The following is a 144,179-nucleotide window of genomic DNA, read 5'->3' on the forward strand; positions in this document are numbered from 1 at the left end:
CAATGGGCAGAGAATTCCAGAGATTCACCACCCTTTGAGTGAAGAAGTTCCTCCTCAACTCTGATCTAAACTGCCACCTCCCCGCCCCGTTATCTTGAGGCTGTGTCTTCTAGTCCTGCTATCCTTCCTAAGCAGGAAGAATCTCTCTACCCTATCCTTCCCCTTCATTGTCTTATACGTCTCTATAAGATCCCCCCTCAAAACTAAACTCCAACGACTACAGACCTAGTCTATTTAGTCTCTCTTCATAGTCCAACCCCCTCATCTCCAGTATCAGCCTAGTGAACTTCCTTTGCACTCCCTCCAAGGCCAATATATCCTTCCACAAGTGCAGTGACCAAAACTGCACACAGTACTCCAGCTGCGGCCTCACCAGTACCCTGTACAGTTGCAGCAAGACCTCCCTACTTTTATATTCTATCCCCCTCGCTATAAAGGCCAATATTCCATTCGCCTTCTTGATCACCTGCAGACTGGGTTTTTGCGACTCGTGCACAAGGGCCCCCAGGTCCCTCTGCACCATAGCATGCTGCAGCTTTTCGCCTCTTAAATAATAATCCCTCCTACTATTATTTCTGCCAAAGTGGATAACCTCATACTTGCTAACGTTGTACTCCATCTGCCAGGTCCTCGCCCACTCGCTCAGTCTATCCAGATCTCTCTGCAGACTTTCCACACCCTCCACGCAATTTGCTTTTCCACTCATCTTCGTGTCATCAGCAAATTTCGTCACCCTACATTCAGCCCCCTCCTCTAAATCATCTATATAAATGGTAAATAGCTGAGGGTCTAGCACTGATCCCTGCGGCACTCCACTAGTCAGCAGCCGCCAACCAGAATAGCACCCATTTATACCAACTCTCTGCTTCCTATTAGACAGCCAATCCTCTATCCACGCTAACACCTTACCCCCAACTCCGTGCACCCTAACCTTCTGTAGCAACCTTTTATGAGGCACCTTATCAAACGCCTTTTGGAAATCTAAAAACACCATACCCACCGATTCCCCTCTGTCTACCACACTAGTCACATCCTCATTAGAAATCCAATAAATTCGTCAAACACGACTTCCCCTTAACAAATCCGTGCTGCAACTGCTCGATCAAACCATTCTTTTCTAGGTGCCTCGCTATTTCTTCTTTGATGACGGATTCTAGCATTTTTCCAACTACAGACGTTAAACTAACTGGCCTATAATTCCCTGTCTTTTGTCTGCTGCCTTTTTTAAACAGCGGCGTAACATTAGCCGTTTTCCAATCTTCCGGCACTTCCCTGGAGTCCAGCGAATTTTGATAAATAATTACTAAGGCACCCACTATCACCTCTGCCATTTCTTTCAGAACCCTGGGATGCATTCCATCCGGTCCTGGAATGCATTAAACTTTAGAACTGCACACATGGAAAACAAAAAAAAAACACAGGAGTGGGTCATGAATCCTTTCCTGACTTTTCTCATAACCCAATTTCCTAGAATAACAGCAAAATACTCCTGATGAAAGGTCATCCAGACTCTACATGTTATCTCTATTCTAAACATAGAACAGTACAGCACAGTACAGGCGCTTTGGCCTTCAATGTTGTGCCAAGCTATGTCCGTACCCAAGATCAAGCTATCCCACTCCCTATCATTCTGGTGTGCTCCATATGCCTATCTAATAACCAATTGAAAGTTCCTAAAGTGTCCGATTCCGTATCGCATCAGGCAGTGCAATCCATACCCCAACCACTCTCAGTGAAGAATCTACCTCAGACATCCCTCCTATATCTCCCACCATGAACCTTAAAGTTATGCCCCCTAGTAACAGCTACATCCACCCGAAGAAATAGTCTCTGCATGTCCACTCTATCTATCCTCCTCGTCATCTTATAAACCTCTATTAAGTTGCCTCTCATCCTCCTCCGCTCCAAAGAGAAAAGCCCCAGCTTCCTCGACCTTTCCTCATAAGACCTATCCTCCAAACCAGGCAGCATCCTGGTAAATCTCCTTTGCACTCTCTCCAATGTTTCCACATCCTTCTTATAGTGAGGTGACCAGAATTGAAGACAATATTCCAAACGTGGTCTCACCAAGGTCCAGTATAGTTGCAGCATAACCCCATGGCTCTTAAACTCAAACCCCTGTTATTAAATGCTAACACACTATAAGCCTTCTTCACGGCTCTATCCACTTGAGTGGCAACCTTTAGAGATCTGTGGATATGAACCCCAAGATCGCTCTGTTCCTCCACATTCCTCAGAAGCCTGCTGTTGACCCTGTAATCTGCATTCAAGTTTGTCCTACCAAAATGAATCACCTCACACTTATCAGGGTTAAACTCCATCTGCCACTTTTTGGCCCAGCTCTGCATCCTATCAATGTCTCTTTGCAGCCTGCAACAGCCCTCCATCTCATCCATTACTCCACCAATCTTGGTGTCATCAGCAAATTTACTAACTGACCCTTCAGCCCCCTCTTCCAAGTCATTGATAAAAATCACAAAAAGCAGAGGACCAGCACTGACCCCTGTGGTACACCGCTGGTAACTGGTCTCCGATCTGAAAACTTTTCTTCCACCACCACCCTCTGTCTTCTATGAGACAGCCAGTTACTTATCCAATTGGCCATATTTCCTTCTATTCCACCCCTCCTTACCTTCTTCATGAGCCTACCATGGGGAATCTTATCAAACGCCTTACTAAAATCCATGTATACGACATCAACTGCTCTACCTTCGTCGACACACATAGTAACTTCCTCAAAGAATTCAATCAAATTTGTGAGGCAGGACTTACCTGTCACGAAGCCGTGCTGACTATCCCGGATTAAACTGCATCTTTCCAAATAGTCATAAATCCCATCTCTCAGGACCCTTTCCATTAATTTACCGACTACTGAAGTAAGACTAACTGGCCTATAATTACCAGGGTCATTTCTATTTCCTTTCTTGAAGAGAGGAACAACATTCTCCACTCTCTCGTCCTCTGGCACAATCCCTGTGGATAATGAGGACCCAAAGATCAAAGCTAAAGGCTCTGCAATCTCATCCCTTGCCTCCCAAAGTATCCTAGGATGTATTCCATCTGGCCCAAGGCAGTTACTGACCCTCAGGTTTTTCAAAATTGCTAATACATCTTCCCTCAGGATATCTACCTCCTCTATCCTATCAGCCTGTATCACACACTTATCTTCAAAAACATGGCCCCTCTCCTTAGTGAACACTGAAGAAAAGTATTCAACGCCTCACCTATCTCTTCTGACTCCATGCACAAGTTCCCACTACTATCCTTGACTGGCCCTAACCTCACCCTGGTCCTTCTTTTATTTCTCACATAAGAGTAAAATTCTGTCTCCACATGTGCTGTCAGACCTGCTGTGATTTCCCAGCACTTTTTGTTTTTGTCCATGATTTCCTCACTGATTCAAAATGTCTATCTCAGCCTTGAGCGTACTTAACAAAATGCTTGCAGATCTCACTTAAAAACAATCAAGATGGCAGATGGGGTTTAATTCGGACAAATTGATTTTGGAAGACCTAATACAGATGGGGGAATTGTACAGTAAATGACAGAACCCTTAAGAGAATTGATAGGCAGAGGGATCTGGTACACAAGTCACAGAAAGTGGCAACGAAGGTGGAGAAGATAGTCAAGAAGGCATACGGCATGCTTGTCTTCATCGGTCGGGGCACTGAGTTTAAAAATTTGCAAGTCACGTTGCAACTTTATACAACCTTAGTGAGGCTGCACTTGGAATTCAATTCTGGTCGCCTCACTACCAGAAGGATGTAGAGGCTTTGGAGAGAGTACAGGAAAGATTTACCAGGATGTTGCATTGATAATAGAGAGCATTAGCCATGAAGAGAGGTTGGAGAAACTTGGTTTGTTCTCACTGGAATGATGGAGGTTGAGAGGTGACCTGATTGAGGTCTACAAGATTATGAGAGGCATGGACAGAGTGGATAGTCAGAAGCTTTTTCCCAGGGTGGAGGAGTCAATTACTAGGGGGCATAGATTTAAGGTGCGAGAGTCAAGGTTTAAAGGAGATGTACAAGGCAGATTGTTTTTTAAGAGGGTGATGTTGTAGTGGAGCATTTCTTGTTTTCTGAGCTGTGATATTAAAACTTAACAAAGTTTGCTTTGAAGAAACAACTAGCCTTTATTATCAGAAAACTGTTTGCAGTATATGGCAGAATCTTGGAAACAGACAGCAGATCCCTACAAACTGCTGATTCTATCCCAAGACCGCGCCAGGTACAAGAATCAGTTCTATAGTTATACCTTTTTCTTATCAGCGTACATGTTCAATTAGTAATACAAGCAGTGATGCATCACCAATTGTATTAGGATTCGGTGACCTCTAAGACCTCTTTGTCTCATCAATAATACCATTATCTTGTACCTTGACGGGACAAGAAGGTTCTGTGATCTCTGATCATGCCTTGTTTCCTGACGTAATAAGGATTTCTGTGACTCCCTCATCCGACCTTATCTAATTTCCTGTTATGTTATCTCAGGGTATATGGAGTCAACCGTATCACGACAGACTGAGGTCAGGCAACTGGCCTTCTCTGGGGTTAGTCATGTCTTAGGCTATGCAAAGTCAGTTTTCCTTTGTACCAAATACTTGACCAATTTTCCCATCATGCCACTACTTCATGCGTACAACTTCACATTGGCGGGTACCTGGAACTCGTTGCCGGGGAGGTAGTGGAAGGTGATACGGTAGTGCAGTACTGACTTTTAAGGGGCATTTTGACGAATAGGGTGGGAATAGCGGGATATGGTCCCCGGAAGCATAGAGAGTTTTAGTTCAGTATGGGTTCAGGCTCAGAGGGCTGAAGGGCCTGTTCCTGTGCTGTAATTTTATTTATTCTTTTTGTTCTACGATTTTAACTGTTTTCCAAGCAAGAGATCAATGTGGAAACCAGCATAGATCCAACCTGCCAGGTCACTGCCGCCGCCGCCGCCGCCATCATCAACATCATCCCCAACCGTCAATTTCCCCTCAGCGGCCCCACGGCATAGAAAACACCGCACGAGACCACTGGGACTTCACCGCCTTCTGAACTCGCCCTCCACCGTCGCGGCACTGCGGGTGGTTGGGTGGGTGGGGGGGTGGACACCAAACGTCACCGCGTTTCCGCACCTCAAAGAGGCGGAGCAAGCGGGCTCCAGCGTTCAGCAGGCGGGAGGGTGGGGGGAAATCCTGACGTCACCGCGCTGCCCCCCCCCGCAAATATCTCCTCGCGCCGCTCCATTCAAAACAAACGGAAACAAACGGCTTCCGACGTCAGCGCGCGCCCCTCGGAGGGAGGGAGGAGCTCACTCTGTGAGATCATTGGCTCATCAGGTTTCCATGGCGATCCGGCTCCCCTCCCCCCCGCCCCGCATCTCCTCCCGCCACTCCCTCCCCCGTTCTCCTGCCCATCCCCCTCCCCTTGTCTCCCCACACACAGCAGCTTAAACACACCCAGGGACAATCTCTCTTTAACCATTTACCCGCCTCTCCCTCCTCACTCTCACGGGCAGACAGAGTGCAGAAAGCAGCAGCAGGAGGAAGAGGAAGAAGAAGAAGTAGCTTCCCCACCATTTAGCCCCGATGCTTTGCTCAATATAAGAGGGTTTGGATTTGAGGAGGGGGAGAAGGTCTCCAGCTCTCTCTCCCTTCAACAGCACCGACCTCCATTCGCCTGGCTGACTTGAAGCAAAGCAGCAAGACGAGGAGGAGGAGGAGAGGGGTGAGAGAAAGGATGAAGATGCTGCTATTGCTGCTGCTGTCTCCACATTTTCTGCATTTTTAACTCTTCCTCACTCGGCCTACCAGTGTTACTCAACGGTGCATGTATTTATTTTGTTGGCTTTCGAGGATTAAGCGAGGAATTAAGCCAGTTTTTTATTTTGGGGGAGGGTTGGGGGTGAGGACTGCCTTTCATTTTGTTTTTCTCCCTCCCCTCGTTGGGGGGAGAATTAAAAACCAACCATCAGGATGTTGAAGAGAGTCCTGCGTATTTCCAACCGTTCCTTTTTCGCCTTCATCTTCTTCTTCTCCCTGTCCACATCATGCCTGTACTTCATCTATGTGGCACCTGGAATAGGTAAGAAGACATCGAGCTGAAAATGTTTGAATCCTCAGTATGCAGCGCTCCTGTTTTTTATTTTAACTTCTTAAAAACTGCTCAGATTTGGGTTTTATGTACATGGCAAGAAGCAATTGAGAATGAGAGTTAACCATGATTATCATCTTGCAAGCATGTTACAATAATTGCTAATAATCCCATTTCCAACACATACTGTCTTAGCCTTGGACTCTGTCAGGTATTTGGCATTTAATTGTTCCATGTACACTACATGGTAGACGTTCTAATTATAATTAAGTGTTGCACTGTACTACAAGGGGATGTATCCTTTTAGTTGTATTCAGCTCAGATGAAATGTAACTTTGTAGAAAATGTGGTGATTCCCGATAGTTACAGATCTGGAGCTAACAACAGTGGCAAATAGCTATGTTTGAACTGGCATAGGCAATGCTTGGCCCTGGCTCTTGCAATTGTTTCATTTTTATTAACCTAAAAAAATGTCTGGTGTCGTACAGTGAAGGACATCTTAAAATGTTTTGAATATACTGAAAGATTATATAAGACCATTTTTTTTGTGATGATGGTTGTTGTGTTTCCTTACTCCTAGCAGTTTTGCCATTTATTACTGCAGGTTTGTGAATGATTTAGCGTTCTCCAAGAATCATCTTCACTAGCCAAGAGTCCCAGTTGGTATTGCAACTGGGGCTGATTCATTCCAAAATGGCATTTCTAAAACATGCTCAAGTACTGCAATATATAAAACTTTGTGTCTAGAATCTAGGAATGGTTACACCACAGAAGGAAGCCACTCCAATCCATTATTGGTTCTCTGCAAGAGCTACTTGGCTAAATTCCACTCCCCTCTAGCCCTGCAATTCTTTTCCCTTTACATAATTGTCCAGTTCCCTTTTGAAAACCACAATTTAAACCGTCTCCACCGCGCATTCGGGCTAAGCATTCCAAAAGTTTGTCCTCATGTCGCCTTTGGTGGTTTTGCCAATCACCTTAAATCAGTGTCCTCTGTTTCTTGGCTGTGGCCCTTCTGCTAACGGATGATTGAATTCTTATAGTGCAAAGGAGACCATTTGGCCCATTGAGTTTGCACTGACTGAGAAGAGTACTTTACCCAGGCCCTTTCCTTCACCCTATGCTGCAGTTTGGAAATAGAAACAATTTCTTACAATCTACTTTGTCAGCACTCCTGATTTTGAACACCTCTCTCAAGCAAACATCCCAAAATCTCCAGTCTGTTCACGTAACTGAAGTCCCATATCTGTGGAACCATTCCTGTAAATTTTGTTTTTTTTTTACACCCCTTCTGAATCTTTCACATCCTTCCTAACTTGTGATGCTCAGAAGTAAACACAGTACTGATCTACCAGTGGCTCACCATAGTTTGCTTACTTTAGTACTCTATGCCTCAGTTGATAAAGCCTTGGTTCACACATTTCAACCACTTTCTCAACCTTTCCTGCAATCTTCAATAGCCTTCTGCTCCTGCAGCTCCTTTGTTGTATCTTTTCATCTTTTTTAAAATAGTGTCTCTCCTCATTCTTCCTACCAAAAAAACTTCACATTTCTCCGCATGAAACTTCCTTTGCCACATGTCTGCCCACTCCAGTTTATCACTGAAAGAGGCTCTTTGAGCCTGCTGCCTCTCACGGTTCACAATATTTCCAGGTTTGGTCTCATCTACTAAGATTAAATTTGTGTCCTGTGCATTCAAGTCTAGCCATTAAATATATACCAGGAAGAGCAGTGTCCTAACCACCAAAAGAGAAAACACTAGAAGATTTCATCAAGTCTGGCAGCATCTGTAAGGCGAGAAGAGAGCTGACATTTTGAGTCCAAATGACTGACAAACAGTCATTTAGACTCAATGTCAGCTCTCTTCTCTCCTTACAGATGCTGCCAGACTTACTGAAATCTTCCAGTGTTTTCTCATTTTTGGTTTCAGATTTCAGCATCTGCAGTAAATTTGCTTTTATCCTGGGGTCCTAACAACATGGGTGGCATAGTGGTTAGCACTGATGCCTTAGCTCCAGGGACCTGGGTTCAGTTCTCGGCATGGGTCGCTGTCTGTGCGGAATCTGCACATTCTCCCCGTGTCTGCGTGAATTTCCTCAGGGTGCTCCAGTTTCCTCCCATAGCCCAAAGATGTGTGCATTAGTTTGATTGGCCATGATAAATTGACTGTTTAGTGTCAGGGGGACCAACAGGGTGAATACATGGGGTTGCAAGGATAGGACCTGGGTGGGATTGTTGTCGGTGCAGGCTTGATAGGCCAAATGGCCGCCTTCAGTACTGCAGGAGTTCTATTCTATGAACAGTTGTGAACTCCAATATAAACCTTCAGTCCAAAAAGCACCATTCATCTCTATTCTCAGCTTCCTGTCACTCAGCCAATTTCATTCCAAGTTTGCTATACTGTTCCTTTTATTCCATGAGCTCTAACTTTGTTCATGTTGTGCGGCTCTTTATCAAGTGCTGTGTACGCTACAGCAACAGCATTGTTGCCTCATCAAAAAAACTTAAGCAAGGCAGTGGAGCACAATTTCCCTTTAAGAAATCCATGTCAACTTTCCTTAATACCAATTTCTCTAGATCATCATTAATTTGGTCCAGTATTATCATTACTAAAAGCTTTAAGAACATAAGAAATAGGAGCAGGAGTAGGCCATCTAGCCCCTCAAGCCTGCCCCACCATTCAATAAGATCATGGCTGATCTGATGGTGGTTCAGTTCCACTTATCTGACTCCTTCCCATAACCCTTAATTCCCTTATTGATCAGAAATGTGTCTACCTGTGATCTAGACATATTTAAGGAGGTAGTCTCCACTGCTTCAATGGACAGAGAATTCCAAAGATTCACTACCCTCTGAGAGAAGTTCCTCCTCAGATCTGTTCTAAATTGACTCCCCCTTATTTTGAGGCTGTGCCTCTTTCCTGCAACCAAACTAAATTGATCCTTAGTCACTGGGTTTATCTCTTTTTTTTGAACAAGGATATAACTTGTAATTCTCCAGTCCTCTGGCAATATCCCCATATTTAAGAATTGAAAGTTTAAAGATTTTATTTATCGTCACAAATAGGCTTACGTAAACACTGCAATGAAGTTACTGTGACAATCCCCTAGTCGCCACACTCCGGCGCCTACTTGGGTACACGGAGAATTTAGCATGGTTAGATTGCATTGGCATCTAATCAGCACATCTTTAGACTGTGGGATGAAACCGGAGCACCTGGAGGAAATCCATGCAGATACAGGGAGAATGTGCAGACTGCGTAGACAATGATCCAAGCCAGGAATCGAACCCGGGTCCCTGCGCTGTGAAGCAGCAGTGCTAATCACTGTGCTACCATAGTTATTGTCAAGACATCTGCAATTTCTACCATTACTTCCCTGCCTGTCCTTGAATGCATCTAACCTGGTCCTGAAGCTCGCCCTCCTACAGCATCTCTCCATCCATGCATTTATCTTCTGTACTCTCTGGCTTCAATATTCACCTGTGCATGGTACTGGGAGTAATGCGAGATTATGACCTAGATGTCCTGCTTGCTAGTTTTGATCCCACCGATCTAAACCATGCCCGGATATACTGATCCCTCATTACTTTGTGTTTGGTACTGATATGGACCATGCACAGGTGGATACTCTGCAACTGCAAAAAGTGACATCCTTAGCCCTGACACCAGGGAGGTAACTATTGAGCAGAAAATGGCTAGCCTATTGCTGTGACAAGTATTTCTCCTTTGCTAAAGTGTTGATACCTCAGGAAAAAATGCATGAAGTTACTGTCCGGGGGCAGCCTTTCGAACCATAGAATCCCCACAGGAGAATGATTCCATTGAGCCCATCGAGCCTGCACGTCAATCCCACTCGGGGCCCTGTCTTCATAACCCTCTATTTATCCTGCTAATCCCCATGGCGTTAAGGAGCAATTAGCATGGCCAATCACCCTAACCTGCACATCTTTGGAGCGTGGGAGGAAACTGGAGCACCCAGGGAAAACCCACAGACACGGGGAGAATTTGCAAACTCCACACAATCACCCAGTCACTACAAAAGTCATGAAAATAGCACAATCCATCATGCAAACCAGCTTCCCATCCATTGACTCTGTTTATACTTCCTCCTGCCTTGGTAAAGCAACCAGCATAATTAAGGATTCCATGCAACCTGGACATTGTCTTCTAGCTTCTTCTGTCAGAAAAAGATACAAAAGTCTAAGGTTATGTACTAAGCGACTCGAACTCCTTTTTCCTTGCTGCCATCAGACTTTTGAATGGACCTACTTTGCAATAAGTTGATCTTTCTCTGCACCCTTCATTCTGTACCCTCTCCTTTCCTTTAAGAACATTCGTGCAACACAAATGCCAGGCAATAACCGTAACCAATAAGAGACATTCTAACCACCGCCCCTTGACATTCAATGGTGAATGACTGAATCCCCCACTGTCAACACCCTTGGGTTTGCCATTGACCAGAAACTCAACTGGATTCACCACATAAACGTAGTGGCTACAAAAGCTGGCCAGAGGCAGGGGATACTGTGGCAAGTAGCTCACTTCCTGACTTCTGGAGCCTATCCACCAGCTATAAGGCACAAGACAGCAGTGTAGTGGAATACCCCCCCACTTACCTGGATGGATGCAGCTCCAACAACACTCAAGAAGCTTGACACCGTCCAGGACAAAGCAGCCAGCTTGCTACTTGGCATGGTATCCAAGGGGCTTTGGCCTTGTGGATCCAGAGCTGGCTTGCCTGCAGAAGGCAGAGTGGTTGTGGATGGGTCTTTTTCTGCATGGAGGTTGGTCACCAGTGGAGTGCGCCAGGGATCTGTCTAGGACCCTTGCTGTTTTGTCATTTTCAAAATGACCTGGATGAGGAAGTGGAGGGATGGGTTTGTAAGTTCACCCACGATACGAAGGTTGGTGGTGTTGTGGATAGTCTGGAGGGATGTCAGAAGTTGCAGCGTGACATAGGTAGGATGCAAGACTGGGCGGAGAAGTGGCCGAATGGATTTCAACGCAGATAGATGTGGTTCATTTTGGCAGGACCAATGGGATGCAGGAGTACAATATCAAGGGTAGGACTCTTAGCTGTGTTGAGGAGCAGAAGGATCTTGGGGTCCGGTCCATAGGACTCTTAAATTGGCCTCGCAGGTGGAGGATGTGGTCAAGAAGGCGTATGGTGTACTGGCCTTCGTTAATCGAGGGATTGAGTTTAGGAGTCAGGAGGTAATGCTGCAACTTTATATGACCCTTGTCAGACCCCACTTGGAGTACTGTGTGCAGTTCTGGTCGCCTCACTACAGGAAGGATGTGGTAGCTATTGAGGGGGTGCATAGGAGATTTACAAGGATGTTGCCTGGATTGGGAGGCATGCCTTATGAGGATAGGTTGGGGGAGCTCAGTCTCTTCTCCCTGGAGAGACGAAGATTGAGAGGTGATCTGATAGAGGTTTATAAAATGTTGAGAGGAATAGATAGGGTGGATTCTCGGAGGCTATTTCCCAGGGCTGAAATGGTCGCTACGAAAGGACACAGGTTTAAGGTGCAGGGAAGCAAGTACAGAGGAGATGTCAGGGGTAAGTTTTTCACTCAGGGTGGTGAGTGAGTGGAGTCGGCTGCCGTCGGTGGTGGTAGAGGCGAACTTGCTGTGGTCTTTTAAAAGACTTCTGGATGAGTACATGGGATTTAATGGGATCGGGAGTTACGTATAGTTCTATGGCTTGGTAGGTATGGATGCGATCGGCACAACTTGTGGGCCGAAGGGCCTGTTTGTGCTGCAGTGTTCTATGTTCTCAAGGGCAACTAGAGATGGGTAATAAATGCTGGCGAGCCAACGACATCTATGACCCAAAAAATAAAAAAAAAATGTGCTTTATCTGTATAATGTGTAAGAAACAATACTTTTCACTGTATACTAATACATGTGACTCTAATAAATCAAAACCCAAGGCTGGAATTGAGTCCCTAGTGCTGTGAAACAGCTGTGCTAGCCATTGTGCTGCAATGCTAACCACTGTGCTACCCCAAGTGCTACTGTCCTTAAAATCACAAAAACAAGCTTTGTGTTCTTTTTTCCACATTGCATTTGTTTTCATATTTTGTAATACAAATACATTTTGACACTTTCTGCCTTTTCCTGTCACCATACTGTATAGCAACATCTCTACTGGAGAAAGGAATGGATTACATTAATATAAACAATTCCTCTCGCTGGACAGTCACAATTTTGGGGGTGAGGCGAGTGGGTTTTCACTATTTAATAATTAATTGAAAACCTATTGTAAATGAGAGTAATGTAACTTGTCCAATAGCTATTTGTATGTTTTTAAAATTGCCCACTTAATTGAAAAGCCTAAGGAAGTGTTTTGAGGTTTGTGGCTGTAGGTTGGAGAGTGAATCTTTAGCATGCAAGTGGTTTTTAAAGTTTTTGAATTGATTAAAAAATGAAAAGTGCAGTGACAACTGGGGGAAAACAATATACAGATTGAAAACATTGACTGCAGCCCAGTTGATGGCATTCTGGCGTCTGAGTCAGAAGGTTGTGATTTCAAGTTTAACTCTCAAACCTTTGAGCATAACATCTAGGCAGACATTTTGGTGCAATACTGAGACTATCGTATTGTCAGAAACAACTCCTTTTGGAGGAAACAGTACTCTTTGAGACTCTGTCTACCCTCACTTGTTGATATGGCATTGCAAGGAAGAGCAAGTGCAGTTCTGCCCAGAGTCTTAGCCAACATTTATCCCTTGCTCATCATTAACAATAGATTATCTCATCGATTTTTGTGGGACCTTACTGTGCATTAATTTGCTGTTTTGTGTTTTAGATGTATTGGCCATGCTAAATTACCCCCTAGTGTCCAGAGTTGTGTAGGTTAGGAGGATTTGTGAGGTAATGGGGATTGGGCAGAGTGTGGGCCTGGGCAACGTCCTCAGCTGGAGAGTCAGTCTAGACTCGATGGGCTGAATGGCCTCCCTTCTGCATTGTATGGGTCCTATGATTACAATAGTAACTATGTAAAATACTTCATTGGCTGTAAAATGCTTTGGGGCATCCTGAGGTTATGAAAGGTGGTACATAAAAAGGATATAGAGGCAGCAGAGCAGTTGTATAAAGCTGATATCAGAAATATGAGGAAAGAATTTGCATCATGAGTCTGTTCTCTCCTGGGGAGAAAAATAAGGCTGAGGTGTGAGCTACTAGAGGTCTTTAAAATTATGAAATGTTTTAATCATAGTGGATACAGAGAGTGTTTTTGCTTGTGGGGAACAGCTGGAGACCGTTGATATAAGATAGTCACCAAGAAATCTGATAGGGAATTCAGACGAAACTCCTTTACCACGGAGCATGGAATTCACTACAGTGGAAACAGTTGAAGCAGATGAGGAGATGCATTTAAGGGAATTTTAAATGAGCATAAGAGTTACAATAATAAGATAGGTGGAGTCTTGAGTGGAATTGAATGGTCTGTTTTTGTACAGTATATCCAGTGTATTTTTGTGGAAAATTGGGGGGTGGTGGGGGGAACAATGTTTTTGTGCCACTTTCTGATGGTTTGTAGTGTTTAGAGTGTAACCATTAATTGAATTTCTTTGATAGAGTTCATTAACCAAATGTCCAAAAAGACAACTGCCTGATCCAATAAAATAACTAATATTACTGATGCAGCAAAATGTTTTGCAGCCCAGTTGAGACTGGTTAATTTTGTATATGCACTTTCTATCTATACATTTCACAGTTTAACTGAAGTAACCTTTCTAACTACACGTTCGCAGTTTACCTGAAGGAACCTATGAATTTTGATCAATATTATCCATGTGTTTCTATGACTGAGGAATTGCCACTTCGATTATTCATGAGATGGAGTAAATTCACCTCCATGAAATGTTAATATTTTGGGATGACTCATCATTTAGCTGTGTTGCAGAGTTTCATCTTGATTTCTATTGCAAGTGCTGACTGATTCACTGTGTTGGTCTAGCATTTTCTCCCTTGACTTTGGGTCACAAGCCTTCATTAGGTTTGTTTAAACTCTGTGCTTCTAAGTGAAATACAACTCAGAAATTTAAATCTAATGCCACATTTTACATCAGTGTTCTTTTTGAAGTATCAAGATTACAGTATTTTTGAAACGCTTTATCACAACAGGCATGGTTGAAAATAATTTGTTTCCTTTAGATACTGCTGAGTGCATTCCAGTGATGTTGGTAGCATCATTCTGTAATTGGATACATTTTGTTTAATTGCCAATAATCCCACTTCAGAGGTTTCACTGTTTTGAAGCAGTTTCGTACTATTGAACTGCTGAATAGCTTATTAATTTCTGGAATGTAGGCTCAAGAATTTGAGCTGTTAACATCATGTTTATTCTTGAAAATGTTGTTCCTGTAATGTCCAGTCCAGAATGAGATGGATCCAAGGATACAGGGGGAAAGTTGAGTGTGGGAATTGCAGTGGCACTGGCCATAATTTTCCACTAAGAAATCTCACAACACCAAGTTAAAGTCCAACAGGTTTATTTGATAGCACGAGCTTTCAAAGCATTGCCCCTTCATCAAATGAGTGAAGAGTTCAGTTCACAAACAGGGCGTATGTAGACACAAACTCAATTACAAGATAGTGGTTGGAATGTGAGTCTTAACAGATAATCAAATCTTTACAGGTGCAGATAATGAGAGTGGAGAGAAGGTTAAGCACAGGTTAGAGGTGTAAATTGTCTCCAGCCAGGACAGTTAGTGAGATTTTGCCATCCCAGGCACTGACTCCACACGTCGTCTGCACCGTAAAGATTGAATACCTTCTACCCCAGTCCAACGCCAGCAACTCCACATCAAGAAGTGAGATGAATCATTTTGGTCTGAAAAATATGGAGAGACAACATAAAGTTGGGGGTGCAAGAGCAGAGGAACCTGGGTGTATATGTGCATAAGTATTGATGGTGACAGGACAGGTTGAGTGAACAGTTAATATAGCATATAGTATTCTGAGATTTATTAATAGCAGCATAGAGTGCAAGAGCATGGAGGTTATGTTGAACTTGTATAAATCAATTGTGTTAGCGTACCAGATAATCTAAGCCCTTCTCATCAATCGCATGACTCTGTCCCTGTCAATCGACATAATCAAAGCTCATATGACTACCTTGATCCTCACTCTACCAAGGAAAACCATAATCATAGGCATCTGCACGCACAACCCTGCAAAATCATGGTTTTGTTCTGCTGATTTCTTTTTTATATATCCTCTTAAAGTCCCTACAAGAGAGACATCACAGATCCAAGCTGACAAGGCAGGGCCTGTACTCAATGCTCATGTGACTCTGCATACCTGATGTAAAATCCCAGGAGAACTTAAATAAACAAAAGATCCATTAACTCTACAAAGTAGCACATTCCTAGCTAAAATCAGTTGTTATCCTGCATTTTTAGCATCTGCTGTACATTTTCCCAGCCAAATCAAATCTTGTAACAAAACACTGCCTCTTATGTTCTTAAAGCTGCCCCACCTCAAGCGTTATATCAAAATGGCACAGTGTCATCACAGTTAGAACATAGAACATAGAACATTACAGCGCAGAACAGGCCCTTCGGCCCACGATGTTGCGCCGACCAGTTACAAAAACAATGACCCACTAGCCTATACCAATCCCATTTCGTCCATAAACCTATCCAGAGATCTCTTAAACGCCCCCAAACTAGACGCATTTACAACTGCAGCAGGCAGGGCATTCCAATCCCTCACCACCCGCTGGGTAAAGAACCTACCCCTGACATCCGTCCTGTAGCTACCCCCCCTTAATTTAAAGCCATGCCCCCTCGTGCTAGCTTTCTCCATCCGAGGAAAAAGGCTATCACTATCCACCCTATCTAAACCTCTAATCATCTTATATGTTTCAATAAGATCCCCTCTTAGCTGCCTTCTTTCCAACGAAAACAACCCTAGATCCCTCAGTCTCTCCTCATAGGACCTCCCCTCCATACCAGGCAACATCCTAGTAAACCTCCTCTGCACCCTCTCCAACGCCTCCACATCCTTCTTGTAATGCGGGGACCAGAACTGCACACAGTACTCCAAGTGCGGCCGCACTAGAGTAGTGTACAGTTGCAACATTACACTGCGACTCCTAAATTCAATCCCCCTACCAATAAACGCCAAGACACCGTACGCCTTCTTGACAACCTTATCTACTTGATTCCCAACTTTCAGGGATCTATGTACACACACACCTAGATCCCTCTGTTCATCCACACTATTCAAAGTCCTCCCGTTAGCCCTATACTCGACACATCTGTTGCTCCTACCAAAGTGAATTACCTCACACTTCTCCGCATTAAATTCCATCCGCCACCTCTCGGCCCAGCTCTGCAACCTATCTAAGTCTCCCTGCAGACTATGACACCCTTCCTCACAATCTACCACACCTCCAATTTTGGTGTCATCAGCAAATTTACTAATCCACCCAACTATACCCTCATCCAGATCATTAATAAAAATTACAAACAACAGTGGCCCCAAAACAGATCCCTGAGGCACACCACTCGTAACTGCACTCCATGATGAATATTTACCATCCACCACCACCCTCTGTCTCCTATCTGATAGCCAATTCCTGATCCAACTTCCTAGATTACCCACAATCCCATACATCTGCATTTTCTGCAGAAGCCTACCATGGTGAACCTTATCGAACGCCTTACTAAAATCCATGTATACCACGTCCAAGCTCAGCTGGTGCATTGTCTTTTGAGCCTGGGTACTGCACTTGGGAAAGATGGAAATACATTAGAGTGTGTGCAGGAATGATTCACAGGAATGGTTCCAGGGATGAGGGTGGAGATAGTCCTACCTTCTCCAATCTATTTTCAATAGAAAAAAGAAAGCAGAGGAGATTTGAGAGACGTGCTCAAAATTGAGGGGTCTGGGCAAAGTAGCTGTGCAGAAACTGTTCTTTTTCATGAAAGGAAAAAGCAAAAGTAGTATGAAGAGAACCTTTTTAATGTGGCAAGTGTTGGGGGTTAGGAAGAGCATGGTGGAGGCAGGTTTACATGAAGTATTCATAAGGGGAATTCAACTATCTAAAAAGGGAGAATGTGCCCATTTATAAGGAGAGGGTGGAGGGATGACACTAGGTGCATAGCTCATTTGGAGAGCTGGTGTGCACATATTGGACTGAAAGGCCTCCTACGTTATAAAGATTCTGCTATTGTGTTTTAATTTAAGAACATAAGAACATAAGAAATAGGAGCAGGAGTAGGCCATCCAGCCCTTCGAGCCTGCCCCGCCATTCAATAAGATCATGGCTGATCTGTCGCTGCTCAGTTCCACTTTCCCGCCCTCTCCCCATAACCCTTAATCCCCTCTCCTATCAAAAACCCATCAACCCGCGTCTTAAAAATATTTAGCGAGGCAGCCTCCACCACTTCAACGGGCAGAGAATTCCAGAGATTCACCACCCTTTGAGTGAAGAAGTTCCTCCTCAACTCCGTTCTAAACCGCCCCCCTTTTATCTTGAGGCTGTGCCCCCTAGTCCTATTGTCTTTTTTGAGCGGGAAGAGTCTTTCCACCTCTATCCTATCCATCCCATTCATCATCTTATACGTCTCAATGAGATCTCCTCTCATTCTTCTAAACTCTAACGAGTACAAGCCCAGTTTATTCAGCCTCTCCTCATAGCTCAACCCCCTCAACTCCGGTATCAGCCTAGTAAACCTCCTCTGCACTCCCTCCAAGGCCAAAATATCTTTGCGCAGGTGCGGCGCCCAAAAATGCACACAGTACTCCAGTTGCAGCCTCACCAATGCCCTATACAGCTGCAGCAAGACCTCCCTACTTTTATATTCAATCCCCTTCGCTATGAAGGCCAGCATCCCATTCGCCTTCCTGACCACCTGCTGCACCTGCAAGCTGGGTTTTTGCGACTCATGCACAAGGACCCCGAGGTCCCTCTGCACCGTCGCCTGCTGCAGTTTTTCGCCTCGTAAGTAATAGTCCTTCCTACCATTCTTCCTACCAAAGTGGACCACCTCACACTTGCCAACATTAAATTCCATTTGCCATTTCCTGGCCCATTCGCCCAGCCTATCTAGATCCTTCTGCAGACTCTCCACACCCTCCGCACAATTTGCCGTTCCCCCAATCTTGGTGTCATCAGCAAATTTCGACACTCTACACTCGGTTCCCTCCTCCAGATCATCTATATAAATGGTAAAAAGCTGAGGTCCCAGCACCGACCCCTGGGGCACTCCACTAGTCACCATCCACCAATCCGAATAGCACCCGTTTACCCCCACTCTCTGCCTCCTATTTGACAACCAATCCTCTATCCACGCTAACACCCTACCCCCAACTCCATGTGATTTATTATTGTCACATTAACATAGTGAAAAGCATTGTTTCTTGTGTGTTGTGCAGACAAAGCATACCGTTCATAGGGAAAAAAAGAATGTAGTGTTACAGTCAGGGTGTAGAGAAAGACTAGTTTCACTTTAAAATACAAGCAGTTGCTGCTTGGACCTGCTAGATAAAGCAAATCCCTTAGAAAACCTTTTAGGGGGAGAGAATGCAACTTGATGTGAAGTAAGTCCATTTGAAAGCCTGACGGCAGCAAGGAGGTAGCTGTTCTTGAGTTGGTTGGTACGTAACCTCAGACTTTTGTATCTCTTTCCTGAAGGAAGAAGGTGGGAGAGAGAATATCGGGGTGCGTGGGGTCCATAATGCTGGCTGCTTTGCCAAGGCACCGGGAAGTGTAGACAGAGTCAATGGTTAGGAGGCTGGTTTGTGTGATAGATTGGGCTACATTCATGACCTTTTGTAGTTCATTGTGGTGTTGGGCAGAGCAGAAGCCATACCAAGCTGTGATACAACCAGAAAGAATGCTTTCTGTGGTGCATTTGTAAAAGTTGGTGAGAGTTGTAGCTGACATGCTAAATTTCCTTAGTTGTCTGAGAAAGTAGAGGCTTTGGTCATAGAGTCATAGAGGTTTACAGCATGGTAGCAGGCCCTTTGGTCCAACTTGTCCATGCCACCTTTTTTAAAACCCCTAAGCTACCCCCAATTGCCTGTATTGGCCCATATCCCTATATTACCCATGTAAACTGTCTAACCGCTTTTTAAAAGACAAAATTGTGCCCACCTCTACTCTCTGGCAGCTTGCTGTAGACACTCACCACCCTCTGAAAAAATTGCCCCTCTGGACCCTTTTTGTATCATCCCCTCTCACCCTAAACCTGTGCCGTCCAGGTTTAGGCTCCCCTACCGTTAGGAAAACACATTGACTATCTAGCTGATCTATGCCCCTCATTATTTTATAGACCTCTAAGATCATCCCTCAGTCTTCTACATGCAGGAAAAAAGTCCCAGTTTATCCAACTTCTCCTTCATAATTCAAACCATCAAGTCCCAAGTAAATCTTTTCTGCCCTCTTCCTAGTTTAATAATATTCTTTCTATAATAGGGTGACCAGAATTACACACAGTATTCCAAGTGTGGCCTTAACAATGTCTTGTACAACTTCAAGACATCCCAACTCCTGTATTCAGTGTTCTGATCAATGAAACCAAGCATGCTGAATGCCTTCTTCACCATTCCATCCACCTGTGACACCACTTTCAAGGAGCTATGAACTTGTACCCCTAGATCTTTGTTCTGAAACCCTCCCCGTTGCCCTACAATTAACTAAGTAAGTCCTGCCCTGGTTCGATCTGCCAAAATGTGAAGTGATACATTTATCTAAATTAAATTCCATCTGCCATTGATCAGCTCCTGGCTGATTGATTAATTGATTAAGATCCCATTGCAATCTGAGATAGCCTTCTTATGCTGTCCACTATGCCACCAATCTTGGTGTCATCTGCAAACTTACTAACCATGTCTCCTATATTCTCATCCAATTTATTAATATAAACGACAAGTAACAGTGGACCCAGCACCGATCCCTGAGACACATCGTTGGTCACAGATCTCCAGTTTGAAAAACAACCCTCTACAACCACCCTCTGACAGTGGGCTTTCGTAACTGTAGTGTCGGCATGGGGGCACCAGGACAAGTTGGTGATCTGGACACCTAAAAGCTTGAAGCTCTTGCCTTGTTGATGTAGACAAGGGCATCTTCTCCTTTATGCTTCCTGAAGTCGATGATTATTTCCTTCATTTTGTTGGCATTAAGGGAGAGGTTATTGTTGCCACACCAGTTCACCAGATTCTCTATCTCATTCCTGTATTCTGTCTCATCATTGTTTGAGATTTGACCCACTGCGGTGGTGTTGTCTGCAAACTTGAAAATGGAACTGGGGGGAATTTGGCCACAGTTACAGGTGCATTAGGACTATAGTAGGTGGCTGAGAACACAGCCTTGTGGGGCACCGGTGTTGAGGATGATTGTGGAGGAGGTGTTGTTGCCTATCCTTACTGATTGTGGTCAGCAAGTTAGGAAGTTCAGGATCCAGTTGAGAGGGAGGTGCTGAGGCCCAGGCCACGGAGTTTGGAGATGAGTTTCATGGGAATAATGGTGTAGAAGGCTGAGCTGTAGTCAATAAATAGGAGTCTGATGTAGGTGACCTTGTATTTTAGGTGTTCCAGGGTTGAGTTCAGGGCCAAGGAGATGGCATCTGCTGTGGACCTGTTGCAGCGATAGACAAACTATAGTGGATCTAGATTGTCTGAGAAGCTGGGGTTGATTTGTGCTATGATTAGACTTTCGAAGCACTTCATAATGATGGATGTCAGAGCCACTGGACCATAGTCATTAAGACGCACTGCTTGATTTTTCTTAGGCATCAGAATGATAGTTGTCTTCTTGAAACAGATAAGGACCTCAGATTCTTGTAGAGGTTGAAGATGTCTGAGAATACCCCTGCAGCCTAATTATGAAAGTTGGCATGCTCATCTCTCAACCCAGCATGATTTTTAACTTCTTGCAATATGCTCAATATGTCTCTTTCTTTCTTCTACTAAAACTATCTCCTATTCCAGCAGAATTTAAAGCTAGTTTTGATCATTATGACCATCAAACTGTTATTGATTGTCAAAACAGACCATGTGGTTCACTAATGTCCTTTTTATGGAAGGCAATCTCCTGTGGCCTACGTGTGTCAAGACCTACGACAATGCAGGCAGCTACAGAAATGTGATTGATTCCTAGCTGCCCTCTGAACTATCAAGCTACTCAAGTCAAAGATGATTATGGATGGGGAAAAGATGTTGGCCTTACTAATGGTGCCCATGTCCCATAAAAGAATAAAACCACCCTAACTCCATAATTGGTTTTGAATTCTATCCCAACGTCAATGACTCAGCTGCCACTCTTTTGCCCAATGTTCACCAATATCTAGTGTTATGCAGGTTAGGTTGATTAGTTATACTAAATTGCCCCTTAGTGTCCCAAGGTGTAGAGGTTAGGAGGATTGGAGGCTGCCTCGCTAAATATTTTTAAGAAGCGGGTTGATGGGTTTTTGATAAGAGAGGGGATTAAGGGTTATGGGGAGAGGGCGGGAAAGTGGAACTGAGCCACGACAGATCAGCCATGATCTTATTGAATGGCGGGGCAGGCTCGAAGGGCCAGATGGCCTACTCCTGCTCCTATTTCTTATGTTCTTATGTTCTTATGTTCTTATGATATATGGGGTTATGGGGATGAGGTCTGAATAAAATGCTCTGTTGGAGAGTGTTGGTGCAGATTCAATGGCCTGCCCTGCTTCTGCACTGTAGGGATTCTATGATTCTATCATTTCATTGTACCAGAAATACTGGACTTCTTGCCAGTCCATTATTATCTCTCCTGCAGCTTTTAACTCCCACTTCATCTTGAACTTGCAATTCAAGTTTCTACAATGTATTACTTGCATTCATCTTATCAAACTTCTGATGTTGGCTGTTCTCAATCCCTTCAATCTGGCTTCTGTGCCATCACAACAGTTCCATGATTGATTGCTGTAATTGTGTGATTGGGATGACCATGACATTCTTTATTTCCCTCCTGTAGCTCTCGGCAGAGCCAGTCAGTTCCATGTGACAACAACTTTATTGAATGGAACCTCACAGGCACAAGCTAATTTAATGGGGGGGGTGGGGGAAAGGAAGGTGGAGGAATGTGTCTTTAACATAACCATCCTGTTTAATCCCACTCTTTTGCTTGCTTCCTAGATTACCTATAATTTTCTTATTTTTCAAACAGCTTCCTTTTTCCTTACCAGAGAATTTGGAAGATTAATCATTCTCTGTAAGAATGTTTGCAACATTATCCTTTAATTTGTGCCCTCTCAATGCTCAACAGAAATAATCTATCTCTATCCTTCATAATTTTGAAAGCCTCTACGAATTCCCTCTTCTCTGCTCTTTGTTTTCTAACCTACAAGCTGACCTTCCTCTAAAGACTCTCCCCTTCCCTAGCCCAGAAAATGCTTCACCTTCAGCTTTTTCTCCTGACTCCTCTTGTACCCTATCTGCATTTACCTTGTCACTTGAGACCTTTATTCCTGCTCCTTTTGACTCTTGTTCACTCTGAATTACTGATATCCAACACGGCCCCCCCCGCACTTTTGTTGAAGCTTATTTCTCAGTTAAGCGATGAAATCGGGCATTACTTTGGAGGTGGAAGTAAATGCCCTTGTGATGAATAGGATATTGAAAGTTTATTAGTCACAAGTAAGGCTTACTTTAGCATTACAATGAAGTTACTGTGAAATTCCCCTCGGCGCCACGTTCCGGTGCCTGTTCGGGTCATTACACCTAACCAGCACGTCTTTCAGACTGTGGGAGGAAATTGGAGCACCTGGGAGAAACTCAGGCAGACATGGGGAGAACATGCAGATTCCACACAGACAGTGGCCCGAGCTGGGAATTGAACTTGGGTCCCTGGCGTTGTGAGGCAGTAGTGCTAACCACTGTGCCACTGTGATGCTCCTACTCTGCCATGGGGTTTAGTACTCAACTCAAAGTTCATGAAGGTGTTAAGATTGTAAGCTGTTTCTTAACTTCTGCCAGTACAATGAGGGACTGATGTTTTGTGATGGGGGTAGGGGATGTTGGCATAAGTTGCCCAGATATTGAATAGGATGAAGATGTGACTCAACTAAGACACGATGTTAGATGAGTATCTTGACAGTACCCAGGTTGTGGGTGAGGTATTGCAGGATATTAGCACACATGAAAGTTCATACAGTGCCTGTTGCCATTAGGTGGCACGTAGAGAATAATTAGGAGAGGTTTAAAGATGAATACTTCAGGGATCCTAGAGGAAGTGATGTGTGGGCCGTGAAAGATGAGCCTTTTTTTTTTGGTAAAGCATTGGCTATATTCAAATTGTGTGAAATGGAAACATGCAAGGACAGTCTCATAGAACTAGTAAAGGAGAGACATTGGCGATGGATGACATCCCCATTTGTGTTTCATTTTTTTGGAGGTGACCAGGAATGATAAAACATATCTGAAGATAGAGGTTATGAGGTATTCTTGGACATGTGTGCATGTTTTTTTTTGTTTTAAACATTAAAATGATGTATTTGATTTCAAGCTGTAGAACAAAGGGGTTGCATGATAGCATAGTAGCATTGCTGCCTCACAGCGCCAGGGACCTGCCATCGATTCCCAGCTTGGGTCACTTGCCTTTATCAATCTAGGCATTGATTACAAAAGCAGGGAAGTCCTGTTGGAATTGTATAGTACTGTAGCTGTGACCTCAAAGTTCTATGTGCAATTCTGGTCGCCACATTATTGGAAGGATGTAATTGCACTGGAGGGGGTGCAGAAGAGATGCACCAAGATGCTCCCTGGATGGAACGTTTAAGCTATGAGGGGCAGTTGTGTAGGCTTGGATTGTTTTCATTAGAGCAGAGAAGACCTGATCAGGTAATACAAGATTGAGATTCATGGACAGAGTGGGTAAGGAACAGCTATTCCCCTTAGTTGAAGGGTAAGTCATGAGGGGACATAGGCTCAAGGTGAGGGACAGGAGGTTTAAAGGGGATGTGAGGGAAAAACATTTTTATCCAGAGGATGGTGGTAATCTAGAATGCCTGGGAAAAAGATAGAGGCAGGTTGCCTCTCATCCTTTAAAATGTTTCTGGATGACCACCTGGCACATCATAACATTCAAGGCAATGGGCCAAGTGCTGGCAGATGGCATTAGGTGGTAGTTCAGGTGTTACTGATATGTTGGTGTGGACTCAATGGGCTGAAGGGCCTCTTCCATACTGTATGATTCTATGGTTCCAGCACTTTTTTATAGTTTGGATTTTTACGAATGGAAATTATATTTGGGATTTCTATTTTACAGCAAGTAGGAGACCAATAACAAATCATTGTGACTGTGACTCTGTGACCTTCTGCTTTAATTTTTCAAGTATTACATGGATTCTTTGTTGATTCTATGCCCTAAAAGCCCTCTTAAAAATAATTCTAGCTCACCCTTTTTGTATTCATAAATTTATGTTCTCTAGAACAAAGAGATCTAGGGGTACAGGTTCATAGCTCCTTGAAAGTGGAGTCACAGGCATTTGGCATGTTTAGTTTCATTGGTCAGAACATCGAATGCAGGAATTGGGACATCTTGTTGAAGTTGTACAAGACATTGACGCGGTGGGCTCGAGGAGGAGTTCTTGGAATGCTGCCGGGATAGTTTCCTGGAACAGTGCGTGTTGGAGCCGACGAGGGAGAGAGCTATCTTGGATCTGGTGCTATGTAATGAGGCGGGTAGAATTAGGGACCTTGCGGTGAAGGATCCTCTTGGGGAGAGTGATCATTGTATGGTGGAGTTTCTGGTGCAGATGGAGGAGGAGAAAGTGGGTTCCCGGACACGCGTAGTTTGTTTGAATAGAGGGGAGTACGGTAGGATGAGAGAAGAATTGCCTATGTTGACTGGGGGAGCGTGCTGGAGGGAGGGTCTGCTGAGGAGCAGTGGAGGATCTTTAAGGAGATCTTTCTTGGTGCTCAGCGGAAATTTATTCCGATGGTCAAAAACGACAGTAGGAGGAGAGGTAATAAGCCGTGGATAACGAAGGAGGTGAAGGAAAGTGTTAAATTAAAAGCGGAGGAATTTAGAGTAGCTAAGAGCAGTGGGCGAGAAGAGGATTGGGAGAGGTTTAAATGTCAACAAAGATTGACAAAGAAGTTGATAAGGGTAGGAGAAACTATGAAGCTGGGCTAGCGCTTAATATAAAAAAGGATAGCAAGAGTTTTTATAAATATATAAAAAGGAAGAGGCTGGCTAGGGTGAACGTTGGTCCTTTAGAGGATGAGAAAGGGGACCCAGTGGTAGGGGATGGGGATATGGCTAAGGTATTGGAATGGAAACATGCAGATACGGCTGAAGGCAATTGCTTGATAGAGCAGACACAGCACGGTTTCATTAAAGGGAAGTTGTGTCTGACAAATTTACTGGAGTTCTATGAGGATGTGTCTAGGGCGGTGGATAGAGGAGAGCCGGTGGATGTGGTCTTTCTGGATTTTCAGAAGGCGTTTGACAAAGTACCTCATAAGAGGTTATTGCAGAAGGTCGAGGGACATGGAGTTGGGGGTAGGGTGTTAGCGTGGATAGAGGATTGGTCCTCAAATAGGAGGCAGAGAGTGGGGGTCAATGGGTGCTATTCGGATTGGCGGATGGTGACTAGTGGAGTGCCCCAGGGGTCGGTGCTGGGGCCTCAGCTATTTACCATTTATATAGATGATCTGGAGGAGGGAACCGAGTGTAGGGTGTCGAAATTTGCTGATGACACCAAGATTGGGGGAACGGCAAATTGTGCGGAGGGTGTGGAGAGTCTGCAGAAGGATCTAGATCGGCTGGGCGAATGGGCCATGAAATGGCAAATGGAATTTAATGTTGGCAAGTGTGAGGTGGTCCACTTTGGTAGGAAGAATGGTAGGAAGGACTATTACTTACGTGGCGAAAAACTGCAGCAGGCGACGGTGCAGAGGGACCTCGGGGTCCTTGTGCATGAGTCACAAAAACCCAGCTTGCAGGTGCAGCAGGTGGTCAGGAAGGCGAATGGGATGCTGGCCTTCATAGCGAGGGGGATTGAATATAAAAGTAGGGAGGTCTTGCTGCAGCTGTATAGGGCATTGGTGAGGCCGCAGCTGGAGTACTGTGTGCAGTTTTGGGCGCCGCACCTGCGCAAGGATATTTTCTCCTTGGAGGGAGTGCAGAGGAGGTTTACTAGGCTGATACCGGAGTTGAGGGGGTTGAGCTATGAGGAGAGGCTGAATAAGCTAGGCTTGTACTCGTTAGAGTTTAGAAGAATGAGGGGAGATCTCATTGAGACGTATAAGATGATGAATGGGATGGATAGGATTAGAGGTGGAGAGACTCTTCCCGCTCAAAAAAGACAGTAGGACTAGGGGGCACAGCCTCAAGATAAAGGGGGGGCGGTTTAGAACGGAGTTGAGGAGGAACTTCTTCACTCAAAGGGTGGTGAATCTCAGGAATTCTCTGCCCGTTGAAGTGGTGGAGGCTGCCTCGCTAAATATTTTTAAGACGTGGGTTGATGGGTTTTTGATAAGAGAGGGGATTAAGGGTTATGGGGAGGGGGCGGGAAGGTGGAACTGAGCCACGACAGATCAGCCATGATCTTATTGAATGGCGGGGCAGGCTAGATGGCCTACTCCTGCTCCTATTTCTTATGTTCTTATGACACTTGGAATACTGTGTACAGTTCTGCTCACCTATTATTATAGAAAGGCTATTATTAAACTAGAACGAGTCCGGAAATGATGGCTTGAGTCATAAGGAGAGGCTGGATAGACTGGGATTTTTTTTCTCTGGAGTGGGGAAGGCTGAGGAGTGATCTTTTAGAGGTCTATAAAATAATGAGGGGCATAGATCACTAGGTAGTCAATATCTTTTCCCAAAAATAGGGGAGCCTCAAACTAGAGGGCATAGGTTTAAGGTGAGAGGGGAGAGATGCAAAAGGGTCCAGAGGGGCAATTTTTCCCCCCTCAGTGGTTTGTGTCTAGAACAAGCTGCCAGAGGTGGTGGTAGAGGCAGGTACAATTTTGTCTTTTAAAAAGCATTTAGACAGTTACATAGGTAAGATGGATATAGAGGGATATGGGCCAAATGTGGGTAATTGAGACTAGCTTAGAATTTAAAAAAGATGACATGGACATGTTGGGCTGAAGGGCCTGTAACCCTCATTGACACTCTTACTGATTCAGTGGCCTTTCCTCAATTTCAGCATTGTCTAAAAGATTTCTCCAAACCTTGTTCCTGCTTTCTAGATTTCTACTAGTAACTAAAGACTCTCATCTCTGTTACAATCTTGGTGAACCTAAAACTAGAAGTGGTATTACCTCATGTGGTCCAAGCAATGATTTCTGTAGGTTAAGTATTGAACCTTTCAATTTTCTACTTAATGCTACTATTTATAACACTGAAGCTTTTTTGTAACAGCTTAATTTTTTTTGGTCCAATGTAGAAATGCCTGAATCGTTAAGCTACCATTCTGTAACTTAACCATTTAGCTACATTTTGGGAGAAAGAATAAGAAAATATCACCCCACATTTCTCTGCATTAAGCTCTACCTCATGTCTATCTCCCCAGTCATTTAATCTGTATCCATCTCTTTGAATACACATGCAGTCCTTTTCTGAGTTAACCATGTACTTGACTTTACGTCTAGTGCAAATATAAGAAAAAGGGAGCAAGAGTGGGCCTTTTGCCCCCTAAAGCCTGCTCTGCCATTCAATACGATCATGGCTGATCTAATTGTGGGCCCAACTCCACTTTTCTACTTTCATAACCTTTGACCCCCTCATAGATCTAAAATCTCCCTAGCCTGGCCTTCAGTTTATTCATTGACCCAGCCTCCAAGTTCTCTGGGATAGACAATTCCAAAGATTAACAATCTTCTCCATCTTATTTTGAAATTATGCCCCCTAGTTCTCATTCTCTCTCTCTGCCCCCACCACCTCCATGACCACCAGGGGGAAATATCCTTTCGGCATCTACCAAATCTGTCCTTCAGTAAGTTCCAGCCACCCCCTCCACCACACCATTTTCCCACAGTATCTTCCATCTGCTAATGTTTTGGTCAGTCACTTAACCTTTCTATATTCCTTTGCAGACCTCAGAACTTGCTTTTCTGCTTATCTTTGTATGGTTTGAATTGTCATATTGTGCCCCATTAAATCCAAACTCAGGATGATTAATCATCAGGGAAGACATTCATCCCCTATTCTGCACGTGTAGAATCCTAAGAGTTAACCAGGGATGATTGTCCAAGATTCAGGTTCTGTGATTCAAAAAACAATGAAAGCAAAATACTGAGGATGTTGGAAGTCTGAAATAAAACCGAAGTCTGAAATAAAACCAAAGTCCTGGAAACACTCAGCAGATCTGGCAGCATCTATGGAGAGAAAGTTCATGTTTTGAGTCCAATGTGACTCTTTTTCTTGGAGATAATAGCGTATGGAGTTCAGTGATAAGCTCCGAATTTTATTAGAACTCTTTTAGCAGCAATGATCGCTGGACTATTTGTGCCTGATGAGACAAACTAATTATGTTTCTGTTTAATGAACCAGGTCACATTTACTGTAACAGAGCTGCCTTCGCCACCATTAAGGAGGCACGTTGTTACAATGTAATATATCCTGTAGGAGCCCTCTTATAAAAATCTACCTGCAGCTTCACTCTTTTTTTTTTACTATTGCTGATGTCTATTTGAGGTTGTGAAGGGAGGCAAGAAACAAATATTTCCGTACACGTTCAGTGACAGCATGGTGGTCAACACTGCTGCCTCACAGCACCTGGGACCCCGGTTTGATTCTAACTTAGGGTGACTGTGGAGTTTGAACGTTCTCCCTATGTCTGTGTGGGTTTCCTCCGGGTTCCCCTGGTTTCCTCCCACGCTCCAAAGATGTGCAGATTAGATTGATTGGGGATGTTTTCTTTTGGAGAGTAGGTGCTGACTTGACAGGCCAAACGGACCATTTTCTGCACTATTAATATTCTGTAGTTCTAACACATTCCTCTGGTCATTTGGAGTGGACACAGTGTCAAATTTGGAGATTGTACAGGGTGATTTGTCTTTTAAACCTTTTTTAAAAGTTTATTTATTAGTCACAAGTAAGGTTTTACATTAACACTGCAATAAGTTACTGTGAAATTCCCTTAGTCGCCACAGCCTGGCGCCTGTTTGGGTCAATGCACCCAGCACATTGTTCAGAATGTGGGAGGAAACTGGACGACCTGATGGAAACCCATGCAGACATGGGGAGAATGTGCAAACCCCACACAGACAATGACCCAAACCAGAATCGAACCTGGTCACTGGAGCTGTGAAGCAGCAGTGTTAACCACTGTACTACTGCACCTAGCCATAAACAGTCAAACTGACTGTGTTGGCAAAGCTTGAAAGGCAGCACTTCAGAGTCCATATTGCTGTGGGAATTAATGACTTCAGGAATAGTGGAGAGAAACTGCAAGAGTCAGTGTTTAATTTTGATCAAGGCCAGATTACCATTACAACGTTTAATGCTTTCCATCTGTCTACAAAAAACACATTTGAAAGATTGTCAACTATCAAACGTTTGACTGAATCCATTTATGGGGTAATTAAGGTGAGAACATTTGTTTTGCAAGAGAGCATTCTGTGTACAGATCCTGTCTGTAAACTGAGCTTGGTGGAAACATTCGGTTTACAAATTGTACTGTAAATAATAAATGAGCGTCAAACTTAACATGATAAACACTGACCCAAACCTTGTACTAAACACATTTCACCATCCCTTAGTGTAGCAGAAGGCTATGGTTGCTGTCTTTTGAAATGAGTTTCTATTTAATATGTGCTTAATGTTGACATGATTAATATGTACTTAGTGTTGACATTGAATCCAATTGGTTATGAATCCAGGCCTTTCAGTGAAGTTGTGAATAAAGCTACTCGAAATGCAATTAATAGAAATTTATTTGGTATATAAGTCTGACAATTTAAAGAAGAATTTAAAAATTATGGGCCAACTCAACAATGGTCATTCTTTGGAGATGCACTTTGAGAGCTTCAGGGAGTAACATTTATATATAATTGTGACAAGCAGGCTTGCATTAACACTAATGAAATTACTGTGAAAAATCTCCGACTTGGGTCGGTGTCTGTGGAAGTTTGCACATTCTCCCTGTGCTTGTGTGGGTTTTCTCCAGGTCGGTGTCTGGGAGTTTGCACATTCTCCCCGTGCTTGCTTGGGTTTTCTCTGGGTGCTCCGTTTTCCCCCCACACCCCAAAAATGTGCTTTTAGGCTGATTGGTGTTAATAAATTGGACTTCCCTTAATCTGGCGCACATAAATTAATGGGTGGCGTGGGCTTGTAGGGCCAAAGGGCCTGTTTCCTGTGCTGTGCTGTGTTCTTTTGAGTAATCCCCTAGTCACCACACACTGGCGACTGTTTGGGTACATTGAGGGAGAATTTAGCATGGGCAGTGCACCTAACCAGCATGTCTTTCTGACTGTGGGAGGAAATTGGAGCACCTGGGGGAAACCCATGCAGACATGGGGAGAACATGCAGATTCTGCACAGAGTGGCCCAAACTGGGAATCAAGCCCAGGTCCCTGGCACTGAGACAGCAGTGCTAACCACTGTGCTGCCCCAGAGAGCTTGGTCCCAGTCATTCTTCAGTAAGTTGTGTGTTAGATGAAGAAAACCCCTTAACGTGATGCTATGCGTTCTAACAGAGACCCGATTTGCATCTAGTGTTTGGGGAAACTTGCTTCAATGTAACTTCCTTTCCATAAGACAGTAGATGGGTAGTGCAAGTGCTAAGATGTATTCTGAGCTGATTGATGCCCAAGGTTCATCTTGCATCAGTCACTCATGTCTAAATGATTCCTATAGGAGGTGTATGGTGTATTAAGAATTCACCCTGTTGTCCTTGGTCTAAATATTTTCAGTTAAAGTACTTGAATTTATTTGGGGCTTGTGACAAGACTTTGAATCTATTAAGGTTACATTAGCCTCTTTTAAAGATGTCATTTAATTTATCATAGGAGTCAATTGAAGAAATGTAACTGAATGAATTAAATTCTCACTGGAAATCAAGGATTGTAATATCCACACAATTGTGTTTTTGTTACTTGGGGTGGGTATAAGATACTATTTAGGAGAGTTGCTGGAGATTTGATGGGCCAAACAGCCTCTTTCTGCACTGTATGAATTCTAGGAAAGTGGAGGTGGTTTAGAAACTAAAAACCTTCCTCCAAAGTTTATGGAGGAATAGAATCATGTTCTTACCAATACCATGTGCTTTAAAACACTGACATGTGAACTTGTTCCAAGGAATAATTTAGAAGAGGAATAAAAAGAAAATGGCAACTGCTTGGTATGGCTCCTGCTCTGTCCAAGACTGCAAGGAACTACAAAAGGTCATGATCGAATGCAGTCTTATCACGCAAACCAGCCTTCCATCCGCTGACTCTGTCTACACTTCTTGCTGCCTTGGAAAAGCAGCCAGCGTAATTAAGAATCCCATGCACCCTAGACATTCTCCCTTCCACCTTCCTTTGGGGAAAAAGATACAAAAGTCTGAGGTCACGCACCAACCGACTCAAGAACAGCTGCTTCCCTGCTGCTGTCAGACTTTTGGACCTACCTCACACGAAGTTGATCTTTCTCTTCACCCTAGCTATGACTGTAACACTACGTTCTGCACTCTCTCCTTTCCTTTTTCTGAATGTATGTTTTGTCTGTATAGTGCACAAGAAACAATACTTTTCACTAAACACCAATTCATGTAACAATAATAAAGCAAATGAAGTGGATGTAGCAGCAGAGCGTGACCTCTTAAATTGATTTGAATATTGAGCTCACAACTACAGTGCTACTGTACACTAAGTGTGAATAACTAGGGAACATGGTTCAGGCTAAAGCAGGAGCTAGCAATTAACTGGAAATCATTGTTTATGCAACAGCTGAACCAAGAAGCAGTGAGTCTGCTTCAAAAAAAAGTTGCCTTCCAGGGAAAATTTCCAAGAATAGTTGAATAAAGTGTAGACAGTCAGAAGGCATTAATTAGAAGTCAAATGAAATCCAATGTTATAAGGAAGGAAAAGTTTTGAGAGCGAAAAAGGTGCATGATGTCAAATTCAAACAAAGCAAGTTGAAACTGGGGAGTAAAACTGTGTCTTTGAATACAGGAGGTAAGTAGAATCATGTACAAAGTCTTGGACTAGCTTTTCAGTTGCTCTCAATCGAGAGAGAACTGTGAATGATTCTACTTGACCTCCAAGTCTGCATCAGTGGTGGGAATGACATCTTGAACACTGTGTGCAGTTGAGGAGTTGGTTAGCTCAGTTGGCTGGTTCTGGAGTGACGCCAGCATGATGGACTACAGTGACTTTTATTTAAGGAAGATGCAGATGTGTTATAGGTGTCCAGCAGAGGTTCACTAGATTGGTACCTGGAATGGAGTAGTTTCCACTGGAGTTTAAAAGGGTAAGGGGTGACTTGATTGAAGTATACAAGATTAATATTGCCAAGGTAAATGTGGAATTTTCCTCTTGTGGGTAAATTCAGCACCAGGGGCACTGTTTTAAAATGAGAGGCCTCCCCAGTAGGTCAAAAATGAGGAAATTATTTTTCAGAGGATCATGCCACTGGAAGCGGGATCACTGAATATTCTTCAAGTGGAGGTAGATAGATTTGACTTATTATTGACACATGTATTAGTATACGGTGAAAAGTATTGTTTCTTGCACACCCTACAGACCAAGCATAACATTTCATAGAGAAGGAAGAGAGAGTGCAGAATGTAGTGTTACAGTCATAGCTAGGGTGTAGAGAAAGATCAACTTAAATGTGAGGTATGTCCATTCAAAAGTCTGGCAGCAGAGAAGCTGTTCTTGAGTTGTTGTGTGACCTCAGACTTTTGTATCTGTCTTCCACTTTCTTCTGTTGGGAAAGAGAATGTCTGTCTGGGGTGCATGAGGACCTTGATTATGCTGGCAGCTTTTCCAAGGCAGCAGGAAGTTTAGACACCGTCAATGGATGGGAGGCTGGTTTGAGTGATGGGTTGGGCTACATTCGTGACCTTTTGTAGTTCCTTGTGGTCTTGGACAGAGCAGGAGCTATACCAACCTGTGATACAACCAGAAAGAATGCTTTCTGTGGTGCATCTGTAAAATTGGTGAGAGTCGTGGCAGACGTGCCAAATTTTCTTAGTCTCCCACGTGCATGTCCTCTGCTACGTTTTCTAGAAGGTAGTCGATGACTACCACCTTTTGTTTTGTTTGACATTGAGGAAGAGATTATTGTTGCCACAATAGTTCACTATAGTTAAGAAAGCTCACCACTACTCTCTCTCAAGAAAATTTGGCATGTCTGCTACAACTCACCAAATTTTACAAATGCACCACAGACAATCAGAAAGAATGCTATCACGGCTTGGTATAGAACATAGAACCCTGCAGTGCAGAAACAGGCCGGCCCATCGAGTCTGCACTGAACACAATCCCACCCAGGCTCTATCCCCATAACCCTACACATTTTACCCACTAATCCCTCTAATTTACACATCTCAGGACACTAAGGGGCAATTTTAGCATGGCCTATCAACCCAACCTGCACATCTTTGGACTGTGGGAGGAAACCGGAGCACGTAGAGGCAACCAATGCAGACATGAGAATGTGCAAACTCCACACAGACAGTGACCCGAGCCAGGAATTGAACCCAGGTCCCTGGAGCTGTGAAGCAGCAGTGCTAACCACTGTGCTACTGTGCCACTCATAAGCTCCTGCTCTGTCCAAGACCATAAGGAACTACAAAAGTTATGAATGTAGCTCAATCCATCACTCAAACCAGCCTGTACTCTGTCTTGATATTGTTTGAAATCCGACCCACTAGGTTGGTGTCATCAGAAAACTTGAATTGCATTGGAGGGTAATTTGGCCCCACAGTCATAGGTGTAAAAGTACAGTAAGAGGCTGAGGACACAACCTTGTGGGGCACCAGTTTTGAGGATGATCGTGAAGGAGGTGTTATTGCCTATCCTTACTTATTGTGATCTGTGTGTTAGGAAGTCTCTAGGATCCAGTCGCAGAGGGAGGAACTGAGCCCCAGGCTATGAAGTTTAGAGATTAGTTTGTAGGAATCATGGTGTTGAGATTGAGCTGTAGTTAATACATAGTTGGTTTTATTTAGGTGTTCCAGGGTTAAGTGTAGGGCCAGGGAGATGACATTCTGCTGTGGACCTGTTGCGGCAGCAGGTGAACTGTAGCGGATCTAGGCAATCTGAGGGGCCAGGATTGACTCGTGCCATGACTAATCTTTCAAAACACTTCATTCAGATAAGATGCTTGTTGGGCAAGGGAATGAATACAGTGTCAATGGCCGTGATATTATTGAATGGTGGATTGGGTCTACATCTGCTCCTATATTGTATATTTGTGTATTGATCTTCCAAGTAGTTGAAAGAAGGACTCAGCAACAGTATCTGTTAATTGCTTGAGCTTTTGTATTGGAAAGCAGACCTGCTGGGGAGAGAACAATTGGGATCTGCTGGAAATTCAGGAACTGAAGTCTGCACCAGATCAGCCCCATTTTTATAAAGTGGTCCAAGAGGCACACCACACCTCCCTGCAAATAGACCCTCTCTCTGTTCATCATGGTAGACACTATTTAATGTCATCTGTGGCTGTACCACAGAGCTAGTTATTGTAGGTCCTTTATTAAATTTGAAACAGTGAGCTGCTATCATGCATTAGCTACAAGTGTCTTGGGAATCCCAGTTGAAATATACAAGAAAGCATGTTTCAGTTGTTTCTTTTACCGTAACTCCAGGTCTGTTATGACAGCCTGTGTTTGTGAATAAATAGGCGGGGGAATTCCCCTTGCCCGTTGCACTGCTCAAGTAGTGCAGTGGGCTGGAGACATCAACAGAGGCAACAAACGCATGCTGCCATGATAGATCTGAAATCCTTCAGGTTTCCATCTCCGGCTCCAAGCTTTTTCGAATCATCAGCTCTGTGGTGGAAATTGGCACTGAGCTGATTTCTGTATTTAAATTACAATTTACGTTCAATTAGCAGGCCTGAGACTGAAGTCTCCAGGTCTGCCAACGTGCTCCACTGCCAGGAGTGGTTCACCCCAACAGGGTTTACAACATCTTCCCATGAACGGGGAACTGGTGGCCAACTCTGGAGGGAACAGAGGCCATGGAGGACCTCCACAGAAGTTTGGGGGTGAGGCTGGTGTCCCCTGGGCACTGACGATCGACAACACCTATAGGGGAGTGATTATTGGAGGTTGCGGCTCCCACTGCCACTCTGTGAAAGGATTGCAGAAGAAGGGAAGACGACGATCGGGGCTAGCCATCCTGGTGGAGAGGGGAGTGGGGCACTGACAGGACTGTCCGGGTGGGGGTGGAGATTGGCTTGGATAATTTCAAGTTTATTTATTAGTGTCACAAGTGGGCTTGCGTTAACACTGCAATGAAGTTACTGTGAAAATCTGGGAGGCCAATGATTGAGGGGTGGGGGGGGTTATGGAGGGGCAGCAATACGGGGTCGTGGAGCTGTTCGAAGATCGGGAAGCTAGTAGTGTGGGACCACTGCAAATGCACAGATCTTGGCACTGACCGATCGGTGCAATCACAATGGCCCGCTCAGCACTATACTGCTGGCTTCTGCAGCGGGAATGGGCCCCAGCCCCAGATTTTCAAAGTGAATCTCCCTAAGGCACTCTGCAGTGCTCAGAAGTATGGGGGATTCATTTTTGAAAGTGCTTCTAAAAGTCAGTGGGAGTTACTTCAGATTTTCACGCAAATTCAGTGAATCGCCCACATATCTTTATATTAATTTTTCACACGAATCAGCTGCTGTTTGTTCAGTGCTGCAAAAGTCTCCCAACCCATCATGGTGAATGTGCGCTTTGACAATTTTAAATGTTGGGAAAGCATAATTTAGGTTCCTAGCAATTATCTTGGATTTGCTCGAGTTAAAACTATGGCTGAGCCTTGCAGTGCAGCCAATTCAGTCCCTCATTTGCCATGCCTTATGAAATTTATGAATACACAAATGGCTTTTAGCTTCACTCATTTCAATCCGAGGCATGGAGATAGTAGTGACATTGCTGCTATGCACCATTTCTGAATGCTAATATATCATTGCTGTTAACTAAGCATGCTGGCACAACCGCGCCTGTTGTAGCTCAATATTTTTATTCTAAATTAAAGTGGAATTATATCTGCGTGTGAACACTTCCACTATTTAAAATCCATGCGGAATACAGCTTTGTTTTTTATTTTCAAATTCTACACTCCACCTCTGGCTTCCATTCAAAGGTTAAATTTGAGGTCAGGAAGAAATTAGCATTTTTATAAATAACTTGCACTGCTGCACTTAAAAACCCAGAATTAATGGATATAAAGAGAATACTGAGTCACGATGGTGGAACAATATGCGCTGAATGCATGTTTACATATTTCACAAAGATATTTGCTTTTTTTTCACTCTGAATTCCTTATCCTATGCTGGGCAGATAATAATGATCTAAAGACAGGAAACTCAGGAGGTCTGGAAGCATCTGTGGAGTGAGAAACAGAGTTAATGTTTGACATCCGTAAAACGTCATCAGAATTAGAGGAGGAGAAATGTGATGGATTTTATGCTCTTTAATAGGACAGAGCAAAGTAGAAGGTCTGGGAAGGATGTGAGTAAGAGATTGGAAAAAGATGTTTAGGGCTCAAAACAAAAGCGTGTTAAGGACTGAAGAAATTACTGATAGTAGTAGCATAAAAGCAAGATAGCAGAATTTATGCATGGGAGTCAGCCTTGTTCAGCTGATGACCCCTCAGTCCACTTATTAAGAAAAATATATTTTACTAGAAATATAACTTTTTAGTATCTCTGCCCCCCCCCCAAAGAACTTGTCATCTGAGATCTTCACATTGAGTACATTTTGCATCATTGCAGATTTCCATAAATGGCTGCCAACTTTCACTCAAGTCCATCTCTTTTTTTTCTGATTAGCTGACGAATGCGAATTATTTTGTATGCAGGGCTCATAATTTATTTTGGGATTTTATTTAGTATACAGCTATAATAAGCTTATTGTCCATTGTCACATTTCAGAATATACCAAATACGTACAATAAATGGCCCAAAGCTAATGAGTATTTAATGACATACTTTTCTAGAAAATAGAAAACGCCTAATTTGAGTAGCAAAGCATTCATCCATTTGGGTAACCATCTGGTTGCATTGTAGGTTGAAGGGAGTCGAGTCAGAATTGCACCTAAACACAGTGAAGTAAATGTTGTGTGCCATTGCCAGCAGCGATTTATGACCAGGATGGATGGATTGAATCTGGCCTTGCAGCTCGATGGGAGGGTGGTTTTGATTTACTCAATTTGACTTAAGTATGCAGGTTTTTAAAGTATATTTTTGAATGAAATTACAATAAAGTATATATCTGAATAATTATGGGACTAACCTTACCACAAATTGTTTAATGAATTAATCAAATATTGGTGTTGCCTTCTAAGGGTGGTTGACAAAAGAGAAAATTGGAAGGCCAGTGATTTTTATGTCTTGCCCTTTCTCCCTTTTAACTTCCAAATTTTTATTTTGAGTTCTTTGAAGGGAACTGGAAAATAATTTGTTCAAGGATTCAAGTAAAAGTCTGAAACTTCAACTTTGCTGTTGTCTTTTTTTTAGTCTAAAAGAAAGATTGACTATGATGATGCAAGGGATAGTCTGCACGGGACAACATGGTGACACAGTGGTTAGCACTGCTGCCTCACAGCACTAGGGACCAGGTTTGATTCCAGCCTTGTGTGACTGTGTGGAGTTCATGCGTTCTCTCCGTGTCTGCGTGGATTTCCTTCCACAGTCTAAACATGTGCGGTTTAGATGGATTGGTCATGCTAAGTCGCCCATTAATGTCCAGGGATATGTGGGTTAGGTGAATTAGCCACAGTAAATGTGTGGGATTACGGGATAGGACAGTGGGCTGAGCCTGATGCTCTATCAAAGAGACTAATTTGGTACATTTCAGTAAAAGCACAAAAGAAGGATCTTTCTGAACACCAGACATTGTGAAGCACTTCACAGTCATTGAAATGCACTTCAACAATGACTACACTTTTTGAAGTGTAGGAAATATGGCAGCCGGTTTGCACATGGCATGCTCTCTCAATGTGCAGATGACCAGATAATCTGTTCTTCTTGGGAATAGTGCTTTGATCTTTTATGTCCACCTGGATAGGTGATTGAGACTTGATTGAATATCTGATATGAAAGATGGAATACCTGGCTTATCTGCTCCTGGGTTATGATAGGGAACAAAAGTAGCCAGGGATCCTTCTGCCAATCTCTCTCCAATGATCTCCTAGAACTTTCAAGGGTATGTTTAGAGGTTGGGTGAGATGAATATGAGTCAATGATGATGCCATTCTCGTCAAATGGACTGGCAATGTTTACCACTTAGACTCATTAAAATAAATGTTCAACTTTGAGCTACCAGAAGTCTCCTCTTTCTTGGGCAGTCCTCAAAATTGAGGATGACTTGCTTCCACACTCAATCAGCTCCCAGGTGGCTGAACTAACCGGGCATGAGTTTACAAATTGAAGCCAGATCTTTTGGGTGTGGAATTAGACAGCACTTTGAAACAGTGACAAGTTTAGAATTTTCTTGCACAAACAGCACTTGATACTAGATTGAATTTTAATTTTAAATTGAATTATTTTTGTTATCCAAATATCAAGGAATATGGGGCCAAAGTATGTATATGGAGTTAGGTCATAAATCAGCTATGATCTCATGAAATAAGCTCAAGGGGCTGAATGGCTGCCTTCTGGTTCATGTCCTATAAATCCTTGAGTTTGTAATGTGATCATCCAATAAGTTGGTTTAAAGTTTATTTTATATAAGAAAAGAAAAACCCAATAGTATTTTAAATTTAGGTGTGAAATCTGGATTTCACTGGCAAGGCCATTCCTAATTGTTCTTGAAGTTGAAGTGCTGCTTTCTTGAATGGAATGGCTGGTTAAGCTTTTCCAGTGAGCTGTTAAGAATTAATCTTCAAACTATGGGACTGGAGTGTCATGTTGGGCCAGACAGGGTAGGAACAGCAGATTTCTTCCCCAGTAGGACATTAGTGAATCGATGGGTCTTCACAGTAATTCAGTAGTTCCATTAATGACACTAGATTTTTTTAACTCATTTTATTCAATTTAAATTAAACTTCTCCATCTCTATTGTGGGATTTGAATGATATTCTTTGGATAAAATGCAGCCAAACTACTATACTTCTGCAGCTACCAACTTTATTTGTAAATGATCAAGTTAACAAGCTGATTCATCATTGAGCCTATGTACTATGCATTCATTGGAACTGGTTGAGGTTCAACAATTTGTAAATTGTGCTGCATTTAGCAGAATTGGTGTTCCATCTATACTGCATATTGAGCTTGTGATACCCAGCTATTTCAGAACATTGATAGTTCAGTGTCTTATGGAATCATAGGACTTGGAAGGTAGTCCATTTGATCACTCGTCTGTGCTGGCTGTTTGAGTGGACTGTCTGGTTAATCTCATTCCCTTGCTCTATTTCCATAGCCCAGCAAATTTCTCCTTTTTACACGTTTCCATTCTGAAGGTTACTATTGAATCCGCTTCCACCATTCTTTCAAGAGGTACATTCTAGATCCTAATAATTAATTGTGTAAATAGTAAAAAAATTTCTTCACCTTTCCATGAACCTATGTCCTCTGCCAGTGGAAACAATTTATTTCTGACCAAGCTGTCAAAAACCCTTAGTCTTGAATACCTCTCCCCTTAACCACGTGGCACAGTAGTTAGCACTGCTGCCTCAGTGCCAGCAATATGGGTTCAATTCTGGCCTTGAGTGACTCTCTCTCTTTGTGGAGTTTGCACATTCTCCCCATGTCTGTGTGGGTTTCCTGAGTGCTCCAGTTTCCTCCCACAGTTAAAGGTGTGCGGGTTAGGTGGATTGGCTATGCTAAATAGGTTGGGGGGATTAATAGAGTAAATGTGTGGGGTTATGGGGATGGGGACTGGTGGAATTGTGCTCAGTGCAGGCTTGATGGACCGAATGGTTGCCTGCACTGAGGCTTTTGTGAACCTTCTGTTTGAAGGAGAGCAATCCCAGATTCTCTAATCTCTCTGTGATTGAAGCCACTCATCCTTGGTGCCATTCTGATACATCCTCTCTGCTAACATTCCAAGGCTTTTGGCATTTCCCTGAAGTGTGGTACTCTGAATTAAGCACAGTAAACTAAACTGAGGTTAAACTGATGTCTAACTGAGTTATAAAGATTTACCTTAAATTCTTTGCTGTTGTACCATTTATCCCTTTATTTATGATGTGGAGATAAGAACATAAGAACATAAGAAATAGGAGCAGGAGTAGGCCATCTAGCCCTTCGAGCCTGCCCCGCCATTCAATAAGATCATGGCTGATCTGTCGTGGCTCAGTTCCACTTTCCCGCCCTCTCCCCATAACCCTTAATCCCCTCTCATCAAGAACCCATCAACCCGCTTCTTAAAAATATTTAGCGAGGCAGCCTCCACCACTTCAACGGGCAGAGAATTCCAGAGATTCACCACCCTTTGAGTGAAGAAGTTCCTCCTCAACTCCGTTCTAAACCGCCTCCCCTTTATCTTGAGGCTGTGCCCCCTAGTCCTACTGTCTTTTTTGAGCGGGAAGAGTCTCTCCACCTCTATCCTATCCATCCCATTCATCATCTTATACGTCTCAATGAGATCTCCCCTCATTCTTCTAAACTCTAACGAGTACAAGCCTAGTTTATTCAGCCTCTCCTCATAGCTCAATCCCCTCAACTCCGGTATCAGCCTAGTAAACCTCCTCTGCACTCCCTCCAGGGCCAAAATATCCTTGCGCAGGTGCGGCGCCCAAAACTGCACACAGTACTCCAGCTGCGGCCTCACCAATGCCCTATACAGCTGCAGCAAGACCTCCTGGACTGGGTCAGAAGTCTCAACAACAGGTTAAAGTCTCTCAACACCAGGTTAGAGTCCAACAGGTTTATTTGGTAGCACGAGCTGTATTGTGAGACTACTTACTGTGCCTACCCTAGCCCAACACCATCAACTCCACATCAAGGTTAAAGTCCAACAGGTTTATTTCACAGTGCTGCTCACCTGATGAAGGAGCAGCCTTCCAAAAGCTCGTAATTCCAAATAAATCTGTTGAACTTTAATCTGGTGTTGTGAAACTTCTTACTGTGCCTTTATTTAGAACACCATAGGTTCCTATTTTAAAGTAAGTAGCCTTCTCAACTTGTACACACGTCTTTTGAAGATGACAGGATTCCTGATTCCTGCTGAACCCACTTCAAAAATTGTGTCATTTAATTTATACTTATTTTTCCTTTCAGAATGAATCATTTCACACTTCATTTGCCACTCTTCTACTCATTTTACCTGTCTTCCAACAGTTGGCATATTTTCAGCTTTTAAATTACCAAGATTGTTAATGGTTTACACTTTTTTATAACAAACATTTTCAGCATATTCTGTACTTTGCTTTTATGTTAAAATATTATAAAGTTTGTCTGTTTGTAAGACTGTGGAACAAATTTACAGCATCCAAATGTAAAGTTTAGATAAGTGGGCTGTGAAACGCTATCTTTTACTCATGTTTTGATATTAAGGATGTGAGTCTTAATGACAAAAATTCTATGCATATTTGGTTTTATTATGTCAGTGGTGTTCTTTGTTCTTTGTCAATAGCATCATCATGCTAAAAACATTGCTTATGTAGTTAGGTGCAAACAGACTGTGGGTTCCCCTATTATCAAAATACTTTCGTAACCACTTGGATTTGATCACCTTGCTAATGAAAGATTATTCCATAGTGGTTGATTTTGTTCTTAGTTTTCGGCTTCAATTTTAACTTTTGCTTTCTTGCCAAATTCTTCTTCCAAATACTTCATTACAAATACAAACTAGGAAGTTGGTAATCAAGGCAAAAACAGAGGACGCTGGAAAAACTCAGCAGGTCTGCCAGTAACTTAGGGGAGAAACAGAGTTAACATATCCCATTCTTATTCAGATCTGAGGGGAGCAAGAATGTCTAAGAAATGCAACAAAAATAGCAACTTTTACAAATAAAAGACAGATTGCCTGGTATAAGGGAGAGAGAGGGGTGATGGGCTTTGCATTGAGGCAATACATGTAAGGGACATCTTTTAAAAAGATGGAGGTGAAAGGTCAAAGGTTGCCCAACTCAGAGTTCTGAGGGCTGCAATGTGCCCTGCCAGAAGATGAGATTTTGTTCCTCCAGCTTTCGTCAGGCTTCATTAGAGCATTGCAGCAGGCCAAGGACAGACATGGGCATGAGAACAAGATGCTCAGTTAAAATAGCACGCAACAGGAAGGTTGGGGTTATGCCTGTAGACAGAATGACAATGTTCCGCAAAGCAGTAACCCAGCCTGTATTTAGTCTTCACAGTGTAGAGGAGAGTGCATTGGGAGCAGCGAATACGAGTACTCAAATTGAAGGGAGTGCAATTAAAATACAGCTCAACATGAAAGCTGTATTTGGGGCCTTGAATGATGAGGGGAGGAGAAAATATACGGGCAGGTGTTGCACCTTTTACGATTGCAAGGGAAGGTACTGTGAGAAAGGGTTAGGGAGTTGGGCATGATAGAGGGGTGGACTAGTCTGCCCTGAAGGGAGTGGTCTCTTTAGCATACTGACGAGATGAGGCAGGGAGTGGGAAATGTTTCGTGCTAGCATTGTGCTGGACCTGGCAAAGGAGAAGGGTCAAACCCAGCTGAGTGCCATTTCAATCACAGGATGGAGAGAAAACTATGTTAAGAGAGAAAAAGGCAGACATTTCAGAAGCACCAGATGGAGAAACTGGGAGAATGGGATGGAGTCCTTACAGGGAGTGGAATGTGAGGAGTTGTAGTTGAAGTAGCTGTGAAAGTCAGTGGGTTTATGATGAATATTGGTGGTCGGCCTATCATTGGAAAGGGGGGCAAGAGGTCAAGAAAGTGAAGTGTCAGAGATGGACCTTGTTCAAATGATGGGTAGAAATTGAAAGCAAAATTGATTAAAATTTTTCTGGTCTAGATGAGAGCATGAAGCAGCACTGTGGGAGTAGGCCTGAGAAGGACTGAAATGAGGAGTGTTCCACAACCCACAAAAAGGCAGGCATAACTGGGACCTTGATTGTACCCATAGCCACACCTTTTAACTTGTCTCACTTTTGACAAATAAAGGAGGAATTATTTAGTGACAAAACAAGTTCAGCTAGGTGGAGGAGAGTGCTGGGCGGGGATTGTTTGGGCCTCTGCTCAAGGAAGAAGCATAGAGGCCTCACACTATCCCGCTGGCAGATGAAGATGCAGAGGGATTGGACATCCATAGTGAAGAAGAGGCAGCTAGGGTCAGGGAACTGGAAATGTTGATATGATTTGAAGCATCAGATGAATCATGAATGTAGGTGGGATGGGACTGGACAAGGGGAGAGGGGATGGAGTCAAGAGAGGATGAAATGAGTTCCATAGGACCTACTGAATGAGACTGGTGAATTAATAACAGCAACAAAAAATGGCAGATGTGCTAAATAAACATTTTGTCTGATTTTCAAGAAGAAATTAGATATAGCTCTTGGGGCTAGAGAGATTGAGATATGGGAGGAAGGGGAGATCAGGATATTGAATTTGATCAAAATGAATGGGAGAGCAGGTTTAAAGGCCAGTTGGCCTACTCCTGCTCCTAGTTTCTACAGGGAAACTGAAGGGGCTAAAGGTGGCCCAGCTGCCAGCATCTGAAACTGCATGCTAGGCTTTTAATGGAAGTGGCTGGAGAGATAGTAGTGAAAGCCAGCCACATTTCATAGCTAGTACTTTAGTGAAGTGCTAATCGAATAAGGCTAAGCATAAGCTGTTATCTGACCATGTTCTTGGCAATTGTTACAAAGGAGTATAATAGAGGACGGTTGATGAGAGCTGGGGAAGGCAGTTGGGCCCCTTGAGTCTGATGCATCATTCAATAATATCATAGCTGCCTGGTTGTGCTCTTATCTTTCCTGTCTTGCCCTTAAGAAAGATCTGTCTAACTTTGCCTTAAATATACTCAATGACCAAGCTACACTGCTCTCTGGGGAAGAGAATTCCACACACCAGTGATCCTTTGGGAGAAATGAAATATCCTCCTCTGTCTTGAGGGGGAGTCCCCTTTAATTTTAAGAACATAAGAAATAGGAGCAGGAGTAGGCCATCTAGCCCTTCGGGCCTGCCCCGCCATTCAGTAAGATCATGGCTGATCTGTCGTGGCTCAGTTCCACATTCCCGCCCTCTCCCCATAACCCTTGATCCCCTCTCTTATCAAAAACCCATCAACCCGCGTCTTAAAAATATTTAGCGAGGTAGCCTCCACCACTTCAACGGGCAGAGAATTCCAGAGATTCACCACCCTTTGAGTGAAGAAGTTCCTCCTCAACTCCGTTCTAAACCGCCCCCCCCCCCATCTTGAGGCTGTGCCCCCTAGTCCTATTATCCTTTGAGCGGGACGAGTCTCTCCACCTCTATCCTATCCATCCCATTCATCATCTTATACGTCTCAATGAGATCTCCCCTCATTCTTCTAAACTCTAACGAGTACAAGCCTAATTTATTCAGCCTCTCCTCATAGCTCAACCCCCTCAACTCCGGCATCAGCCTAGTAAACCTCCTCTGCACTCCCTCCAAGGCCAAAATATCCTTGCGTAAGTACGGCGCCCAAAACTGCACACAGTACTCCAGCTGCGGCCTCACCAATGCCCTTTACAGCTGCGGCAAGACCTCCCTACTTTTATATTCAATCCCCCTCGCTATGAAGGCCAGCATCCCATTGGCCTTCCTGACCACCTGCTGCACCTGCAGGCTGGGTTTTTGCGACTCATGCACAAGGACCCCAAGGTCCCTCTGCACTGTCGCCTGCTGCAGTTTTTCGCCACAAGTGATAATACTTCCTACCATTTTAATTTTAACCTACGCAGGTGGTCAGGAAGGTGAATGGGACGCTGGCCTTCATAGCGAGGGGGATTGAATGTAAAAGTAGGGAGGTCTTGCTGCGGCTGTATAGGGCATTGGTGAGGCTGCAGCTGGAGTACTGTGTGCGGTTTTGGGCGCCGTACCTACGCAAGGATATTTTGGCCTTGGAGGGAGTGCAGAGGAGGTTTACTAGGCTGATGCCGGAGTTGAGGGGGTTGAGCTATGAGGAGAGGCTGAATAAATTAGGCTTGTACTCGTTAGAGTTTAGAAGAATGAGGGGAGATCTCATTGAGACGTATAAGATGATGAATGGGATGGATAGGATAGAGGTGGAGAGACTCTTGCCGCTCAGAAAGGATAGTAGGACTCGGGGGCACAGCCTCAAGATAAAGGGGGGGCGGTTTAGAACGGAGTTGAGGAGGAACTTCTTAGAACATAGAACACTACAGCACAAACAGGCCCTTCGGCCCACAAGTTGCGCCGATCACATCACCTACCAACCTACAGACCTATCCACAACCCTCAATCTCATTAAACCCCATATACTCATCCAGAAGTCTTTTAAAAGACCCCAGCGAGTTCGCCTCCACCACCACTGACGGCAGCCGATTCCATTCACTCACCACCCTCTGAGTGAAAAACTTACCCCTAACATCACTTCTGAACCTCCCTCCCCGCACCTTAAATCTGTGTCCTCTCGTAGCGACCATTTCAACCCGGGGAAATAGCCTCTGAGAGTCCACCCTATCTATTCCTCTCAACATTTTGTAAACTTCTATCAGGTCGCCTCTCAACCTTCGTCTCTCCAGGGAAAAGAGTCCCAGCTCCCTCAACCTAACTTCATAAGGCATGCCTCCCAGTCCAGGCAACATCCTTGTAAATCTCCTCTGCACCCTTTCAATAGCTTCTACATCTTTCCTATAGTGAGGCGACCAGAACTGCGCACAATACTCCAAATGAGGCCTGACAAGGGTCTTATAAAGTTCCAGCATTACCTCCCGACTCCTAAACTCAATCCCTCAATTAATGAAGGCCAGTACACCATACGCCTTCTTGACCACCTCCTCCACCTGCGAGGCCGATTTAAGAGTCCTGTGGACCCGGACCCCAAGATCCTTCTGCTCCTCAACACTACTCAGACTTCTGCCCTTGATAGTGTACTCGTTCATCCCGTTGGTTCTGCCAAAATGGACGACTACACATTTATCCGCGTTGAAGTCCATTCTTCACTCAAAGGGTGGTGAATCTCTGGAATTCTCTGCCCGTTGAAGTGGTGGAGGCTGCCTCGCTAAATATTTTTAAGACGCGGGTTGATGGGTTTTTGATGAGAGGGGATTAAGGGTTATGGGGAGAGGGCGGGAATGTGGAACTGAGCCATGACAGATCAGCCTTGATCTTATTGAATGGCGGGGCAGGCTTGAAGGTCTAGATGGCCTACTCCTGCTCCTATTTCTTATGTTCTTATGTCTCCAAGTTTTAGCCTCCCTCGAGGAAACATCCTTTGGGTATCACCCTCAAGTCCCCTCAGGATCGTCTCTCAATTCTAAACTCCAATGGGTCTAGGTCTAAACTGTCCACCATTTCTTTAAGTTATTTCCTGGACACATTGGCCCTGATTTTATCAGTACGGTTGCCCAAGGTCAACGGGGAATGCCGTTTTGTGAGACTCGCCCACCCCAATTTCAGGGTGGCCATGCCTGTAAAATCAGGGCCATTGTTTGAAGCATTAACAAGACATTTAAATTTGCTTGGAAATAAAACCTGTTACGATAAACCTGTGAAATCTTGCCATGACTAAATTGATCTAGTGGCAAATGACTAAGGTTTTGCTGTAGTTTTGCATACTCTGGCATTGCATTATATATAAAATGCACTTGTATGTTTTCAATCTCAGTAAAGAATAGTAAAATGCAGTAAGTTGTATGATGACTTACTGAACGTACTGAGTGCTGATCCAGGCTTTGCACTGAAGTCCACTTCCAAGACTTGTGCGCCATATCCTGGCTGCAACTGATGTGTTGTAGTTGCATTCCTGAAAACCACAACGTTAACAAATTGGATTTTCCTATTAGAGGTGGAATGGCTTTGTTTGTCACTTACGTTGCGCATATCCAGTTGTACTGTTTTGCTGTGTCGTTATTGTGATGCCACAGTAAGCTCGATCACACTTGTAAAAGGCTACATGCTTCTGTTAGAAGTGGGGGAAATGTGTGATGTAAGTACAGGAATGCTTGTATTTTCATAAGCTCTGGCGCTACTCATCCTTTATTCCTTTTGTTTATCCTGATGCACAACATGTAATTATCTAAGATAAAAGCAAAATTAATGCAGATGTTGGAATCTGATTCTGATCACCTTAATGGACACTCTCTATCAGCCTTCTGTATCCTCATTTGCATTCCCTTTGTCCCATTCCATCCCCCGCCCCCGCCCTCATAGTATAATTCTCTGCTGATTCTTTTTGCTCTTAGCTCTGATGAAGGGTCATTTAGACTTGAAACTTAGTATTTATGAGGAATGAATAGAACCAGTGAGACTTGCTGAAACTTTCCAGCCTTTTCTGTTTTTTGCTTCTGTAATTATCTAATCCTGGAGTGTATACTTCATGCTATGTTCCTGGATGATCCTGGTTAAGTTTGGGTGATTGGACACAAGCAAAGTCAAGAAAATGCTTGTTTGATCAAGATGGCCAGAGACGGGTGGGGCCTTGTTCACAGTGATGGGTTAGCTGGTGAGTGGGATCATGTCCTGGTGGTGGTATAGGCATTGAGATGATGGTTACCATTGTGAATAAAGTTTTGACTCATGGTACAAATCATTAACGTGAGCACTAATGACTATAGGATGTTCAAAAGAAAATGGAGGTAGTGGTGGGAAGAATCCTGTTTGTCACATGGGCAGTTTCCTCGATGGAGATTTGCTTTCTGTCCTTGGAAATCCTGTTGCATGGTGTGTCAGACATCCTGGTTAATTGGGAGCGATGGGGCTGGAGGAGGAGTGTCTGTGTGCCCGATCTCCTGAGGGGAGCTGAGGATAAATTCTTGGCTGAATTTAAGAACTGGCTGCCGTGCTTTCATAATCTCAATTTGAAGACTGGGTGTTTCCAGTTTGAAGAGGCATACTGTGTCTGGTCTTCAGGATCCGGGGTCTGTTATGTATCCCGATTACTGGTTTTGTGTTGTCTTAACCTTGGTGTTCGTCGAAGGGCTGGAGGCAGCCAGACGTGGTGGGACATTGCCACCTACCAGGCATAGGTCATTAATCCTGAACGACGACTCTTGTGATTATAACACTGATTTTTGTGATGTTGCTTTTTATCCTGACCAGGGTATTTTGATATATGAGCACTGAAGTGCATGTCACTTGTATTCCTGTTATTCTTTAAAAGCCAGGAATATCCATTTATTTATAATGGAATTCTTCCACTGGTGTGCTCTGAGGGAGACATGGTTTAAAGTGTGTTACCATTTACATTTAATCTTAGTCTTTCTGTGTGGTACTGGGGAGAAGGGTGGCTAAGGGGATTTCCCTGCCCTGCTTCAGGCCCTGTGAAAGCTTGGACATTCTGGGCTTGTTTCCACTGTAGTTTTGGAGAGTAAGGGCTGACCAGATTGAAGTGTATAAGATCCTGAACGGTGTTGATAAGGTGGACGTGGAAAGGATGTTTCTTGTGAGTGAGTCTAGAACTTGGTCACTGTTTTTAAAATTAGGGGTCACTTTGTTAGGGACAGAGATGAGGAGAATTCTTTTTCTGTCAAGAGGGTTGTATGATTTGGAACCCTCTGCTTCAGAAGGCAATGGAGGTGGAGGTCATTGAATAGTTTTAAGGCAGAAGTAGATGGATTCTTTTGATTTGATTTATTATTGTCAAATATATTAACATGCAAGAAACAATACTTTTCATTTGTGTTATACAGACGAAGCATTACTGTTCATAAGATAATGAGGGAGTGCAGAATGTAACGTTACAGTCATAGCTGGGTGTAGAGAAAGATCAGCTTAATGCAAGACAAGTCCATTCAAAAGTCTGACAGCGGTTGGGAAGAACCTATTTTTGAGTCAGTTGGTATGTGATCTCAGATTTTTGTATCTTTTTCCTGATGGAAGAAGGTGGAAGAGAGAATGTCTGGGATGGATGGGGTCTTTAATTATGCTGGCTACTTTGCCAAGACAGCAGGAAATGTAGGCAGAGTCAATGGATGAGAGGCTAGTTTGCGTGATGGATTGAGCTACATTCATGACCGTTTGTAGTTCCTTGCAGTCTTGGGAAGAGCAGGAGCCATACCAAGCTGTAATACAACCAGAAAGAATGCTTTATATGGTGCATAATGTAAAAGCTGGTGAAAGTTGTAGCTGACATGCCAAATTTCCTTAAGCCTCTGAGAAAGTAGAGGTGTTGGTGGGCTTTCTTAACTATAATGTTGGCATGGGGGGGGGGGGAGAGGAGGGGGGGGGGGAAGAGGAGGGGGGGGGAGGAGGGGGGGGAGGACCAGGACAGGTTGGTGAACTGGACATCTAAAAACGTGAAGTTCTCAACTCTTTCTACTTAGCCCCCATTGATGTAGATGGGGGCTTGTTCTTTTCAACTTCCTGAAGTTGATGACAATCTCCTTTGTTTTGTTGACATTGAGGGAGAGATTATTGTTGTCGCACCAGATTGTCTATCTTATTCCTTGTCAGTCAAGGGAATAGGAATGTGGAACTCGAAACGTAATCGGATCAGGAGTGATCTTATTGAATGCCAGAGCAGGCTTGTGCGACTGAATGGTCTACTACATTTTTGTATGTTTTTCAAGTGGGAGCACTGATGGTTTCACTGATACTTTGGTCTCAAAACCTGGGCCATTAAAGCAAGACTGTATGGGCTAGAAAATCATCTGTGATATAAAATGGGTGATGTCAAATTGGCTGCACATTACATTGAGCTAAACATCAGACACACCATTTGCAGAGGCAGTATGGTAATGATATTATCACTGGACTAGTAATCCGGAGAGTTGCAGGTATTTCTTTAGGGCCCCAGGATCAAATCCCACCACTACAGATGGTAAAACTAGAACCATTATCAATTGTGGCTTTAAAAAATACCCATCTGGTCCACTAATGATCTTAAGGAAGGAAATTGGCCATCCTTACACTATCTGGCCTACATGAGACTCCAGATTTGCATTAAAGTGACTGATTCTTGAATGCCCTCGGGTGGGCAATAAATGCTGACCCAGCCAGTGATGTCTGCATCCCATGAACAAATTAAAAAAAAAACATTTTGTGCCTCCACCCAAGCTGAACATCTAATGAGTCTTAAGTCCCATGAGACCATTCAGAGTAAAACAGGAAGCTCTCCTAGGACAGAATTTTCACTTTGAAGTCTGCAACAGACACATTTTTACTGAGCAGGGGTATCATGGGATATGTGCCTAGGGCAAGTACATGGAGTTAGGTCACAAATCAGCCATGATCTTATTGAATAGTGAAGCAGACTCAAGGGGCTGAATGGCCTACTGCTGTTCCTAACCACTTGGGCCCTAAAATCTGGGCACTGAACAAAGTTATAAACCTAAGCAAATGATGGGCTATGCAGTAATACAAGAGGAATAAATTACTTTGAATTTATTGAACAGAATTGTGCTACAAGCACTTGCATGGTATTTCAAAATAAATACAGAAATTGGCTGTGTTTTCCAAATGAATTTGGCACAATCTTTGAATCTGCATAAGTCCAAAGAAATCCCTATTGTTTTGTGCAAAAATACTGCAGATAAAAATAAAAACAGAAAATGCTACATATAATCAGCTGGTCGGGCAAGATCAGAACCATGTTGGAAGGTCATCGACCAGAAACACTAATTCTGTTCCTCTCTACAGATGTTGCCTGTATCTAGTGTGTTGGGCTTACTTTCTCCCCATCTGCTGTTATCGTTTCCTTTGTGGTTGGAGGTTTATATTTGCACGACACAGTGATGTTGGAGCTTGCATAAATAACTTAATTCTTTGCACATTTACTTAAATGGTGCCAGTTAGACTGGTCCAGTTAAAATGAAGATCAGGAACTGTTCTGAACATAGGTCTTTGTAATGGTTAATTCCCAGGAGTGCATGTGGTGTGTGTGTGTATATATAATATTGACAATGCAAAACATTTTAAGCCAAGAATATTCTGTTAGCAGTTTTACAATGATCCATTGCTGATTTTGCCTTACTGATCGGTCAGATTGCAGGAAGGCAATAAGTAGACTATTTTTCCAGGATATACGTTGTGGGTTACAGTACAAAAATTGTTTCCAGTGATTGAATTGCATGTTAGTGCCAAATATGAGGCGATTTGTTTAACCATGCCTTCTGCTTTTTCTTGCAGCAAATACCTACCTCTTCATGATGCAAGCACAGGGCAAAATGCTGAGGGACAATGTGCGAACTATAGGCATTCTGATTCGAGATCACTACACCAAAAGGAATAGCACTGTTAATGGCACAGGTGGGCCACTTTCATTACCATAATCCTGTTTTTAAAAACCACATTTGTTCATGCAGTTTCTCATGCAGCTTTCGTTTTCTGGTATCCTTTGTATCACGGTTTGACCTGACCGACCAACGTTCCCCGCCCCCGCCAAAAGAAAAAGCAGACACCAGCAAAATAAATTTTGACATTCATTGAGAGGCCCCAAATAACTTGCATGGTGTAATATATGCACTTTGAAATCTGGGCCCTTTGCCTAAGACACCAGACATGGGAGTGTTACAAAGCAGCTGTCTCTGGGATCTCACTGAGTTCTGATTGTTTGCTGGTTACTATGTAGAAGCTTGGACATTTGTGGAATGGTGAGGTTTTGAAACCACTGCTAACATGACTCTATCCCAGGAGTTGAGTAGTTTCTCTGCCACAATGCAAGTAAACAGCTCCCGTCCTACTGGATAGATTTACAATACAGGCAGTAACCATTTGGAAAATAAGGATACTTAGAAAAGGTACCAATGGCAGTCTCAAAGATGTTTAGAACTTGCAGATTTCATTGTAATAATCCACACTTGCTGTTCTTGAGGCAGCTTTACTTCATTTTTTAAAAAAAGACATTCCCACCAGTGGATGAGATCTAAAGAGAATCAGATGAAGAGTTACACTTGAAATGTTAACTTGACTTTTTGGATGCCAAGCAGCATTTTCTGTTGTTGCTCCTGAACATTCCATTAGCTAGCACTCCATCTGGCGGGCATGCGTCACCTTGCTCTCCACTTTTCCGTCAGCCAGACATTTAAGCTGCATGGAAACCCATTACAAGCTAAGCCATTGAGAAGAATACCACACTCCGGTGAAGTTTTGTTCCACCTGGTGTGGCATGAGCACTCATGGGGTCAATAGCATGGTGGCAATGTTACTAGGCTAGTAATCCAGAGATCTGCAGTAATGATCTGAAGACGCAAGTTTGAATTCTGCTACAGCAACTGGGGAAAATTAAGATTCAATTTAGTCAATAAATCTGGGATAAGATCATTGATAATGGTTGTCACATTAACAATAAAAACCCGCCTGGTTTACTACCTTTCTTCAGGAAAGGAAATCTGCCCTCCTTGCCAACCTGGTCTGTGACTCCAGACCAACAGCAATGCGCTGGCTCTTAACACTCCCTGAAATGATGCAGGAAGCCACATGGTTGCAGGCTGCTCACCACCATCTGCTCAAAGGAAATAAGGGATGTGCAATAAATGCTGACCTTGCCAGCGATGCTTGGATCCCAAGAACAACCTATTTTTCCTAAGTCTAGAGATCTTGGGAGCTCATGGCAAATGTTGAGGCTTCAGGGTTGCAAGATGTACACATGTCTGTTACTGGGTTTTTACCAGCGGAGGAGACCATGCAGTTTACCCAGCATTAAAAATCCCAACCTGAATTATAATCTGTTATGGCATTAGCTTGCTAATTTTTGGAACCATAGGAATTTTGAACACGTTACCCACACTTTTCTGGAGCAATCCAAAATTTAATTTGATTTGATTTATTGTTGTCACATGTTTTAACATAGTGAGAAGTATTGTTTCTTGCGTGCTATACAAAGCATACTGTTCTTAGAGAAGGAAATGAGAGAGTGCAGAATGTGGTGTTACAGTCATAATGAATCCTGCAGCCAGTTCTGTCACTAACTCCTGAATGTATTTCTCTTTCAACCATTTATCTTTTTTTTCCCCTTAAAGAGATTCAGTGCGTTTGATAAGGTTCCCCATAGTCAGCTCATGAAGAAAGTAGGATGGAAGGAAATTTGGCCGTTTGGATAAGCAACTGGCTATCTCATAAAAGACAAAGGGTGGTGGTGGAGGGAAAATTTTCAGACTGGAGGCCAGTTACCAGCGGTGTACCACAGGGATCAGTGCTGGGTCCTCTGCTATTTGTGATTTTTTTTAAATCAATGACTTGGAAGAGGGAGCTGAAGGGTGGGTTAGTAAAGTTGTTGATGACACCAAGATTAGTGGAGTAGTGGATGAGGTGGAGGCCTCTTGCAGGCTGCAAAGAAACATTGATAGGATGCAGAGCTGGTCCAAAAAGTGGCAGATGGCGTTTAACCCGATAAGTGCGAGGTGATTCATTTTGGTAGGGCAAACTTGAATGCGGATTACTGGGTCAATGGCAGGGTTCTGAGGAATGTGGAGGGAGAAAGATCTTGGAGTTCATACCCACAGATCTCTAAAGGTTGCTGCTCAAGTGGATAGAGCCATGAAGAAGGCTTGTAGTGTGTTGGTGTTTATTAACAGGGGGTTTGAGTTTAAGAGCCATGGGGTATGCTGCAACTATACAGGACCTTAGTGAGACCACATTTGGAATATTGTGTACAGTTCTGGTCACCTCACTATAAGAAGGATGTGGAAGCATTGGAAAGAGTGCAGAGGAGATTAGCCAGGATGCTGCCTGGTTTGGAGGATAGGTCTTATGAGGAAAGGTTGAGGGAGCTGGGGCTTTTCTCTCTAGAATGGAGGAGGATGAGAGGCGACTTAATAGAGGTTTATAAGGTGATGAGGGGGATAGACAGTGGACATTCAGAGACTATTTCCTCAGGTGGATGTAGCTGTTACTGGGGGGCATAACTTTAAGGTTCATGGTGGGAGATATAGGAGGGATGTCCAAGGTAGATTCTTCATTCAGAGCAGTTGGGGTGTGGAATGCACTGTCTTCTGTGGTAGTGGAGTTGGACACTTTAGGAACTTTCAAGCGATTACTGGATAGGCACGTGGAGCACACCAGAATGATAGGGAATAGGATAGCTTGATCTTGGGTTTGGACATAGTTCAGCCAACATTGACAGCTGAAGGGCCTGCTCTGTGCTGTACTGTCCTATGTTCAATAACCTGTGGCCTCAACTATTGCAACATTTAACAACTCTACATAAGGGATTTCTTTACTCAACTTTTTCAATTGCAGTGTTTAAATTCATTCCCCTTATTGGCCATTCTGTTTTGCCCTATCAGAAATCTTCAGAATGATTTTTAAAATCCAGTTGAATTAGTCCAGGGCTATTTGAAGCCTAAGTGGGGAAGAACTTCAGCACTTTGATTCTGGTCTCCCCTCATGATCGCACTAATGAACCAAGCCGGCTGGTAAATCAACATTGCCTTGAAAATCTATGGACTTACAATGATCTGACACTGGATTGCCATAGGAACATGTTTAGATTTGAATCTTCCACTAGTAGTCACAAACCAAACCCACCCCTCAAATCTCCACTTGACCCTCATGGAGCATGGTCTTGAAAAATGTTGTTCCAAATCCACAGCAGAATTGTGAACTGTGGTACTTCCATGTTATATTAATTGTTCATGTTTTGCTTGCAAGAACACACAGTTCAATTTTTTACCACTCTTTAAAATTATTTTTGTCCCTTTAATTATGGACAAAGTTGTAATGTCATAAGCAATGTAAAGAGTTTAACAGATCTTTCAGATCAAAGAACAAACAAAATTACAGCACAGGAACAGGCCCTTCAGTCTTCCGAGCCTGCACGGACCATACTGTCTGAATTAACTAAAACGCCCTACCCTTCCGGGGACCATATCCCTCTACTCCCATCCTATTCATGTATTTGTCAAGACGCCCCTTAAAAATCATTACCATATACGCTTCCACTCCCCCAGCAGCGAGTTCTAGGCACTCATCACCCTGTGTGAAAAATCTGCCTTGTACATCTTTAAACCTTGCCCTTTGCACCTTTTAAACCTGTGCCCCCTAGTAATTGACTCTTCCACACTGGGAAAAAGCTTCTGACTATCCACTCTGTCCATGCCTTTCATAATCTTGTAGACTTCTATCAGGTTGTCCCTCAATCTCTGTCATTCCAGTGAGAACAAACCAAGTTTCTCTAGCTTTCCTCATAGCTAATGCCCTCCATACCAGGCAACATCCTGGTAAATTCTTTTTTGTACCCTCTCCAAAGCCTCCACATCCTTCTGGTAGTGTGGTGACCAGAATTGAAAACTTTTTATTTCAAGTGCAGCCTAACCAAGGTTCCATAAAGCTGTAACACAACTTGCCAATTTTTAAAAGTGTCCCAACCGATGAAGTCAAACGTGCCATATGCCGCCTTGACTACCTACTCCACCTGCATGGTCACTTTCAGTGACCTGTGTACCCAGATCCCTTTGCCTATCAATACTCTAAGGGTTCTGCCATTTACTGTATACTTCCTATCTGTATTATATATTTCAAAATGCATTACCTTTTTGTCTGGATTAAACACCATCTGCCACTTCTCTGCTCAAGTCTCCATCTGAGCTATATCCTGTTGTATCCTCTGGTCCTTATCACTATCCCCAAACCACCAACCTTTGTGTCGTCCGCAAACTTACTAATCAAACCAGTTACATTTTCCTCCAAATCATGTTACAAGCAGAACCATTACTCAGGATAGGCAAAATATGTATTTTGACCATTGTCATCAGATTTCTTCAGGCATTATTTTTTCCCCCTCAGTTCACAACTCGGCTAATGTTCTGGGGACCTGGGTTCAAACCCTGCTATGGCATTTGGTAGAATATGAATTCAACAAAAATAATCTGGAATTAAGAATCTACTGATGACCATGAAAACAATTGTCAGGAAAAACCCATCTAGTTCACTAATGTCCCTTTTTAGGAAAGGAAATCTGCTGTCCTTACCTGTCTGGCCTACGTGTAACTCCAGAGCCACTGCAATGTGGTTGACTCGCAACTGCCCTCCAAGAGCATCTCGGCTTGGGCAATAAATGCTGGCCAGCCAGTGGCCATATCCCATGAATGAATTAAAAAGAAGACAATATTTTCTATCTTCCTGTTCAACTATGAGTCTCTTGAATCCATTCTGATGATAACATATTGTGGGCTGTGAGCAGTCAGGATTTCCTTCCCTATCTATTGAATCCTGTCAGCACATTATAAGATGTGGAGCTGTAGATAGCAGACAGTTTATCGAGTACCAGCTATGAACAGTCCTTTTCCTCACTTCAGTATTTCTGTTGTGTTTTAAGCGTAACTTCACTTAGGAAAGAGAAAGGAATTTGCAGAAGGTTCATCTTGATGGACTGACGGGGAAAGAAAATACTGAAAAATAATATAAACCAGGAAACGCTGGATAAATTCAGCAGGTCTGACAGCATCAATGGAGAGAGAAATGGTTAATGTTTCAACTTTGTATGACTCTTCAACAGAACTGAAAAATAATAGTTTATTTAAATCCCTTCTGATGGATGAAGATGTTTTAAATTGTCTAAAATGTCAAATGAAAGGTTCAGTGACATGAAAGTAATAAAAGTACTTCATAAGGTATTAACCAAGCATCTGAACAGCCAGAAAGGCCTTCCGTCTAATACCCCAACAACAGGGCTTGCCGGCAATCTGCACACCCTTCCTGTTAAACCAAAGTATCAGCTCTTGTGTTCTGGATTGGAGCTCGGTGGCACAGTGTCGCCTCACGGTGCCAGGCCAGAGTTTGATTCGGATCTTTGGTGACTGTGTGGAGTTTACATGTTCTCTGCGTGGGTTTTCTCCCACAGTCCAAAGATGTGCTGGATTAGCCATGCTAAATTGCTCTCTGGTGCCTGAAGATGTGTGGGTTAGGGAGATTAGCCATGGTAAATGTGTGGGATTACAGGGATAGAGTGAGGGGGTGGGCCTGAGTAAGATTCCCTTCCAAAGAGTCAGTGCAGATTTGATGGGCTGAATGGCCTCCTTCTGAACTACAGGGATTCAAGTAATTTAATGGTTAACCTGGTAACTTGCTGATTCAAGTGGAAATGCTACCAGTGAGCTAGTTTAGTGAAAGGATTAGACATGATATCCCCAAAAACGATCAGATGAAAGAGTACTTCAAAAGACAATTTACCCTTTCATCCAAGTTACCTTAGAATCCCTACAGTGCCAAAGGAGGCCATTTGGCCCATCAAGTCTGCACTGACCAGGATCCCACCGAGATTGTATCCCCGTAACCCCACATATTTATCCTACAAGTCCCCTGACACTAAGAAACAATTTAGCATAGCTAATCAACCTAACCTGTACATCTTTTGGCATGTGGGAGGAACCCAGAGCTCCCAGAGGAAACCCTATCAGACACTGGGAGAACATGCAAACTCCGCACCCACTGTGATCCGAGGCTTGAATTGAACCTGGTTCCCTGACGCTGTGAGGCAACAGTGCTAGCCACCATGCTGCCTGTAGATGCCTAATTCCAGATTAAGGAATTTGATCAGATAAAGGAGTACTTCAAAAGACAATTTACTCTTCCAGTTAAATGTTTTCATCGTTCTATACCCTCAGCAACATTAGGAGTTAAATTTATGAAGTATCTATCATGTTAGTTTCTTTTCACTATGTCCTTGGCAAAAAAACAAACATTTGTGCAAGGGAGAATTGTCACTTTCTGACTATAACCATATTAAAATGTGTAGTCCTAAGCAAGGAACAGTGTTGTGGCAGCAAATTAAATGTGGGACAGAGGGCTTTCTATTAAGGGATTAAAACAATTGGTGTGAAGGTGAGCAAGTGCCTGTTTATTTTTGTCAAACTAAATTAAATTTGTAATCTCTCCCTAGCATGTGTAATAGTGAACAGAGTGCTGAATAGACATGTTGTGCTTCAATCAGTTGTTACCATTGCGTTGCATTAATTGACCGTGCCTTATCATTTTCCCTCCCTAGATTATCTTGAAGGGTATAATTCAAGTGAGTACCTTGGTCAGAGTGGAACGTACCTTCCTGAAGATTTCACATATTCTCCTGGCCTACCTTGTCCAGAAAGACTACCTTCTATGAGTAAGTTTTATAAAGTTAAAAAAGGAGAACACATATAATTATTACTGAGTTCTCTTTTAATGAATGTGTGAGCTGTCTGTAGGGGTACCGTACATGCATCAGTATTGTTGCTGTACACTTACTCACTTTTTTGCATTTTAACAACAATTGTACATCAAATACAAGCAGGTTGAGCTGATAGAATTTCCCAACACTTCAAACACCTTTGTAATCATGTAGTGCCCTTAATGATTTAAAACATCTCTGGACATTTCACAAGAACGTTTGCACTGTGTGATATCAGGAGAATATGGGGGGTAATTATCAAGTGTTTGGTCAAAGAGGTATGACTATTATACATAGATTATTTCTACAAAATTTATGACAGGCATAGACAGGGTGGATGTGGAAGCATCGACTACAAGAGGGCACAGGTTTAAGGTGAGAGATGGTAAGTTTTGGGGAGTCGTGTTGTGAAACTAAGGGTGATGGGTGCCTGGAATGCACTGCTAATGGAGGTGGTGGAAGAATGCACATTAGCAATGTTCAAGTGTATCTTGATGGAGGAGGCAAACAGAGGGCTAGAAACTGCTTATTGACACAGGCATGGTGGGCCAGAAGGCTTGTTCCTGTGCTGTATTATTCTTATTTTAAGAACATAAGAACATAAGAAATAGGAGCAGGAGTAGGCCATCCAGCCCTTCGAGCCTGCCCCACCATTCAATAAGATCATGGCTGATCTGTCGTGGCTCAGTTCCACTTTCCCGCCCTTTTAAAATTAAGGAGCATCTTAAAGCTAGAAAGAGAGGTAAAGGTTTAGGGAAGGAATTTGAAGTTGGGGCCTTGGTAGGGGATAAGGCGAGGGAGTGGGATGATTACAACTCTGGCACAAGAAGCTAGAATTGGGGAATGGCAATGATTTTGATAGTTGTTGGGCTGAAGAAGATAGGATGATAGAGGGGTAAGGCCATGAAGGAAGTTGAAAACAAGGACGAGAATTTAAAACTCTCTCCAAATCAGAAGTACTGAGGTAGGACGAGTGAAAATTGTAGAGGTTGCACTTGTGTCTAAGGATATTGAAATCCCTGCACTGGGACAGGGGAATGGAGCTTGGTATAAGTTAGGGAGCTGGCAACATTCTTCTGGATAAATTGCAACTTGGAGTGCACCTCTTAATCAGTTTGCCTTCTCTCATAAGCCTGATATGGAAAGCTTTGACTATTAATTCCTTTACTCTGATGCGCACAACCATCCTCTGTTAAGGAAACACTCCTCACTCCCTGTTTTGATTTTTTTTTTGTTACCTAGAGGGGTTTATTGATGTTAACATGAGTGAAATCGAGATGGAAGAAATCCACCGCTTATTTTCACAAGATTTAGAAATCCAGCATGGAGGTCACTGGAAGCCTAAGGACTGTAAACCTCGCTGGAAGGTGAGGATTTCAGATTGTGTATTAAAGCAATCGACCTTTATCTTACTTTATATTTTTCATAAATCGTATACAAAGAAAAGTTACTTGTCTTATGGCTCCGCATCAACTTAATGCTACAAAAGCACCTTTCACCCCTGTCTTCATGTATTGCAATGCAGTTGTGTTTACAAATCCATGCAAAGAGGGAAGATTTCCTTGGTATCATGCATTAAACTTGGCCTTAGCTTTTCGTTGCTGAACCATCAAGAGGTAGCTTTAACTAATAACACTAAGAAAAATCTGTGCGCTATAATTCCTAATAGGATGCTGTATTGACGGTCATTTTTGTTTGTCTTCAGCTTTTGATTTGTAATGTTTTTCCAAATTGGGTCAGAAATTAGGCATTTTTGACCAACCAAATTTCTATCAAATTGTGTGGCTCTGTCAGCTGGCAGTGTGCAGCTTAAAGGAAAAAAGGTCTTCAGCAGAAGTGATGGGATTTGGAACAACTAGAAAAATGGGCTGAAAAATGGCAAATGGAACTTAACGCAGGCAAATGTGAGGTATTGCACTTTGGAAGGACAAACCAAAGTACAATGTACAGGCTAAATGGTAGGACTCTGAAGAGTGCAGTTGAACAGAGGGATCTGGGAATACAGGTACAGATTTCACTAAAAGTGACATCACAGGTGGGTAGGGTCGTAAAGAGTGCTTTTGGTACATTGGGCCTTTATAAATCGGAGTATTGAGTATCAAAGTTGGAGTGTTATGGTAAGGCTATATAAGGCATTGGTGAGGCCAAATTTAGAATATTCTGTACAGTTTTGGTCACCTACTTACAGGAAGGATGTAAATAAGGTTAAAAGAATGCAGAGAAGGTTCAGGAGGATGTTGCCGGGACTTGAGAAGCTGAGTTACAGAGAGATTGAATAGGTTAGGACTTTATTCCCTGGAGCGTAGAAGAATGAGGGGAGATTTGATAGAAGTGTGTAAGATTTTGATGGGTGTAGATAGAGTGAATGCAAGCAGGCTTTTTCCACTGAGGCTAAGGGAGGAAAAAAAACCAGAGGGCATGGGTTAAGGGTGAAAGGAGAAAAGTTTAAAGGGAACATTGGGGGGGGGGCTTCACACAGTGGTGGGAGAGTGGAATGAGCTGCCAGATAAAGTGGTAAATGCAGGATCGCTTTTAACATTTAAGAAAAACTTGGACAGGTTCATGGATGAGAGGGGTGTGGAGGGATATGGTCCAAGTGCAGTTCAGTGGGATTAGGCAAAAAATGGTTTGGCACAGACAAGAAGGGCCAAAAGGTCTGTTTCTGAGCTGTAAATTTTCTATAGTTCGATGGTACTATGATTAATGGAGAAATTTTGATTTATTATTGCCACATGTACCAAATACAGTGAGAAGTGTTGTTTCTTGTGCACTATACAGGTGAAACGTATATCGTTCGTAGAGTACATAAGGGAAAGGACAGGGTGCAGAACATAGTGTTGCAGTCGTAGCTAGGGTGCAGAGAAAGATCAGAATTTTTGGTAGGCCCATTCAAAAGCCTGATGACAGCAGGGAAGAAGCTGCTCTTGAGTCGGTTGGTACATGACCTCAGACTTTTGTATCATCTTCCCTGATTGAAGAAAATGGAAGAGAGAATATCTGGGTGTGTGGGGTCCTTGATTATGCTGGCTGCTTTGCTGAGGCAGCAGGCAGTGTAGACGGAGTCAATGGATGGGAGGCTGGTTTGCGTGGTGGACTGGGCTACGTTCACAAAACTTTGTAGTTTTTTGCCATCTTGGGCAGAGCAGGAGCCATACCAAGCTGTGATACAACCAGAAAGAATGCTTCCTATGGTGCATCTGTAAAAATTGGTGAGAGTTGTACTGGACATGTCGAATGGGTGTGTAAGGTTTTTAAGACACTAAATGAGCCCAAAGATTTGATGTGTTCCATATTTCATTGTCTTAAATAGAGTAGAGTTGCAGAACACTTCTGGTTCGGCCTATGACCATGGCATTTGTGGATAATATTTGAACACAAGATAAAGTTGATAAGATAGTTGTATTTTACAGGTGGCAATTCTTATTCCATTCCGCAATCGACACGAGCACCTCCCAATTTTATTTCGGCATTTGATTCCAATGCTTCAACGGCAACACGTGCAGTTTGGATTTTATGTTATCGAGCAGGTAAAAAAAAAACCTTTTATGTTGAAAGTCACTGAAACAAACTGGACCCCAGGTAGCTTCTTTGTATAAAAGATTAAAATTACACCCCAGCTTTTCGTTTTTCTATCTGGGTGACATAATGGACTGGATTTAACCTGATGCTGGGGTTTATAACCTGATCCACTGTATTCCAGAAGTGTTAATTGACCTGAAGCAGAACTTATGGCCCCTCAGCAACAGCAAGTTCCTCCTTGGAGAGCTGCTGGCCAGTTGGAGCACCACTGAGAGCAATGGCCATAACTGGTACTACAGTGAGGCTTGGCTCCCTCTAAGTGACCCTGCCTTCAAACCCACCGGTCATGGAAGTGTTGAAATCCAGCTTAATGTAATATTTATGACTAAATGAGAGTAAGGTAGCAAAGTTGTTCTGTTACATAAGAACATAAATAGGAGCAGGAGTAGGCCATCTAGCCCCTCGAGCCTGCCCCGCCATTCAATAAGATCATGGCTGATCTGTCGTGGCTCAGTTCCACATTCCCACCCTCTCCCCATAACCCTTAATCCCCTTGCCTATCAAAAACCTATCAACCCGCGTCTTAAAAATATTGAGTGAGGCAGCCTCCACCACTTCAACGGGTAGAGAATTCCAGAGATTCACCACCCTTTGAGTGAAGAAGTTCCTCCTCAACTCCGTTCTTAAACCACCCCCCCCCCCTTTATCCTGAGGCTGTGCCCTCTAGTCCTACTGTCCTTTCTGAGCAGGAAGAGCCTCTCCACCTCTATCCTATCCATCCCATTCAACATCTTATACGTCTCAATGAGATCTCCCCTCATTCTTCTAAACTCTAATGAGTACAAGCCTAGTTTATTCAGCCTCTCCTCAGTTCAATCCCCTCAACTCCGGAATCAGCCTAGTAAACCTTCTCTGCACTCCCTCCAAGGCCAAAATATCCTTGCGTAAGTGCGGCGACCAAAACTGCACACAGTACTCCAGCTGCGGCCTCACCAGTGCCCTATACAGCTGCAGCAAGACCTCCCTACTTTTATTTTCAATCCCCCTCGCTATGAAGGCCAGCACCCCATTTGCCTTCCTGACCACCTGCTGCACCTGCAGGCTGGGTTTTTGCGACTCATGCACAAGGACCCCGAGGTCCCTCTGCACCGTCGCATGCTGCAGTTTTTCACCATGTAAGTAATAGTCCTTCCTACCATTATTCCTACCAAAGTGGACAACCTCACATTTGCCAACATTAAATTCCATTTGCCAGTTCCTGGCCCATTCGCCCAGCCTATCTAGATCCTTCTGCAGACTCTCCACACCCTCCGTGCAATTTGCCGTTCCACCAATCTTGGTGTCATCAGCAAATTTCGACACCATGCACTCGGTTCCCTCCTCCAGATCATCTATATAAATGGTGAATAGCTGAGGCCCCAGCACCGACCCCTGGGGCACTCCACTAGTCACCATCCGCCAATCCGAATAGCACCCATTGACCCCCACTCTCTGCCTCCTATTTGACAGCCAATCCTCTATCCACGCTAACACCCTACCCACAACTCCATGCCCCCTTATCTTCTGCAATAACCTCTTGTGAGGTACCTTGTCAAACGCCTTCTGAAAATCAAGAAAGACCACATCCACCGGCTCTCCTCTATCCACTGCCCTAGATACATCCTCATAGAACTCCAATAAGTTTGTCAGACACGACTTCCCCTTAACAAAACCGTGCTGCGTCTGCTCTACCAAACAATTCTCCTCAAGATGCCTCGCTATTTTCTCCTTGATCACAGATTCTAACGTTTTACCTACAACAGACGTTAAACTAACCGGCCTATAATCCCTTGCCTTTTGCCTGGCACCCTTCATAAACAACGGCGTAACATTAGCCGTTTTCCAATCTTCTGGCACTTCCCCGGAATCCAGCGACGTTTGGAAAATAATCACCAAGGCATCCACTGTCACCTCCGCCATTTCCTTCAGAACCCTTGGATGCATTCCATCCGGTCCTGGGGACTTGTCCACAATCAGTCCCTCCAGTCTGTCGAGCACCGCCTCTCTAGTAACAATGTCATTCAGGCCCTCCACTCCTACCATCTTTCCATCGCTAACACCCGGCAAATTACTCATGTCCTCCTCCGTGAAGACCGAAACAAAAAAGTTATTCAGGGCCTCAGCCATTTCCCCATCCCCTACCACTAAGTCCCCCCTCTCATCCTTATGGATTAGTATGGAGACTGAGGGGAAACCTGATAGATGTCAACAAAATGGTGAGAGGCTTAAACAGTCAGAGGCTATTTTCCCAGGGTGGATGTGTCAATTACAAGGGGGCACAGGTTCAAGCTGAGAGAGGAAAGTTTAAGGGAGATGTGAGGGAAGTTTTTCATGCAGAGCGTGGTGGGTGCCTGGAACGTGCTGCCAGAGGAGGTGATGGAAGCAGGCACGTTAGCAACATTGAAGAGGCATCTGGATGGGCACATGAATTAGGATGCAGTCCAAGAAAGGGCAGAAGATTTTTGTTTTAGTTTAGTTAGGGCATCATGATCGACATGGGCTTGAAGGGCAAAAGGCCTGTTCCTGTGCTGTACTTTTCTACAATCCAGAGGCCTGAACTACTGATCAGGAGATAGGAGCTCAAAGCTCAGCATGGCAGCCAGAGGATTTAAATTCAATTACTTAAATTGGATTGAAAACCTAGTCTCATCATTGGTGACCATGAAACTATTAGATTAGCATCACAAGTCACTCCATTGCATCAAACACCACTGCAATCGTTCTGAGTCGGAATGAGTCTTCATTTTAGGATATTGTTAGAGACCTGGAAGTGCATCAGCTGATTGCTGTCTCCTTGTGGAATTATACATAAACTTGGGAAGGGAGAAGATACGGGATGTAAATATTTTAAATTGGCAACAGCATTTTCTGAAGTCTGGATCACTTGAATAGTACAGACATTATGTACAGTCATCTAGTGATAAATAACAGATGTATTTGGGCAGTTTCCACGTTGGTTGGTATTTGATAGATGCTAGTGTTGTGGCTGTATTGGCTAGGGAAGCAGCTAGTTCAGGAGCACCAGCCTTTTATTATTACTGAAGGATATTGTCAGAGACCATAGCCTTTCTGCTCCCTGTTGAGAATTCCCACTTTTGCATCATGCCAGAAGTCTCCTGGAGTCTTGTATACACTTTCTCAACTTGTGTGTGATCTTAAGAGGTAATGATGATGTCTCTGGACTAGTAAATCAGAGATCCAGGCAAATGTTTTGGAACCATGGGTTCAAATCCCACGATGTGGGTATGCTGGCGTTGGACTGGCGTAAAGACAGTAAAAAGTCTGACAACACCAGGTTTTAGTCCAACCGATTTATTTGATAATAGACTCACAAGCTTTCGGGGTTAGCCCCTTCGTCAGGTGAATGGAGTGTGCTGGCCTCACACAGAGCGTATAAAGCACAGACAGTTTAGAGATTACCACAGCAGCCGGTGGAATTTAAATTCAGTTAATGAATCTGGAAACTTGTCTCAGTAATGGTGATCTTGAAACTATCATTTGATTGCTGCACCAGATGGGTTATAATGACAATGTCCTTTACTGAAAGCAATTTGCTGTCCTTAGCTGGTCTAGCCTACATCTTTAGCCAGAAGAGTGGATGACCCATCTCTGCCTCCTCCTTGTCCCTGGCAGTATGGATGTCAGTTCTCAGCCAATTTGGTTCTCTCCCCATGATATCAAGAAATGGCTGCAGGCACTAGGTATGACAAAGGCTATGGGCCCTGACAACATTGCAGCAATAATAATGACTTGTGACCAAAACTACTGTGCCGTTAGTCAAGTTGTTCCAATATAGCCAGAAAAATGTTGAAAATTGCCAAGGTATGTCCTGTCCACACAGAACCCAGCCAATTCTGCTCTACCTAATACTCTTGATTATCAGTAAAGTGATGGAAGGGGTCATTGACAGTGCTATTACAGACAGTGGAACTTACTCAGGAATCTGTTCACTAACACTCAGTTTGGATCCTACAGGGACCATTGGCACCTGACCTCACTACAGCCTTGATTTAAACATGGATAAAAGAGCTGAACTCATGAAGTGAGAGTGACAGTGGATGATGTCAAAGCTGCATTTGACAGTGTGTAGGGCTCCTTGATGAAACAGAGTCAATGGTGATCAGGGTAGTGTGGGGGGATAATATCCACTGGTTGGATAAGGCCAGGCACAAAAGAAAATTGGTTGTACTTAGAAGTCTGTCAAGTCAGTCCAGAACATCATTGCAGTAGTGCCACAGGGTTGTGTTCTAGACCCAGCCATCTTCAGCTATTTCTGCTGTGAACTTTCCTCCATCATGGGGCCAGAAGAGGGGATATTTGCTGATGACTGCACAAATGTTTAGGCCATTCACAACTTCTCAGATACTGAAACAGTTTATGCCTTGAACAGCAAATGGACAACATTAAGGCTTGGGTTGATAAATGGCAAATAATATTAGTGGCACACAAGTATCAGGCAATGGCCATCTCCAATGAGAGAATCCAACCATCTCCCTTTGACATTCAACAGTATTACCATCGCTGAATCCCCTACTATCAACACCTGGGAGTTACCAGCGACCAGAAATTGAACTGGACTAGCCATATAAATACTGTGGCTACAAGAGCAGTCAGAGACTGGGAATTCTGTAGCAAGTAACTCATCTCCTGACTTCCCCAAATCCTGTCCACAAGGTGCTAATCAGAAATGTGAGTGAGTACTCCTGATGCCTGAATTAGTGTAATTGTATCAACAGCAAACCTCAATCCAGGGCAAAGCAGCCCACTTGATTGGCACCTGATTCACCATCACCAGCATTTACCCCTTTCTCTACCAGTGCAGTGGCAGTAGTGTGTACCATCTACAAGATGCATTGCAAAACTCACCAAGGCTCCTTTGACAGCACCTTCCAAACCCGTGACCTCTACCTCCTAAAAGGACAAAATGCACGGGTGATCCAACATCTTCAAATTTCTCTACAAGCCACACAGCATCCTGACTTGCAACTATTTTGTTGTTCCTTCACTGTTGCTGGGTCAAAATCCTGGAACTCCCTTCATAACAGCACAGTACCTACACCAAATGAGCTAGTGGTTCAAGAAGATGGCACATTACCACCTTCTCAAGGGCAGTTAGGGATGAGCAATAAAAACACTGACCTAGCCAGTGATGTCTATGTCCCATGAAAGAATAAAAATGTGATTCCTGCCCCCAGTAATGTGGTTGGCCCTTTAAATGCTCTCTGAAATTGCCTAGCAATTAGGGATAGCCAGGTCCCAGTTTGAGGTGGGGAAATCTGGTCAGTGACTAATAATGTTTTATTTGAAGTTGGATAAACTTGAGATTCAAGATGCTTAAGGGTATAAAACCACAAGATTCTGCAGGTTTGGAATAAACTTTACATGTTCAGAAAGTTAAAACAACTTACAATATCTGGTTTATACACTTAACGTTCAGGACAAGAATGAGGTCCATTTGAGTTAACGGGTGAACTGTCATCAAATACATCAGGAAATGCCAGATGTGACCAAACATGATTCCATGGCTTTTTCAACAACAATTTATCATTGTGAGCCAACCAACCTCACTGATAGTTCAAAGCAAAATACAGTGGATGCTGGAACCTGAAACAAAAACACAGCAAATTCCCACAAACTGATGTGCTAATGACTAGTTTTTTATTAATATTAGCTCTGGATACTAAAGATAATTCCCCTACTCTTCAAAATAGTGCCATGGGGTATTTGATTCCTGTCTCTGTCTCAGAATAAGGGGCAGGCCATTTAAGACTGCGATGAGGAAGAATTCCATCACTCAAGGGCAGTATGTCTTTGAAATCTGTACCCCATAGGGTGTGTAAGTTGTTTGTCCCATTTCCTACATTTATAGCAGTAAAGCACTTTGGAACATCCTATGGTTATGGGTGATGCTATATAAATGCAAGTCTTTAAACCTTTCTTCCCCACCTTTTCTCACTACAGGCTGGTAACTATCCCTTTAATCGTGCAATGTTGTTTAATGTTGGTTTTATGGAAGCTATGAAAGATCTAGATTGGGACTGTCTTGTTTTCCATGATGTTGATCACATCCCGGAAAGTGATCGTAACTACTATGGATGTGGGCAGATGCCACGGCATTTTGCATCAAAGCTGGATAAGTACATGTACCTGTAAGTATCTGCACCACCCATTTTTGTATCTCTATAGTTTGGACTGCACCATCCATTTTGTATCTCCTATAGTTGGACATATTCCTCTGAAGTGCAAAATCTGTAACTGTTTTGGGTGGGGGTGAGGGAAAAAAAAAACGAGAGAGACTCAGTCACCTGCCCAGTGCAAGCATTGAAACTGCAAAGTAAATCTTGTTGCAATTGTTCAGTTGTGTTTTTGCTTTATTTTTGAAAGAAAGCGGTAAATTTTAGCTTTTGCCAATCTTATTTCTGTTACCTATTTTGTACAACTTCGTCAGATCATAAATGTTTCTCTGTTACCTGAGATTACTTATCAAGAATAGCTTGCTGCTGTTCAGAATAAATGCACAGAGTGACAGAGAAATAACAGCTGAAACTTTACTGCCCCGCCTGACGTGGGAATCGGAGCAGGCAATGGAGTGACAACGGAAAGGTCCGTTGGCCTCGGGTGGGATTTTACGGCTTTGGGATGAGCGAGGCCGTAAAATCCTGCTCAATAACACCGAGAAGCAGACAATTCAACTCAGTTAGTCTTTGTCAATGTTTACTTTCCATTTGACCCTTTTTTATCTTCGTATAACCCTGGCAGCCTATTCTTCTGTTTCTTTGTCCCTAGCTTCCCTTTGAACCAAGTACATTGGTTTATCAATTACTTAGTAAATGCTTTCATCTTCAGCGAACATAAATGAATAGCTAGAATCCTTTTCTGTTGCTGCATGGCGTTATGTGAATGGAATAATTTTCTTTAGTATTTTGTGTTTAAGCTGAACGCAGCTACTCTTTCCTTTTAACAAATTGCTGTTTCTTTGCCCTGTATATTTTATGTTCTGGTTAACGTATTAAATATCTTTCTTAACGCACTGACAAAGTTAATGGGGTGAGTTTTCAATTTCTATTCTTTGAGTCTTTTTGTTTTAAAATTTCACGCCATACAGTCCTTGGATGATGACCTTATTTCTTTCGTCTGTTTTCTAGTCTGCCGTACAATGAGTTCTTCGGTGGGGTCAGTGGTCTCACAGTGGAGCAGTTCAGGAAGATCAATGGATTTCCCAATGCTTTCTGGGGATGGGGGGGAGAAGACGATGACCTGTGGCGTAGGTAAGAACTGTTCAGATGTATAAATTTAAGGCTGGAGGTGATGACTCAAAGATGGAGTCAGGGCTGAGCCTTTTCTGTTAAATAGTTTGCATTTTGATCCCTTTTAGCTATTTGAATTGAAGATGGGATATTTTAAATGATATTCAACACTTCTAACTTAAGTAGAACACACTAGCTGCAACAATTACAGGGGAATTATTTATCTTTGTTCTGTCTTGAATGATGTGGCTCACTTTGAGAAAACTACAAGATGTAGGAGCAGAAGCAGGCCATTCAGCTATTGAGTCTGCGCGCCATTCACTAAGATCACTGGCGGGGGTATTTGCAGACACCTTCAACCTCTCTTTACACCAATCTAAGTTCCCTACCTGCTTCGAAAAGATGAACATCATCCCTGTACCGAAGAAAAGCCAAACAGTGTGCCTCCATGACTACCGTCTGGTGGCTCTGATCTCCATGAATTGATTTGAAAGATTAGTCATGGCATGCATCAGTTCTGGCCTCCCAGATTGCCTAGATGCACTACAGTTTGCCTACTGCTGCAACTGGTCCACAGCATACACCATTTCCCTGACCCTGTACTCAATTCTGGAACACCTAGATAGCAAGGACACCTATGTCAGACTTCTATTTATTGACTGCAGCTCAGCCTTCAACACCATTATTCCTATGAAACTCATCTCTAGGGCCTGGGGCTCGGTTCCTCCCTCTGCGACTAGATCCTGAACTTCCTAACCCACTGACCGCAATTAGTAAGGATAGGCAACAATACCGGTGCCACACAAGGCTGTGTCCTCAGCCCCTTACTATACTCCTTTTACACTTATGACTGTGGCCAAATTCCCCTTCAACTCACAGAACATAGAACATTACAGTGCAGTACAGGCCCTTCGGCCCTCGATGGTTTCACAAGTCGGTGCAACGATCTAAAAGCCCATCTCGCTTACACTATTCCAATATCATCATATGTTTATCCAATGACCATGTAAGAACATAAGAAATACGAGCAGGAGTAGGCCATCTAGCCCTTCGAGCCTGCTCCGCCATTCAGTAAGATCATGGCTGATCTGTCATGGCTCAGCTCCACATTCCTGCCCTCTCCCCATAACCCTTAATCCCCTCTCTTATCAAAAACCCATCAACCCGCGTCTTAAAAATATTTAGCGAGGTAGCCTCCACCACTTCAACGGGCAGAGAATTCCAGAGATTCACCACCCTTTGAGTGAAGAAGTTCTTCCTCAACTCCGTTCTAAACCCCCCCCCCCTTTATCTTGAGGCTGTGCCCCCTAGTCCTACTATCCTTTCTGAGCGGGAAGAGTCTCTCCACCTCTATCCTATCCATCCCATTCATCATCTTATACGTCTCAATGAGATCTCCCCTCATTCTTCTAAACTCTAACGAGTACAAGCCCAGTTTATTCAGCCTCTCCTCATAGCTCAACTCCGGCATCAGCCTAGTAAACCTCCTCTGCACTCCCTCCAAGGCCAAAATATCGTTGCGTAAGTGCGGCGCCCAAAACTGCACACAGTACTCCAGCTGCGGCCTCACCAATGCCCTATACAGCTGCAGCAAGACCTCCCTACTTTTATATTCAATCCCCCTCGCTATGAAGGCCAGCATCCCATTCGCCTTCCTGACCACCTGCTGCACCTGCAAGCTGGGTTTTTGCGACTCATGCACGAGGACCCCGAGGTCCCTCTGCACCATTGCCTGCTGCAGTTTTTCGCCACGTAAGTAATAATCCTTCCTACCATTATTCCTACCAAAGTGGACCACCTCGCACTTGCCAACATTAAATTCCATTTGCCATTTCCTGGCCCATTCGCCCAGCCTATCTAGATCCTTCTGTAGACTCTCCACACCCTCCGCACAATTTGCCTTTCCTCCAATCTTGGTGTCATCAGCAAATTTCGACACCCTACACTCGGTTCCCTCCTCCAGATCATCTATATAAATGGTAAATAGCTGAGGCCCCAGCACCGACCCCTGGGGCACTCCACTAGTCACCATCCGCCAATCCGAATAGCACCCATTGACCCCCGCTCTCTGCCTCCTATTTGACAACCAATCCTCTATCCACGCTAACACCCTACCCCCAACTCCATGTCCCCTGACCTTCTGCAATAACCTCCTGTGAGGTACCTTGTCAAACGCCTCCTGAAAATCCAGAAAGACCACATCCACCGGCTCTCCTCTATCCACTGCCCTAGACACATCCTCATAGAACTCCAGTAAATTTGTCAGACACGACTTCCCTTTAACGAAACCGTGCTGCGTCTGCTCTATCAAGCAATTCCTCTCAAGATGCCTCGCTATTTTCTCCTTGATGACAGATTCTAACATTTTACCTACAACAGATGTTAAACTAACTGGCCTATAATTCCCTGCCTTTTGCCTGGCACCCTTCTTAAACAACGGTGTAACATTAGCCACTTTCCAATCTTCCGGCACTTCCCCGGAATCCAGCGACGTCTGGAAAATAACCACCAAGGCATCCACTATCACCTCCGCCATTTCTTTCAGAACCCTCGGATGCATTCCATCCGGTCCTGGCGACTTGTCCACAATCAGTCCCTCCAGTCTGTCGAGCACCTCCTCTCTAGTAACAGTAACGTCATTAAGACCCTCCAGTCCTACCACCTTTCCGTCTCTAACACCCGGCAAATTATTCACGTCCTCCTCCGTGAAGACAGAAACAAAAAAGTTATTCAGGTAGAAATACTCTTAATGTAGAAATACTCTTAATTAAATACTCTTAATGTTGGCGAGTTCACTACTGTTGCAGGCAGGGCATTCCACACCTTTACTACTGAGTAAAGAACTTACATCTGACATCTGTCCTATATCTATCACCCATCAATTTAAAGTGTGTCCCCTCATGCTAGCCATCTCCATCTGAGGAAAAAGATTCTCACTGTCCACTCTTTCTAATCCTCTGATCATCTTATAAGCCTCTATTAAGTCACCTCCTTAACCACCTTCTCTCTAATGAAAACAGCCTCAAGTCCCTCAGCCTTTCTCATAAGACCTTCCCACCATACCAGGCAACATCCTGGTAAATCTCCTCTGCACTCTTTCCAGTGCTTCCACATCCTTTCTATAATACAACAACCAGAACTGTACGCAATATTCCAAATATGGCTGCACCAGAGTTTTATACAGCTGCAACATGACCTTATGGCTCCAAAACTCAAATTTCTACCAATAAAAGCTAACACACTGTCGTCTTAACAACCCTATCGACCTGGGTGCCAACTCAATTTTCAAGTTTGCTGATGACACCGCCGTAGTGCGTGGATCTCAAACAATGATGAGACAGAGTACAGGAAGGAGATAGAGAACCTGGTGAACTGGTGCAGCAACAATAATCTCTCCCTCAATGTCAGCAAAACACAGGAGATAGTCATTGACTTCAGGAAACATGGTGGAGAATATGCCCCTGTCTACATCAATGGGGATGAAATGGTCAAGAGCTTCAAGTTTTTAGGTGTCCAGATCACCAACAACCTGTCCTAGTTCCCCCATGCTGAAACTTCAGTTAAGAAAACCCACCAGCACCTCTACTTTCTCAGTAGACTAAGGAAATTTGTCATGTCAGCTACGACACTCTCCAACATTTACAGATGCACCGTAGAAAACATTCTTTCTGGTTATATCACAGCTTGGTATGGCTCCTCCTCTGTCCAAGACTGCAAGAAACTACAAAAGGTCATCAACAAAGTCCAGTCCATCACGCAAACCAGCCTCCCATCCATTGACTCTGTCTAAACTTACTGTTGCCTCCGAAAAACTGCCAGCAGAATTAAGGACTGCACACACCCCAGACATTCTCTCTTCCAACTTCTTCTGTCAGGAAAAAGATACAGAAGTCCAAGGTCGTATACCAACTGATTCAAGAACATTTCTTCCCAGTTGCCATCAGACTTTTGAATGGACCTCCCTCACATTAAGTTGATCTTTCTCTACACTCTAGCTATGACTGTTACATTACATTCTGCACTGTCTCCTTTCATTCTCTATGAATGATGTGTTTTGTCTATATAGAGAGCAAGAAACAATACTTTTCACTGTATATACATGTGAAAATAATTCAAAAATCATGATCATCTCTGGAAATTTTATGAAGTGAGTTGCACAATGCTGGGAGATTTATTTTGTACCAGAGGGGAGTTTAAGTTGAGAATGGTTCACCTGGTTCTTGACCCTTCTGCCAGTGGGAACTTTCTACTCTCTCTCTCTGGTTCTCTCTTCCCCCACCTCCAACCCTAAATTATGATTTTGAACACCTATATCAAATCTCGTCAACAGCCTTATCCGCTCTAATGCGAGCAACCCCAACTTCTCTGATTTATTCATGTAGCTGAAATCTCTGCAACTCTGAAACCATTCTGGTAAATCTCCTCTGCACCCTGTCTCAGGTCTTCACGGTACGTCAAGAGGATTCAGAGGCAGATGGTTCCAGTAGGGGCAGGTTGTAATTGGGCTTATCCACTGTGAGACTTGGCATGATGTGAGCTCTGCAAGTATTCTAATGAATGATTATGGAATGGAGGAGTGGTTGATGATTCACTGCTGGGGTGAGGGCAATGTGAAAAAGATCCTGTAGATTGTGGTGTAGAAATGGACCTGCTGTATAAGATGACCCCAGGTTTTTGGTCCCAAAAATCATGTTTTTACATATACCCTGTACAAATTTCAGCCACAACATCCTATACTCTAAGTTTCTATGAGATTCCCTCTCATGTTTCTAAATATAATCCTAACCAGATGTAGCCACAGTATTTATACAAGAACAGCTCAGAGGCCAGGAATTCTGTAGTGAATAACTCACCTCCTTAACTCCCTAAAACAAACCTGTCCACCAGCTACATGACACAAGTGAGTATTATAATGGAATGCTGTCTTGTTGCCTAGATGAGTGCAGCTCCAGCAACTCTTGCGCACAATGGCAGCAGTGTGTACAAGATGCACTACGTAACTCACCAAGGCTGTTTTGACAGCACCTTATAAACCTGTGACCTCTATCTCGTAGGACAAGGGCAGCAGATTCATGGGAACACCAAGTTCCCCTTCAAGCCACATCCTGTCCTGACTTGAAGCTATATCACTGGATCAAAATCCTGGGAGACAGTAACCTCACACACCACAGAGATGGTAGCGGTTTAAGAAGACAGTCCACTACCACCACCTCGAGGGCAAATCGCAATGGGCAATAAATGCTGACCTAGCCAGCAATGCCCACATCTTCAAAGAATAAAACAAAACTGCTCGTGGAGAAGGATAATATTACAGAGGCAGAAGTTGTTGGTCTTGGCAGTGGAGAGGGTATGGATCTAGATAACAGAAACAAACTACAGAGGAGTAGAGTGAGGTCTTAAAATCACTCAGCAGGGACTTGAGCCCAAAATAATGGGAAAAGTGCTGTTATTGGGCTTTGAATAACAAATATAGGCAGCACTGTAGCAATAGCACTGGACTGCTAATTGGAAGGCCCTGATTAATGTTCTGGGGACATGAGTTAAAATCCCACCTGATGAAATTTAAATTCTGTTAAATTAAGTAAACGCTAATATTAGTAATGGTGACCTTGAAATCGTTACTGATTGCCATGAATGTTCTTTTAGGAAGGGAAGTCTGCTGTCTTCAGCTGGTCTGGCTGACATGCAAGTCCAGAATCACTGATGTGGTTGACTCTTAACTGCCCTCTGAAACTGCTTTGCAAGCCACTCAATTGTCAAACTTCTGCAAAGTCCAAAAAAAATGAAACTGGGCAGACCCTCTAACATTAACCTAGGTACAGAAATGGCAAGAGCACACCCAGTCCTGCTTACTAGCATCTGGTGGCCTGAGCCAAAATTGGGAGAATGGTCTCTCAAACTGGTCAAGCAACAGCCTGATAGTCATAACCATCAAATCATACCTTGCAGCAAATACCGCAAACATCACCGTCACCATCACCATCCCTGGGTACGTCCTGTCCGAACAACAACATTGACTACAGACCCTATGAAATCTCACGACATGGAAACCTCACTGCAGTAGCTAAGTGAGAGGTATTTTCCTTCAATGGGATGCTGCCACCAGTCCTGAAGTACATTCTGTAACTACACAAATGAGTAATGACATGTCTGAATTTGTGATGCCAGGTATGTAGGCCCTGTGTCCCAAACTTTGGCTGATTGAATCATTGTGTTCCTTAGTTGTATGTAATAGGCAGAATAAGATAAACCAGTGCTTGCCAAAAACAAAATATCTGCTGTTACTAATGGATGTTGTTCTGTCATTGGGCAGCACTTGCTGAGTATGCTAATGGTTACACTAACAACCAATTTTGGATAATCAGTCAAGCCAGTAAAGTGGCTCATTTATGCTCATTAAAAATGACATCCATTCATACACACATCTGTTCTCTGCAAAAAAAAAGGGAATATGTTCAAGCCTTGCTCTGTTATTGAATTACTTCTAAGCTTAGGGAGCCAAAAATTCCCAGTTGCTTTCTCCATTGCAATACTTGGCCAATCAGAGTAGACTTGACAACCAGTCAATACCCATTCCTCCTGTTGTATAAATTGTTGTGATTGCTTTAAATTTGGCATTCTTACATTTGATCTGATGATTGCAAGGCAAAAGCTTTGACAACATGTTTCTTTTTTGCTAAATATTTTTAAATTTATTTGTGGGATGTGGATGTTGCTGGCTGGCCCATCCCTAGTTGCCCTTGAAGGTGGTGGTGAGCTGCTGCCTTGAATTCAGTCTATGTACTGTGGGTTGACCCACGATGGAAACGACTGAAGCAATATGTTTCCAAGTCATGATGGTGAGTAGTTTGGAGGGGAACTTGCAGGTGGTGGTGTTCTCATGTACCTGCTACCCTTGTCCTTCTAGATGGAAATGGTCATGGGTTTGTAAGATGCTGTCTAAGGATCTTTGGTAAATTGCTACAGTACACATTGATGCTACTGAGTGTCAGTGGTAGATGGAGTGCATGTGGTCGCCAGTCAAGTGGGCTGCTTTGTCCTGGGTGGTGTCAAGTTTCCTGAGTGGTGTTGGAGCTGTACCCTCCAGGCAAATGGGGAGTATTCCATCACACTCCTGATTTGTGCCTTGTAGATAGTGGACAGGCTTTGGGGAATCTGGAGGAGAATTGCTGCCTGCAATATTCCTATCCATTATGTTTAAGTGGCAAGTCCAATTGGGTTTATGGTCAATGGTAAATCCAAGGATGTTGGTAGTGGGGGACTCATGGTAACACCATGGGTGGTTATTAGAATGTCTCTTATTGGTGATGGCCATTGCCTGGCATTTGTGTGGTGGAAATGTTACTTACCAGTTTACAGATCACACTAAGCTGGGTGGCAGTGTGTGCTGTGAGAAGGATATTGAGAGGCTGCAGAATGACTTAAACAGGCTGGCTGAGTGGGCAAATGCAATATAATGTGGATAAATGTGAGGTTATCTACTTTGGCAACAACAGGAAGGAAGATTATTATCTGAATGATGGTAGTTTAAGAAAGGGAAGTGCAAAGTGACTTGGTGTCATGATGGAACGGTCGCTGAAGGTTGTCATACAGGTACAGCAGATGATGAGGAAAGCTAATGGCATGCTGGCCTTCATAGCAAGAGGATTTGAGTATAAGATAAGGATGTCTTACTCCAGTTATACAGGGCCTTGGTTCAGCCACACCTTGAATATTTTGTGCAGATTTGGTCTCCTACTCTGAGGAAGGCCATTCTTACTATTGAGGGAGTCCGGCGAAGGTTCACCAGACTGATTTCTGGAATGGCAGGACTGACATATGAACAGAGGCTAGATCAACTGGACTTTTGCTCACTGGAATTTAAAAGAATGAGGGGGGATCTCAGAAACACAATTCTGATGGGACTGGACAGGCTAGATGCAGGAAACATGTCCCTGATGTTGGGGAAGTGCAGAACCAGGGGTCACAGTGTTAGAATAAGGGGAAAGCCATTCAGGACTGAGATGAGAAAGAACTTCTTCACTGAGTGTTGTGAGCCTGTGAAATTCTCTACCACAGAAAGCTATTGGGGCCAGGTTGTTAGATATGTTCAAGAGGAAGCTGGACATGGCCCTTGTGGCCCAAGGGATCAAAGGGAGAGAAAGATGAAGTGGGATCCTGAAAGTGCATGTTGGGCCATGATCATATTGAAAAGAGGTGCAGACTCGAAGGGCTGAACGGCCTACTGCTACATTCATTGTCTTTGTTTAGCACTTGTCAGCCCAAGCCTGGATACTGTCCAGATTTTGTTGCAAGTTCTGTACTACCAATGTTTGGATTTAAATTCCTCAGCTGCGATAAAATTCCTGTAGGTAGTAAGCTAGGTTTGTTGTGCACTCTTGCTGAGTTCACAGCTTTTATCTTTACAAGACACTGCATTGTATTGGACATAGCTTAGCAACTAAGCTTGATGTTGAAATATTCTTCTGTTTTACATCAGTGAGTGGTCAACAGTAAACTTCCATAAAAGATATAGAAGCATCAAATCCACTCTTGTTGCATAACTTCCTGTGGTTCCTGTAATTCTGTTCTGCCTCGACTTAAGCTTTCATTACAGATCCAATTGGAGCAGAACTAACCTCCAAAAAATAGTTGCCTGTTGGTGTGGAAATTACCATTTGCTGAAATCAAAGTTCAGCCACTATGGGCCAGGTACTGGCAAGTGGGAAGGTTAGGGCCTTTCATTCATCGGCGCAGACTTGATGAGCCGAAGGGACTCTGCTGCACTATAGTATTCTGTGAACTTATTATAAGATGCTCATTTCAGAGTTTTACATTTTTCTTCAGTTTGTTTTTTTTTTGAATATGTGAATGTTTAATTCCACAAATATGCCAGTAGAATATGTTCTACAAAGTTTTGAGGCAAGCTGACTTCTAATTCTCTTTTTCCTTCATCTCGCAGAGTTTCTTTTGCAGGATACAATGTGACCAGGCCGGAAGGAGACTTGGGAAAATACAAGTCTATCCCCCATCATCATCGAGGAGAAGTTCAATTTCTAGGCAGGTAAGTAGCCAGTGTTGGAGATTTATTAACAAATCTCCCTTAAACTTTGTCTCTCAATTCACTTTAGTAATTGATATCAAAGCTTGTGATATTTGGTCCTTCTGAAAAAGCATTGCTTATACATGCATTTCTGTTTGAAATAAGAGAAGTGATTGGAGACTTGAACATTTAATAGTTTAATGGGGTAGCATACTCTCTCTTCGGGAATCTGGGTTTGAATCCATTCTAGAACATAGAACACTACAGAACAAACAGGCCCGTTGGCCCACAACTTGCGCCATACCCATATCCATACCTACCAGGCCCTCCTATAACTCTCAATCCCATGTACTCATCCAGAAGTCTCTTAAAAAAAAACTCCAGCGAGTTCACCTCTACCACCACTGACAGCAGCCGATTCCACTCGCTCACCGCTGAGTGAAAAACTTACCTCTGACATTTCCTCTGTACCTGCTTCTCAGCACCTTAAACCTGTGTCCTCTTGTAGCGACCATTTCAGACCTGGGAAATAGCCTCTGAGAATCCACCCTATCTATACGTCTCGACGTTTTATGAACCTCTATCAGGTCGCCTCTCAATCTTCGTCTCTCCAGGGAGAAGAGACCGAGCTCCCTCAACCTATCTTCGTAAGGCATACCTCCCAATCCAGGCAACATCCTTGTAAATCTCCTCTGCACCCTCTCAATAGCTTCCACATCCTCCTTGTAGTGAGGTGACCAGAACTGTGCACAGTACTCCAAGTGGGGTCTGACAAGGGTCTTAAAGTTGCAGCATTACCTCCCGACTCCTAAACTCAATCCCTCGATTAATGAAGGCTAGCACACCATACGCCTTCTTGACCACATCCTCCACCTGCGAGGCCGATTTTAAGAGTCCTGTGGACCTGGACCCCGACCCTAAGGTCCTTCTGCTCCTCAACACTGCTAAGAGTCCTACCCTTGATATTGTACTCCTTCATCCCATTGGACCTGCCAAAATGGACCACTACGCATTTATCTGCGTTTGAAGTCCACCTGCCACTCCGCCCAGTCTTGCACCCTATCTATGTCTCACTGTAACTTCTGACATCCCTCCAGATTATCCACAACACCACCAACCTTCGTGTCGTTGGCAAACTTACTAACCCATCCCTCCACTTCCTCATCCAGGTCATTTATGAAAATGACAAACAGCAGGGGTCCTAGAACAGATCCCTGGGACACTCCACTGGCGACCGACCTCCATGCAGAAAAAGACCCATCCACAACCACTCTCTGCCTTCTGCAGGCAAGCCAGTTCTGGATCCACAAGGCAACAGCCCCTTGGATCCCTTGCCCTTTCACCTTTTCAAGAAGTCTTGCATGGGGGACCTTATCAAACGCTTTGCTGAAGTCCATGTAAACCACATCCACCCCCTTCCTTCATCAATGTGTTCTGTCACATTTTCAAAGAACTCAACTAGGCTTGTAAGGCACAACCTGCCCATGACAAACCCGTGCTGACTATTTCTGATCATACTAAACTTCTCTAAATGTTCATAACATCATTACTCATTTAATTATTCCCTTGTTTCTTTCTCCCCACAGATATAAATTGTTGAGGTATTCTAAAGAACGTCAGCCCCTGGATGGGTTGAACAACTTGAAGTATACTCCAAATATAACTCTGCACTTTTTGTACAAAAATATAACCGTGAACCTCACACCAGAGTTGGCTCCTGTAATTGAAGATTAAAGAGGATGGGACCATCTTAAATTTGAACAGCTTCCCTGGAACATTATGGATTTCAGAGTATTTTGTTCTTGTGGCAGTTCAGTGAAGGGCTTTAAGGGTCTTGAGGAACGCCAAACCACCTCAGCTGTGGATGATTTGATGACGGCACGAGTCCTGAAATTTGAACGGCTGATTGTATCCGCATGTGTGTGCACTAGCCTTTGCTAATGAATTCACCCTGCATTTTGAAAGACAACATGGCGTGCTTCTGAAATCAGGAGGTTTACGGCAGGGCTACGCTCACTATTAAGTCCTTGCATTATTGTCTTAGCTTTCTTGTCATGATCAGCTGTTCCTGTACAAAGATGTTAAAGCCAATAGAATTTCCATTTGTAGGTATTGCGTAACATATTGTATTTTTAGCTAAAATGAAGGCTTGAAATAATGCTATGGATTTGTAAATATATTGTAAAATTGTGCACTTTGCCACTCTTTTTTATACTATTGAACTGATGCATTTATGTGATGTTCCTTTTAAAAAGGAGATATATATATATGTATGTATGTATGTAACCTGGCATGGAAGAACAAAGTGTAAATAGTCTTTAAGACACATCATTTGCTTTCCATACTGAATAATGGGAAGAATCGCAATATATTGTCTGGTTGCTATTAGCTAACACCGTACCTTGTTAAAGTAGGATTGTACACTGCCAAGTCACTTCACACCTTCTGGATATGATTTGGAAAAGACTTCTTGATATGAGTTTAACTTGGGATTATCGTCGACTGTGTAATATAGTGCTTCCTGATTTGTGTAAACAGGGAAGAGAAGTTCAAAGCCAGGGCAGGGGGGTGGTTGGGGTGGGGGGAGAGAGATGTTCTTTTTTTTTTAAAGAATTGATGGTAAACTACAAGCTAAACCAAAATCCCTTTTTGTAGGGTTTAGTGTATGCTGACTTAGTGTCTGAACAGCTAACGCAAACCAATTAACTGTTGTCCTTGCAAAACCAAATTTCCTGCCCCTCTAGTCTGACTGGTTGACTATCCATTATTGGTTCCCTATAGATATCCTGCATGCACTGAGATTAAGCATTGATCAATTCACCATACTTGGAAAGTGAAGCCTTGTTTTCTGTTATCTTTTCACAGAACAGAAAACAAGCTTTCTAAAATTAACACACACATTGCTAATAATTAGTTTAAAGAAAAGCATGCAGCGAGTTATTGGATAGAAAATTCCATTGGAGTGCTGTATATTATGCCAATTTTGATTGAAATAATGGCATGATTCTTTGCAAATAGCTTCCTTTCAGATAATGTCCTATCCATTTTGATTTTTAAATTGGGATTTCTTGAGTGGCTTCAGGAGCCTGTCTTTGCTTTTGATTTAACCTGGCAAGAATTGAGGTGCCTGCTAGCCTCTACCAAGTGGGGGAAGGGCGACTGTATGTTCCCCTTCGAAATCTTAATCTGTTCAAAATCTACTTGTTCATTGAAGAGTCTGAGAAATGTTTCCTTGACTCATTTGTGAATGACTGCAGCATCTCTTCAGTTGTGGATGAGCTTGGTATTGTTTGTTTTCATTTGGTTTTTTTGGATAGGAAAGACTTCCTATGTAACTTGTCATTTAACCACACTCTTAACCTTCTTACTATTTTTGATTTAGGGTTTATACTTTATCAGCTGTACTGGAGACCATGCAATCTGGGTTCAAAAGATTTAATAAGCAGTAATTTATATTAAGTTGGATTGAGCAAGTGTGAAAAGATGCTGGTCCTTCGGAAACGCTTGGCGGGGCGGCGGGGTGAGGGAGGGGGCAACCCGCAGATGCTTAACGGAAGTAAATTTCCTTAAGAGTAAGGCTGGATGAGTTACCTCAGAAAGCACTTATGGTAAGGGCATGGAACAATATAAAGCTGCTGTGACTGTATGGTTTGTGATTTGCTTTGCCTGCCAGTTCCAGACTTCTCAATTCTGGTTGTTCCAGATTGCATAACTAAATACTGGATTGGAAAGAAGCTTCAATTATCTGTAAAGTTGTACTTGTGCAAGCACTGAAGAATAGGAACTAAACTACCTTGACAGAAACATGCTAATAAATGAAGTTTCACTTGTAACAAAATCTTGCCAATGTTGTTGTAGAGGGTTGGGATTTATATCACTGTTAATCAGTTTAGACCCATAACAGTTTTTTTTTGAGGAGTCGTCGTCACCACCACCCTCTTTGTCCCCATCATTGGCCTTCATTTCAGTTGCTGCCACGCTTTCACAAATTGGTGCCCCTGTAGACCTTGGTGATATTTAGAACTTGCAGCACACAAAATGAAGACCGGCTGAATTTAGCACAAATGAGATGTTACAGGATATAGGACAGAATTTTTCTGTTTCCGCCCCCCCACCCACCGTGGGAATCCTAGTGGGCTGGACACGGACCATGCAAAGGCCTGTTGACCTCAGGTGGGGATGTTCCAGCTTTTGAGGTGAGGGTGACTGGAAAGTCTCGCCCATGATGTTTGTTCGTCCTGCTAAATATTAGCCTCGTACTTGCTCGCTTCTGTAAAATCAATCTGATGCCTTTAGAATCTTGTTAATTTGCATTGAGGTTCTTCAAACACTCCAGTTAGTGTGTTTTCACACACTTGCCGAGGCTTTTGTGTCAGAATTAACTACAGAATTCCAAAAATTTAAGTCAATAAAATGCATTTTCTCAAATAGATCTCCCTCTTTCCAGTGATAATTCTCCTTTGTTTAGATTCTTTTTGTACAAGAGTTTTTCTGTGTGTAACAAGTTCCAAGTCTGGGGGCAGAGGAGGGAGTGGGGCAGGAATAGTACTGGAACTTGTGAATTTTTCCATGGGGAATTGAAAAAGTAACTTGATGATATTCCAGATTATGGTGTCGCTTCGCCGAGCAGGTTGGACAAAGATTCAGGCAAAACATTCTCTGGTATGACGATACTTGAGGTATTTGAGGGTGAGATTGTGGGGTGAATGTGTATAACTGATTCACGACTGCGACTAGAAACATAAAATTACCTGAGAAGAATTACAAACCTAAATAGGGTGGCATAGTGGTTAGCACTGCTGCCTCTCAGCGCCAGGGTCACTGTGTGGAGTTTGCACATTCTCCCCAAGCCTGTGTGGGTTTCCCCTGGGTGCTCCGGTTTCCTCCCACAGATGTGTGGGTTAGGTGGCTTGGAAATGCTAAAATTGCCCCTTTAGTGTTAGGGGGATTAGGTAGGATACATGCATGGGATTATGGGGCTAGGGCTTGGGTGGGATTATGTTTGGTGCAAACTCAATGGGCCGAATGGCCTCTTTCTGCTCTATAGGGTTTCTATGATTAAATCGAGAGTGAAAATGAAACGTTCAGAAACTTCCTGTTAACCTGGAACCATAACATAATTTTACAGAAGTTGGTACAATTCTGAAACCACCAATCATTTGATAATCATTAAGCAATAGTTGTCAGATTCAGACCCACCCATTTGAACTGTTCTCCTCTAGCTTCTAAATTACATTTATCTGGTCATGCGAGTTGTTAATTTTCTGTGGGGCTGATTATTTTCTTATAGAGGAGAAAACATTTTAAAATCTAGTTGTGTCCCTTTAAAATTGAGTTAAAAGGAAATGTCCTTACTCCTTTATTTTGTATTTTTCTTGAGATTTACTAACAACATTTTACAATAACCCCATCAAACGACCAAGGTGGTGTACACTTTGGGCAGGATTTTCCAGCCCCTGACACCATTGTGGGCGGGATGGGAAAATCTAGAGAGCTGTTGACTTTTAAAGCTTCTCCGAATTTTCCTGAGCTGCCTATGGTAATGCCAGCTAGCGTCAGGGGTAGAAAATCCCACCCTGGCCTTTTTTTTGTGAATCTTAGATGCTTTTTTTTCAGGATTAACTGAAAGGATTGTGCACTTTAAAGTTTATCTATACATACACATGTTTATTATATACATAATATATATCTATTTATAATATATATTAAACGTATATGTATTGGGTCTTAAATTGGAAGGAAAGAAACCACATTTGCAGTTGGTGAAAACAGGTAATTGTGGCAGCAATAATGTTTTTAGCTCAAATTCCAATGATAATTTGCTGAGTTGCCAATCATATAACCCATTGATGTAGGGTGCTGTCCAATTACATGATTGTACACCTTCAAAATACAATATGAAGTCCGTTCATAGGCAAAAGTAATTTATTGTAGCATGCTGCGGAAGGGACTAAAAGGCATGCTAAACTACAGCGCAGTTAACTGTGACGAATTATTTCTAAAGGATCTGTCTTGTGGTGTGTTTGTGATAATATTTGTATATTTTGTATCATTCTTTTATGAAAATAAACAATACCAGCACTCAAAAGCTCTATGGTAATTTTTTCCCACATATCTCTATACCATTTATGGAGTACGTTAACGCAATAAGTAATCCCGAGAACTGATTCAGAAACAGGAGTACAGACACCAACGCAGCCACTGGGATTGATGGAGGGGATTCCAGAGTTTGGGTCCAGGGTTGAGCTGCCAATGGTGGTGCGATGTAAATTGGGGATGTGCATAACTGTAGAAAATGCCCCTTTCTGTGGCATTGCAAGAATTGATATGGATGAATAAAAAGCTTATAATGAACACATCTTTTTTTATTTGGTTTATTATTGTCATGTATTAACATACAGTGAAAAGTATTATTTCTTGCGTGCTATATGAGAGAGTGCAGAATGTAGTGTTACAGTCATAGCTAGGGTGTAAAGAAAGATCAACTTAATGCAAGGTAAGTCCATTCAAAAGTCTGAAGCAGCAGGAAAGAAGCTGTTCTTGAGTTGGTTGGTACGTGACCTCCAGACTTTTATATCATTTTCCCAAAGGAAGAAGGTGGAGGTGTGTGTCCGGGGTAAATGGAGTCCTTAATTATGCTGGCTGCTTTGCCAAGGCAGTGGGAAGTGTAGATGGAAGGCTGGTTTGCATGATGGATTGGGCTATGTTCACAACCTTTTGTAGTTCCTTGCAGCCTTGGGCAGAGCAGGAGCCACACCAAGCTGCGATACAATCAGAATGTTTTCTGTGGTGCATCTGTAAAAATTGGTAAGTTAATGGAAAGGGTCCTGAGAGAGAGGATTTATGACCATTTGGAGGATAGCACCGTTTCATGAGGAGTAAGTCCTGCCCTTCAAATTTGATTGAATTCTGAGGAGGTATTGAATTCTGAGGAGATCCTCTACAGTGGTAGAGAATCCCACCCTCCCACCTCCTCTAACCTAATTATAAGTGTGGGGGAAGTTTTTTTTAATTATATTTTTTATTTTTCTGCTGGTAATTGCTTCAGAGATGGCAGTTCAGGCAGTAAGCTGCATCTCCTGTGGGATGTATGTGGTGAGGGAATCTAGTAGTGTTTCAGGTGATTTTACTTGTAGGAAGTGTGTTAGATTGCAGCTTCTGGAGGAGCGTGTAAAGGAGCTGGAGGTGGAGTTAGAGGAACTCCGCATAATTCGGGAGGCGGAGGTGGAAATTGATAGGAGTTATAAGGAGATTGTCACTCCTAGAAATCAGTCTTGGGTCACTGCCAGGAAGAGGGGAAAGAAGCAGGTGGGGGGACAATCCCCTGGGGCTGTTCCCCTCCAAAATAGGTTTTCGGTCCTGGAGGCTACAGTTGAGGAGGAATCAACTGGGGATAGCCAAAGGGAGCAGGCTGCTGGGGGACAGCCTAGTGTGAAAGCTCAGGTGGTTAGGGGCTGTAAAAGATTGGGCCTCGTGATTGGGGACTCCACAGTTAAAGGGACAGATAAGAGAGTTGGAAGTAAAGGTAGGGACTCAGGGCTGGTGTGTTGCCTACCAGGGGCTGGGGTCCGGGATGTATCGGAAAGGGTATTCAGGACTCTTAGGGGAGAGGGAGACAACCCCAAGTTATAGTTCATGTGGGGACACATGACATAGGGAGGTTAAGGGAAGGGGATATTAAGCAGAGATTTATGGAGTTGGGGTGGAAGCTAAAGGCCAAGTCTGATAGAGTGGTTATCTCCGGACTCTTGCCTGTGCCACGGGATAGTTGAGAGGAATAGAGAGAGGGAAAGTTTGAACTCGTGGCTGAGGGGTTGGTGCAGGAGGGAGGGGTTCAGGTACTTGAGCAATTGGGGCTCATTCTGGGGAAGGTGGGACCTCTATATGAGGGATGGTCTGCACCTGAATCAGAGGGGGACCAATATCCTGGGGGGTAAATTTGCTAAGGCTATCCAGTTAGGTTTAAACTGATTCGGAGGGGGGGTGGGATCCTGAGTAGAGGGCTTGAAAGTGAGGGGGGTATAGATGGGGACTGCAATGCACAGCATCGCAGGGGTGGGGTGGAGCAGGGTTTGAAATGCATATACTTTAATGCGAGGAGTATTCGCAATAAAGTGGATGAACTTGCAGCGTGGATCAGTACCTGGGACTTCGATGTTGTGGCCATTTCAGAGACATGGATAGAGCAGGGGCAGGAATGGTTGCTGCAGGTCCCGGGGTTCAAATGTTTTAGTCGGAGTAGAGAAGGAGGTAGGAGGTGGGGAGGGGTAGCTTTATTGGTCAGGGATTGTATCACAGTGTCAGAGAGGAAGTTTGATGAGGACTTGTCTGTTGAGGTAGTATGGGCGGAGATTAGAAATAGGAGAGGAGAGGTCACCCTGTTGGGAGTCTTTTATAGACCTCCTAAAAGTTCTAGAGAGGTTGAGGAAAGGATTGCGGAGACGATCCTGGTTAGGAGTGAAAGTAATAGGGTAATTGTTATGGGGGATTTTAACTTTACTAATATTGATTGGAATTGTTATAGCTCTAGCTCGTTAGAGGGGTCAGTTTTTGTACAAAGCGTGCAGGAAGGTTTTTTGACTCAGTATGTAGATAGGCCAACTAGAGGTGAGGCTATATTGGATTTGGTGCTGGGAAATGAGCCAGACCAGGTGCTAGACTTGGAAGTTGGTGTGCATTTTGGTGATAGTGACCACAATTCGGTTACATTCACCTTAGTGATGGAAAGGGATAGGAATGAACCTCAGGCTAGTGGTTTTAGCTGGGGGAAGGGTAATTATGAGGCTATTAGGAGAGAATTAGGAAGCATAGGTTGGACTAGGAGATTACAGGGACTGGGAACGTCTGAAATGTGGAGTTTTTTCAAGGAGCAGCTACTGCGAGTCCGTGATAGGTATGTCCCTGTCAGGCAAGGAGGAATTGGTAGGGCTAGGGAACCGTGGTGCACCAAAAAAGTTTTTTTGTTGGTTAAGAGGAAAAAGGAGGCTTATGTTCGGATGAGACGTGAGGGCTCGGGTAGTGCACTAGAAAACTTTAGATTGGCTAGGAGGGAGTTGAAGAGTGAGCTAAGAAGGGCTAAAAGAGGACATGAGAAGACTTTGGCTGATAGGATTCTCCTTAATCCTAAGGCGTTCTATAGGTATGTTAAGAACAGAAGGTTGGTTAGGGCAAGATTAGGGCCAGTTATAGACAGCAGAGGGAAGTTATGTGTGGTACCGGAGGAGATTGGAGAGGCATTGAACCAATATTTCTCTTCAGTGTTCATGCAAGGGGACATGGATATAGCTGAGGAGGACACTGGATTGCAGGGGAGTAGAATTGACAGTGTTGCAGTTGATAAGGAGGATGTGCTAGATATTCTGGAGGGTCTGAAAATAGATAAGTCCCCTGGTCCGGATGGGATTTACCCCAGGATTCTCTGGGAGGCAAGAGAAGTGATTGCAGAGCCTCTGGCTCTGATCTTCAGGTCGTCGTTGGCCTCTGGTATAGTACCGGAAGATTGGAGGTTAGCGAATGTTGTCCCATTGTTTAAGAAGGGGAACAGAGACTTCCCCGGGAATTATAGACCTGTGAGTCTCACTTCTGTTGTGGGCAAGGTTTTAGAAAAAATTATTCGGGATAGGATTTATAGTTATTTGGAGAGTAAAGAATTGATTGGAGATAGTCAGCATGGTTTTGTGGCGGGTAGGTCGTGCCTTACTAACCTTATTGAGTTTTTTGAGAAAGTGACCAAAGAGGTGGATGGGGGTAAGGCAGTGGACGTGGTGTATATGGATTTTAGTAAGGCGTTTGATAAGGTTCACCATGGTAGGCTTCTGCAGAAAATGCAGATGTATGGGATTGGGGGTGATCTAGGGAATTGGATCAGGAATTGGCTAGCGGATAGGAGACAGAGGGTGGTGGTTGATGGTAAATATTCATCATGGAGTTTGGTTTCGAGTGGTGTGCCTCAGGGATCTGTTTTGGGGCCACTGCTGTTTGTAATTTTTATTAATGATCTGGATGAGGGTATAGTTGGGTGGATTAGTAAGTTTGCTGATGACACCAAAGTCGGAGGTGTGGTAGATAGTGAGGAAGGTTGTCATAGTTTGCAGGAAGACTTAGACAGTTGCAGAGCTGGGCCGAGAGGTGGCGGATGGAGTTTAATGCGGAGAAGTGTGAGGTAATTCACTTTGGTAGGAATAACAGATGTGTTGAGTATAGGGCTAACGGGAGGACTTTGAATAGTGTGGATGAGCAGAGGGATCTAGGTGTATGTGTACATAGATCCCTGAAAGTTGGGAATCAAGTAGATAGGGTTGTTAAGAAGGCATACGGTGTCTTGGCGTTTATTGGTAGGGGGATTGAATTTAGGAGTCGCAGCGTCATGTTGCAACTGTACACAACTCTGGTGCGGCCGCACTTGGAGTATTGTGTGCAGTTCTGGTCCCCACATTACAGGAAGGATGTGGAGGCTTTGGAGAGGGTGCAGAGGAGGTTTACCAGGATGTTGCCTGGTATGGAGGGGAGGTCCTATGAGGAGAGGCTGAGGGATTTGGGGTTGTTTTCGCTGGAAAGAAGGCGGCTAAGAGGGGACCTTATTGAAACATATAAGATGATTAGAGGTTTAGATAGGGTGGATAGTGATAGCCTTTTTCCTCTGATGGAGAAATCTAGCACGAGGGGGCATGGCTTTAAATTAAGGGGTGGTAGTTATAGGACAGATGTCAGGGGTAGGTTCTTTACCCAGAGGGTGGTGAGGGATTGGAATGCCCTGCCTGCTGCAGTTGTAAATGCGCCTAGTTTGGGGGCGTTTAAGAGATCCGTGGATAGGTTTATGGACGAGAAGGGATTGGTTTAGGTTAGTGGGTCATTGTTTTGTAACTGGTCGGCGCAACATTGTGGGCCGAAGGGCCTGTTCTGCGCTGTAATGTTCTATGTTCTATGTTCTATGTAACTAGGTGTGTGGATGAAGGTAGAGCAGTAGATGTCGTATAATGAGGTGGGAGGGCTCTTGCAGGCTGCAAAGAGACATTGATAGGATGCAGAGCTGGGCCAAAAAGTGGCAGATGGAGTTTAACCCTGATAAGTGTGAGGTGATTCGTTTTGGTAGGACAAACTTGAATGCGTATTACAGGGTCAATGGCAGGGTTCTAAGGAATGTGGAGGAACAGAGATCTTGGGGTTCATATTCATAGATCTCTGAAGGTTGCCACTCAAGTGGATAGAGCCATGAAGAAGACTTATAGTATGTTAGCGTTTATTAACAGGGGATTTGAGTTTAAGAGCTGTGGGGTTATGCTGCAACTATACCGGACGTTGGTGAGACCACATTTGGAATATTGTGTTCAGTTCCGGTCATCTCATTATAAGAAGGATGTGGAAGCATTGGAGAAGGTGCAAAGGAGATTCACCAGGATGCTGCCTGGTTTGGAGGGTAGGTCTTGTGAAGAAAAGTTGAGGAAGCTGGGGCTTTTCTCTTTGGAGCAGAGAAGGATGAGAGGTGACTTAATAGAGGTTTATAAGATGATGATGAGGGGGCTAGATAGAGTGGATGTGCAGTGACTATTTCCTCAGGTCGATGTAGCTGTTACTAGGGGGCATAACTATAAGCCTCATGGTGGAAGAAATAGGAGGGATGTCCAAGGTAGAATCTTCACCCAGAGAGTGGTTGGGGTATGGAATAGACTGCCTGCTGTGATAGTGGAGTCAGACACTTTAGGAACTTTCAAGCAGTTGTTGGATAGGCACATTGAGCACCCCAGAATGGGATAGCTTGATCTTGGGATTGGACATAGCTCGGCATAACATTGAGGGCTGAAGGGCCTGTACTGTGCTGTAATGTTCTATAGTTATAGATGACATGCTAAATTTCCTTAGTCTTTTGAGAAAGTAGAGGCATTGGTGGGCTTTCTTAACTATACTGTTGGCATGGGGGGGACCAGGACAGGTTGGTGATCTGGACACCTAAAAACTTGAAGCTCTTGATCCTTTCTACTTCGCCCCCATTGATGTAGACAGGGGTATGTTCTCATTTACGCTTCCTGAAGTTGATGACAATCTCCTTCATTTTGTTGATATTGACAGAGAGATTATTGCTGTCACACCAGTTCACCAGATTCTCTATCTCATTCCTGCACTTTGTCTCGTCATTGTTTGAGATCCGACCCATTACGGTGGTGCTGTCAGCAAACTTGAAAATTGAATTGGAGGGGAATTTGGCTGCACAGTCGTAGGTATATAAGGGGTACAGTAGATGGCTGAGAGCATAACCTTGTGGGGCACTGGTGTTGAGGATGATTGTGGAGGAGGTGCCTATCCATACTGATTGTGGTGTGAGAGTTAGGAAGTTTAGGATCCAGTCACAGAGGGAGGTGCTGAGGCCCCAGGCCACAGAGTTTGGAGATGAGTTTTGTGGGAATAATGGTGTTGAAGATTGAAAACTGTAACCTCCCTTTCCTCTGCAGCCTTAGACACAGTTGACTACATCTTTCAATTCTCCACTGTCATTCAGTTGGCAGGTCCATCTTGCTTAATCATGGGCAGAATAACATCGTAAGAAGTCTCTCAACACTAGGTTGAAGTCCAACAGGTTTATTTGGTAGCACAAGCCACCAGCTTTCAGGGCACTGCTCCTTCACTCCCTGATGAAGGGCAGGGCTCTGAAAGCTTTATTGCTCATGCTATCAAATAAACCTGTTGGACTTCAGCCTGGTGTTGAGAGACTTCTTACTTTGCTTACCCCAGTATAAGATAGAGGTGGAGAGGCTCTTCCCGCTCAGAAAGGACAGTAGGACTAGAGGGCACAGCCTCAAGATAAGGGGGGGGGTGGGGGCGCAGTTTAGAACAGAGTTGAGGAGGAACTTCTTCACTCAAAGGGTGGTGAGTCTCTGGAATTCTCTGCCCGTTGAAGTGGTGGAGGCTGCCTCGCTAAATATATTTAAGACGCGGGTAGATAGGTTTTTGATAGGCAAGGGGATTAAGGGTTATGGGGAGAGGGCGGGAATGTGGAACTGAGCCACGACAGATCAGCCATGATCTTATTGAATGGCGGGGCAGGCTCGAGGGGCTAGATGGCCTACTCCTGCTCCAACACCAGCATCTCCACATCAAAATAACATCCATGGAGGCTTATCTTCCCACTCACACACTGCCATCTGGTGTTTCCCCCAAGAATGTATCCTGGCCTGATGTTAGCTACAATATCTTTCTCTATTCTGTCCCTCTGTAGCAGCATCTGAAAACAACATAAATTTTCACACCCACACTGACAACACCCAACTCTTTCTCCAGCACCACATTTCTTCGTTCTGTCTCAATTATTGAACTGCGACTTGAATATTTAGAATTGCATGAGCGGAGATTTCCTCCAGTTAAAGATGGAAAGAGCAAAGCCACTGTTCTCCATCTGTGCCGTTGCCTAGCTACTGACTCAATCCATCTGCCCATCCAGTGTCTGAAACTGATCCAGAATAGACTGTTCACAACCTTTTGATTCTCAGAAGAGGTCACAACCATATATCAACACCATCGCCACCCAGATTGGTAAGAAGTCTCGCAACACCAGACTAAAGTCCAACAGGTTTATTTGGAACGAGGTGAAATGATGAAGGAGCTGTGTTCCCAAAGCTTGTGATTCCAAATACACCTGTTGGACTTTAACCTGGTGTTGTGAGATTTCTTATTGTGTCCAGCCCACTCCGAAGCTGCTGTGCAGAGACTGTTTCCTCGGGTGGATGTAGCTGTTACCAGGGGGCATAACTATGAGGTTCATCGTGGGAAATATAGGAGTAATGTCCGAGATAGATTCTTCACTCAGAGTGGTTGGGGTGTGGAATGCACTGCCTGCTGTGATAGTGGAGTCGGACACTTTAGGAACTTTTAAGCGGTTATTGGATAGGCACATGGAGCACACCAGAATTATAGAGAGTGGGATAGTTTGATCTTGGGTTCGGAACTGGCTCGGCACAACATGGAGGGCTGAAGGGCCTGTACTGTGCTGTAATGTTCTATGTTCTATCTCCATATCAAGACCTAGCAATGTTAGAGGTGGAAATAGACAGAGTGCCTGCACCATCTGCAGTTGAAACTCCCACGTTAGCTGCTGTTTACTTCATCACCCATTGCTCAATGGCCTACAATGTCTCCTGGTCACAAACACCTTTAATTTTAAAATTCTCTGATTTGATTTATTATTACATCTATTAACATAGTGAAAAGTATTGTTTCTTGCATGCTGTACAGACAAAGCATACCTTTCATAGAGAAGGAAAGAAGATACTGCAGTATGATGTAGTGTTACAGTCATAACTAGGGTGTGGAGAAAGATCAACTTAATGCGAGGTAGGTCCATTCAAAAGTCTGACAGCAGCAGGGAAGAAGCTGTTCTTGAGCCAGTTGGTGCGTGACCTCAGACTTTTGTACCTTTTTTCTGACTGAAGAAGGTGGAAGAGAGAATGTCCGGGATGCGTGGGGTCCTTAATTATGCTGGCTGCTTTTCTGAGGCAGCTGTAAGTGTAGACAGAGTCAATGGATGGGAGGCTGGTTTGTCTGATGAATTGGGCTACATTCACGACCTTTTGTAGTTTCTTGTGGCCTTGGGCAGAGCAGGAGCCCATACCAAGCTGTGATACAACCAGAGAAAATGCCTTCTATGGTGCATCTGTCGAAGTTGGTAAGAGCTGTAATGGACATGCCAAATTTCCTTAGTCTCCTGAGAAGGTAGAGGCATGAGTGGGATTTCAAATCCCTCAGGGTCTTTTTCCACTGGCCTCCAATCTCTTGTGGCACCGTAACACCCCAAAATGGGGGTGGGAAAGTAAGGGGTGCACAAGCAAACACCAGACTTTTCTGATTGAAACATAGGCATTTATTTTGTTTGTTCAAAGATCGTGGACTTTACTGGTTAAATCCACATTTATTGCTTATCTGTAATTGTCCTTGAAGCCGAACCAATGCTGTCTGTGTGACGTAGGTACAGCTGTCATGCAGTTTGGGAGGGAGTGCCAGGATTTTGACCCTGTGACAATGAAGGAACAGTGATAAATTTCCAAGTCAGGATGATGTGTGGTTTGGATGGGAGTGTGCAGATTATGGTGTTCTCATGTGTCTGGTGCACTTGTCTTTCTAGATGGCAGTGGTCATGGGTTTGGAAGGTGCTGCTTAAGGAGACTTGGCGAGTTTCTGCAGTGCATCTTGGAGATGGTACGCACGGCTGTTACTGGGTGTAAGTGGTGGAGGGAATGAATGAATGAATGAATGAATGTTGTGGATTTGGTATCTGTCAGGGAGGCTGCTTTGTCCTGGATGGTGATGCTGTAGATGGTGGGTAGGATTTTGGGGAGTCAGGGGCCAGAATTCTCCCAAATAAATTCAAAGTGTCGAATTTGTGTGAAAGTAATTCACTCTGGTTTTCTCAATGGGAGTTCAGAGAAGAATCTCCCACACTCTGTGCACCGCAGAGGCCACCAGCGTGAATATCATTTAACTTCAGCGGGCATGGCCCAGCGACACTGAAATCAGAGTGCTGAGTGAGCCACTGCGCGTGTGCTGATCTGTCAGTGCCGAGGGAGGCACGCGCGCCAATCTGTTAGTGCCAAGAATGGTGCACGTGCAGCGGTCCTGCACTGATGACGTTCCAATTGCTGGACCCCCGCAATGCCGGCCTCCCCCCTCCCCCACCCCCACCCAACCTCATGGTGCAATCACTGGCCCCCCGCCCCCACCCCCCACCGACATTTACCCCTCCACCTTGCCCGCCCCGATCGCTGGTCTCCCTCCTCCCCCACCAAGTTGCTGTGCAGAATGGCAAAAAGACACCCCCCCACTCTCACCGATCGCCCTCACCAGGCCATGCACCCCTATATGCTTCCCCCCCCGCCCCCGGCACTGCCCCATGCCTGATGGGCAGGTGCTAAAGTGCCCCCTGGAAATTGGTACTTTGCCCCTTGGGCAGTGCTGGGGGAACACAGACTGGCACTGCCAGACTGCAAATGTCCAAAGGGGCACCCCCTTACCACCCAATCCTCTGGGGGGCCCCGATTGTCTGCTCCCCCCACCCCCCCCACCCTCACCTTCACTCCAGCTGGTTCCTGGGAAGTGGAGAACTACTCCAAACTGGAGGAGCCAGTCCTAATAGGATAGGAGAGGCTAACAGGCCCGGAGACTGGGGTCCTGGGACCTTATGGATAACATTCTAACTGGGTTAGACAGAAATCAGAAAGAATGTTTCTGTTGGGGGGTCCAGAACTAGAGGTCATAGTTTGAGGATAATGGGTAAATCTTGTGGACCTGAGGCGAGAAGAAATTTCTTCACTCAGAGGGTGGTGAATTCACTCCCACAAAACGTAGTTGAGGCCAAAACATTTTGTGATTTCATGAAGAAATTCGATATCGTTCTTGGGGCTAAAGGGGTATGGAAGGAAGGGGAGATCAGGATGTTGAATTTGATGATCAGCCATGATTGAAATGAATGGCAGAGCAGGCTCGAAGGGCCAAATGGCCTACTCTTGCTTCCAGTCTCTATGTTTCCATCCGGAGAGTTTTGATGGTCTGGAATTCCCTGTCTGAAAGGATCGTAAAGGCATAAGAACATAAGAAATAGGAGCAGGAGTAGGCCATCTAGCCCCTCGAGCCTGCCCCGCCATTCAATAAGATCATGGCTGATCTGAAGTGGATCTACCATTAGTGGCTACACAACAGAACTTTACCCTCAAACCCCTCTCCTTCTTTAAGATGCCACCGCTTTGACCATCCATCTGGTGGTCCCATTTCACTTCATTATGTTTATGTGAAGTTTATTGAATCCCTGCAGTGCAGAATGAGGCCGCTCGGCCCATCGAGGGCAGAGGTCAGCTAGATAGTCTATCTTTTCTCAAAGCCGGGGAGGCTAAAACTAGTGGGCGTAGGTTTAAGGTGAGGGGGGGAGGGATATAAAAGGGGTGCAGAAGGACAGTTTTTTCACACCGAGAGTGGTGAGTGCTTGAACAAGCTGCGAAAGGCAGTAGTAGAGGCGGGTACAATTTTGTCTTTTAAAAAGCATTTACATGGATACGATGGGTATAGAGGGATATGGGCCAAACGTGGGCAATTGGGACTAGCTTAGTGGTTTCAAAAAAAAGGGGTGGCATGGACAAGTTGGGCCGAAGGGCCTGTTTCCAAGCTGTAAACCTCTATGGCAAGTCTGCACTGACCATCTGAAAGGGCACTTTACCTAGGCTCACATCCCTATCCTATTCCCATAACCCCGTTTACACAATAATCTACCTAACCTACACACCTTTGGGGGAAACCCACGCAGAACAGGGAGAACTCCACGCAGGGAGAAACCCGAGGCCGGAATTGACCCCGGGTCCCCGGCGCTGTGAGGCAGTGGTGCCAACCACTGTGCCACCCTCTGTGTGGGGAAAAAAATTGTCCTTCTGCACCCTTTTGTATCTCTCCCCCTCTCACCTTAAACCTACGCCCACCAGTCTTAGACCCCCCCAACTTTGAGGAAAGGTAGACTAACTCGCTGATCTGTGCCCTTGATGGGCCGAATGGCCTCATTCTGCGCCGCAGGCGTTCCTTACTTTGGGGCATTAGCTTCAGTCAAAGGTGCTTTCCTCATACAAGATGTTTGAGGTTGTGGGTTTGGAGATCTCTGGTCTGCTATCGCATGTATCATTTTGAGCTACACACGTCTCAGCGCCCAGTCGGTTAACAGGAGAATAATAAAAGGATTATCAACATGCCTTTAGTTAACAACTGATAAAACTTCAACTGGGACGAAATGCTTTGATTGCACTTGGTTCATGATGATCAGTTTCAGAGATAATTAAAATCCAAGCCGGTCGTTGCCAGATATTCCGTTTAATCTCGATTCATTAGCAAGGTTTGGTACACTTGTTAAATAGGTTTGTAATTTCTCTCTGCGTGCCTTGGTCTTCCAGTCTGAGATGGAGCAGGAGCTGTTTGCTGTGTCTAGTGGGAGCTCCTAGCCACCCCTGTAGTGGAGTAGGAATAGGGACTCAGGAGCAGAGCCAGAGTATAGTGCTGGTGATTGGAGGCATCTACTTGGAAAACCACCTGAAACAAGAAAGATTTTTACAAATCAATCTTTGGACAAAGTTGGTGAAAAGTCACTGGTCTGAGGTGTTAACTCAGTTCCTTTCTCTCTCTCCACAGCTACTGTATGGTGCTTTTTTTGATTTGATTTATTATTGTCACATGTATCAGTACACAGTAAAAACTATTGTGCGCTGTACAGACAAATCATACCGTTCGTAGAGGGGCAGCACAGCACCACAGTGGTTGGCACTGCTGCCTCACAGCGCCAGGGACCCAGGTTCGATTCCCAGCTGGGGTCACTGTCTGTGCGGAATCTGCACGTTCTCCCCGTGTCTGCGCGGGTTTCCTCCGGGTGCTCCGGTTTCCTCCCACACTCTGAAAGACGCGCTGGTGAGGTGCGTTGACCCGAACAGGCACCAGGCCGTGGCGACTAGGGGAATTTCACAGTAACTTCATTGCAGTGTTAATGTAACTTGTGGCTCGTAAATCAACTTTAACTTTTACCTTCAGAGAAGGAAAGGGGAGGGTGCAGAATGCAGTGTTACAGTGTAGAGAAAGATCAACTTAATATAAGGTAGGTCCATTCAAAAGTCTGACAGCAGCAGGGAAGAAGCTGTTCTGGAATTGGTTGGTACGGGACCTCAGACTTTTGTATCTTTTTCCCGACAGAAGAAGGTGGAAGAGAGAATGTCCGGGGTGCGTGGGGTCCTTAATCATGCTGGCTGCTTTTCTGATGCATGGGGAAGTGTAGACAGAGTCAGCGGAGGGGAGGCTGGTTTTTTGCATATTTTGTGAATATTTCAGACACCCCACATCTGCAGCATTTACCTCGTTACAGAAACTAGAAGCAGGAACAGGCCATTCCGCCCTTTGAGACTTTCAATTGCAATTGCTGTCAATTTGTACGATGGTAAATCTAGTCACAGTTTCAAGGACACGATTCGATAAAGAGCCATTAAAAATATTTTATCTATTTTTCTTATCATTTCTATAAAAAGACTGCAAGGCAGCTGAAGCTCAAAGGTTTTAAGCACAGAAGCTGATTTAACTATGAGAAATGAGTGGTGGATGAAGCAAGTAAACATCAAAACTAGAAGCAGGAGGAGGCCCTCTGAGCCTGCTGCACCATTCACCTTGATCGTGGCTGATCATCAAATTCAATATCCTGATCCTGCCTTCCTCCCGTATCCCTTCAGCCCTAAGGGCTATATCCAATTTCTTCTTGCAATCACACAACTTTTTGGCCTCAACTACTTTCTGTGGTAGTAAATTCCACACATTCACCACCCTCTGGGTGAAGAAATTTCTCTTCATCTCAGTTCACCCCTTATCCTCAAAATGTGATCCCTAGTTCTGGACTCCTCCCACCATCAGGAACGTTCCTTCTGACTCTACCCTGTCTAACTCTGTTAGAATTTTGTAAGTTTCTATGAGATCCCCCTCTCATTCTTCTAAACTCCAGTGAATATAATCCTAACTGACTTAGTCTCTCCTCATATGACAGACCTGCCATCCCAGGAATCAGCCTGGTAAACCTTCGCTGCGCTCCCTCTTATCCTTCCTCAGATAAGGACAACAAAACTGCACACAATACGCCAGCTGTGGCCTCTCCAGTGCCCTGTACAATTGCAGTAAGGTATCGTTATCCCTATACTCAAATTCTCTCGCTATGAAGGCCAATATACCATTTGCCTACTTTATTGCCTATGTACCTGCTCACTTACTCTCAGTGACTGATGCACGAGGCCACCAATTTGCAACCATTCAAATAATAATCTGTCTTCCTGTTATTGCTACCAAACTAGATAACCTCACAGTTATTCACATTACACTGCATCTGCCATGTAGCTGCCCACACACTCAGCCTGCACGCTGAAGCATCTCTGCATCCTCCTCACAGCTCACCCTCCCACCCAACTTTGTACCATCTGCAAATTTGGAAATAACATATTCACTTCCCTCTTCCAAATCATTAATATATAATGTGAACAGTTGGGGTCCCAGCACTGATCCCTGCAGAATCCCACTAGTCACTGCCTGCCAATCAGAAAAAGACTCATTTATGCCAACTCTCGGCTTCCTATTTGCTAACTAGCTTTCAATCCATCTCAAGACACTACCTGCAATCCCATAAGCTTTAACATTACATTGTACTCTGCTACATGACACCTTTGTACAAGCTGAAGTACTGTACTATTGTGATGCTACTGTGCCTTTAAAGAATGCATTGTAATCATGTTCCTTTTCAGGATGTCTCTAGCAGACCCTGGAAGTTGTCGGCACCGTTTTGTCTGTAACCAGTATCCTCTGATTGATACTGAAGCAGTATATTGGACATCATGTTCATTTTTAATCTGGCCTAATGCAGTGTCCTGGGATTTTATGATCCTTTTGGAATTGCTGGGTGGAGCATGATTAACAGGTCAGGTGATGCCTGGGGGACAGTTTTTTTTCCACAGAAACATCCAAGGTTTTAGTTTCATTTTTCTCATCTGCTGTTTGGACTTGACGCAGAAAGCAGTGTCTCGGTCTCTGTCCCTCCAGAGGTGTGCTGAAAGTTACAGGACCGGGAAGCCTCAGAGTTTTAACCCAAGATTGGAAAGACCAATTCACAGCAGGTGTTTAAAAGCTGCAAACCCAGCATCACGTGATTGGCCAGAACACTGAATACAGGAGTTGGGACATCTTGTTGAAGTTGTTCAGGAGGTTGGTAAGTCCACACTTGGAATACGGTGTGCAATTCTGGTCACCCTATTATAGAAAGGATATTATTAAACTAGAAAGAGTGCAGAAAAGATAAACTAGGATGCTACTGGGACTTGATGGATTGAGTTATAAGAAGAGGCTGGATAGATTGGGACTATTTTCTCTGGAGCATAGGAGGCTGAGGGGTGATTTTATAGAGGTCTATAAAATAATGAATGGGCACAGGTCAGCTAGATAGTCAATATTTTTTCCTAAAGGTAGGGGAGTCTAAAACTAGAGGGCATAGGTTTAAGGTGAGAGGGGAGAGATACAGAAGTGTCCAGAGAGACAATTTTTTCACACAGAGGGTGGTGAGTGTCTGGAACAAGCTGCCAGAGGCAGTAGTAGGAGTGAGTACAATTTTGTTTTTTCAAAAGCATTGAAATAGTTACATGGGTATGATGGGTATAGAGGGATAAAGGCCAAATGTTGGCAATTGGGATTAGCTTATGGTTAAAAAAAAGGGTAGCATTGACAAGTTGGGCTGAAGGGCCCATTTCCATGCTGTAAATCTCTATGATGTGAGCATACTTGCTTTTTGTACGAAGTCTAGAAAGGGGTTGCCGGGACTTGAGCAACTGAGTTACAGAAAGAGGTTGAATAGGTTAAGACTTTATTCCCTGGAGCGTGGAAGAATGAGGGGAGATTTGATAGAGGTGTATAAGATTATGATGGGTATAGATAGAGTGAATGCAAGCAGGCTTTTTCCACTGAGGCTAGGGAGAAAAAAAACCAGAGGGCATGGGTTAAGGGTGAAAGAGGGAAAAGTTTAAAGGGAATTTGAGGGGGGGGTCTTCCCACAGAGAATGGTGGGAGGGTGGAATGAGCTGCCGGATAAAATGATCAATGTGGGCTCTCTTTTAACATTTAAGAAAATCTTGGACAGGTACATAGATGAGAGGGGTGTGAAGGGATATGGTCCAGATGCAGGTCAGTGGGACTAGACAGAAAAATTGTTTGGCACAGCCAAAAAGGGCCGAAAGGCCTGTTTCTGAGATGTAGTGTTCTATGGTTCTATGAGTGTAAGTTTGGGGGATGTTGTTTGACTTGGAACATCATAGATAGCTAGCTGTTAATCTTTATATTGTATCATTTTTGGATCATGCAATTGGTAACAGTTATGCTTTTTATTATATTTTAGCTGCGTTCTTAAATAAACTTTATTTGATAAAAGCTTCCGAGTGGGTCATTTGAATCACACCTGGAGTGAACCATCTGGTGCTCACCCTAATGCCAAGTTCAATAGTAAAAACCAAGGGTCTGGGCTATCTTCATAAAACACCTCGGAGTTTCTGACCTGGGCCTTAACACCACTGTGCATTCCTCGCTGCTATAACTGGTATAAATAAAATACATCACCGAATAGAAAAGAAATATGTATGCAAATCAAATCTTTTTTAGAAAATTACCCCACACATTCTCACCTTGGTATGTATCATTCTATGATGGATCATGCGCCATCTAGTGACAGACGTCAGGCTGTGCGGTGAGCAGCTACCTGCACTGACAAATGTCGGCCACTAAGTGGAGCCCTGGGCTAAAGTGTGAGTTCAGGAGCAGAGGCTGAAGTCAGGAGTCAGTCCGGGGTCGACCGAGAGACACTCATGTAAGCGTTGAATCAGACAGCACAACAGAGGCCCTTCGGCCCATCGAGTCTACACCGACACATTAGAAACACCTGAACTCCCACCTAATCCCATCTGCCAGCACGTGGCCCGTAGCCCTGAATTGTCCACGATGTGGAGATGCTGGCGTTGGACTGGGGTGGGCGCCGTAAGGAGTCTCACAACACCAGGTTACAGCCCCAGCTGAGACTCTGAAAGCTTGTGCTGCCAAATAAACCCGCTGCTGCTTAACCTGGTGTTGTGAGACTTGTTATGATGTGCCAAGTGCTCATCCAAATACGTTTTGAACGATGTGAAGTGTCCCTCCTCCACTGCCCATGGGGGTTTCCATTGATCAGAAACTCAACTGGACTCACCACAAGACTCACTACAAGAGCAGGTCAGAGGACTAGGAATACTGCGGTGAGTAAGCCATCTCCTGACAGTCCAGAGTCCGTCCACCATCTACAAGGCACAAGTCAGGAGTGTGATGGAACTCTCCCCGCTTGCCTGGATGGGTGCAGCTCCAACAACACTCAAGAAGCTCCACACCATCCAGGACAAGGCAGCCCCGCTTGATGGGCACCACATCCACAAACACTCACTCCTTCCACCATCCACGCTCAGTAGCAGCAGTGTGTACCATCTACAAGATGCACTGCAGCAATTCACCAAAGATCATCAGACAGCACCTTCCAAACCCACGACCACTTCCATCTAGAAGGACAAGGGCAGCAGATACACGGGGACACCCCTGCACGTTCCCCCTCCAAGCCCCTCATCATCCTGACTTGGAAATGTTCTTTCACAGTCACTGGATCAAAATCCTGGAATTCCCTCTCTAACTGCATTGTGGGTCAACCCACAGCACGGGGACTGCAGCGATTCAAGGAGGCAGCTCACCACCACCTTCTCAAGGGGTAACTAGGGATGGGCAATAAATGCTGGCCAGCCAGCGATGCCCACGTCCCAGGAATGAATAAAAACATTTGTTTTCAGAAAACATTGTTTCCAGATTGTCACCGCACTCTGGGCAAAAAAAATTTCCTCACATCCCCCCTAAACCCTCCTGCCTTTTACCTTGAACCTACGTCCCCTCGTAACTGACCCTTCAACTGAGGGGAACAGCTCCTCCTTATCCGCTCTGTCCATTCCCCTCACAATCTTCTACACCTCAATCAGGTCGCCCCCCTCAGCCTTCTCTGCTCCGATGAAAACAACCCAAGCCTCCCGAACCTCTCTTTGTAACTTAAACATTCCACCCCAGGCAGCATCCCGGTGAATCTCCTCCTCACCCCCCCCTCCAGTGCAATCACATCCTTCCTATAATGAGGTGACCAGAACGGCACACTGTACTCCAGCTGTGGCCTCACCCGAGTTCTGTACAACTCCAACAGGACTTCCCTGCTTTTTTGAAGTTTATTTATTGGTGTCACAAGCAGGCTTACATTAACACTGCAATGGAGTTACTGTGAAAACCCCTAGTCGCCACACTCCGGCACCTGTTCGGGTACACCGAGGAAGAATTTAGCACGTCTAACCAGCACGTCTTTCAGACTGTGCAAGGAAATTGGACCACCAGGAGGAAACCCTCGCAGACATGGGAAGAACATGGGGCAGCACGATAGCACAGTGGGTTAGCACTGCTGCTTCACAGCTCCAGGGGACCTGGGTTCGATTCCCGGCTCGGGTCTCTGTCTGTGCGGAGTCTGCACATTCTCCTCGTGTCTGCGTGGGTTTCCTCCGGGTGCTCCGGTTTCCTCCCACAGTCCAAAGATGTGTGGGTTAGGCTGATTGGCTGTGTGAAAAACATTGCCCCTTAGCGTCCTGGGATGTGTAAGTTAGAGGGATTAGTGGGTATAATATGTAGGGATATGGGGGTAGGAGCTGGGTGGGATTGTGTTTGGTGCAGACTCGATGGGCCGAAGGGCCTCTTTCTGCACTGTCGGGTTCTGTGATTCTAACATGCAGACTCCACACAGACAGTGACCCAAACTGTGAGGCAGCAGTGTGAACTTTGATTGATAAAGGCAAGTCATAGAGTCATAGAGGTTTACAGCATGGAAACAGGCCCTTCAGCCCAACTTGTCCATGCTGCCCTTTTTTTTTAAATCACTAAGCTAATTCCAATTGCCCGCATTTGGCCCAGATCCCTCTATCATCTTACCCATGTAACTGTCTAAATGCTTTTTAAAAGACAAAATTGTACCCACCTCTGCTACTGCCTCTGGCAGCTCGTTCCAGACACTCACCACCCTCTGTGTGAAAAAAATTGCCCCTTTGGATCCTTTTGTATCTCTCCCCTCTCACCTTAAACCTACGCCCTCTAGTTTTAGACTCCCCTGTCTTTGGGAAAAGATATTGACTATCTAGCTGATTTGATTCTCTAAGATCACCCCACAGCTTTCTGCACTCCAGAGAACGAGGTCCCAGGCTATCCAGCCTCTCCTTAAACCATCAAGCCCCGGTAGCATCCTAGTAAATCTTTTCTGCACTCTATAATAAAATCCTTTCTATAGGGGTCCCCACCACCCTAATAACATGTCCTTCCACTTTCAGAGATCTGTGGACAATTGCGCCAAGATCCCTTTGTTCCTCAGAACTTCCGAGTATCCTGTCATTCATTGAGTACATTCTTGGCAAATTACTCTTTCCAAAATGTTATCACCTCACACTTTTCAAGTTCCCTAAAAGTGGCGTCACAGGTAGATAGGGGCGTAAAGAGTGCTTTTGGTGCACTGGCCTTTATCAATCGAAGTATTGAGTATAAGAGTTCGAATGTTATGGTGAAGTTGTATAAGGCATTGGTGAGGCTGAATGTAGAGTATTGTGTGCAATTTTGGTCACCTAATTACAGGAAGGACATTAATAAGGTCCCCAATAGGTGTAGACAAAGGTCATGGGTAGAGGAGGGCACTCATGGGGGTACTAAAAGCATAGACATGGGTCAAGGGTGGAGGAGGAAAAACACATTGTTAAGATGGCGGCGCGGGCTCGTTGGGCCAAAGGGCCTGTTTCCCGTGCTGTGTTGTTCTTTGCTCTTTGAAAGAGTGCAGAGAAGGTTTGCAAGGACGTTGCTGGGACTTGAGAAACAGAGTTACAGAGAGAGATTGAATAGGTTAGGACTTTATTCCCTGGAGCGTAGAAGAATGAGAGGAGATTTGATAGAATTATGATGGGTATAGATAGAGTGAATGCAAGCAGGCTTTTTCCACTGAGGTTAGGGGAGAAAAAAACTAGAGGACATGGGTTAAGAGTGAAGGGGGAAAAATTTAAAGGGAATATTAGGGGAAGTTTAATGGAATATTATCACACAGAGAGTGGTGGGAGAGTGGAATGAGCTGCCAGATGAAGTGGTGAATGTGGGCTCAGTTTTAACATTTAAGAAAAGCTTGGACAGGTACGTGGATGAGAGAGGTGTGGAGGGATATGGTCCAAGTGCAGGTCAGTGGGACTAGGCAGAAGAATGGTTCAGCACAGACAAGAAGGGCCAAGTGGCCTGTTTCTGAGCTGTAATGTTCTACGGTTCTATGGTTCTATGGTTAAATCCCATTTGCCACTTACCTGCCCAATCACTGGAGCAATCTCTTCATTCAGACAATGGTTAGAATGCAGCACTGAGGGAGGTGATGGCCTGGTGGTATTATCATTATAGACAATTAATCCAGGAACTCAATCAATGCTCTGGGACCCGGGTTCGAATCCTGTCACGGCAGCTGGTGGAATTTGAATTCAATAAAAAATATCCGAAATTAAGGATCTACCGATGACCAAGAAACCATTGCCGATTGTCAGAAAAACCCATCTGGTTCCCTTTAGGGAAGGGAATCTGCCATCCTTACCTGGTCTGGCCTACATGTGACTCCAGAGCCACAGCAATGTGGTTGAACAAACAAAGAACAAAGAACGATACAGGAAACAGGCCCTTCGGCCCTCCAAGCCTGCGCCACTCATTAGTCCAACTAGACCATTCGTTTGTATCCCTCCATTCCCAGTCTGCTCATGTGGCTATCCAGGTAAGTCTTAAACGATTATCTCTCTTTAGGGGTGGGTAATAAATGCTGGTCCAGCCAGCAATGTCCACATCCCATGAATGAATAATAAAAAATAAAGTTCTGGTAAATTGTTCTAAAGTTTAAATGTAGATTAAGAGTCAGACAACTGACAATTGCCGTTAAATGCTGGCCAGACAACGACACCCATATCCCACAACTGAATTAAAAAAGACTCACTGACACAGGGAGTAGTTGAGGTGAAGAGTAGAGGCACGTGAAAGGGAAAGGAAAACTATGCTGATGAGGGGGACGGGAAGGGAGAGTCACCTGAAGAATAAACAAAGAACAGAGAATAACACAGCACGGGAAACAGGCCCTTCGGCCCAATGAGCCCGCGCCGCCATTTTAACATTATGAGTGCCCTCCTCTACCCATGACCTTTGTCTACGCCTATTGGGGAAGATTGAGGGAAGGCAAATTTAGGGACAATTTGTTAACACCAATCAGCCTAAGAGCACATCTTTGGGGTGTGGGAGGAAACCGGAGCACCCGGAGAAAACCCACGCAAGCACGGGGAGAATGCGCAAACTCCCACAGACACCGGCCCAAATCCATGTATCTGCACAGCAAACAGTGATAGTCACTGAGCTGTCGTGTTGCCCGTCAGTTGGTCCAGTTTAAGTGTACACTAACAACGTGAAACACTAGGCAACTCTCGAAGCAACATCCAAGAGCAGCCCTCGCACGACCCACCGCGTGTATAAGCCCCTTGTTGGCCAACAAGGTGGACCAAATCGCCTGTGGATTAAAAGAAAAGACATCAATAAACATGCAAAACTTTTCACTGTGTCCCCATACACGTGACAATAATAAATCAAATCAAAACCAGCCAGGGGGATTTGAATCCAAATGTTTTGTTTCTACCCTGTAAGCTCCACGAAAGAGATAAGGGGCGATTCTGCGATCGAGAACTCCTGCTGGAGTAGGGGCTCTCGATCGCAACTTTGAAAGGCTGTAAAGGGATGTTTAGCAGAAGGAAGGGGTGATGTGACTCGCTTTTCCATCAGCTAATTGCACGGTTTGTAGCCGTTTACCCCCTCGCCCTGCTGAAGAATGATTAGCACTCACGTTAACACACTCATGAAAGGGGACGTAGCCCAGGCTCCGCCAGTAATCAGCGGTCTTGAAGTGGACCCTGTACAATCCTGGGATAAACTCAGCCTCGGTGGTCAGGTTGTAAGTTTCTCCGTTCATTCCTGTAACCCTGCAACACAAAGGGAGAAGTGAAGGTACACTTGCACGCAAGCTGCACATCGAGTAATCTTGCCTCCCAACTCTGAAGTAGCTGGAGCTCAGGAACAGATTGAAGGGTCAGTCGGGGGAGGGGGGGGACACAGGTTCAAGGTGAGGGGCAGGAGGTTCAGGGGGATTTGAGGATAAACCTTTTTACCCAAGAGGGTGGTGACGGTCTGGAATGCGCTGCCTGGGAGGGTGGTGGAGGCAGATTGCCACACATCCTTTAAAAAGTATCTGGATAAGTACTGGGGCATCTCAATGTTCAGGGCAATGGGCCGGATGCAGGCAGACGGGATTATCATACAAGAATCATAGAATCCCTACAGTGCAGATGGAGGCCATTTGGCCCATTGAGTCTGCACCGACAACAATCCCACCCTATCCCCACAACCCCACATATTTACCCTGCTAATCTCTTGGCAGTCAGGTCAATTTAGCACGGCCAAACCCCCTAATCCACACATTTTGGGGGAAACCGGAGCACCCGGAGGGAAACCCACGCAGACACGGGGAGAACGTGCGGACCCCGCAGAGACAGTGACCCAAGGGCAGGAATCGAACCCTGGTCCCTGGCGGTGTGAGGCAGCAATGCTAACCGCTGTGTCACCGTGCCGCGTGACCTGTGTCCTGCCCTCTACGGTCCCCGTGGTGGGCAGGATGGGAAAATCCCACCCCAGTGTCTGCCCAATCATTGATCAGGAGCAGCACAGCTGAACGATGCTAGTGGGATCTTCATCGATGGACAACCTCGGCGAGTGAGTGGGCCGTGTGGGTGCACCTCCTCCACCTCAGAGAGGTCACAAGATTGAAATCGGGCTTGTTCGCTCACCGTGACCCCGGGAACAAGATTAAATACATTTAACGCGCACCAAATATTCCATAACCAGTTATAGAAAATGCTTCATCTTTTAATAGAATTGTCGCCAGCAGAGCGGCACAGTGGTTAGCACTGCTGCCTCACGGCACCAGGGACGCGGGTTCGATTCCCGGCTCGGGTCACTGTCCGTGTGGAGTCTGCACATTCTCCCCGTGTCTGCGTGGGTTTCCTCCGGCTGCTCCGGTTTCCTCCCACAGTCCAAAGATGTGCGCGTTGGGGGGGATTGGCCGTGATAAACTGGCTCTCGCGTCAGGCGGATCAGTGAGTCAGGGTAACTGCGGGGTGTGGGAATAGGGCCTCAGTGGGATTGTGGTCAGTGTAGACTGGATGGGCTGGATGGCCTCCTTCTGCACTGTGGGGATTCAATGATTATGATCTTCAAATGGTTAAGAACTAAAGGAATGTTGAAGCTTTGGCCCCAGTGGGTGCATGGCTGTCACAGTCAGTGTTGTGAGTAATCAGCACTAACCTCACTGCAGTTTCACCGGGAGGAAACGAAACAATGATACGGTCGGGAATTAGCAGAATGCGATGGCCCCGCGCCTGGCAACGGCCAACAAAATGTCTCGTGGCATCGCACTCACAACCCAAATAGGCCACACGTGTCCCCTGGGCTACCAATTCACAGAATCACAGAAAACTACAGTGCAGAAGAGGCCCTTCGGCCCATCAAGTCCGCACTGACGCATGAAAGGCCCTGACCTGTCCATCTAACCACACCTGCCAGCACTTGGCCCATAACCCTGAATGTTACGATGTGCCAAGTGCTCATCCAGATACTTTTTTAAAGGATGTGAGGCATCCCACCCCCACCACCCTCCCCGGCAGCGCATTCCAGACCCTCACCACCCTCTGGGTAAAAAAAAGGTCTTTCCTCAAATTCTCCCCAAACCTCCCACCCCCTCACTTGTGACCCCTCGTAACTGACCCTTCAACTCAGGGGAACAGCTGCTCCCTGTCCACCTTCTCCATGTCCCTCATAAGGACATAAGAACATAAGAAATAGGAGCAGGAGTAGGCCATCTAGCCCTTCGAGCCTGCCCCGCCATTCAATAAGATCATGGCTGATCTGTCGTGGCTCAGTTCCGCATTCCCGCCCTCTCCCCATAACCCTTAATCCCCTCTCTTATCAAAAACCCATCAACCCGCGTCTTAAAAATATTTAGCGAGGCAGCCTCCACCACTTCAACGGGCAGAGAATTCCAGAGATTCACCACCCTTTGAGTGAAGAAGTTCTTCCTCAACTCCGTACTAAACCGCCCCCCCCTTTATCTTGAGGCTGTGCCCCCTAGTCCTACTGTCCTTTTTGAGCGGGAAGAGTCTCTCCACCTCTATCCTATCCATCCCATTCATCATCTTATACGTCTCAATGAGATCTCCCCTCATTCTTCTAAACTCTAACGAGTACAAGCCTAGTTTATTCAGCTTCTTATCTTGAACACCTCAATTAGGTTGCCCCCCTCAGTCTTCTCTGCTCCAGAGGAAACTGACCTGACGAAGGGGCAGCCAGTGGTCTGAAAGCTAGTGGCTTTTGCTACCAAATAAACCTGTTGGACTTTAACCTGGTGTTGAGAGACTTCTTCCAGAGAAAACAACCCAAGCCTATCCAATCTCTCTTTATAACTTAAATGTTCCATCCCAGGCAGCATCCTGGTGTATCTCCTCTGCACCCCCTCCAGTGTAATCACATCCTTCCTACAACGTGGCGACTGGAACTGCACACAGCACTCCAGCCATGGCCTCACCAAAGTTCTATACAACTTCCATCTGCTTGGACGCGTGTGTTTCTCACCACCTTATTAACCTGCCTTGCTGCCCTCGGAGATACTTTTCACCTTCAGAGATCAGTGCTACCTCCACCGGAGTGAGCCGGCAGGTTTAAGATCACACCCGAAATCCGACAGCATTGCTTCGGCGCTGCGCTGCCTGGCTTTTGTGCTCAGGGGTTTCTGGAGGGGGATCTGAACCCACTGCCTGACATGGGAGATGAGCGTGCACCCTCTTGAGACGCGGTTGATGCCAATATGGGGTGGGGGTTGAGGGAGGGGGGGCACTGCACAAAGAACAGACGTGATGAGCCTTTGCCCAGCTCCTGCACTCACCCAGTGCTGAGCTGACGCCAGGTCTGGTCTTCATTCCTTCGGTACATTTCCATGTGGAGGCCTGAAGCTGCTGTGCCATTGATTGCGTTGAGGACTTTGACGATAACAGGATGTTTAACATCACCGCCACTAAGACTCTGAAACAGACAGATACACACAACAGCTCATCAATTATATCCATTCACTGGGGCAAAGAGAGAAAGATTTCAGTGAAACCAAAAGCCCTTCAAAATCTCTCATTCAATATTTCAGCTAGGTACGGGGCGGCTCGATGGCACAGTGGTTAGCACTGCTGTCTCACAGGGTTAAGAACATAAGAACCAGGAGCAGGAGTCGGCCATCTGGCCCCTCGAGCCTGCTCCACCATTCAATAAGATCATGGCTGATCTTTTTGTGAACTCAGCTCCACTTACCCGCCCGCTCACCATAACCCTTAATTCCTTCGCTGTTCAAAAATCTATCTATAAAAACATTCAGTGAGTCGTTAGTGTACGTTTAAACTGGACCTGATGCTGGGCAACACGACAGCTCAGTGACTATCACTGTTTGCTGTGCAGACACATGGATTTGGGCCGGTGTCTGTGGGAGTTTGCGCATTCTCCCCGTGCTTGCGTGGGTTTTCTCCGGGTGCTCCGGTTTCCTCCCACACCCCAAAGATGCGCTCTTAGGCTGATTGGTGTAACAAATTGTCCCTAAATTAGTCTCCCCTCAATCTTCCCCAATAGGCATAGACAAAGGTCATGGGTAGAGGAGGGAACTCACAATGTTAAAATGGTGGTGCGGGGCTCGTTGGGCCAAATGGCCTGTTTCCCGTGCTGTGTTGTTCTTTGTTCTTTGGTCTTTGATAGCCTCAACTTCTTTACTGGACAGGGAATTCCACAGATTCATGACACTTTGGGTGAAGAAGTTCCTCCTCAACTCAGTCCTAAATCTGTTCCCCCTTATTTTGCCCCTAGTTCTAGTTTCGCCCACCAGTGAAAACACTTTCCCTGCTTCTATCTTATCTATTCCCTTCATAATCTTATATGTTTCTGTAAGATCTCCCCTCATCCTTCCATTCAATTCCAGCCTCGGGTCACTGTCTTTGCAGAGTTTGCACATTCTCCCCGTGTCTGCGTGGGTTTCCTCTGGGTGCTCCGGTTTCCTCCCACAGTCCAGAGATGTGCGGGTCAGGCTGATTGGCCGTGCTAAATTAATCCGAGAGTCAGGGGGTTACAGTAATTGGGGCATGGGTGGGATTGTGTTCGGTGCAGACTTAAAGAACAAAGAACAACACAGCACAGGGAAACAGGCCCTTCGGCCCAACGAGCCTGCGCCGCCATTTTAACATTATGAGTGCCCTCCTCTACCCATGACCTTTGTCTGCACCCATTGGGGACCACTTGATGGTCCTCCTTCTGCACTGTGGGGATTCTGTGATAATGAGTCACCAAAAATGTTTGGCTTATCTTGGGATGGGATAGAGGCACAAGAAATGGAGTTGAATAGTTGTGAGGATATTGGGAATATTTCGTTTTGTTTATTTTGCTTTGCAGGCCCATTCAAGATGGCACTGGAACGCGGCCACTTCTTGCGAGCTGTCCCTCTTCTCCCTGTTCTTTTCTTCTCCCCTACGTACTCTATAAACGGTATGCTTTGTCTGTATAGCGCACGAGAAACAATATTTTTCACTGTATCCCGATACATGTGACAATAATAAATCAAATCAGTGAAACCTCCTGCTTTTTATATATAAAAAATATGGGATGTTATGGAAACAAGAAGAGGCCATTCAGCCCCTTGAGTCCATTACTACACCATTCAGATAGACCATGGCTAATTTTATCTACAAGTACACACCTCGCTTCCATTTCCCCTAACCCAATACTTTTTACTCATTCATAGGGCGATGGGTGTCACTGGCTCAGTGCCCATCCCTAGTTGCCCGAGGGCAGTTGAGCGTCAACCACATTGGCAGTGGCTCTGGAGTCACATGTAGGCCAGACCGGGTAAGGACGGCAGATTTCCCTCCCTAAAGGCCATGAGCGAACCGGATGGGTTTTTCCGACAATCTATTATTGACACCTTGGCTGGGATTTTACGACCTCGAAGCCAATGGGGGATTCCGTCGCCCACCCCGATTCCATGGCCGGTAAAATTCCGTAAGCAGTTTTTTATTCCAGGATGATTTAATCAATTGAATTTTAGGTTCCTCAATCACGTGACGGGATTTGAATGAATGACTCTGGGTTACTAGTCTAGTAACGTAGCCACCATACTGCAGATGAAAGGTGCATTCGAGGAGCCAACTGGTGCACTGTGCTTACATTTTATTCGGTGTTAACAAAGCCTCGTGTCACTGGAGTTAGGATAGTCAGGGGAAAATAAAACAAAGCTATAATCTATTAATATGTTAGCTTGACTCATGGAACCTCTCTCACAGTTAGAACATAGAACATTACAGGCCCTTCGACCCTCAATGTTGCGCCGACCAGTGGAACCAATCTAATGACCCTCTAACCTAAACTATTCCAATGTTATCCATATGCCTATCCACTGACCATTTGAACGCCCTTAAGGTTGGCAAGTCCACAACTGCTGCAGGCAGGGCATTCTACGCCCTTACTACCCTCTGAGTGAAGAACCTACCTCTGACATCTGTCTTATTATTACCACCCCCTAATTCTGCAGTTAGGGCAGAAGTGTTGGAAATTTCAGGATACATAGAACCATAGAACCCGACAGTGCAGAAAGAGACCCTTCGGCCCATCGAGTCTGCACCAACCACAGTCCCACCCAGGCCCCACCCCCATATCCCTACATATTATACCCACTAATCCCTCTAACCTACACATCCCTGGACACTAAGGGGCAATTTCTTAGCACAGCCAATCAACCTAACCCGCACATCTTTGGACTGTGGGAGGAAACCGGAGTACCCGGAGGAAACCCATGCAGACATGAGGAGAATGTGCAAACTGCACACAGACGGTGACCCGAGCCGGGAATTGAACCCAGGACCCTAGAGCTGTGAAGCAGCAGTGCTAACCACTGTGCCACCGTGCTGCCCACACTATGTGAGTGTCACGTTCAGATTGACATTAGGGTGCTACGTTATTGGAATTGTCATTAATTTTGGCTGGGGCATTAAACTGAGGAGCCATGTATTGGGGCAGGCGGGTATGAAAGGTACACGCGGTGGGTCGTGCGAGGGCTGCTCTTGGATGTTGCTTCGAGAGTTGCCTAGTGCTTCACGTCGTTAGTGTACGCTTAAACTGGACCAACTGACGGGCAACACGACAGCTCAGTGACTATCACTGTCTGCTGTGCTGTTACAGGGACCTGGGTTGGATCTCTGACTTGGGTCGGTGTCTGAGGGAGTTTGCACATTCTCCCCGTGCTTGCGTGGGTTTTCTCCGGGTGCTCCGGTTTCCTCCCACACCCCAAAAACGTGCTTTTGGGCTGATCGGTGTTAGCAAATTGTCCCTAAATTAGACCTCCCTTAACCTGGCACACATATAATTCCCTAAATTTGCACCCCTTTATTGTGGAGTCCAAGAGGCGTAGACGAAAGTCATAGGTTAGAAGAAGGATTGGAATGAGGCACTCACTGAATGTTAAAATGGGCGGCGTGGACTTGTTGGGCCGAAGGGCCTGTTTCCTGTGCTGTGTTGTTCTTTGTTACGTCATCTCCTTAACATTGCCTGACCTCACCCCAGTAAAGTGTTAAAACCTTTAACCATATCCTGGTTACCGTTAGACTTGACTATTCCAGTGCATTCCTGAATGACCTCCCCCATTTTACCCTCTGTAAACTTGAGGTCATCCTTAAACTTTCCCCCTTTCCCACCTTGAGCCTGTGCCCTCTTGTAATTGGCAATTCCACCCTGGGAAAAAGCCTCTGACTATCCACCCTGTCCCTGCCTCTCAGAATTTGTGGACCTCTATCAGGTCTCCCCTCAGCCTCCGTCTATCCAGTAAAAACATTCCTCATTTATTCAACCTCTCCTCACACTCAACACCCTCAACACCAGGCAACATCCTGGTGAACCTTCTTTGCACTCTCTCCAAAGCTTCCACGTCCTTCTGGTAGCGTGGTGACCAGAACTGCACGCAATACACCAAATAATGAGTATAATAATCAGTATGTGCCTTAGTGTTATTTGATCATTAAATAATCCTTTGGACATTCCTTCCCACCCCTCAAAGTTAGTATTGAACACAAATGAAGGGCAATTCTTCAATTCAATATTCCCAATAATCTCTCCCTCAATGTCAACAAAACAAAGGAGATTGTCATCGACTTCAGAAAACGTAAATGAGAACATGCCCCTGTCTGCATCAATGGGGATGAAGTAGAAATGGTCCAGAACTTCAAGTTTTTAGATGTCCAGATCACCAACAACCTGTCCTGGTCCCCCCCATGCCGACACTATAGTTAAGAAAGCCCACCAAAGCCTCTACTTTCTCAGAAAACTAAGGAAATTTGGCATGTCAGCTACGACTCTCACCAACTTTTACAGATGCACCATAGAAAGCATTCTTTCTGGTTGTATCAGAGTTTGGTATGTCTCCTGCTCTCTGCCCAAGACTGCAAAAAGCTACAAAAGATCGTGAATGAAGTCCAATCCATCAGGCAAACCAGCCTCACATCCACTGAATCTGTCCACACTTTCTACTGCCTTGGGAAAGCAGCCAACATAATTAAGGACCCCGCGCACCCCGGACATTCCCTCTTCCACCTTCTTCCGTCGGGAAAAAGATACAAATCACGTACCAATTGACTCGAAAACAGTTTCTTCCCTGCTGCCATCAGACTTTTGAATGGACCTACCTCGCATTAAATTGATCTTTCTCTACACCCTAGCTATGACTGTAACACTACATTCTGCACCCTCTCCTTTCCTTCTCTATGAACAGTATGCTTTGTCTGTATAGCGCGTAAGAAACAATACTTTTCACTGTATGTTCATACATGTGACAATAATAAATCAAATCGAATCAACATGGGGAGGCAGTCACAGGGAGCGCAGGTACATCGATGGTGGGCTTACGAATCAGTGATCTTCCAAACTATAAGAATGTTCTCCTGTTGAGGTAGGACCTGCCCAATCATGGCTTTCAAAGGAGGGATGAGGTCATTTTCTGAAGAGGACATACTTACAGGGCAAGGGAATGTGACGTGCTGGTTAGCACTTGCAGAGAGCCAGCATGGAATCTGTGGGCTGAATGGCCTCCTTCTGTCAATCCGTGATGCACCAAGATCAGATCGCTGCCCCTCATAGAAGGAACAAATTATCTGGCCAATGAGTCTTCTCATTGTGTTCTTGTCAGTGTTGTTACTTCAACCTTGTGTCTGGTGTGAGATTTGAACCCACACCATTCCTGACTCAGGGGTGGGAGTGCTACCTACTGAAGCACTGAGAATGATAGCACTGTGCGTTGAAGTAGAGATTTTTTTCTTATTGGTGGTCACTGCTTTATGGGCATTTGTTGCCCATCCCGTATTGCCCTTGAACTGAATGTCTCACTTGGCCATTTCAGAGGGTAGTTAAGAGTTAACCCCATTGCTGTAGCTCTGGAGTCACCTCTAGGCCAGACGGGGTAAGGACGGCAGATTTCCTTCCCTAAAGGATATTAAAGAATGGGTTTCAAATTTTAATCTTTAAATTCCAGGTTTTTGAAAATTGAATTCGGACCAAGATCCCCACAGCTTACGATCAGCTTACATTAACACTGCAATGAAGTTACTGTGAAAATCTCTTTATTTATTAATCACAAGTAGGTTTGCATTAACACTGCGATGAAGTTACTGTGAAAATCCTCCAGTCGCCACACTCTGGCACCTGTTCGGGTACACTGAGGGAGAATTTAGCACGGCCAGTGGACCTAACCAGCACAATCTTTTGGACGCTCGGAGGAAACCCACGCAGACACGGGGAGAACGTGCAAACTCCGCACAAGCAGTCAGATTGAGGCAGGCAGTACTAACCACTGTGCTACCCCGGGTCTCTGGGCCACAAGTCCAGTGACAATACCACTGCTTCCCCGAGACCTAGGGAACCAGAGGTGCCATTACCAGAACAGCTTAACTTTCTAGTTACTTAATCCCAATCATGGAGGGGTTAGCACAGTGGTTAGCACTGCTGCCTCCCAGTGTCAGGGGCTCGGGTTCGATTCCCGGCTTGGCTCACTGTCTGTGTGGAGTTTGCATGTTCTCCCCCTGTCTGTGCGGGTGTGCTCTGATTTCCTCCCACAGTAAAAAGTCTGACAACACCAGGTTTTAGTCCAACCTATTTATTTGATAATATAAAATAAATAGGTTGGACTAAAACCTGGTGTTGTCAGACTTTTTACTGTGTTTACGCCAGTCCAACGCCGGCATACCCACATCATTCCTCCCACAGCCCAGAGACGTGTGGGTTAAGTTGATTGGCCATGCTAAATTGCCCCATAGCATCAGGGGGACTAGCTGGGGTAAACGTTAAAGTTAAAAATGTATTCATTAGTCACAAATCAGCTCACGTTAACACTGCAATGAAGTTACTGTGAAAATCCCCCAGTCGCCACGCTCTGGCACCCGTTCGGGTACACTGAGGGAGAACTTAGCACGGCCAATGCACCCTAACCAGCACGCCTTTTGGACTGTGGGAGGAAACTGGAGCACCCGGAGGAAATCCACGGGGAGAACATGCAGATTCCGCACAGAGAGTGACCCAAGCCGGGAATCGAGCCTGGGTCCTGTGCGCTGTGAGGCAGCAGTGCCAACCACAGTGCTACTGCGCCAGCCCACGCATCAAATGCATGGGGTTGTGGGGATAGGGCCTGGGTGGGCTTGTGGTCAGCGCAGACTTGATGGGCTGACTGGCCTCCTTCTGCACTACACAGGCCGGCTTCTTCAAACACATCTGAGAAAAGGAAGACGCAGCAGGCGCTGGTGGTCTGTTGAAAGCCAGCCCCTGATGAGAAACACTTACCACTGCAGTTCCTCTGCAAAGGTGAATCAGGGCGAAGATGAGGAACAGTGTGAGACGCTGCATTTTGCCTTCTCCTGTGTAAGCCCCGGCAGAAGGGTGAGCTGAGATTCCTGGACGGGGGTATTTTATAGTTCAGCTTTGGCCAGGTCAGCTGCTCTCTAACCGTCAAACTGCTGCCTCAGGATGTTGTCTTAGTAAACACTGAGAGAATGAGTAACTCGGAGAAAGAGGCAATTTATCTGACATTCTGTCAAAAGCCAGAACCCTCCCTCCATACAGTTTCTGAGATTTGAAAAAAGGCACGGATCCATCAAAGTGCGGTTTATCTGCCAAAGTCCACACGTTTTATTTAGGCTGTTGATGCAAGATTTTGAACACTGCTTCTTATCGATTTGAGATTTTCTTTTTCAATGACGTTGGCATTCATTTTTAAAATTTCAGATTGTGTTTGCAACCTTCCAAAGCTGTGTGACCTCTGTCACCCAGAAGGACAAGGGCAGCAGATGCATGGGATCACCCCCACCTGCAAGTTTTGATATGATTTGATTTATTATTGTCACATGTATTAGCATACAGTGAAAAGTATTGCTTCTTGTGCGCTATACAGACAGAGCGTACTGTATATAGAGAAGGAAAGGAGAGAGTGCAGAATGCAGTGTTACAGTCGTAGATAGGGTGTAGAGAAAGGTCAACTTAATGTGAGGTAGGTCCATTCAAAAGTCTGATGGCAGCAGGGAAGAAGCTGTTCTTGAGTCGGTTGGTACATGACCTCAGACTTATGTGTCTTTTTCCCGATGGAAGAAGGTGGAAAAGAGAATGTCTGGGGTGCATGGGATCCTGAATTATGTTGGCTGCTTTGCAGAGTCAATGGATGAGAGGCTGGATTGAGTGATGGATTGGGGCTACATTCACAACCTTTTGTAGTTCCTTGCAGTCTTGGGCAGAGCAGGAGCCCATACCAAGCTGTGATACAACCAGAAAGAATGCTTTCTACGGTGCATCTGTAAAAGTTGCTGAGAGTCATAGCTGACATGCCAAGTTTCCTTAGTCTTCTGAGAAAGTAGATGTGTTGATGGGCTTTCTTAATTATAGCATCCACCAGTTCAGAAGCCGCTGACGTCCACACGGTATAGGTACACCTACCGTGTGAATAGGGGGGGAGGTCTTGGATTTTGACCCAGCGACAGTTAAGAAATGCTTGATATATTTCCAAGTCAAGGTAGTGAGTGACTCGAGGAACAACTTTCAGGTGGTGGTATTCTCAGGTACCTGCTACCCTTGTCCTTCTACATAAAGAACAAAGAAAAACAAAGAAAAGTACATCATGTGGAGATGCCAGCGTTGGACTGGGATGGGTTAAAACCAGGTTAAAGTCCAACTGGTTTATTTGGAATCACGAGCTTTCAGAGCACTGCTCCTTCAGCAGGTCCTTCATTCCCCCATGCCTGTGCCAATTACGATGCCCTAACTAAACAAAAAAACCTTCTGTTCTTACTCAGTCCGTATCCCTCTATTTCCTCCCTGTTCATATACCCATCGACACACCTCTTAAAAATTTCTAATGTGACTGCTTCCACCAGTCTCTGTGTGAAAAACTGCCCCTGCTCATCTCTCTTAAACTTTCCCCCCTCACCTTGAACCAGTGACCCCTTTGTAATTGACACTTCCACCCTGGGAAAAAGCCTCTGACTATCCATTCTATGCCCTTCATAATTTTGTAGACCTCTATCAGGTCACCCCTCAGCCTCCGCCTTTCCAGTGTAAACAATCCTAGTTTATTTAACCTCTCCTCATAGCCAACACCCTCAAAACCATCCTGGTGAACCTTCTTTGCACTCTCTCCAAAGCTTCCACATCCTTCTAGTAGTGAAGTGATCAGAACTGCACGCAATACTCCAAATGTGGCCTAACCAAGGTTTCTCAACTTCTGCACTCAATGCCCTGGTTGAAGAAGGCAAGCAGGCCATTGGCTTTCTTAGTCACCTTGGCCACTTTTAGGGAACTGTGGACCTGCACGCCCAGATCCCTCTGTATGTTAATGTTCCTAAGGGTTCTGCCATTTACAGTATAATTCACACCTAAATTTGATCCTACAGAATGCATTGCCTCGCATTTGTCCGGATTAAACTCCATCTGCTATTTCTATGCCCAAGTTTCCAATCTATCCATATCGTGTTGTATCCTCTGACAATCCCCAGCACTATCAGCAACTCCATCAATCTCCGTGTCATCCATAAACATATTCATCAGACCCCCCACATTTTCAAAAAAAACCAAAAAGAACAAAAAACAAAAACAGCCTGGGAAACAGGCCCTTCGGCCCAACGAGCCCGCATCGTCATTTTAACACTACTAGTCCCCCCTTCCACTCATGACCCCTATCTATTGTTTTATCGCCATCCACATTGAGGGAATCTAATTTAGGGACAATTTATTACTGCCAATCAGCCTAATAGCACATCTTTGGGGTGTGGGAGGAAACCGGAGCACACAGAGAAAACCCACGCAAGCACGGGGAGAATGCACAAACTCCCACAGACACCGGCCCAAATCCATGTGTCTGCACAGCAATCAGTGATAGTCACTGAGCTGTCGTCTTGCCCAGTATCTGGTCCAGTTTAGGCACACACTAACGACATGAAGCACTAGGCTACTCTCGAACAACCAAGAGCAGCCCTAGTACGACCCATCGTGTGTATGCCCCTCGTTGGACAACAAGGTGGACAGACTTAAAACCTGTGAATGAAAAGAGAAAAAACATTATTATCATACCATATCCATTTACCTTACCAGGGACGCCCCAGTGCTAATGAGCCTTATTTAAAACAATCTCCTATCTCCACCCATCTCCAACCCACTCATGTGCCTGTCTAAGTTTCCCTGTGGAACACCACTAGCTACAGATCTCCATTCTGAAAAACACCCTTTTACTGCTACTCTCTGTCTTCTATAACCACACCAGTTCTGTACCCATCTAGCCAGCCCATCCTGAATGTCATGGAATTTTAGTTTTTGCACCAGTGTGCCATGTGGAACCTTGTCAAATGCGTTAAACTCCATCCACAGCCTTTCCCTCATCAATTATCTTTGTCACCTCTTAAAAAAACTCAATCAAGTTGATGAGACCTGACCTTCCCTGTACCAAACCACACTGCCCATCTCTAACTGGTCCATTTTCTTCCAAATGTGCATATATCCTGTCCCTCAGTATCTTCTCCATAAGCTTTCCCACCACAGTCTCACCGGCCTATAATTTGCCGGATTATCCCTGCTTCCTTTCTTAAACAAGGGAACAACATTGGCTATTCTCCAGGCCTCTGGAACCTCCTGTGGTCAAAGAGGATATAAAGATATCAGTTAAGGCCCCAGCTATTTCTTCCCTGGCCTCCCGCAGTAACCTGGGATAAATCCCATCCAGCCTTGGGGACTTGTCTACCTTAATGCATTTTAGGGTTCTCAACACTTCCTCGTTTGATATATCGACATTCTCTAGAGCGTTCACTCACCTGTCCCTGACCTCAATATCCGTCATGTCCTTCCCCGATACAAAGTACTCATTAAGGATCTCAACCACTTCTTGTGGTTCCACGCATAACACATTGTCCTTGAGCCTACTCTTTCTCCCTTTTACTCCTAATATATGCATAAAGAGCCTTGGGATTCTTCTTGACCCTGTTTGCTAAAGACACTTCATGGCCCCTCTTAGCCCTCCAAATTCCATGTTTAAGTTCCTTCCTCCTTTCACAATGCTCCTCAAAGATTTGTCAGTTTTTAAATGCTTAGACCTATTTTATGCTTCCTTTTTCCTTTTGATTAAGCTTACAAATTCCCTTGTCATCCATGGTTCCTGAATCTTGCCATTTCTATCCTTCATTTTTGTGGGGACATGTCTGTCCGCACTTCAATCAACCGGCCTTTAGAAGCCTCCCCCGTGTTAGGCTTGGCTCTGTCCTCAAATAGCCGCTCCCAATCCACATTCGCCAGTTCCTGTTTAATTTGGATTGAATTGGCCCTCGCCCAAATAAACCCTGAGGGTCACTCTTGTTCTTATCTATGACTACCCGAAATCTTGTGGAATTATTTGATTTGATTTACTATTGTCACATGTATTAGTATATAGCGAAAAATATTGTTTCTTCCATGCTAAATGGACAAAGGGATTATTTCATAGAGAAGGAAATTGGTGTAACAAATTGTCCCTAAAGTATTCTCCCCTCAAACTGGTTTCCAATGGGGGTACCATAAGCATAGACATGGGTCAAGGGTGGAAGAGGGAAAGCATATTGTTAAAATGGCGGCGCAGGCTCGTTGGGCCGAAGGGCCTGTTTCCCGTGCTGTGTTGTTCTTTGTTCTTTGAAATGAGAGAGTGCAGAATGTAGTGTTACAGTCATAGCTAGGGTGTGGAGAAAGATCAACTTAATGCGAGGTAGGTCCATTCAAAAGACTGATGGCAGTAGGGAAGAAGCTATTCTTGAGTCGGTTGGTACATGACCTCAGACTTTTGTATCTTTTTCCCTGTTAGAAGAAGGTGGAAGAGAGAATGTCCGGGGTGTGTGGGAGGGTCCTTAATTATGCTGGCTGCTTTGTTGAGGCAGCGGGAAGCGTAGACAGAGTCAATGGATTGGAGGCTGGTTTGTGTGATGGATTGGGCTACGTTCACGACCCTTAGTAGTTTCTTATGGTCTTGGGCAGAGCAGGAGCCAAACCAAGCTGTGATACAACCAGAAAGAATGCTTTGTATGGTGCATCAGGAGAAGTTGGTGATAGCCTTAGTGGACATGTCAAATTTCCTTAGTCTTCTGAGAAAGTAGGCCTTGGTGGGTTTTCTTAACTATAGTGTCGGCATGGACACTACACCAGCAGCTCCCTTTTCGAATTGTGAAACTTGGATCATGCTTTGGGAAGAGATAGTGACATTGTGCTGATGTCACTGGACTAATAGGCCAGGGGCCCAGTCTAATACTGGAGATGAGATGTCAATTGAAGTTCAACTAAATAAATAGATAATCAAGAATTGAAAGTTTGTGTTGATAACGGTGACCATGAAACTATTATTGATTGTTATAAAAATCTGGTTCACTTATGCCCTTTAGGGAAGGAAATCTGCCGTCCTTACCCTGTCTGGCCTACACGTGACACAAGGCCACAGCAATGTGGTTGACTCCTAACTGCCTTCCAGCCACACAGTCCCATTGGGATGGCCAACGAATGCTGAGCTTGCCAGCAATGTTCCCATGCCGTGAAATAACTCATGGATTGCTTTGCAACAGTGAATGGGTTCACTCGCTATCCCAACCAGTATTTATCTCTCTGCCAATATCTCTGGAAAAGCAAGATTATCTCTTGTTTATTCCATCGCTGTTTGTGGGACCTTGCTCAGTACTGATTATTTTGACATGTTTGCCTACATCACACAGTGATAATGTCGCAAAAGTGCTTCTTTGGCAGTTGTTCAAGGCAACCCGAGGGCATGAATGAGGTTATATAACTAGATGTTCAACTCAATATAAAAGTAATTGGGACGGTAAAGGTGGACCCCTTGTTATTTGAGTTCATCGTCTTCTGCCTGAATTCTCATGTCTGAGGAGTGGGATAAGAGATTAGCATAGAACAAAGGCACCTTGGAGTTCAAGTCCATAGATCCCAGAAGATGACAGGTAGCGCGGTGAAGAAGGTATATGGAATGCTTGCTTTCATTAGTCAGGGTATAGAATATAGGGGCAGGGAGGTCTTGGTACAACTTTATAAAACATTGGTTCGGTCACAGATGAAATACTGCGTGCAGTTCTGATTGCCACACTATTGGAAGGATGTGCTTGCACTGGAGAGGGTGCAGATTCACATCTGCATTCACCAGGATGTTCCCCGGAATGGAAAATTTCAGCTATGAGGAGAGACAGGATAGGGTTTGTTTTCCCTGGAGCAGAGGAGGCTGAGGGGAGTCTGATAGAGGTGTACAAAATTAGAACCACAGAGTTCCTACAGCGCCAGAAGGAGGACATTCAACCCAGTGAGTCTGCACCGGCCACAATCCCACCCAGACCCTATTCCCGTAACCCTATGTGGGCGGCACGGTGGCAAAGTGGGTTAGCACTGCTGCCTCACAGCACCAGGGACCTGGGTTCAATCCCTGGCTCAGGTCGCTTTCTGAATGGAGTCTGCATGTTCTCCCTGTGTCTACATGAGTTTCTTCTGAGTGCTCCGGTTTCCTCCCACACGACAAAGAACAACACAGCACGGGAAACAGGCCCTTCGGCCCAACGAGCCCGCACCGCCATTTTAACATTGTGAGTCCCCTCTCCACCCATGACCCTTGTCTACGCTTATGGCACTCCACATTGGAAACCAGACTGAGGGGAGACTAATTTAGGGACAATTTGTTACACCAATCAGCCTAAGAGCACATCTTTGGGGTGTGGGAGGAAACCGGAGCGCCCAGAGAAAACCCACGCAAGCACGGGGAGAATGCGCAAACTCCCACAGACACCGGCACAAATCCATGTATCTGCACAGCAAACAGTGATGGTCACTGAGCTGTCGTGTTGCCCAGCATCTGGTCCAGTTTAAACGTACACTAACGACATGAAGCACTAGGCCAATCTCGAACATCCAAGAGCAGCCCTTGCACGACCCATCGCGTGTATAAGCCCCTTGTTGGACAACAAGGCGGACCAAATCACCTGTGGATTAAAAGAGAAAAACATCAATACCATCCACATCCTGATACAAACATTCAAGGGAATCCCCAGAAGCTCAAAAGTAAAACAAGTGAGTCAGAAAATATGTTGGAAGGTCCATAGGAATCAATTGATTCCCAGGGACGTCCTGAGGCTCCTGAACCTTATTTAAAACAGTCTACTATATCCCTCCACCTCCATCCCACTCATGTGTCTATCTAAGTATCCCTTAAACAACTCCAGCGTGCCTGCCTCCACCACCTTGCTTGGCAGAGCATTCCATACCCCCACTACCCTCTGGGTGAAAAACCTCCCTCTAACATCCGAATTATAAGAACATAAGAACATAAGAAATAGGAGCAGGAGTAGGCCATCTAGCCCTTCGAGCCTGCCCCGCCATTCAATAAGATCATGGCTGATCTGTTGTGGCTCAGTTCCACTTTCCCGCCCTCTCCCCATAACCCTTAATCCCCTCTCTTATCAAGAACCCATCAACCCGCTTCTTAAAAATATTTAGCGAGGCAGCCTCCACCACTTCAACGGGCAGAGAATTCCAGAGATTCACCACCCTTTGAGTGAAGAAGTTCCTCCTCAACTCCGTTCTAAACCGCCTCCCCTTTATCTTGAGGCTGTGTCCCCTAGTCCTACTGTCTTTTTTGAGCGGGAAGAGTCTCTCCACCTCTATCCTATCCATCCCATTCATCATCTTATACGTCTCAATGAGATCTCCCCTCATTCTTCTAAACTCTAACGAGTACAAGCCTAGTTTATTCAGCCTCTCCTCATAGCTCAATCCCCTCAACTCCGGTATCAGCCTAGTAAACCTCCTCTGCACTCCCTCCAGGGCCAAAATATCCTTGCGCAGGTGCGGCGCCCAAAACTGCACACAGTACTCCAGCTGCGGCCTCACCAATGCCCTATACAGCTGCAGCAAGACCTCCCTACTTTTATATTCAATCCCCCTCGCTATGAAGGCCAGCATCCCATTCGCCTTCCTGACCACCTGCTGCACCTGCAAGCTGGGTTTTTGCGACTCATGCACAAGGACCCCGAGGTCCCTCTGCACCGTCGCCTGCTGCAGTTTTTCGCCACGTAAGTAATAGTCCTTCCTACCATTATTCCTACCAAAGTGGACCACCTCACACTTGCCAACATTAAATTCCATTTGCCATTTCCTGGCCCATTCGCCCAGCCTCGCGCCCCCTCACCCTAAGCCCGTGGCCCCTTGTAATATGTGTTTCCAATCTAGGAAAAAGCTTACCACTGTTTACTCTATCTATACCCTTCATAACCTTGTACACCTCTATTAGATCCCCCCTCATTCTCCGTCTTTCTAAGGAAAACAGCCACAATTTGCCCAATCTCTCCTCATAACCCAGTCCTTCCATACCAGGCAGCATCCTGGTAAACCTCCTCTGCACTCTCTCCAGGGTCTCCACATCCTTCTGGTTCACACTCCAAAGACATGCTGGTTAGGGTGCATTGGTCATGCTAAATTCTCCATCAGTGACCCGAACAGGTGCCGGAGCGTGGTGACTAGGGGATTTTCACAGTAACTTCATTGCAGTGTTAATGTATGATTACTTGTGAGTAATAAATAAACTTTATTTACCCTGCTAATCCTCTCATACTAGCAACAATTTATCATGGCCAATCAGCCTAACCAGCACATCACTGGAGTGCGGGAGGAAACAGGAGCGCAGGGAGGAAACCCACGCAGGCACGAGGAGAACGTGCAAACTCCACACAGACAGTGACCCAAACTGGGAATCGAACCCGGGTCCCTGGTGCAAACCACTGTGCCACCATGTGGCATGGGCAGCATAGATACAATAGGTCGTAAGAATGTTTTCCTTATGGTAAAGGGGTCTAAGACCAGGGAGTACAGGGTTAAGGTGAGGAGTAAGGGGTTTCAAGGGAATTTGGAGAAAAAGATTTTTACCCAGAGGATGGTGGGAATGTGGAAGGCGCTGCCTGAGGGGATGGCAGAGGCAGAACTCCAGCAACATTTCAGAAACATTTGGATGAGCATTAAACAGCCAAGGCCGAGTAGGTGATGGTTTAGGTGCTGGTAATTGAGATTAGTACAGATTGATATTGGATGGTCAGCACAGATATGGGGGCTGAAGGGTCTGTTTCTGTGCTGTAGGGCTATGACTCTGACAGCTTGATTCGATTTGATTCATTATTGTCACATGTATTAATATACAGTGAAAAATATTGTTTCTTGCATGCTATACAGACAAAGCATACCGTTCATAGAGAAGGAAATGAGAGAGTGCAGAATGTAGTGTTACAGCCATAGCTAGGGTGTAGAGAAAGATCAACTTAATACGAGGTGGGTCCATTCAAAAGTCTGACAGCAGCAGGGAAGAAGCTGCTCTTGAGTCGGTTGGTACGGGACCTCAGACTTTTGTATCTTTTTCCTGAAGGAAGAAGGTGGAAGAGAGAATGTCCGGGGTGTGTGGGGTCCTTAATTATGCTTTGCCGAGGCAGCGGGAAGTGTAGACAGAGTCAATGGATGGGAGGCTGGTTTGTGTGATGGATTGGGCTGCATTCACAACCTTTTGTAGTTCCTTGCAGTCTTGGGCAGAGCAGGAGCCCATACCAAGCTGTGATACAACCAGAAAGAATGCTTTCTATGGTGCATCTGTAAAAATTGGGGAGAGCCCTGGTTGACGTGCCAAATTTCCTTCGTCTTCTGAGAAAATAGAGGCATTGGTGAGCTTTCTTAACTATAGTGTCAGCATGGGGTGGGGGGGTGGCCAGGACAGTTTGTTGGTGATGTGGACACCTAAAAATTTGAAGCTGTCAACCCTTTCTACTTTGCCCCCGTTGATGTAGACAGGGACATGTTCTCCTTTATGTTTCCTGAAGTCGATGACAATCTCTTTCATTTTGTTGACTTTGAGGGATAGATTATTGTCGCCGCACCAGTTCACCAGGTTCTCTATCTCATTCCTGTACTCTGTTTTGTCATTGTTTGAGATCCGACCCACTACGGTGGTGTCATCAACAAACTTGGAAATCGAATTGGAGGGGAATTTGGCCACAGTCACAGGTGTATAAGGAGTATAGTAAGAGGCTGGGAACACAGCCTTGTGGGGCACCGGTGTTGAGGATGATTGTGGAGGAGGTGTTGTTGCCTATCCTTACTGATTGTGGTCTGTGGGTTCGGAAGTCCAGGATCCAGTCACAGAGGGTGGTGCTGAGGCCCAGGCCATGGAGTTTGGAGGTGGGTTTTGTGGGAATAGTAGTGTTGAAGGCTGAGCTGTAGTCAATAAATAGGAGTCTGACATAGGTGTCCTTGTTACCTGGGTGTTCCAGGGTTGAGTACAGGGCCTGTTATGGACCTGTTGGGGAAGTAGGCACACTGTAGTGGATCCAGGTAGTCCAGTAGGCTGGAATTGATTCGAGGCAGACTGGAATTGATTTGTGACAGTCCTCATTGTCAAACAACTCTTTCTCAAGTGATTGTCCTCAGAGAGGAATAGCTTTCTCTGGAATGACGGTCCTGTGTTGAATAGCTCCATCTGGTGTGATGGTTCTCAGTGTCGAATAGCTCTCCCAGGAGTGAAGGTTCTCAGAGAGGAATAGCTCTTCTGGGTGATAGTTCTCAGGGTTGAATAGCTCTCTGGGGTATGATGGTCCTCAGTATCGAATAGCTCTTTGGGGAGTGATTGTTCTCAGCGTTGAATAGCTCTCTGGGGAGTGATGGTCCTCAGTGTTGAATAGCTCTGCTGGGAGTGATGGTTCTCAGTGTTGAATAGCTCTCTGGGGAGTGATGGTCCTCAGTGTTGAATAGGTCTCTGGGGAGTGATGGTTCTCAGTGTCGAATAGCTCTTTGGGGAGTGATGGTTCTCAGTGTTGAATAGCTCTGCTGGGAGTGATGGTTCTCAGTGTTGAATAGCTCTCTGGGAGTGATGGTTCTCAGTGTCAAATAGTTCTGCTGGGAGTGATGGTTCTCAGTGCCGAATAGTTCTGCTGGGAGTGATGATTCTCAGTGTCGAATAGTTCTGCTGGGAGTGATGGTTCTCAGTGCCGAATAGTTCTGCTGGGAGTGATGATTCTCAGTGTCAAATAGTTCTGCTGGGAGTGATGGTTCTCAGTGTCGAATAGTTCTGCTGGGAGTGATGATTCTCAGTGTCGAATAGTTCTGCTGGGAGTGATGGTTCTCAGTGTCGAATAGTTCTGCTGGGAGTAATGGTTCTCAGTGACACTGATTCCTGAGCATTTGGGGACAGCAGTGTCTCTGATGGGAAATCTCTGGGGGATAGTGCCCCCCATATGAACCCGAAACCTGTTCTGCTCCCCTCTGTGCTCTCTCTGCCCATGTCCCTTTCACCCCCACGCCCCATTCTCCAGCGCTGCCCCTCACTGGAGGTCTCAAATCCCCCAGTGTGTGATCCCGAGTTAAACTGCAGCATTGTCCTCCCTGGTCTCTCGCTGTTCCCACACAGTAAACATGAGCCTCACGTAACCAAGGACTTGCGATCTGAATGTTCCCAATGTGCTCCCTGTGCTTGGCTAACCTCCAGTTTGTGTCGCAGTCCTTTGATCTGTCTCACCCTCTGTCTGATGCAATGTTGCCTCTCACAACGCTCGCCAACTGCAGTCAAGATCAAACTTTGCTCCACGCCCAGCACTGCGTACCTGGCAAGGTCTGGAATCACCATTCTGCCGTCCCCTCTGAGACTAGCGATTGCCTCGTTAAATCACCTTTAATTGCATGTTGCCTTAACTCAATTGCCTTCGAAATATTCCCCGGGGGTGTAAAGACGGCGTGTTTCGGTGCCCACATTTTCTCCTGGTCACACCCCCAGCCCATCTGACCATTTCGCTGCAAATGAGGACCGTCAGAGGATACAGGAGAATATAGATCGGTTGGAGACTTGGTTGGAGAGATGGCAGATGGAGTTTAATCCAGACAAATGTGAGGTAATGCATTTGGAAGGTCTAATACAGATAGGAAATATACAATAAACGGCAGAAGTCTTAAGAGTACTTATGGGCAGAGGGATCTGGTACACAGGTCACTGAAAGTGGCAACGCAGGTGAAGAAGGTAGTCAAGAAGGCATACGGCATGCTTGCCTTCATCAGCCGGGGCATTGAGTTTAAAAACTGGCAAGTCATGTTGCAGGTTTATTGAACCTTAATTCGGCCGCACTTAGAATATAGTGTTCAATTCTGGTCGCCACATTACCAGAAGGATGTGGAGGCTTTGGAGGGGGTACAGAAAAGATTTACCCAGGATGTTGCCTGGTGTGGAGGGCATTAGCTATGAGGAGAGGTTGGAGAAACTTGGTTTGTTCTCACTCGAATGACAGAGGTTGAGGGGCGACCTGATAGAAGTCTACAAGATTATGAGGGTCATGGACAGAGTGGATAGTCAGAAGCTTTTTCCCAGGTTGGAAGAGTCAATTACTAGGGGGGGGCATAGGTTTAAGGTGCGAGGGGCAAGGTTTAAAGGAGATGTACGAGGCAGGGTTTTTACACAGAGGGTGGTGGGTGCCTGGAACTCACTGCGGGGGAGATAGTGGAAGCAGATACGATGGTGAGTTTTAAGGGGTGTCTGGACAAATACATGAATAGGATGGGAATAGAGGGATATGGTCCCCAGAAGGGTAGGGGGTTTTAGCTCAGTTTGACAGCATTATGGGTTCAGGCTTGGAGGGCTGAAGGGTCTGTTCCTGTGCTGTTATTTTCTTTGTCCTTTGGATTTGACCAGCATAGTGTCTCCAGTACTCATCCTGCGACACCTGATTCAGAATCTTTCTCAAAAAAAAATCAATATTGAAACAATCGTGGTCAAACTTTTCTTGCTTATTTCAAATAAAGCAATTTCACATTTTGCTTTGGAATATTTTTTAAGGCTCTTTAATCTTTGCGATGTTCGAATGCTGACTGTGTCCATTGGATAAACCATTTTGTTTTTAAAATGGACTAAGGAAAAAAACAGATTGTGTAAGTGAGGTGTGGGTTCAGGAGGGAATAACCTTGTGCTGCCTGATTACAATGACCCTGTCTGAAATTGCTGGCCGTTTTTTTACAGATAGCTGGATTCAGATAGAGCGACGAATAGATAATGCTCGCTGGACTTTAACCCAGTGAAGGGTCTTGTGTACTGGAAAATAATCCAGCCTGCCCTCCGACAATAATCAAAACAAGGTTACAACTTCAACTCATTGAACCAAAGACATAAAAGGATGAAGCCTCTTACCAAGACTTTTCTGATAGTATCTTCCAAACATGCCACTGTTACCATCTAGAGGGACATGGGCAGCAGACACATGGGCACAATGCCACCTGGAGGTTCCCCTCCAAGTCACTCACCATCCTGACTTGGAAATGGGCAGCATGGTGGCGCAGTGGTTAGCACTGCTGCCTCACAGCGCCAGAGAGCTGGGTTAGACCATAAGACCATGGGACATAGGAGCAGAATGAGGCCACTCAGTTCATCAAGTCTGCTCTGCCATTCAATCATAGCTGATTTTTTTCTCATCCCCATTCTCCTGCCTTTTCCCCATAACCCCTGATCCCCTTATTAATCAAGAACCTATCTATCTCTGTCTTAAAGACACTCAGTGTCTTTAAGGCCTCCACAGCCTTCTGTGGCAAAGAGTTCCACAGATTCACCACTCTTTGGCTGAAGAAATTCCTCCTCATCTCTGTTTTAAGGGATTGTCCCTTTAGCCTGAAGTTGTATCCTTTGGTTCTAGTTTTTCCTACTAGTGGAAACATCCCCTCCATGTCCACTCTATCCAGGCCTCGCAGTATCCTGTAAGTTTCAATAAGATTCCCCCTCATCCTTCTAAACTCCAACGAGTACAGACCCAGACTCCTCAACCGTTTCTCACACAGCAAGCTCTTCATTCCAGGGATCATTCTTGTGAACCTCCTCTGGACCCTTTCCAAGGCCAGCACATCCTTCCTTAGATATGGGACCAAAACTGTTCACAATACTCCAAGTGGGGTCTGACCAGAGCCTTATACAGCCTCAGAAGTACATCCCTGTTCTTATATTCTAACCCTCTCAACATGAATGCTAACATTGCATTTGCCTTCCTAACTGCCGACTGAACCTTCACGTTAACCTTAAGAGAATTTGCCCGCTCTCCTGACCTGTCCAAGTCCCCCTTCTTCCTCAATACTGCCTGTCCCTCTATATATCTTTGTTCAATGCCTGTGTGGAGTTTGCACGTTCTCCATGTGTTACCCTTGGTTTCTTCCGGGTGCTCCGGTTGCCTCCCACAGTCCAAAGAGGCTCAGATTAGGTAAATTGGCCCCCTTGGTGTGCAAAGACATGTAGGTTTGGTGGATTGGCCCTGGTAAATGCATGGAGTTACGGGGACAGGGCAGGCCTGGGTAAGAGTTGGCGTGGACCTGATGCACCGAATGGCCTCTTTCTGCACTGGAGCGACTCTAAGCAATTCTGCCTGTGAAATACATCGTGATGTGGGTATGCCGGCGTTGGACTGGCGTAAACACAGTAAAAAGTCTGACAACACCAGGTTTTAGTCCAACCGATTTATTTGATAATAGACTCACACGCTTTCGGGGTTAGCCCCTTTGTCAGGTGAATGGAGAGTTCTGGCCTCAGACAGAGCATATAAAGCACAGACAGTTTAGAGATTACTGATTAGAATGCGAATCCTTACACCCAACCTGCTGTTCAAGACCTGAAGTGGCTGATAATGTGAGTGGAAGGAGCACTGATCACAGGTTAAAGAGATGTGTATTGTCTCCAGACAGCACACATGAGGATGGTCTCAACAGGGATCTTGGGTTCATGTCGCACTATCTGTAACCCCCGTGACTTGCCTGGGTTTGCAAAACCTCACTTACTGTACTGTCTGGAGACAATACACATCTCTTTAAACTGTGATCAGTGCTCCTTCCACTCACATTATCAGCCACTTCAGGTCTTGAACAGCAGGTTGGGTGTAAGGATTCGCATTCTAATCAGTAATCTCTAAACTGTCTGTGCTTTATATGCTCTGTCTGAGGCCAGAACTCTCCATTCACCTGACGAAGGGGCTAACCCCGAAAGCTTGTGAGTATATTATCAAATAAATAGGTTGGTCTAAAACCTGGTGTTGTCAGACTTTTTACTGTGAAATACATCACCATTCCTTCATTGTTGCTAACTCAAACTCCCAGGACTCCCTCCCTAACACCACCGTGGGTGTACCTACGCCACACGGTCTGCAGCGGTTCACTCAGAGGTTGGTGGGTGAGTGGAATCGGCTGCCGTCGGTGGTGGTGGAGGCGAACTCACTGGGGTCTTTTAAGAGACTTCTGGATGAGTACATGGGATTTAATGGGATTGAGGGTTATAGATAGGTAGGGATATGATCGGCGCAACTTGTGGGCCGAAGGGCCTGTTTGTGCTGTAGTTTTCCTAAGTTCTAAGAAGACAACTCACCACCACCTTCTCGAGGGCAGTAAATGTTGGTCTGTCAGTGTGGCTGACATTCTGAGAATGAGACGTGGCTTCAGTTTGTGGTCCGTCAGTCGACATTTAAACTTTGTAAAATCCGTTCAAAATCAGGGGTCAACTTTTACGCCCAATATGAAATCTCCCTGGTTGGTAAGGGTTTGGCATTTTCAATCATGAACAAAAATATAACATTGATTTTTGGACAGAAGGCGATCCACCCCAACAGCACCGACTGTCCATCAAAACAAAACAACAAAAACACTTTCCGTTCAACAATAAAGAGCGGCGAATTTCCCCAATCCCTCAGTTGTTGTGTGATCCAATCTTACTGATAATCCGTAGAATCCCTACAGTGCAGAAGGAGGACATTCGGCCCATCAAGTCAGCACTGACCACAATCCCACCCAGGCCACATTCCAGTAATTCCATCTCTTTCCCTGCTCATCCCCCTGATACTAAGGGTCAATTTAGCACGGTCAATCAACCTAATCCGCACATTACTGGACTGTGGGAGGAAACCGTAGCATCCGGAGGAAACCCACACAGACATGTGGAGAATGTGCAGACTCCACACAGACAGTGGCCCGAGCTGGGAATCGAACCTGGATCCCTGGCGCTGCGAGGCAGCAGTGCTAACCACTGGGTCATTGTTGCCACCCTCATAGCAAACTCGAGGTAGGATTAAGCTCCGTTCATTCCATACATTCAAAAGTCATGAAGGGTAATGTCAGCAGATTCCCAACAGCCGTAGCATTTATCTCTTATTTGATAAGAGAAAGAGAGTGTTTCTGCTTGTGAAGATGAGTAGAGCCACAGCAAGCCAATATAATATTGGATGGCACAGTGGTTAGCACTGCTGCCTCAGAGCTCCAGGGACTAGGGTTCGATTCCTGGCTTGGGTCACTGTCTGTACAGAGTCTGCAATGTTCTCCCTGTGTCCGCGTGGGTTTCCTCCGATTTCCTCCCACAATCCAAAGATGTGCAGGTTAGGTTGATTGGCTGTGGTAGACTGGCCTCTAGTGTCCCGGGTTTAAAAGGGTAAATATCTGGGGTGGCGGGGATAGGGCCGATGTGGGATCGTTATCGGTGCAGACAAGTTGGGCCGAATGGCCTCATTCTGCATTGTAGGGTTTCTGAGATTCTATATAATACCAGAAAGTCAAATGGAGACAAGTTCTTGATTAAGCAGTGAAGCCTGGTCACCAAGTCAGATAATAAAGAGGGTTGTTGTAGCAATCTTTGCTTTTTTAAAGATGCGATCAGCCTGACCCTGAGATTACTGGGCTGGCTGTTTACTGATTGACTACAAACTGACTGAGGCTGTGGGGCTGGAGTTGAGCTGCTATCACGCTGGAGTTGCCAATCTTTCAGGATGACCCTGGCGTCTCCAGGAATTGATGATTAATCTCCTGAAGGCAGCTACAAAGAAAATTATTGTAGTCGCATTAAAACAAGCTCACCCCTTTCCGAACACTTTACTTCATCAAGCTGGAACAATATCGGAGATCACAGAACTGTTACGGCAGAGAAAGAGGCCATTCGGCCCATCATGTCTGTTCTCCAGCTCTTCAAACAGGCATCATGACTCGGTGCCATTCCCCAGTCTTTTCCCCGCACATTGTTTCTATTCAAATAATCATCTAATGCCCTCTTGAATGCCTTGGTTGTACCTGCCTCCACCACACTCCCAGGCAGGGCATTCCAGACCCCAACCACTCACTGGGTAAAAAAGTTTTCCCTCACATTTGTTTGCTTTACAAATCACTTTAAATCCGTGCCCTCTCCTCATTCCTTATACCAGCACGGACAGTTTCTCCCCGTCTGCTCTGTCCAGCCCCCCTCATGCTTTGAACATCTCTCTCAAATCTCCTCTCAGCCTTCTTCTCTCCAAGGAGAACAGTCCCAACCGCTCCAATCTCTCCTTGTCACTGAAATTTCTCATCCCTCGAACCATTCTTGTAAACCTCTTCTGCACTCTTGCCAATGCATTCACATCCTTCCTATAGTGTGGCGCCCACAACTGGACACAATACTCTAGCTGAGGTCTAACTAGTGTCGTGTATCTCAGATGATGAAGGAAATTTAGCATGTCAGCTACGACCCTCACTAACTTTTACTCTGGTTGTATCACAGTTTATATCATAGAACCCTACAGATGGGCCCTTCGGCCCATCGAGTCTGCACCGAACACAATCCCACCCAGGCCCTACCCCCATATCCCTACATATTATTGCCCACTAATACCTCTAACCTACACATCCCTGGACACTAAGGGGCAATTTCTCTGCATGGACAATCAACCTAACCTGCACATCTTTGGACTGTGGGAGAAAACCGGAGGAAACCCACGCAAACACGAGGAGAATGTGCAAACTCCACCCAGACAGTGACCCGAGCCGGGAATCGAACCCAGGAGCCTGGAGCTGTGAAGTAGCGGTGCTAACCACTGAGCCACCGTGCTGCCCCCATGTATGGCTCCTGCTCTGCCCAAGGCTGCAAGGAACTACGAAAGGTCGTGAATGAAGTCCAGTCCATCAGGCAAACCAGCCTCCCATCCATTGATTCTGTCCACACTTCCCGCTGCCTTGGAAAAGCAGCCAGCATAATTAGGGACCCCACGCACTCCGGACATTCTCACTTCTTCCGTCAGGAAAAATATATAAAAGTCTGAGATCACGAACCAACTGACTCAAGAACAGCTTCTTCCCTGCTGCCGTCAGACTTTGAATGGACTTACCTTGCACTAAGCTGATCTTTCTCTACACCCTCGCTATGACTGTAACACTACATTCTGCGCTCTCTCCTTTCCTTCTCAAATAAACAGTAGGTTTTGTCTGTATAGCGCGCAGGAAACAATACTTTTCACTGTATACATGTGACAATAATAAATCAAATCATATCAAATAAAATGTATAAGTTCAGCACAACCTCCTTTCTCTTGTACTCTATGCTCTTATTAATAAAGTTAGAAGTCTCACAACACCAGGTTAAAGTCCAACCAGTTTATTTGATAGTAAACCCACAAGCTTACGGGGTTTGTTGTGAGACTTCTTACTGTGTTTACCCCGTTCCAACGCCGGCAGCTCCACATCACGCCTATTAATAAAGCCCAGGATTTAATTAAATGCATCCCCTCCCCACCTATCCTGCTACCTCCGATGATCTAGGTCGGTTACGGTCAACCGGTGCCCTGGGGGGGGGGGGGGGGGGGGGGGGATAATCAGACTGGCCATTGCCCACGTGCAGGATTGCCACATCCTGATTCCCGTCCGTGTGGTTTTTCACCTCCCGGTGTGACTGGAGCGATTTGCACGTCAGACAAGGGTGAGTGAAGCGAGGTGGGTGCTGATTGAACAAAGAACAAAGAACAAAGAACAACCCAGCACGGGAAACAGGCCCTTCGGCCCAACGAGCCCGTGCCGCCGCATCACCCTACACCTATTTTACCCTGCATGTCTACGAATGGGACCCTACTCAGTCAGATTCAGGGAAGAAATAGTGTCAATTTGGTAAAAACCGATTAGCCTAAGAGCACATCTTTGGGGTGTGGGAGGAAACCGGAGCGCCCGGAGGAAACCCACGCAACCACAGGGAGAATGCGCAAACTCCCACAGACACAGGCCCAAATCCATGTGTCTGCACAGCTAGCAGTGCTAGTCACTGAGCTGTTGTGGAGCCCGTCTACCGGTCCAGGATCAAGCACACACACCGACATGAAGTACTAGGCCACTCCTGGACTTCCAAGAGCAGCCCACGCATGACCTGCCGTGTGCATGCCCCTCGCTTGACACGAGGTGGACCTCCACCTGTGGAATAAAGACAAAAAATATTAATCATACAGCCTGCCCTTCCGGTGTCTCCCGAGGTTTAACCCTATTTAATAGCCCCTACCATATCCCTCCATTCTCGTTTCACTCATGTGCCTATCTAACTGCATCTTAAACGAGTCCAACGTTCCTGCCTCCACCACCCTACTCGGTAGCGCATTCCAGACCCCCACAACTCTCTGTGTAAAGAACCTTCCTCTTACCTCCAAATTATACCTCCCCCCCCCTCACCCTTAAGTGATGACCTCTTGTGTTCGTACCCAGTCTAGGGAGCAGTCTCTCACTATTAACTCTATCTATTCCCTTCAGTATCTTATATACCTCTATCATGTCCCCTCTCAATCTCCTTCTTTCCAAGGAGAATAGCCCCAGTCTCTTCAATCTCTCCTCGTAACCCAGTCCCCCCATGCCAGGCAACATCCTGGTAAACCTCCTCTGCACCCTTTCCAGAGACTCCACGTCCTTCCGGTAATAAGGTGACCAGAACTGGACGCAGTACTCCAAATGCGGTCTAACCAACGTTCTGTACAACTGAAGCATTAGACGGCAGCTTTTATACTCTAAGCCCCTTCCTATATATATTCACAACATTGACCGTGAGAGCCGTGCACTCCCTCTGGGGCCAAAGCTTCGATATTCCTTCAGTTTTTACCATTTGAAGGCAATTCTGTTAACAAATAAACCATGAAACATTTTCTATAAACTCGTTACGGAATACTCAGCGTGTATTAAATGCATTTAATCTCATTCACGAGGTCACCGTTAGCAAACAGGCCCCATTTCAATCTCGAGATGGAGGAAGACCCCTCACACGGCCCACTCGCCCACTGAGGTTGCCTATCGTTAATCTACGCACACACAGGGCCCCTTGCTGCTGTACACTATTTAAATTTTACCTCAAAGGCTTACTAAATTACTACGGAAGGTTCGTCCCCAGTTTGGCGTCCATTTTGAAATCCTTGCCTACTCTACTGCGTCAGAATAAAAACTGGAAATGTGTGGATCAGTCTGAGAGTTTGTACAAACCAAGTTCTAATCAGAATCCTGACACATTTTGATCCAAACCTACCCCCAACAGTTAGCGTGTGACCCTGAGGTGTTGGGGCCAACGCGTATTGTCTTCAGCCAGGGCAGTTAGTGAGATTTTGCAGAGCAGGCATGAACCCAAGGTCCCTGCGTTAGAGATCGCTACTGCCTCCCGAAGATATACAAGGCCTACACACCCAGCTGTCCCATTGTATCAGCCTGTGTAAGAACCTCTCTGGCTATGTCAAGGGCATCCTGAAACCCATTGTACAAAGAACCCCCAGCTTCTGTCGCAACTCTACGGACTTCCTACAGGAACTCAGCACACACGGAGCAGTTGAACCAGGAGCACTCCTTGTCACAATGGATGTCAGGGCGCTCTACACCAGCATCCCCCACGACAGTGGCATCACTGCAACTGCCTCAGTACTCAATGCCGATAACTGCCAATCTCCAGATGCAATTCTACAACTCATCCGCTTCATCCTGGACCACAATGTCTTCACCTTCAACAACCAGTTCTTCATCTAGACACACGGAACAGCCATGGGGACCAAATTCGCACCTCAATATGCCAACATATTAATGCTCATGGTTTGAACAAGACCTCTTCACTGCACAGGACCTTCAACCGATGCTATACACTAGATATATCAATGACATTTTCTTCCTTTGGACTCATGGTGAACAATCACTGAAACAACTATATGATGACATCAACAAGTTCCATCCCACCATCAGATTCACCATGGACTACTCTCCAGAACCGGTTCATTCTTGGACACACGTATCTCCATCAAGGATGGTCACCTCAGCATCTCACTGTACTGCAAGCCCATGGGTAACCTCACAATGCTCCACTTCTCCAGCTTCCACCCCAAACATGTTGAAGAGTCCAACCCCTATGGACAAGCCCTCGTATACACAGGATCTGCTCAGATGAGGATCGCAACTGACACCTCCAGATGCTGAAAGACACCCTCATAAAAACAGAATATGGCGCTTGACTCATCGATCGACAGTTCTGATGCGTCACAACGAAAAACCGCACCAACCTCTTCAGAAGACAAACACGGGACATGGCGAACAGAGTACCCTTCATTGTTCAGTACTTCCCCAGAGCGGAGAAGCTATGTCATCTTCTCCGGAGCCTTCCCTGCGTCATTGATGAAGACAAACTTCTTGCCAGGGCCATCCCCACACCCCCACTTCTTGCCTTTAAACAACTGCACAACCTCAAACAGACCATTGTCCGCAGCAAGCTAACCAGCCTTGAGGAGAACAGAGACTACCACACCACACAACCCTGCCACAGCAACCTCTGCAAGATGTGCCGGATCATCGACATGGATGCCATCATCACACGTGAGAACACCATCCACCAGGTACACGGTACATACTCTTGCAACTCGGCCAATGTTGTCTACCTGATACACTGCAGGAAAGGATATCCCGAGGCATGGTATATTGGGGAGACCATAGACACGCTACAACAACGGATGAATGAACATCACTTGACAATCACCAGGCAGGAGTGTCCTCGTCCTGTTGGGGAACACTTCAGCAGTCACGGGCATTCAGCCTCTGATCTTCGGGTAAGCGTTGTCCAAGGCGGCCTTCACGACACATGACAACACAGAATCGCTGGCAAAAATCGATAGCCAAGTTCCACACACACGAGGATGGCCCTAACCAGGATTTTGGGTTCATGTCGCACTATCTGCAACCCCCACATCTTGCCTGGGGTTGTAAAATCTCAACTAACTGTCCTGTCTGGAGCCAATACCCATCTCTTTAAGCTGTGCTTAATGCTCTCCACTCACATACCTTTAAGACTTGATTATCTGTAAAGACTCGCATTCCAACCACTATCTTGTAAATTGAGTTTGTGTCTGTATATACCCTGTTTGTGAACACAAGTCCTCGCTCACCTGATGAAGGGGCAACGCTCCGAAAGCTTGTGCTACCAAAATAAACCTGTTGGACTTTAACCTGGTGTTGAGAGACTTCTTACTGTGCCCACCCCAATCCAACACCAGCATCTCTACGTCCTGATTAAACATCTTAGACACAGCGACATTCCTCGGTGTGGGTAATGATGAAGACGGGGTGGGGGGTGGGGGGGTGGTGGGGGGGGTGGAAGGCTACAGCTGTTAAACTGAGAAATCTATTCAGACACAGCGCCCACACTCATTAGCTGGAGTTTGACTGGTCCGCCATGGGAACTGGAGTGGGTGGGGGGGAGGGTGGGGCATGGAAGGTCCATTGACCTCGGGTGGGATTTTGGGGATTTGGGATAAGCCAAGCGGAAAATCCCACCCAGAGTCGACCTTCACAGGCCCTTCTACCTTCAACCCCTGTGGCCTTTAACTAGGGCTCACGCACGCGCTGTGAGACCTCATCACTTCCACCAACATCTTCCCGACGTCCAGCCAGATTTAGCAATCCTACACGGAAACCAGCTGGAAGATTCTGTCGGGGAAATCAAAGGCTTCCGAAATGAGAGTTAGGAAGTGGCTTCGATGGATGAGGACAACCTGCTCGATAGCACAACCTAGTGGCCATGGAAGAGCATGCAACTAATCACAATCTGATTCCCAAAAGTTGCCAGGTTACAGCTAATCTAAAGCACAGATACTGCCCAAATGGCCCAATTGGTCTGTATTAGATTTAATTGGGGGCTACCATTGACCAGAAACTAAACTGGACTGCATATATAAATACTGCGGCTGTAAGTCTATCTACAAGTCAGGAGAACAAAGAACAAAGAGCAACACAGCACGGGAAACAGGCCCTTCGGCCTAACGAGCCCGCGCCGCCATCTTAACAATGTGTTTTTCCTCTTCCACCCTTGACCCATGTCTATGCTTATGGTACCCCCATTGGAAACCAGATTAAGGGGAGAATAATTTAGGGACAATTTGTTACACCAATCAACCTAAGAGCACATCTTTGGGGGTGTGGGAGGAAACCGGAGCACCCGGAGGAAACACACGCAACGACGGGGAGAATGTGCAAACTCCCACAGACACTGGCCCAAATCCATGTATCTGCACAGCAAACAGTGATGGTCACTGAGCTGTCGTGGTGCCCATCTGCTGGTCCAGTTTAAGCATACACAAACGACGTGAAGTACTAGGCCACTCTCGAAACATCCAACAGCAGCCCACGCACGACCCACCGTGTGCATGCCCCTCGTTTGACAACAAGGTGGACCAATGCACCTGCGGAGTAAAAGAGAAAAACATCAACACGTGTAACAGTTGATTTCCAGGAACGTCCTGAGGCTCTGATCCTTATTTAAAACAGTCTCCTATAACCCTCCATCCCTATTTCGCTCATGTGTCTATCTAGGTTAACCTTAAACAAGTCCAGCGTGCCTGCCTCCACCACCTTACTTGGCAGTGCATTCCATACCCCCACGACCCTCTGTGTGAAAAACCTTCCTGTGGCATCCAAATTATACCTCTCCCCCCTCACCTTAAGCCTGTGGCCCCTCGTGATATTTGTCTCCAATCTAGGAAAAAGCCTGCCACTGTTGACTCTATCTATACCCTTCATTATTTTATACACCTCTATTAGATCCCCCCTCAATCTCTGTCTTTCTAAGGAAAACAGCCCCAATTTACCCAATCTTTCCTCATAACCCAGTCCTTCCATACCAGGCAGCATCCTAGTAAACCTCTCCAGGGTCTCCACGTCCTTCCGGTAGTGAGGTGACCAGAACTAGACGCAGTACTCCAAATGCGGTCTAACCAACGTTCCGTACAACTGTAGCATTAGACGCCAGCTCTTGCACTCTATACCCCTTCCTATAAAGGCTAGCATACAGTAAGCTTTCTTCACAACCTTCTGCACCTGTGTTGCCACCTTCAGAGACTTGTGCACTTGCACCCCCAGGTCCCTCTGCATTTCTATACTCTTAATAGGTCTACCCCTTTATCATGTAACTCCCCTCTACATTATTCCTTCCAAAATGCATCACCTCGCATTTATCAGGATTAAATTCCATCTGCCATCTATCTGCTCAATATACCAGCCTATCTATATCCTGCTGTGTTGCCTGACACTCCTCCTCACTGTTCGCCAATCCTGCGTGATGGAATGCTTTCCACTTGTCTGGATGGGTGCAGCTCCAACAACACTCAAGAAACTCGGCACCATCCAGAACAAAGCAGTCCGCTTGGTTGGCACCACATTGCCAAACATGCACTCCCTCCACCACCAACGAACAGTAGCAGCAGTGTGTACCACCTACAAGATGGACTACAGCAACTCACCCAGGCTCCTCCAGCAGCACCTCGCAAACCCACAACTGCTAGAAGGACAAGAGCAGCAGACACATGGGAACGCCCCCCCCCCACCTGGAGGAGGTTTCCCTCCAAACCACTCACCATCCTGACTTGGAAATATATCCACCTTTCCTTCACCGTCACTAGGTCAAAATCCCATTATCCTCTCCCTAACAGCACTCTGAGTCTCCCTATACCTGCAGCGGTTTAAGACAGTCACCACCACCTTCTCAAGGGCAACTAGCGATGGACAATAAATGTTGACCTAGCCAATAGCGCCTGCATCCCATAAATAAATAAGAAAAATAAGTTTCCTGTTGGATTCATTAGTGATTTTCGTGCATTAGTCTTTAATTTTAGTTTCACCCACAAATAGAATCACCTAGGATGCTACTGGGACTTGATGGTTTGAGTTATAAGGAGAAGCTGGATAGACTGGGACTTTTTTCTCTGGAGGGTAGGAGGCTGAGGGGTGATCTTATAGAGGTCTATAAAATAATGAGGGGCACAGATCAGCTAGATACTCATTATCTTTCCCCACAGATAGGAGTCTAAAACTAGAGGGTGGTGAGAGGTTTAAGGTGAGAGGGGAGAGATACAGAAGGGTCCAGAGGGGCAATTGTTTCACGCAGAGGGTGGTGAATGTGTGGAACAAACTGCCAGAGGTAGCAGTAGAGGCGGGTACAATTTTGTCCTCTAAAAAGCATTTAGACAGTTACATGGGTAAGATGGGTATAGAGGGATATGGGCCAAATGTGGGCAATTGGAACTAGCTTACGGGTTTAAAAAAAAAGGTGGCGTGCACAAGTTGGGTCAAAGGGCCTGTTTCCATGCTGTAAACCTCTATGACTTTCTCCACATTGACCCCATCTACCTCACCCCTCCCCCACCATCTACCTGACCATTTTAAAGACCTCTGTTACTTTTCCCCCCAGCCTTCTCTTTCCTGGAGAAGAGTCCCAGTCTGTTCAGTCTTCCCTGCGAGATAGACCCTCTCAGTTCTTACATCAGCAAGGGTGGCACGATGGCACAGTGGTTAGCACTGCCACCTCACAGCGCCAGGGACCCAGGTTCAATTCCTGGCTTGGGTCACTGTCTGCACATTCTCCCCACGTCTGCGTGGGTTTCCTCCGGGTGCTCCAGTTTCTTCCCACAGTCTGAAAAATGTGCTGGTAATGTGCATTGGCCGTGTTAAATTCTTCTTCAGTGTACCCAAACAGGCACCGGAGTGTGGCAACTAGGGGATTTTCACAGTAACTTCATTGCAGTGTTAATGTCAGCCTACTTGTGACACTAATAAATAAACTTTATCCATACAAAACTTCATTGTTCACCTTCTCCAGTGTCTCTTATGTGCTGTCCCTATTGCAAAATACCACAAATGCTTGCAAAGGATTTCCTCGCACCACAAAAATTGAATAGCATCTCAAAAATCTAGCAAGGTTAATATGGAAAGGAACTGTGTGAGAGGATATATTGTGTAAATATACATCTCAAAATCAGAAACAAAGGTAACTGCAGTAATCACACTCCTGATTACTATTGAAAAACACAATAAAAATAACAGGGGATTTCATAAAACATTCTCCTTTCTATACAGCGGAGTAAATTCACAAAAAAATGAGGACAAAACTTACAAATTTGTTATCACTTACATGCAAGTCCTATTTTAAGCCAAACAATGCAATTTCTTGGGTGGTGCAGTGGTTAGCACTGCTGCTTCACAGCGCCAGGGACCAGGGTTCGATTACTGCCTTGGGTCACTGTCTGCGCACCTATCTGTTGGGTTAGGACTAGAGGGCACAGCCTCAAGATAAAGGGGGGGCGGTTTAGAACGGAGTTGAGGAGGAACTTCTTCACTCAAAGGGTGGTGAATCTCTGGAATTCTCTGCCCGTTGAAGTGGTGGAGGCTACCTCGCTAAATATATTTAAGACGCGGGTTGATGGGTTTTTGATAGGCGAGGGGATTAAGGGTTATGGGGAGAGGGCGGGAATGTGGAACTGAGCCACGACAGATCAGCCATGATCTTATTGAATGGCGGGGCAGGCTCGAGGGGCTAGATGGCCTACTCCTGCTCCTATTTCTTATGTTCTTTCCTCCAAGTGCTCTGGCTTCCTTCCACAGTCTGAACGGCACCCCTAACAGTGCTGGTTAGCTGCACCGGACCGTGCTAAATTCACCCTCAGTGCACCCAAACAGGTGCCGGAGTGTGGCGACTCAGAGAATTTTCACAGTAACTTCATTGCACTGTTAATGTAAGCCTACTTGTGACACTAACAAATAAACCTTACTTTTCAAAAGCACGACAGAAGACATGATCACTTCAAACTATCCATTTGCATTTTATTTACAGAATATAATTAACCTTTGAAATAATTTTCCCTTAATAACGTTGATCCGATCCAAGGAAATCAAAAGGCAAACTGATCGGGCCAGAGTTTTACAGAAAGAAACTAAACTATATTTCTGGGAGAAAAATCGAGTGAATGAGAGATTTTACTTAGTTACCCGGCAAATATACCAATGGAGAAAGGTATTTAATATTCAGTGCAACCGGACTGAAAATTCACTATATACATTTCCACCATAAACAGCTCTGTAAAAAAAAATGAGGAAGTCCTTTATAAATCACATATACAGACAATACCGAGAATATAACACTTCCAACCTTTACCGTTTAAACATCGCAGCGCTCTATCTTGACCAAGCACCAAAGGATTAATCTGTTGAAGTACTTCGGGATAATGACACTGGATACATCTTTCCTCGTCACAAGGATATCTCAAACTGCTTTACAGCCAACTGAGTATTTCCTGAATATTTCGTTATTGTGGTCATAGAATCCCTGTAGAGCAGAAGGCTTGTCATCTGGCCCATTGAGTCTGCACTGATTCTCTGACCGAGTATCTTACCTAAGCCCTACCCCATAACCCCACATATTTACCATGGCCAATCTATTTAACCTACACATCTTTGGACACTAAGGGGAAATTTACCATGGCCAATTCACTTAACCTACACATCTAGGGATACTTAAAGGACAAGTTAGCATGGCCAATCCAGCTAATTTACACATCTTGAGATACTTAAAGAACAATTTACCATGGCCAATCTATCTAACCTACACATCTTTGGACACTAAGGGGCAATTTACCATGGCCAATTCACCTAACCTACACAAAGTGGGATACTTAAAGGACAAGTTAGCATGGCCAATCTATCTAACCTACACATCTTTTGGATACTAAGGGACAATTTAGCATGGCCAACCCATCTAACCAGTATGTCTTTTGGACTGAGAGAGGAAACTCACGCAGACAGGGTGGAGAACGTGCAAACTCCACACAGGCAGTCACCTGAGGCCGGAATTGAACCCGAGTCCCCGGTGCTGTGAGGCAGCAGTGCTAACCGCTGCGCCACTGTAACAGAGGAAGCGCATCAGCCAATCTGCACACAGCAAGATCCCACAAACAGCAATCCCAGGAGGTGATTTATGGTTTGTCATGTGGGTTGGGGGATTAAATACTGGCCCCAGGGACACCAACGTGGATCTTTCTCGAAATCCAAACGGAGACAGCGCGCAGGGATCACGAAGAAGAGGTAGGGAAGTGGGGGGATGGCACAAAGTCATAAAACTCATGTGGAGAGCCAGTGCAGACAGGATGGGCTGAATGGCCTCCTTCAGCACTGTACACAGTTCTTTTTTTCTCCCCATCTCTGCCCGAGAGCGACGTGTGATGATTTAATGTTGTCTCCGCAAGACGGTGCCTCTGACAGTGCGGCACTCCCTCAGTCCCCGCGCTCAGATCAGAGTTTGACAAAAGGAAACAAATGTACATTTCTGCAAAGAAATTTAAGTAAATGCCAGAGAGATTTTACTCGCTTACCCACAAAACATAGTCATGGAAGTATTTAGTAATATCTAGTGCAATCAGACAGAAAATTCAAAACATACATTTCCAACATACATTGTTCTGTAAAATGAAAAGTTATTTATGAATCATTTCATCTTGCTATTGCTGTCTCTGAAGTGGAGGGGGAACTGGAACCTTTTCACACAGAGTACCACCAACTAGACAGTGGCTAGCATGAACGGTGGGGCAAGGTTCAAAGGGCTGAATGGCCAACCCTTGCTCCTTTTTCTCCCCCACTCTGCC

The 144,179-nt window shown here is 45.0% G+C and overlaps 2 protein-coding genes and 1 long non-coding RNA gene across 3 annotated transcripts in view; 1 reads left to right on the forward strand and 2 right to left on the reverse strand.

The window, feature by feature from the left end:
* Nucleotides 1-5,430: 5,430 nt before the first annotated feature.
* On the forward strand, nt 5,431-82,063 carry b4galt6 (UDP-Gal:betaGlcNAc beta 1,4- galactosyltransferase, polypeptide 6). Its single transcript, XM_080194736.1, has 9 exons — nt 5,431-6,074; nt 51,375-51,494; nt 58,171-58,284; nt 59,572-59,696; nt 61,740-61,856; nt 67,849-68,036; nt 69,033-69,155; nt 78,076-78,177; nt 79,743-82,063. The coding sequence occupies exons 1-9, from the start codon at nt 5,966-5,968 to the stop codon at nt 79,888-79,890; spliced, it is 1,146 nt and encodes a 381-aa protein (XP_080050862.1). The 5' UTR covers nt 5,431-5,965; the 3' UTR covers nt 79,891-82,063.
* Nucleotides 82,064-95,969: 13,906 nt separating this feature from the next.
* ttr (transthyretin (prealbumin, amyloidosis type I)) lies at nt 95,970-115,916 on the reverse strand. Its single transcript, XM_080193555.1, has 4 exons — nt 115,759-115,916; nt 108,803-108,939; nt 105,656-105,791; nt 95,970-96,201 (listed from the first exon to the last, which is right to left on the reverse strand). The coding sequence occupies exons 1-4, from the start codon at nt 115,819-115,821 to the stop codon at nt 96,097-96,099; spliced, it is 441 nt and encodes a 146-aa protein (XP_080049681.1). The 5' UTR covers nt 115,822-115,916; the 3' UTR covers nt 95,970-96,096.
* A 26,424-nt stretch (nt 115,917-142,340) lies between these two features.
* Nucleotides 142,341-144,179, reverse strand: part of LOC145347101 (uncharacterized) — a 2,280-nt gene continuing 441 nt past the window's right edge. Inside the window, exons 1-2 of the long non-coding RNA XR_013887766.1 lie at nt 143,302-144,179; nt 142,341-143,248 (exon numbers count right to left, since the gene is read on the reverse strand). The exon at nt 143,302-144,179 is cut by the window's right edge and continues 441 nt beyond it. This is a non-coding gene — a long non-coding RNA (uncharacterized LOC145347101). The remainder of the gene's footprint in view (nt 143,249-143,301) is intronic.

This window comes from Carcharhinus amblyrhynchos, chromosome 8 (genome assembly GCF_965287045.1).
Source record: "Carcharhinus amblyrhynchos chromosome 8, sCarAmb.v2.hapA, whole genome shotgun sequence".
In the NCBI taxonomy this organism is placed as follows: Eukaryota; Metazoa; Chordata; class Chondrichthyes; order Carcharhiniformes; family Carcharhinidae; genus Carcharhinus; species Carcharhinus amblyrhynchos.

Bases quoted from the DNA above. Each gene is read 5' to 3' on its own strand.
- ttr (XM_080193555.1), bottom strand. From the start codon at position 115,821: ATGCAGCGTCTCACACTGTTCCTCATCTTCGCCCTGATTCACCTTTGC. The intron at 108,940-115,758 runs GTAAGTGTTTCT...TGTCTGTTTCAG, and splicing joins TTTGCAGAGGAACTGCAGTG to AGTCTTAGTGGCGGTGATGT. The intron at 96,202-105,655 runs GTGAGTGCTAAT...TTCTTGTTTCAG, and splicing joins CCTTTCATGAGTGTGTTAAC to GTGGTTTTCCAAGTAGATGC.
- b4galt6 (XM_080194736.1), top strand. From the start codon at position 5,966: ATGTTGAAGAGAGTCCTGCGTATTTCCAACCGTTCCTTTTTCGCCTTC. The intron at 6,075-51,374 runs GTAAGAAGACAT...TTTTTCTTGCAG, and splicing joins CTATGTGGCACCTGGAATAG to CAAATACCTACCTCTTCATG. The intron at 78,178-79,742 runs GTAAGTAGCCAG...TTCTCCCCACAG, and splicing joins GAAGTTCAATTTCTAGGCAG to ATATAAATTGTTGAGGTATT.